Genomic DNA, 126394 nt, shown 5'->3' on the forward strand with positions numbered 1-126394 from the left:
CGTGGTTTAACTTAAGATTCACTATTTGTGTAGTGTAGTTCCAGGGATTTTTGTTGTTATTGTTATTCTGTCACCATATTTACAACTAACATTTCCACCTTTCAATCATATTCAGATATATATTTCAGTGCTGTCAATTGTGTTCACAGTGTTGAGCTACTGTCACCAACATCCATTAACAGCACATCTACTTTTTGTTGGTCACTTATCATGTACTAGCTATTATGCTCAGCATCTTCTGTTCATCTCATGATTTCCTTGAACAAGTCAATGAGAAGTTTCTTTGATTAACCAAATTCCACAGATAGGGAGACTGAGTCTTAGGGAGAGGTCCCATAGCCAGGAAGTACTGGATCTGGAATTCAGCCTCAGGTTTATCTGTCCAGCCTCAGCTCATAACCCCCACAGCAAACTGGCTGGGTAACTCTTAAGTACACCAAAATATCAAACTGCCTCAAACATAGTAGCAACTTTCTCACAAATTCCTTTGTCAACCAAGCTCTTAAGGAGCACTAAAATGGTGAAATACATCTTGCCTGGTAGCCAGTGACACTCCTGGGCCTTCAGCATGTGTGCCTTTTCGTGCTGAAGGCACACATCATTCTGCAGAATGACTAGCCAGTCAGTTTATCAAAGTGTGGGGCCGCTGAGCCCCCACAACCAAATCCTAGGCAAGGACCCTCTCCATGGAACACAACTTAGCAGCATTCAAATGGAGAACGACTCCTTCTGGTTGGAGTTAGAAGATACCCCAGCAGACATGCGAGCCCTGTTTCAGGGTTCAGGGGAAAGCTCTCAGGCTTAGAGCCATGCTGGGAGAAAATTAGAGGCCCCAGGAAAGGACAAGCCCCTGGATTACTAGTAGTTTCTATGGACACAAGAAGAAAGGACAGGATTGCAAGGAAAAATAACTAAGCAGCAGCAATTTGAGACAAGGCTAGAGAAGGCCAGGTGGAATAACAGCTGATACTATATCACACACTCTCACAAAATCCCTGTCACCCAGAAATGGAAAAAGATTTTTATAAACAGTCCTCAGTTATTGCAACTTTTTGTGGTAAGAATCGAGTCAGGCATCTGGTCATCATCCTTCCTTCAAGGAGATAACTCACACTGTTAGGGGATGGATTTATAAGGATATACTATATATTCATACCCTTAGCCCTCCAAATGCATCTTCACCCACTTTATCTCATTTGATCAGGTGAAGGTCCTTGTCCCCCTCTTGTCCCTCTTGTCCAACCACCATTCTCCCCACCCAGCGACCAAGCACCTGCATGCGGTGGGTGGGCTGCTTCTGAGGAGCAGACCCTGGAAAGCAGCACTAGGATTCTAGGTCTGCCAGTGCCATCTGGGATAAAGTGTTTTTGGACATATACAGTAATTCAATGTTGGCACTTGAAAAAAATTCAAGAGCAATTTCTCCCGCCTCGCTCTTCCAAATTTGCATTCATGAAGCTCTTGCATTGAATTAGACGCAAACATAAGCACCCACCTGAGTGAGCCACGCTGTGGAGAAGCCCAGGTGACGGAGCTGACCTGAGCCACACGCCTGGCTCTTTCCCAGAGAGCACCTCTTTCACCCAATAAATCTCAACAGAATGCGATCTTCCAGAGTGTGTGGAACTGCCAGCATTCCAACAACATGACCGTGAAAATCCAAATCCTAACTGAGAGTTAAGAGTTTCAGAAGAAACCAGAGCTAAAGATACGCTGTGGCTGCACTTCTCATTGAGTGACGTTCTTAATCTTCCTTTTTTTGTTTTCCCATTATTGCCTCCCCCTCCCCAACAAGGAGAGAAAATAAATTAAATTTAAATTATCCTTAAAGAGATAAATTAAATACTAGGCACAAGATTTTGTTGGGTAGAGTTGAGCTTTGGAGGCCACAGCCTGCTTTAATAACTAAGGGGTTTTTTTTGTCTTCTGAGGAACAATTTTCTTCCCCCCTTGGGATTACAACTCCCCCCTCCCCCATGAAAACACATCAGAAAGGAAATTTAAACTTTTATCTTTTAGGAACATAATCTTTCTTCCTAGATGGCCATTTATGCATCATTGTAAAATGGAAATTAATGAGCTGTATCAAGCAACTGGTATCACAGTGCTGAAGAGAATAAAAAGTCTGTGGTGTATTTTTTCTTTGCCTATCAGGGAAATTTCATTTTGATCACTTTGTTCAGTTTTTTAAAAATCTGTGGTCCACAGTTTGACATCTATAGCCAAGGTGCTCTGCTGTAACTCTGGACTAGCCTGGTTGTTTTTTTTTTTGTTTTTTTTTTTTTTTTGAGGTAGACATCCAATTTTTTATTAGTTAAGCCGAAATGATGACAGTTTAAAGGAAAGTTACAGAGAAAGGATAGAAATTGACACAAGAACAAAAAATCACTGGTAACTGGTACTGTGAGCTTCTGATACTTTTCCCACTTCATTCGGATTAGTGCATGAATTAAATGGGGCTGATCCTATAGGTGGAAAGCAGGAGAATCTCCTGTTTGGAGTATAGTTCAGTCAAGGAGGTCAAGAATAGAAATAGAAAACATTGAAGTGTTTGTGTATATAAGCTGCTATCCCTGGGTTCTGTATTAAGGAAATTTTGAGGATAGCAGTCATATGTTCAGCTCACACTGGCAAGGAGCACAAAGAATGTAAATCACACCATATATTGCTCCTCATAAGAGATACTTTCAAATATTTAAACGAATAACTTAAAAATATTGTTTATAGTTAATTCATTATATGTTTATGTGTAATAATCCATTCTCCACAATACAGTAAATATTTTAGTGATTTATAAATGAAACACAAAACATAAAATCTACAGTGTATTTAGCTGCTTTTCCTATTCTTTTAAATTCTTTTTTTTTTTTTTTAATTTTTTTATTTTTTATTGACTTTGTAATAATATTACATTAAAAATATATATGTGAGGTCCCATTCAACCCCACCCCCCCACCCCCCCTCTCCCCCCCCCCCCCAACAACACTCGTTCCCATCATCATGACACATCCATTGGATTTGGTAAGTACATCTTTGGGCACCTCTGCACCTCATATACATTGGTTCACATCATGGCCCATACTCTCCTCTATTCCATCATGTAGGCCCTGTGAGGATTTACAATGTCCGGTGATTACCTCTGAAGCACCATCCAGGGCAGCTCCATGTCCCGAAGACGCCTCCACCTCTCATCTCTTCCTGCCTTTCCCCATACCCTTTGTCCATTATGTCCACTTTTCCCAATCCAATGCCACCTCTTCTATGTGGACACTGGATTGGTTGTGTCCATTGCACCTTTATGTCAAGAGGAGGCTCAGATTCCACCTGGATGCTGGATGCAATCCTCCCATTTTCAGTTGTAATCACTCTAGGCTCCATGGTGTGGTGGTTGTCCTTCACCTCCATCTTAGCTGAGTGTGGTAAGTCCAATAAATCAGATTGTAGGTGCTGGAGTCTGTTGAGGCTCAGGATCTGGCTATCACATTGTCAGTCCAGAGATTCAAATCCCCTAAATATATCTTAAACCCCAACATTAACTGCACCTCCAGCACATTAGCATGAAAGTCTTATGAAGGGAGATCCCATCTGAGTCCAGATTCATCACACATAAACACCATTTCCAAAGAGGGGCCATCTGCCCTGGTAGTTAACCCCATCGGCCATGACCATAACTCCCATGGGTCTCTTTAGCCCTCAAAGGTACCAATATCTGGGGGTTGTATCTGCTTTATCTGTCTCTCTGACTCTGCTCAGTTGTGCATGAGGGCAAACCTTCTGCCAGCCTCCAGACTCTTTTTTAGAAACTCGTAGCCATATAAACTCATTTCTCCTTTCCATTTCCCCCTTACTTTAGGTCAAACAGCATTTTAAAGTCATGGTATTTTATGTAGACATGGATATTCTGCTGATCCGCATTGAACCTTCCGTATAAGGTCATTTTCCAGTTGCATCATCAGTTGGTAGTTGATAGTGGTCCCTCGTTGCCAGGGAGGCTCATCCCCGGGTGTCATGTCCCACGCTGGGGGGAAGGCATTGCATTTACATGCTGAGTTTGGCTTCGAGACTGGCCACATTTGAGTAACATGAATAGCCTGGTTGTTTATCAAGGATAAAGAGAGAAGCAGACATGGCTCAACTGATAGAGCATCCGTCTATCAGATGGAGGGTCCAGGGTTCGATCCCCAGGACCTCCTGACCTGGGTGGTTAGCTGGCCCGTGCACAGTGCTGCTGCTGCGCAAGAAGTGCTGTGCCACGCAGGTGTCCCCCTGCATAGGTGTGTTCCACATGCAAGGAGTGCACCCTGCAAGGACTACCCCGTGTGAAAAAAGCACAGGCCACAGAGGAATGGCACCCCAAACACAGAGAGCCGACGCAGCAAGATGACACAACAAAAAAGAGACACAGTTTCCCAGTGCCACCAGACAGTGCAAGCAGACAGAGAAGAACACACAGCGAATGGACAGGCAGAGAGCAGACAATGGGGGGAAAGAGGAGAGAAATAAATAAAATAATTTTTTTTAAGAAAAAAGGATAAAGAAAACAAGGTTGCATACTGTACCTTCGAGTTAAGCTTGGTTTTTCCCTTCTAGTCTAGAAGCTGGAATGGCACACTGGAAGCGACTGGGATCCCCAGGGCTATGAGCAGCAGGCATCTGCTCCCTAAATAATATGCTCCTTCCCCTCACAAATTCAGGCGGGACTGGAAAGGCAGCTTAATCTCTCCCACTATGGGAAGGGTGCGATGAATGACAAGCTTAGGGTTTATTTTTGGCTTCAACCCCAGCCCATTTATTTTGTGACCCCGAGCAAAACCACTTTGCCTGGTTGTTCCACATTTCTGCCTTCTAGAATATGGACCTGGCTAAATCTGTAGCTCACTTCCCAGGAAAGTCCTAGAAAGAAGGAATATGACTGGTTTAAAAGGCCTGTGAATGCCCAAAGGAGAGGTGGCCTGTGAATTCAAGGGCGTAGCGCTCTGACTGCAGCCGGACCTCAGCTTCAGTCCAAGGAAGACATCCAGAGAGTTCTAAAACTCCTTTGGTTCTGAATAACACATTAACTACACCTTCATGATTATATCAAAACAAAACCAAGGTAACAGCTTCTGTTTGTTGGTCTTTTCACCCAAGACAAATTACTCAGCCTCAGACTTGTCTTCTCCCATTTGCCAGACTGCTTTCCACAGAGGGCCCCTGTGCGTTTTAGCTGACACTGATCAGTCATTACTGTGCCAACAGGGCCCTGAGTCCAGCCACCTCGGGTGAGGAGGGCGGCCATGAAGAGGGAATAGCAACAGTTTAGCATCAGCTCAGCATCGGACGCCCCCAATCTGGCAAGGGATTGTCAAAAGCTAACAGAGAAACCTGAAGGGGAAGTCCCGGGTACTGCCCTCAAGTCAGTCCCCAAGCAGCCAGCTCCTGCAAATCTCCCTGCCCCTTATTTGCGGCCTATTGGTCCTCCCAGAGCTCAGGTCCATGCATCCACGTGTCTGGACCCCGGTAGACGTGATGAGCTCCCTGGGAAGAAAGCCCCGTAACCTGGCTGCAGCCCCCACCCAATCCTAAGGGGCTGCTAATGTGGTCTGAGCATAAGATGAAGTGTTGGGAAAGGTACCACTGAGACCTCGGTTGCACTGGATCCCTGAAATGGCCAATTTCTTTGAACATGAAAAGAATGTTCCCTAGTATCAACAACACCTTAGACTCCAAACAGTCACCTCACAGAAACCTGCCATTGATTGGAAAGGGCCATGGGCAAAAAAGGTACAGGTGAATGGATACAAACCCATCACACCCCTTAAAAATGGATTTGGCATCAACCTATAGAAGAATGTCCTTCCCTAAGGAGGCCAGGACTGGGAACAGTTTCTCCACTAGGAGCATATTCTATCAAGACTTCTCAGGGCAACCCCCCACCTCTTGGGTTTCAGCGCCCCAGAAGTGATCAGACCCTTGGGTCAGGCAGGTGCTAATTGTGTTAACTAAAAACTGCAAGAATGATTATAAACCAAAATGATGTTGGGAAAGTAATTAATACAGCACTGAATTATACATCTGAATGTGGTTAAAAGGGGAAATTTCAGGTTGTATTTATGTTACTAGAATACAACTTCTAAAAAAATGATGATGTGTTCATTTGCTTGGGGAGGTGGTATAGTGAAGCAGCTAAGAGCCTTGCCTCTCACCACATGCCCCAGCAACTCCATTCTAGGTGTCTCCCCAAGAGAAATGAAAACATAGGTCCACACAAAAAGTTGTTCATGAATGCTCATAGCAGCATTACTTTTAATAGCCAAAAAGTGGGAACAACCCAAATATCCATCAACCAAATGATGAATGGATAAACAAAATGTAGTCTAGCCAGACAATGGAATATTCTTTAGTCATAAAAAGGAATGAAGCACTGGTACATGCTATCACATGGATGAACCTTTCAACATGGATAGTTGAAAACCTGCTAAGTAAAAGAATCCAGACTGTATTAGTCAGCCAAAGCGGTGCTGATGCAAAACACCAGAAATTGGTTGGCTTTTATAAAGGGTATTTATTTGGGGTAGAAGCTTACAGTTACCAGACCATAAAGCATAAGTTACTTCCCTCACCAAAGTCTGTTGCCTCCTATTGGAGTGAGATGGTTGCCAACGTCTGCCAAGAGTTCAGGCTTCCAGGGTTCCTCTCTTCCTAGGGCTTGTTTCTCTCTAGGCTCAGCTGCGCTGCTCTCTCCATATCAGGTGGCTGGTTCTGTCTTTCTCCCTGGGGTTTGCTTTTCTCCGGGCTCAGCTGCTCTGCTCCTCTGTGTGCTTACTTCCCAGGCTCCAGCTTAAAACTTTTACCTCCCTTCTCTGCGGTGCAACTTCTCTGAGTTCCTGCCCACCAAGGGGACTCCGAATCCAACACAAGTGAAACCTCCGAATCTAACACAACTCAATATGCCTGGAGGAAGAGACAAGTCCACAGACACAATCCAATATCCACTTTTGGAATTCATAAACAATGTCCAACTGCCACACAGACACAAAAGAGCATGTATGGTAGGATTCCCTTTATATTAAATTTCCAGAAAGGGCAAATCTATAGAGAAAGAAAGATCAGAAGTTGCCTAGGGCTGAAGGGCTGGTGGGATGGGTAAGACTGGGGAGAAACGGGGAGTGGGTCAAACTGGATCTTGTTTTTCCAAATGGGATCTCGTGGCAGGGGTCTCACAGGGTCCTTCTTGGAGGGAGCCTTTCCCTCAAAGGGTTTCCAGGCATGGTTTCACAGCCACGTGTCTTGCAGCCATGTTTTCTGCCAGGTCTCAGCAATCCCTAAACTAACCTGTCTCAGTTCCTGATCCAACAGAATGTGAAACATACCCTTGCCCCTGAGTTTTCACTAAACAAACCACTCACACAAGGTGTCTATGCAGACCTCTCTCTGGGAGAGTTGGAGAGAAGCAGAGGTTTATAGCATAGAACAACAAGGAACCTCAAAATCAATGGCAGGATTTTTTTCTTTTTTTCTAAAAATCCTTTGCTACTTCCACACCTCAGTCTCCAACTTCCACATTGCTCAGCCTTCCTCTCACCTCTTTCCTCTCTTTCTCTTTCAAATCCAGAATTTTGATTTACTATTATTACTTTTTATGCGGAGCATGGGGCTCACTCTTTTATTGCTTTGGCTCTTTCCTTCAAACATTTATCAAGGTATTTTCCTAAACAAAGACAGTTTCCTTCCTACGAGGACCTTGGTGCCACAATTAGGTCACAGGCATACGAGTACGCTCAGCCTGTGAGGGATTAAAGAGTAGTGAGGCTCTGTCCCCGCTCACAAAGACCTTAACATTTATTTCATGAAGTGAATTTTATATGTAAAGTGCTAAGAAGCCGTGCAAAAATGCAACAATGAGTCCAGAATGCCAGCCAGAGGAGGCTGGAGTTGATGGAGATAAAGTGCTGGAGAAGGTTGCTGGGGAGGGGGTGGGGGCAGGGGGGCTGGCTGCCTTAGCAGCTTGCACCTGGACCAACACAGCTGGCTTCCTGAATCCATTGTTCTCTTTCGAATTCACCTTCCACGATTCATATTTCTTCCTTCCAAAGTTGATTGTTCTCATTTTTCTATTGAAAAAAATGACGGGGGGGGGCAGGGTCTTCTTTACTTTCAGGTAATTCATAACTTTCATGACCTCAGAAAATGGCCCGAACTTCTTCTTACATTATTATTACTACTGTTGTTGTTGTTATTTAGGAAGTACCAGGGAATGAACCCAGGACCTCTTACTCTCAACGCTCAACTGTTGAGCTACACCTGCTCCCCAAGAACAGTTGGTTTTTCCATTTGTTTGCTTATTTTGTTTCGTTTTTAGGAGGTACCAGGGATCGAACCTGAGACCCTGTAGTTGTGCAGTGGAGGGTCATGACAGTGGTACAGTGATACTATTGGGTTGGGCAGTGCTGGTTCATCAGGGAGGTGAGGGGTATAGGTTGGACTGTCCATGGACCTGGGGGGAGAGTTGGGGGAGAGAGCAGGTGAAACTGGGAATTTACCATTATATGGATGAAACTACCAAGTTGGGAATATTCTTTTGGCAATATGGCAGGGGAAGGTTACTGGTTCAGGGTGTTGGGGCATTTGGGACAGGGCGCACCTGGGGCAGGCTTCTAGGAAGTGTATAAGTTCATCTTATCATGGTGTGTTGTATCATTGGTGGAGATCCACATGATTAGCAGGAAAGTATTGGACTCCCATCCTGGGGAGTCCTGCTATATTCTGAAATAGAGGGGTAGAATTCTCTTGAGAGCATAGACAGTGCCCAATGGGGGAGGCAGACCAGTATGTCAAGTCCTCAGTGTTGTTGCAAGTAACTGTGAATCTTGTTCTTCAAGGAGTGAAGCTTGGTGGTTGCCATAGGTCATGAGGGCAGGAGTAGGGAGGAATAAAAAAGATGGAACATGGGACATTTTGGGGGTGATGGAAGTGTTCTACATGATCTTGCAATGATGGATAGGCCATGTTAAATTTCATCAAAATTTATAAAATGTATGGTCCAAAATGTAAACCAAAATGTAAATCATTGACCACCATGGTTAGTAGCTAAGTTTCAATATTTGTACATCAACTGTAACAAATGTACCATCCACTTATAAAATGTTACTAATAGGGGAAAGAGGAAAAGTGGGAGGACCTTGGGTCTACGGGAATTCCCTATATACTGTACCTGAGTTTTCTGTAACCTAAGGCTTCTTTGAAGACAAAATGAAAAAAAAAATAAGACGCTGAGGGAATAAACAAAAGAAAAGGTCACTGTACATACAAGATAACAGATCTTACAGTGGTAAAAGACATAAGGTCAAAAAATTCTTTTTAATTTTATATTTTTAATATTTTTTATTATTCCAATTTATTTTAAAATTTTTGTATTTTACTTGTTATTTTTTAAACTATCATTTAATTTTCTTATTAACTGTATTTTTTTTATTTTGTTGGCCTCATATTTTAAGTACTTTTGGATCACAGTAAGGTTACAACTATGGCAGGGGAGGATCATTGGTATGGAGTGTCAGTGATGGGGGATGCATGAGAGGAGGTTCACCTGGAGTATACCTATAAGGCATATAAATGTGTTCAAGTGTTCATGGGGCATTTTTACAGTGGGTGGAGATTCACACAATAACTGAAAAAATATCAAGTTCCCATTCTGGGGAGCTCTGCCACATTCTCTAATGGGACAGCAAGAATCCTCTAAGTACAGGGGCAGCGACTAATGAAGGAGGATGGACCATTGATGGTCCCTTAATATTGATGATTTTACTTATGAACCTTTACTCTTGAAATTGAAACTTAGCCTAGTATTATAGGGTGCTTAAGAGTTACCTCCTGAATGCCTCCTTGTTGCTCAAATGTGGATTCCCTCTAAGCCAAACTCAGCATATAAATACATTACCTTCCCCTGAGCATGGGACATGACTCCTGGGGATAAGCCTCCCTGGCATTGAGGGATTACTACCAAGCATCAACGAGCAATGTGACTAGAAAAAGACCTTGACCAAAAGGGGAAAGGGGAAAGACAAATGAGTTTATATGGCTAAGAGGCTTCAAAGTGAGTCCAGAAGTCAATCTAGAGGTTACATGTATGCAGGATCTCTTGACTGCCAAAGTAAATATTCCCTCAAATAGCTTAGACATCCAGACACTACAGACAGGACAGACAGCTCAGGCGTTTGGTGCCCTGCCAGTGGGCCCTACTTGGGAATTTATGCTCCCCAGTTTGACAGAGTTGGACTTAGTTGTGGGTTCCCTACACATGGCTCTTCTGCCCCTTTTATTTGAACTGATTCTTAGTACTAGAGTTGATAGGTATATGTTCAAGAGACTTAAATCTTTAGGCTTAAATCCATGACTTAAATCCATGTGCCAGCTGAGTCCTGAATCTCAACAGAGTTGCAACACCTATTCTCTACTTCATTGGACTCACCCAGGACAAAATAACAAGGAGAGGATGACAGACAACAACCATCCCAAGGAACAGCGAGAGTCTGCAACTGCAAGCAAGATAGTTCCATTCATCTGCCCCTCTCAATTAGAGGTGAAGTGGACATCACCATCCCAGAATCCTCAGGATTGGGGAATGAATGATGGGCTAGAGTAGACTTACTGGCATTCTAATATAGATTTATTGTGATTCTAGCAAGGGAAGAACTTTCATCATTGATGTAGAGGCAGTGGCCACTGGAGGTTCTGAGGAGAGAGAGAAAGGGAAAACAAGTGTAATATGGGGACATTTTTGGGACTTGGGAATTGTCCTGAATGACATTGCAATAACAGGTACAAGCCATTATATATCTTATCATAACTTACAAAATTGTGTGGGAGAGAGTATAAACTACAATATAAACTATAATACATGCTTAGTGGCAATGCTCCAAAATGTGTTTATCAGTTGTAACAATTGTATCACACTAATGAAAGATGCTGTTAATGTGGGAAAAAGTGGGAGGGGTATATGGGAATCCCCTATATTTTTTATGTAACATTTATGTAATCTAAGTATTCTTTTTAAAAAAATAAAAAGCATATATATATTAAAAAGTCCCTAAGTCCTGATGACCAAAATGTTCTCCAGACATTGCCAGATGTTCCCTAATTGGCAAAATTGCTCCAGATGAGAGCCGCTGCGCTAGCGTGATTGTTAAAGGTGTGAAGTTATTGAAAGCAGACTTCTCCCCAGGACTACCAGCCAGGACTCAGAAATCGCTTTGTATTTATATATATATATATAAATCAACATTAGTGAAGTATAATTTAAGTACATAAAAAGCACATATTTTAAGTGTATAGTCTGATGATTTTTGATAAATATATAAACCCAATAAAGATATAGAACATTTCCTTCACTCCCCAGAAGTTCTCTCATGCCCCTTGGCAGTCAGTCTGCCCCCTCTCCCCTCCCCATCCCCTGCCCCAGCTCTCATCCCTCATCTAGAAGTGCATATAAATGGAACTATCTGCATATAATCTTTATGTCTGGTTTCTTTTCCTCAGCATGCCTGTGAGATTCATTCACGTTGTGGCATGTATCAGTGATGTATTTGTTTTTCTTGCTGAGTAGTATTCCCTAGTATGAATAAATCACAATTTGATTATTCATTTTCCTCTTGATGGACAGTTGAGTTGTTTCAGCTTGAGGCTATTTAAGAACAAAGTGTTTGTATGGACATTCACTGTCTCCAGAGATTTATTTGTTTGTTTGTTTGTTTATTTATTCATTTATTTTGGCAGAGGAACAGATTTATTTATTTATTTATTTTAAAAAAAGATTTATTATTTATTTATTTATTTATTTAATTCCCCTCCCCTCCCCCGGTTGTCTGTTTTCTGTGTCTTTTTGCTGCGTCTTGTTTCTTTGTCCGCTTCTGTTGTCGTCAGCGGCACGGGAAGTGTGGGCGGCGCCATTCCTCAGCAGGCTGCTCCCTCCTTCGCGCTGGGCGGCTCTCCCTATGGGTGCACTCCTTGTGTGTGGGGCTCCCCTACGCGGGGGACACCCCTGTGTGGCACGGCACTCCCCGCGCGCATCAGCACTGCGCATGGGCCAGCTCCACACAGGTCAAGGAGGCCCGAGGCTTGAACCGCGGGCCTCCCATGTGGTAGACGGTCGCCCCAACCACCAGGCCAAAGTCCGTTTCCCAGAGGAACAGATTTATTATGCATGGGCCCAGAGGAGAGTCCATCTCCAAATTCTGAGCCCTGTTTCTTAGTTTTCATAGATTTATATAGAATTTTATGTGGACTAGCTTGGCTCTCACTCATTGGCTAATGTGTTGTTAGGTGAAATTTTGCAAGCGGGGTTACAGAAGCAGAAGGCAGGTGCAAGGTCATGCTTTCCTGGGCTGATTTACTTAAGTGGGTTGCAGGAGTGATTCATTAGATTATAGAAGCAAGGAGCAAGAGTGGTTCATTTGATAGTCTCCTGAAAGACCATGTTTTCATGCGCTGATTTACAGAAGCAGGAGGCAGGAGTGGCTTATTAAGTAATTTTCTGCAAGGGTATGCTTTTTATTTCTCAACATTTCCCCCTTTTGGCACCCTTATAATTTGTATAGGGTGTCACTCATGCTAAGTGGAAAAGCAATTTAAGGTAGCAAAGCATTTTACAAGATACAAGTAAGTTATTAAGATTAGTATTCTTTCAACTACACTCCAGTCTCTGGAGCTGTAGCTGCCAGTCCAGTCCCAAACAGTAATTCAAGTAGTTCAAAGAGGAGCAGGAACCACAGGGAACAGGAGTATATTTAGTCAGGTGATGGCAATTCTCGGTGACTCTGGGCAATTTGGATTTCCAAGGGACAGTCAGGTACAGGGTGAGTTGTTTAGTCATTTTGTTTTTCATTGGAGTGTGTCCTTTTAACTTTAGTATGATGAATTCAAGGGGCAATACTTGAAACTTTGAGAGCAGTGGGGGTTACAAGGATAAAAGTATGTGGGCCCATCGAGGTGGGCTGGAGAGGTTCTTTTTTCTAGTTTTTTTTTTTTACCCAAATTAGGTTTCTGGGCAAGTGTGGGTATATTGGGTGGCTTAATGGGGTGGGATCCCTAGACAGGACAGTTTTGTGTATTTGGGCTAGGGTTTTTCTGACTACTGGAGGGTAGAATCCTGGCCAGTTTTTTTTAGGAGTCTGAGATTTCCTTTGAAGGTTTGAATAATTGGGGGTGGTTATTCAAACAGAATATCAAAAGATGAATAGCCTGAAGGTCCGGGGGTGCATTTGACTTTAAGGAGGGCTAATGGAAGCAGATTTACTCATGGGAGGCCATTTTTTTTTTTTTAACAGAACTTGGCTAGAGTGGTTGTTTTTTTTAAAAAAGATTTATTTGTTTATTTATTTCTCTCCCCTTCCCCGCCACCACCCTGGTTGTCTGTTCTCTGTGTCTATTTGCTGCGTCTTCTTTGTCCGCTTCTGTTGTTGTCAGCTGCATGGGAATCTGTGTCTCTTTTTGTTGCATCATCTTGCTGTGTCAGCTCTCCATGTGTGTGATGCTATTCCTGGGCAGGCTGCACTTTCTTTCACACCGGGCGGCTCTCCTTCCGGGGCGCACTCCTTGCGCGTGGGGCTCCCCTACGCGGGGACACCCCTGCATGGCATGGCACTCCTTGCGCGCATGAGCACTGCACATGGGCCAGCTGCACACGGGTCAAGGAGGCCCAGGGTTTGAACTGCGGACCTCCCACGTGGTAGACGGATGCCCTAACCACTGGGCCAAGTCCGCCGCCTAGGGTGGTTTTGAGGGTTCAATTTATGCATTTTATTTTCCCTGAGCTCTGGGGCCTATATGCTGTGTGGAGTTTCCACTTAATTTCTAACATTTTGCTAGCTCTAGGACGATGGTTGCTATGAAAGTTGGGCCATTATGGTTGTTAATGGATAAGGGTATTCTGTGCCAGGGAATTATTTTTCGGAGCAAAGCTTTAGTTACTTTTCTTGCTTTTTTAGTGCAAGTGGAAAAGGCTTTGACCCAGCCCAAGAAGGTGCATATTATTACTATCAAGTACCTATAGCCTCGACTTGGTTTTATTTCTGTGAAGTCCATTGTTAAGTTTTTAAAAGGGGCAGTTCCTGTGTGTTGGATGCCGGTTGGGGCCTGGGGACCTTGGGAGGGGTTGTTTTTAGTGCAGGTTTGGCATTGGCTGTTAACGGTGGTGCGGAGCAAGGTCATCTGGGCAATGTAGTAATATTTTCTGAGCAGGGCTCCTAAAGTAGTTTTTCCCAGGTGGGTGAGCTGGTGGTATTGTTGAACAAGGGTGTAGGCAGTCCCCTTTGGGATGGAGATTTGGCTATCTGGGAGTAGCCAGTTTTTGTCTGGGTTTGGTGCTTTTTTGAGATGGTGAACTTTATTTTATTTTTAAAAAATTTTTTAAAAGATTTATTTTTATTTATTTCTCTTCCCTTACCCCCTACCCCAGTTTTCTGTTCTCTGTGTCCATTCACTGTGTATTCGTCTGTGTCTGCGTCTATTCTTGTCAGTGGTACCGGAAATCTGTCTCTTTTTGTTGCGTCAGCTCTCCGTGTGTGCGGTGCAATTCCTGGCTAGCTGAACTTTCTTTCGCACTGGGCGGCTCTCCTTACAGGGTGCACTCCTTGCGTATGGGGATCCCCTACACGGGGGACACCCCTGTGTGGCACGGCACTCCTTGCATGCATGAGCCCTGCACATGGGCCAGCTCCACACGGGTCAAGGAGGCCCTGGGTTTGGACTGTGGACCTCCCATGTGGTAGGCGGACGCTCTACCCGTTGAGCCAAGTCCTCTTCCTGAGATGACGAACTTCAGATACCTAACTTGTTGCTGGCAAATCTGAGCCTTTTTCCAGGACACCTTATAGCCAGTTTGCATTAGCAGTTATAGAAAGGCCTGAGTTTTCTCCCAGCAATTTTTTTTTCTGTTTTGCTAGCCAGTTAAAGGTTATTTATGTACCAAAGGAGAGTACAACTTCAGTTTTTCCATGGGTAGGAAGCCAGATCCACTGCCCAGGCGTCTCCAAAAAGGGTGGGGTAATTTTTGAAGCCCTGCAGCAGCTGAGTCCAAGTTAATTTAGTCTTTTGTTGAGTTCTGGTCAAAAACAAATAGAGACTGACTATGGGGAGCCACCTGCAGGCAGAAAAAGCATCCTTTAAATCCAGACAAGTAAATCAGGTAGCCCCAGGCAGTAATTACCCCATTAAGGTGAGTGGGTTAGCAACCACTGGGTGATGGCCCTCAGGTTTTAGACGGGGTGATATCCCATCCCGTCAGGTTTTTTATTGGCAGCAGCGGAGTGTTTCAGGGTGAAGTAGTCCCTCCTTTTTGGGGTGGCCCTCCTTGATTGGTTGGGTCTGGATTCCTTAAGTTTGCCGCTAACAGGGAGATCTGTTGTTTCATTCGCTTTTTCGCTTCCCTTTCAGCAGTTTCATCCTGACTGATGAATACTTTGTTTACAACTTTGAGGAGCTGGGTGATGTTTATCTCTGCGAACCCATTTAGCTTCTGAAGTTTCTGTCTGATGTTCAGCTCCGCCTGGGCGATGAAAGTTGCGTTGACCACTCTCTGGCTTTCTGGGGCTTCTGGGTTGAAGGGGGTATAGATCCCAAAGGCTTCGCAGAGATGCTCATAAAAAGTCTTCTGGAGGCTTTTGCGGGCTTTTGAGCGATGGAGGCCATTTTGGACATGTTTGTGGGACTCCAGAGATTTAAATTTTGCAAAGGGAGTGTAGGTGGTGGTGGTCACCCGCACTTGCACTGTGTTGTGACTGCATTGTGTTGCGACATGTGCCCTCTCTCTCAGGACCATTCTTCAGGAGTGCAATCAAGTTTCAGAATTGCCTCATTGGCAGTATGTATAGCAAAGTTCTCCAGGGGTACCCTGTGACTGCATCAAAGGACCAAAGAAAGACCCCAATCTCAGTAGAAAGGCATGACTACCTGTCACAGGTATTGAAGGAGCAGCTTCTCTTAAAAACATCATTCACAACTCAGAGGCAAAAGGCTCTTGCCAATGGGGAAGCGCCACGTTGGAACTGCCCACTCAAGAATCAACATCTCCAATCATTCCACCAGGCCTCCTATTCCAGTTGTCCTCAGGCACAACCCCAAATGTAGGAGGCCCCTATCATCAACTCCTTTTCTACAACCTCTGGGCCATTTCCTTGGAGGTCCCTCCTCTACTGCTATTTCTCAAAATCTTTTCCCGTGCCATCCAAAGTCCTTGTTTCTTTGTGAGGAAAATCTCCAACAGCCTCAACATCTTCAAAGGACCCTCTCTGTACCTCCTTTCTTTACTGGAGGATTGACTTTCCCACAGAGGTGCCATGTCCCCTTTAGCTCTTCAGTGGAGGGAGCATTTCTCCCAAGCCCAAGGACCTGGGAGCTGGATAGCAGCAGCAGCAGTATTTTCCTTCCTTCTGTGGTTACTTCCAGGTCATTCTGTTTCCTTCTTCATGAAACAATTTCTTTTGAGGCTCATATCATCTGGCAATAACCTGTGATCTCACATCTTCTACTCTGTTCCCAGTCCTCCCATGACCCTTTGTGGATAACCCACCCAATAGGTTAGCATCTAAGATTCTTGACCTCCTAGATGCTTCAATGTTATTTCAGCCCATCTTCTATGGCCACACCTTGGATTTTGTCATCACCTGAATAAATAAAGAAATGAACATATTTATGAGTTGAGTCTTACTTACCAAACCTCTGTTCAAACCGCAAAAGGTCCCCCCGCCATATACATACACATTCTGCTCACAGATTCAAGTTATCAGCCATCAGATCCTGCAATAGAAAGGGAAATTTTGGAAAAACAACAACAGCAACAACAACAGAACAGATTGTTCAAAAGAATTTCTTTATTTTTTATTTATTTCTCTCCCCTGTTCCTGCCCCCCGCCCCCAGTTGTCTGTTCTCTGTGTCCGTTTGCTGCGTGTTCTTTTTTGTCCACTTCTGCTCTTGTCAGCGGCATGGGAATCTGTGTTTCTTTTTGTTGTGTCATCTTGCTGTGTCAGCTCTCCGTGTGTGCGGCAGGCACCATTCCTGGGCAGGCTGCACTTTCTTTTGTGCTGGGCGGCTCTCCTTATGGGGTGCACTCCTCGTGCGTGGGGCTCCCCTACGCGGGGACACCCCTGCGTGGCAGGGCACTCCTTGCGCGCATCAGCACTGCGCATGGGCCAGCTCCACATGGGTCAGGGAGGCCCCGGGTTTGAACCACGGACCTCCCATATGGTAGACGGACGCCCTAACCACTGGGCCAAGTCCGCTTCCCAAAAGAATTTCTAATAGAGTTCAGAAAAGTTGTTAAGCTGTTTAGAGAACTCATGTCAGGGCTGTATTACATTCCAAAGCCCAGAACAAAACCATTCAGAGCTCTGCGGTCCAGTTTGCCAGGCTGCTAGGACAAGTGTCACACATTGGGTTGGCTTGAACAACAAGCATTTATTGCCTCGGGTTTTGGAGGCCAGAAGCCAAAATCAAGGCATTGGCAAGTCTGAGCTTTCTTCCCGGAGTCTGTAGTGTTCAGGTGCTGGCTTGCTGCAATCCCGAGTTTCCTGGGCTTGCCATCTCCCTCCTGCCCCATGGCCAACTCGCTCTCGTTGAGTCTGCTCTTTCAGTTTCCTCTGACTTCTGGTTTCTTCCTCCTCTGGCCGTGTCCTAATTTCCTCTCTTAATAAGACCTCCAGTTCTACGGATTAAGGGCCACCCTTATTCAGTTTGGCCTCCCCTGAGAAAAATATTAGAAGATCCTACTCACAAAGGAGTCCACCGCTTAACTGAAAGCACATCTTCAAAGAGTCCTCCTGTGGAAATGAAGTCACGCCCACAGGAACACAGATTAAGATTAAGAACATGGGTTTGTTGGGTACATAATCCAATCTGCCACACCTGCTGTATCTCAATAGCAGTAAATGCAAAAATGCACCGAAATCAGTTTGCTCAAATCTATTTCCTCCGTGAGGCCTCCCCTGACCACCATATGTCAGACCACTCAGCCCTGGGAACTCCTTACCCACCCCTCACCCCTCACCTTCAATTAATTTTTCTGTATACTGTTTACCATCATCTGACATACTAATGATTTTACTTAATTGCTTGTCAGCAACTCTCCCTATGCCCACCCCCCAACTAAAATGCAAGCTCCATGAGGGAAAGGATTTTTCATCTACTTGTTCATTGCTATATCTGACACATAGGCGCACACACGCACATACACACGCATACACACATTGTTTTGGAATTATTTCCTGAGGTTGTGTTACCATAAAAAGAATTGATTTTTAAAAAAGGAATTAATCAAGGCAAAGAGTTGATCATTTCGTGGCTTTCTTTATTCTTTTTTTCATGGCTTTTATTACCTTCTGTTCAGATTGCCCTGCAAAATAATTGAAACAATTTACTCTGCATTCAATAAACAGACATATAAATATATCTGGGTCACCACAGCTTCATAATTATTGCATTTTATTTTATCTAATTGACTATGTGGGGAATGAAACCTCTGTGTTCTCTTAAATTTAATGTTCTTTAATAATTAGGGAGATTGAAACTTTCCCCCCAAACAAGTCTTTTTTTTTTTTAAGATTTATTTTATTTATTTCTCTCCCCTTCCCCACCCCTATTGTCTGCTCTCTTGTGTCCATTTGCTGTGTGTTCTTCTGTGTCCGCTTGCATTCTTGGTGGCATCGGGAATCTGTGTCTCTTTTTGTTGCATCGTCTTGCTGCTTCAGCTCTCTGTGTATGCGGTGCCACTCCTGGGTAGGCTGCACTTTTTGCACATGGGGTGGCTCTCCTTGCAGGGTGCACTCCTTGTACGGGGGGCTCCCCTATCTGGGGGACACACCTGTGTGGCACGGCACTCCTTGTGCACATCAGCACTGCGCGTGGGCCAGCTCACCACATAGGTCAAACTCCGGACCTCCTATATGGTAGGCAGATGCTCTATCAGTTGAGCCACATCTGCTTCCCTCAAATAAGTCTTTTTTTTTTTTTTTTAAAGATTTATTTATTTAATTCCCCCCCCCCCCTCCGTTGTCTATTCTCTGTGTCTATTTGCTGCATCTTGTTTCTTTGTCCGCTTCTGTTGTAGTCAGCCACACGGGAAGTGTGGGCGGCGCCATTCCTGGGCAGGCTGCACTTTCTTTCCCGCTGGACGGCTCTCCTTCCGGCCCACTCTTTGCGCGTGGGGCTCCCCTACGCGGGGGACATCCCTGCGTGGCGCGGCATTCCTTGCGTGCATCAGCATTGCGCATGGGCCAGCTCCACACGGGTCAAGGAGGCCCGGGTTTGAACCGTGTACCTCCCATGTGGTAGATGGACGCCCTAACCACTGGGCCAAGTCCGTTTCCCTCAAATAAGTCTTTATATTTGTGTTTCTTCTTGTGTAAACTGTCTGCTCATGTCCTTTGATCATTTGGATGATCTTCTTTGGAAGAGTCTGGCAGTGCTTACTGGTGAGTCTGAAAAAACATCTGCTGTAATACCAATAGATAGCATGTCAGCCATTCGCAGACTGCTGCGAATTCTCACACTTTTATTCCTGGCAAGGGACCCTGATTCTGATTGAGGTGTTTAGCTGAGTTGAGTTAAAAGAACTTCAGTCCAGGAACCTTCACCTGTCACCATTTCATCCTGTCCCTTTAAACAAACGATCAGAACCAGAGGACAGGCCATGAGGAAGGACAGCACAGGTGGGATGTGGGCGGGGCTTGTTTCTGCTCTTCCCTCATTCAGCTTGTCACTCCTTGTTCAAAAATCTGAGTCAGTCCTGCTAAATTACATTTGCTGACTTACCTCTCACTTCTTCCTTTAGATGAAGTAAAGTCGTAGAGATAAACAAGAATGTTTTCTGGAGGATGCTCTGTCTGGTATTTTGCTCTAAATTAGTCCTTTCTAGGTACCCTGGAGCTGGACAGGGGTCATTGCTGTCACCATAATTGAGATCACCTGAGGTTCAGAGTGTAGACACCTAGGCACCATGCCTCCCCTTTTCCCTAAACCTCAAATCCAGTTACTCCCTAAGATTTGCCCATTCTACCTGCTAAATATGTCTTGAACACATCTACTTCCCACCACCCACACAGCTACCCCCTCAGCAGAGGGTCTCAGCTGCTCAGACTTCTGCAAAGCTTCCTCTCTCGGTTTCTAGAACCTGCTCTCCCTTCTCTCCAGACCACTCTCTACTCGGCAGGCAGACTGAGAATTTTTATAAATGCCAATCAGATCACAGCCCTCTTTCCTTTAAAACTCTCCAAGAGCTTTGCTTGTTTCATTTTGTTGTTGTTGTTGTTTTTATTTTACTAAATTTTTAAAATTCTTTTCTTTTTCTCCAGTAGCTTTTCAGCGCCCTCAGAATAAAGTTCAAATTCCGTAACGCAGGGAGCTGACCCCTAATTTCCTCTCCAGCCTGTTCCCCTACAGTCGCCATTCGCCTTGACCACTCTGGCCGTGAGCTCCTCCACCTCAGACCCTCTTCCTCGTGGCCGTTGCACATGTTCCCTCTCTCTGGGATAGTTTGTGCCATTCTTTTTGTCTGGCTTACTTGGCAGTCATCCTCCAGGAGTTCGGCCTAAGCACCACTTCTTCAGGAGGGCCTTCACCAGCCACTCAAGATGAGGCCCTGGGTCAGAATCCCATCAGAGGCGCTCGTCTGCAGCGCTTGGCACACTTGGATCAGGTAATTGTGTGAAATCTGGTCTTCCCCACCAGAATATTAGCTGCTTGAGGACAGCGTCCCCTCGGCTTTGTTCACCACCGGATCCGCAGCCTCTGGCCCTGTGCCTGGCACACAGAAGGGACTCAGGAAATACCTGATGATTGCGTGGCAGGTGAGCCGCTACATCATCACTTTGTGGATCAGTTTCGAAAGTGTGGATTCCAAGCTGATTTGACAACATACACAATATTGGAGCTCTGTGACCTCGCATTTTGGGGCTCTATCTCTTTAAATATTCCACAGGTTGTGAAAAGAAGGAAGCAGTAATTGTTTACTGTAACAGCCAAGGTGAAGTCACTGGGGCTCACTACTCAGGCTAGTACAGTTGACCTAACATTCCAGAGGGCTGATTCATTAGCTAAATGGTAGAGGAGTGTAACATACACCAGGCGGTTCAGGGTTGAAGGTCTCCTCCTCCTCCTTCATTCAGCTCCTCCTCTTCCTTTTCCTCCTTCTCCTTTTGCTTTAAGGGAAGAGAGCTATGACTGTTCATGCAACTAGGAGGAAAGATACAATGGAAGGGAAAAAACTAAAGATCCTGGAGTGAGGGGATCATTGAGTACCAGCCCATTTATTCAATAACCATTAATCAAGCATCTACTGTGTACCCGGGACTTTGCTAATCAATAGTGATACAAACATGAAAAAGATGGCACTTGAAAAATTCAAAAGGGTCACAGCCTAGAGGAGAATTGACACATCAATAGATGGTTCTATGAAATATATATAAAGCCTAGCCATGATGAGTCCAGTCTCTACACAGAATTGCACACCAACATTAATTGGCATCTAAAAACAATTGCAATGCAACTTCTTCTTATAGTCTCTTAAGAAAAATGCCAAAGGAGAAATTACATAAACGATTTACAAGAAACCTTCTTTAAATTCCGTTCTTTCTCTTTCTCTCCTCCTGCCTGCTCAGGTGGATTCTGTCTTTGCTTATCACAGCATCAAAATAATGATGTGGAAGGTATTTCACCTGTTTACCTAAGGAATTTGTGCCCTGAAGCCTCTTTTTTTTCCCCTCCCACCATCCTTCCCCCAACTCTCCCCTAACCCTGCCTACCCTGGCTCTTTTTTGGCCCCCCTCCCTGCCCTCTCTCATCTACTTGCTACTGCCCATCCGATCCAGAGTAAATGAAATCCCTCAAGTTTCTATCCTTCTCAAGCCTACCTTTCATTTCTCATCCTGACACTGTGCAGTTATCTAGGAACCTAACAGGCACAGACAATCCTCCTCAGCAGGCAGAGAAGGGAGTCTGTGAATATTCATGCATTATGAATTTTATCCTGTCAAGGATATAAAAAACAATGCGGTAAATGAGTGATACCATTATCAACAGGGAATTATGGGGAAAAAAGAGCAGGGACCACCCAACCTGATTTTTATTATTTTTTTAGGATTGAACCCAGGACCTCATATATGTGAAGCAGACACTCAACCACTGAGCTAGACCCGCTCCTCCCAACCCGATACAAAAGGGTGATAAGGAGTTGGGCAGAACAGAGGTGAGAAGGGCACGCAGGCACAGGGACCAGCATGGGAGAAGGCCTAGAGATGGGAAGCATGTGAACCTAGGGGAAAGGGACTAAGATACAGATGAGGAGTTAGCTTTGAAAAAGAGTAGTATCTCTTCCTTGGAGATACTTTGAAAAGGAAAGAAAAGTAGATGAAGTTGATGAGAAATCTCCGCCAGATGGCCTTTGTCTGCTCATCAAGCTCAACTTCATAGAAAGTGACAGGGGAGGTTTCAGGAAAGTGAAAGATGGGTACAGCTGCCTGGGGTTGCTGGACATTCGAGAAGATATGGCTAACGGGACCACAGAGTTGCAGGAAGGCTACATACTGTGAATTTAGAATGGGCCTATTTGCATGTGTTGGTAGCTTTCCTCAGCAACGTTTTGTGGCTGTTGGGGGGATAGAGTGTGCAGTCAAGGGGTGTAGGAATTTGCACAGACCCTGAATTTGGTAGGCATTTGGTTCACATTTGTTGAGTGATAGTCACGAAGCCCAATGGAGCAGAAAGGCAAGCGAAGGCCGAAAGGGAGGGAGTTAAAGGCAGGGCAAGGCAGGGTGACTCTTATAATGCATTTGTTAATTTTACAAACGCAGCATTGAAATCTGGGATGAAGTGGAGAGGCATGAGATATAGGCAACTGACCAGTTGAGGTCAACAAACATTTATTAGGTATAAATCACCAAGTAAGGTGCTGTAGGAAAGGAAAAATCAGTTGCTTTCAGGGAGCTTGAGGTCTTAAAAAAATATCAGTGCCATACAAAACTTATTTTTGTAAAGGTAGGCAAGGAGACATAAAGAAAGGGGCACAGGAGTATATATATTGAGATTCAAGTTGGGAAGATAGCATTTGAGATGGACCTGTAAGATGGACATGTACTTGAAAATTGACTTTATGGGTAGGAAATGACCTTCAAGGAACAGAAAAACAAAGGAGCAAAGGAGCAGAAGTGGGAGAGTCCCAGAAGCCTTTAAGACAGGGGTTCTTAACAAGGGATCCGTGAGCATGAATTTAAATTCAAAGAAATATTCTTGTGGGGATGTGTTGAGGCAGGTATGATATATTTATTAAATAATACACAGTATAGTGTGGACTTAGTAAGGGGTCTGTGGTTTTCACCTGACTGGCAAAGGGGTTCGTGGAACAAAAAAAAGTCAAGAACCCGTTTTAAGAGATGGTGGGTAAAAAAAATAAATAAATAAATAATTAAAAAAAAAAAAAAAAAAAAAGAGATGGTGGGGACTCTTTGTGAGGGAGAAATTTGGCCTGTGAGGGGTTAAGCCTGGAAATGAATGTGCGAATTGATTTGTGAAGGGCTTTGAATATCAGGCTGAGGGATTTGGACTTAGTCTATATGCAAAGATAAAACACAGAAGATTTTTGTGTGCAGGGTGGTGACATGATTTTAGGTAACAGCTAAAATGGCTCAAGCAAATGCATATGATTAGGAGCTAAAATGGCACCTTCTTGTCCACCTGGGTAGAAAGAGGGATTTTTAGTTATGTTCCTGCTGAAATTCATTAATAGAAAGGGGCTCTTAGCTTCCAGGGCCAACTAAGGCCTTTTCCCATTTTGTAAACAGATTTTTTTTTAACAAGTCTCAAACTTAGCTGTCGGGGAAAACATAGGTAAATACTGGTACAGGCTTGCTTTGTTTTCCCAAGAGCAGACTCCCAGGCGATTTCTCTAATTATCCAGAAAAAAAATTTTTTTAACTTATTTTTTCCCTTTAGATTTCAGCCGAGCGACGGGAGAAATGGCAGTATAGTCTTAGATTCTCCAGGTTTGGTTCGGACGCAATATTAGTCCCTGAGGAATTCCCTCCAAGGCCTCTGAGCAAGGCGTCTCTAGGCACTTATTTCCATCAACAAGCTGAGAAGAAAGTAAGAGAGAAGGAGCGTTCTGCAAAGGGCTTATTTTAAAAATAAGGCGGTGGGGAACTCTATCCTCTTCAGCATAATTCCGTAGGAAAGTAATCCGAGCAAAATTCATGCCCTGGATCAGAAAGCGCCTGGGTTTTTTCCCCAGAGAAGGACAGGGTCCCCGAGCCCTCCCTCCAGCATCACTTGGCACACAATTCCGCCAGTTTCCCAGAGGAGCGGCTGCAGCTACAGCCTAAGGAGCAGTGCAGCCAATAAGAAGCCGGAACATCCCTCTTGTCTCGATTCTAACCAATCGGCGTCCTGAACTTTAGCTTGTTGCCCCGCACCTCCGTCGTCGGTGCAAGGAGGCCAGCCCCTTTGAGTTGCCAGGAATGGGCATGGCTGCCGCCCTGGAGGAGGGGACGTGAAGTGAGGAGGGGGCAGGGAGGGGAAAGGACGCGGGCGAGGAAGGCAGGCTCCGGGGCCCCGGTAAGTACGAGAAGGCCCGTGGCCCGAAAGTGGGAAGCAAGGGGGCGTGAGGCTCGGCCTTCTGCGTCCTCTGGATTCTTGGCCAGCGCGTGGGGAGTCTGGGGTCTGCACCCAGGGGATGGCCTCAGGGGATTCCTTCAGAGGGAGAATCCGGAGACTGGCTCTTGCCTCCTGCTCGAGGCTATTTCCTTCCTCCAGGTCCCCAGACTCCTGCCCTCGCCCGTGGCTTGGCCCCTCGGGGTCCCTCGTCAGAAATCAAAGTCTCCCGCCAACAAAGACTCCCTGCCTCGGCCTCAGGTTTGTCGTGACTGGGCCCTGGCCCGAAGGCTTCCAGCGCTGAGGTCATGTGTATTTATAGGTGTCTGGGAGGCCCGGGCCCGGCCCCAGTTCAGACAGTTGTCTCTCGTTGGCGCGCTCTGGGCTGCTGCCCACGCAGGGCAGGCATTCGGCCCCGGGCTGACCGCGTCCCTGTGCCCACAGGGAGCTGGCGGGGGCGCCTCTCTCAGCCCTGAGCAGCGATGCTGCAGTTTGGAGCATGCTCCCTCGACCCCCGTCTTTCCAAAACCTTCAAGATTCCTCAGAAGCAACCTTGGGAACATAATTCTTCCTTTCCTATAACCTGATATATAACCCGTGCTGTGTCCTCTTTCCTCCGCCACACAGCTCTGTAGTCCAGTTCTCAGCTCAGTGCGTGACACGATGCCCGGTGCGAAGTGAGAGGGAAACCCTGCCCTTCTTTCCTTGGCGTGGAACCACTGGCTGCACTTTGACGCGGACATTGATTTGGTCACGTGCTGCTTTATCCCACCCACCCTTCCCAGTTGTTCTGCGGCTCTTGGGGGAAAAAAAAAGGAAAGTGCCGTGTACTGAAATCAGTTTTCCTTTGATAGGTGATTTTGTGCATTGGAGGGGATGATAGTTTTCTCCCGCTTTATCCAAGACACTCAGCTGTAGTGACAGAGTTCACTTATTCCCTGGGTGCTCTCAGAAGATGGAAGTGGGGAAGGAGGAAAGTTTTGACATTTTCATTTACAGATGTGGAGGCTATTTGGAGATGCAGAGGGGCAGGGCTAAGGTCACCTGGGAACAGAGTGAATCCTGAAGTCTGGATTCTTGAGTTATTTATCCACAGGAGCCAGTTGTTTTGGAGGGCTGATCTTGGGGGCTGAGTTCCATAACTTCTCCCAGCCTCTTGCAGAGCATTAAATGAAATGGTGTATTTAGGGCCTGGAAAGGTATCTAGCTCTTATTAGGCTCTCAGTACACTTTTTTTTTTTTTAAGATTTAGTTTTTTATTTATTTCTCTCCCCTCCCCCCCATGTTGTCTGCTTTCTGTGTCCACTCGCTTTGCGTTCCTCTGTGTCCACCTGTATTGTCAGTGGCATCTGGAATCTAAATCTTCTTTTGTTGCGCCATCTTGCTTTGTCAGCTCTCTGTGCGTGCGGCGCCATTCCTGAGCAGGTTGCACTTTTTTCGCGCTGGGTGGCCCTCCTTATGGGGTGCACTCCTTGTGCGTGGGGCTCCCATATGCGGGGGACACCCTGCATGACAGGGCACTCCTTGCGTGCATCAGCACTGCGCATGGGCCAGCTGCACACGGGCCAGGAGGCCCTGGGTTTGAACCTTGGATGCCCTATCTATTGGGCCAAATCCGCTTCCCGGCTCTCAGTACACTTTTGCATTCATTAATTTAAGTAGCCACCAGCTAGTCCGTTGGTTGCTTTTTTGTATTATTATTATGGTCTCTATATTTTGGGGGGGTCTAAATTATAACAATTTTTTTTGTTGAGAGGGCAGGGGTCAGGAGCATGGTATGCTTCTTTCTCTGTTTTAGGGCACCATTGTAGAGTAATTAGAGATTAGTTACTAATGGGAATATGTTGTATTCAAGAAGAGTGGAGGCAGAAAAGAATGGTATCTCTTTATGGTCATTTTGGGAAAAGAAGAGCCAATGTTGGTAACTTCTGGAAGCAGTCTTTTAAAAAAAATTTTTTTTTTAAATAATGGCAGCAGCTAAGGTTTTTTGGCTAAAGAGTCAAAGTAAAGTGATCCATGGGGCAGTGGATGTGTCTCAAGCGGTTGAGCACCTGCTACCCACATGGAAGGTCCCAGGTTTGGTTGCGGTGCCTCCTAAAAACAAAACAACAAACAAACAGAAAAACCAACTCCAGGGAACTGATGTGGCTCAGTGGTTGAATGCTGGCTTCCCACATACAAGGTCCTGGGTTCAAGCCCTGGTCCTGTTACCTCAAAAACAAAACAAAACAAAAAGTGATCTGTGGAATAAAAAAGTTTGAAAATCACCAAAAAGACCAGAACACATCAGAAAGGAGACGATCATTAATCTTGAAACTGGATAGCATGTTCAAATAAAATCCACAAATACTCTGCAAGCCTATTTTATAGTAGCTGTATTGGCTTTAGCTTCCTGGTCCGCTGATTCTTTTTGTAAGAACTACAAACAGGAGAACTAGGCGATATTGCCGAGTAGTTCTTTGACCAGGGAGGGAGGTACAAATCATTCCCTTGAGAAATCAGCCTCCAAATAATTGAGATGGCTGCCCTTGACCCCTCACCCCCGCTGGTGGTGAACTGACAGAGTTAGAAGATTAGACTATGAGAGGCAGGCCTGGGCAGTAAAAAGGAATAAAACAGAAAGCATTTCTATTTTGAGAAGTTGCGAGGGAGTGCCAATTCCAAGTGTTGAGAACTAGCCTTTTGGAAAGCTTAACTCCTGCAGAACTAATGAGAAAAAAGGGTCGCAATCCTTCCGTTCCTCACCACTGCTCTTTCCCTAATGCTGTGCTTGGGAAACGGTTTCTATGGGGAAAGGGAAGCGTGCTAAGGTAAATATTCCCTGCACCTAAGGCTTTATTTAGCCTAACCTCGTGAGTTAAGTGTGCACTTTTACAATAGAATTTGAGCTGGGAAGACGCAAAACGTTTAAGTCCATTCCTGAAGTTGAAGTGAGAAAATCCCAAATGTCAGTTGGTACATCTTCGTTGATAAATATGTGTAAACATTTTTTATCTTGTTATTATTTTCATGCTAGTATCTTTTCTCTGCCTAAAAGATAGGCTCCTTTAAAGATAATATATGTATTTTAAGCTCTCATTTCCCAACAGGCTTGGATTTGTTTATAGCAGCACAGGTGACCTAAAGGGTAGGCCAGGGCTGGAGTAGGAATGTTTTTCTTCCAAATGGACCCACCCCAGCCAGAATGTGTGGTTTGGTGATCAAGGGTTTGTATAATAATAAGCTTTGGCTGTGGTTGCTGAGACAGTAGTAAACGGGTCACATGGCATGGCAAGTAGGATAAGGGCCAGATTTAGAGCTCCTGAGGATACCCACATAAGGCTGAGCAAATCTAACACTGATTACTTTTGAGTTTCAGTAACACCAAAGGCCAAAAGGGAAGATGGTGAGGCGGTAGGGCACCCAAGCTAAGGAGAACCTTTAAGACTGACAGTGGCGTCAGAGAAACAGGGAGTCTTACTTTATTATATGAACCCAGTTATCTTAAATCTCAGGATCCTCTTGAAAAAAGTTCATAATACATCTTCCTTAATAGGGAGGTAGAGGGAAAAATATTGGAAAGCACTTTGACAAAGTAAATACTGGACAGAGACTTGAAGTTATATTCAAAGAGCATAAATATTCATAAAGTAGAGATGGAAACTAAGGGTAGAATACTGCAGAGCAGCGCAAAAGCAGATCCAGAAGTTTGCTGATTTTATCAGGATACATTTGATACATTCACATGTTTGGAAAATCGCAGGACAAAAAATCAAAAGGTACAAAAGTCCCCAGCCACTCTCTTAAGGCAATTGTCAGTTTTCTACATATCTTTCTAGAGATAGTATTTTGTTTGCTTGTTTTTGTGTATACATGCATATACATATAACATACTTTTCCCACTTTAAAAAAAAAGAAAGGCTTACTATGCACTGAGTACCTCGGTACCTTCATGAGAAAGTACAGAGCTCACATATACCCATCCTTCCCCAGTTTTCCTTATTACTAACAATTTGCATTAGGATAGTGCCTTTGTTACAGCTGATGAACTAATATTATTATAACTGTTCTATTAACTATAGTCCATAGTTTACATTTGAATTCACTCTGTTATACGATTCTGTGGTTGGTTTTTAAAAAAATTTTTTCCCATATTATCTACTTTCAGTTATACAATTCAATGTTGTTAATTATATTCACAATGTTGTGCCACCATCACCACCATCCATTACCAGATTTTCTATCACCCCAAAGAAAAAACCAATTAAGCATTAAATCCTCATTCCGCACTCCCACCAGACCCCTGATAACCTGCATTTAAGTTCTGACTTTATAAATTTGCATATTCTCGTTGGTCTATATGTCTGTTCTTGTTCCAGTACCATGCTGTTTTGATTACTGTAGCCTTGTAATAAATTTTAAGAACAGGAAGTGTGAATCCTTCAACTTCGTTCTTTTTCAAAATGGTTTTGGCTATTTAGGGCCCCTTACTCTACCATATGAACTTGGTGATTGGTTTTTCCATTTATGCAAAGAAGGTGGTTGGCATTTTGATTACATTTGTAAATCGATTTCGGTAGAATTGATATCTTAATATTTAGTCTTCCAATCTGTGAATATGTAATGCCCCTGATTTCTTTCAGCAATGCTCTATAGTTTTCCATGTACAAGTCCTTTACATCCTTGGTTAAAGTTATTCCTAGATATTTGATTCTTTTAGTTACTATTGTAAATGGATTGTTTTGCTTGGTTTTCTTTTCAGATTGTTTATTACTGATGTACAAAAACACCATTGATTTTTTTTTTAAGATTTATTTATTTTTTATTTATTTCTCTCTCCCTCATTGTCTGCTCTTTTGTGTCCATTCGCTGTGTATTCTTCTGTGTCTGCTTGCATTCTCGTGGCACCGGGACTCTGTGTCTCTTTTTGTTGCGTCATCTTGCTGCGTCAGCTCTCCGTGTTTGCGGCCCCACTCCTGGGCAGGATGCACTTTTTTCACGCTGGTTGGCTTTCCTTACGGGGAGCACTCCTTGCGTGTGGGGCTCCCCTATGTGGGGGACACCCCTGTATGGCAGGGCACTCCTTGTGTGTGGCAGCACTGCACGTGGGCCATCTCACCCCACAGACCAGGAGGCCCTGGGTTTGAACCCTGGACCTCCTATATGGTAGGCGGATGCTCTATCAGTTGAGCCACATCCCCTTCCCCACCATTGATTTTTATGTCTTGATCTTGTACCTCTCCACTTTGCTGAATTCATTTATTAGCCCCAGTAGTTCTCTCATGGAGTTTTCAGGATTTTCTATATTCAGGATCATGTCATCTGCAAATAGGGAATGTTTTACTTCCTTTCCAATTTGGATGCCTTTTATTTCTTTTTCTTGCCTAATTGCTCTTGCTTGAACTTCAGTACAATATTGATTAACAGTGGTGGCAGTAGGCATCCTTGTCTAGTTTCAGATCTTAGAGGGAAAGCTCTCAGTCTTTCACCATTGAGTATGATGTTATCTGTGGGCTTTTCATATATGCCCTTTATCAATTGTTGAGAATGTTTTATTCTACTTCTACTTTTCTGTGTGTTTTTATCAAGAAGTGCTAGATTTTGTCAAATGCCTTTTCTGCATCAGTTGAGATGACCATGTGTTTTTTCCCCTTTATTCTATTAATGTGTCTTGGTTTCATTAATTTGTTTTCTCATGCTGAACCACCCTTGCATATCGGGGGTAAATCCCACTTGATTATGGTGTATAATTTTTTTCATATGCTCTTGGATTTGGTTTGGTAATGTATTATTTATCTATCTATTTGTTTATTTATTTTTATAGGAGTTACCAGGGATTGAACCCAGGACCTCATACCTGCAAAGTAGTTGCTCAACCACTGAGCTACACCTGCTTCCCTGCTAGTATTTTTTTATTTTTTATTTTTTAAAAAGATTTTTATTATTTATCTCTTCCCCCCCAGTTGTCTGCTGTGTCCATTCACTGTGTGTTCTTCTGTGTCCATTTGTATTCTTGTCAGCAGCACAGGAATCTCTGTCTCTTTTTGTTGCATCATCTTGCTGTGTCAGCTCTCCACGTGTGTGGTGCCACTGCTGGGCAGGCTGTGCTTTTTTCTTGCGGGGCAGCTCTCCTTATGGAGTGTACTCCTTGTGCGTGGGGCTCCCCTATATGGGGGACACCCCTGCCTGGCGTGGTACTCCTTGTGAGCATCAACACTGTGCTTGGGCTAGCTTACCACACAGGTCAGGAGGCCCTGGGTTTGAACCCTGGACCTCCTATATGGTAGGAGATGCTCTAGCAGTCGAGCCATATCTGCTTCCCTGTATTTTTTTTTTTTTAAGATTTGTTTTTATTTATCCCCCCCACCTTGCTGCCTATGCTCACTGTCTGCTCTCTGTGTCTATTCACCATGGATTCTTCTGTATCCACTTATTTTTTCTTCATGTCTTCTCTTTAGGAGGCACTGGGAGCCGATCCTGAGACCTCTGACATGGGAGGGAGGCACTCAGTCGCTTAAGGCACCTCAGCTCTCTGATCTGCTGCGTCTCTCACTGTCTCTCCTCTCCATGTCCCTTTGCTGTGTCATTGTGCTGTGCTAGTTCTCAAGCTGTCAGCTTTCCATGGTGCAGGCCGGGCTGTCAGCTCTCTGTGGCACAGGCCAGCTTGCCTTCACCAGGAGGCCCTGGGAATCAAACCTGGGGCCTTCTATATGATAGATGGGAGCCCAATTGCTTGAACCACATCTGCTTCCCCTGTTAGTATTTTGTTGAGGATTTTTCTTCTATATTCATGAGGGATATTGACCTGTAATTTAAAAAAATATGTATATCATTATCTGGCTTTGGTATTAGGATGATATTGGCCTCATAGAATAAGTAATGAAGTGTTTGCTCCTCTTCAGTTTTCTTTATTGGGAGGCTTTTGATTACTGATTTAATCTCTTTACTTTTTATTGGTCTTTTGAGATCTTTTATTTTTTCTTGAGTCAAAGTAGGTAGTTTGTGTGTTTCTGGGAATTTGTTCAGTTCATCCAGGTTATCTAATTTGTTGGCATACAATTGTTCATAGTATTGTAGTTATGTTCCCCTTTCATTTCTGGTTTTAGTTATTTGTGTCCTCTCTCTTTTTCTTTGTTGGTCTAGCTAAAGTTTTGTCCATTTCATTGGTCTTTTCAAAGAACCAATTTTTAATTTTGTTGATTCTGTTTTTTTTTTTAATTCTCTGTTTGGTATTATCTCTGCTCTGATATTTCTGATATCCTTCCTTCTGCTCACTTTGCAGTTAGTTTGTTCTTTTTCTAATTCCTTCAGATGGGAGTTTAGGACTTTGATTTTAGATCTTTCCTCTTTTTTTAATGGAAGTATTTAGAGCTATAAATTTCCCTCTCAACACTGCCTTTGCTGCAGCCCATAAGTTTTGGTATGTTATGTTTTCATTTTCATTCATCTTAGGATATTTCCTCATTTCCCTTGTGATTTCTTCTGTGACCCATTGTTTGTATATCACATCTATCATACTTGTGAGTTTTCCATTTCTCCCTCTGTTTCTAATTTCTAACTTCATTCCTTTGTGGTTGGAGAAGGTACTTTGTATTACCTCAGTATTTTAAAATTTATTGAGATTTCTTTTGTGACCTAACATATAGTCAGTCCTGGAGAATGACCCACATGCACTAGAGAAGAAAGTGTATTCTGCTGCTGTTGGTTGAAGTGTTCTATAGATGTCAGTTAGGTCTGGTTGGTTTAGAATATGTCCAGGCCTTCTATTTCTTATTGATCTTCTGTCTAGATGTTCTATCCATTGAAAGTAGGTATATAAGTTTCCTACTATTAATGTAGAACTGTCTGTTTCTCCCTTCAAGTCTGTCCACATTTTCTTCATTTATTTGGAGGCTCTGTTGTTAAGTGCATATACATATTTATAATTGTTATATCTTCTTGTAGAATTGATCCCTATATCAATGTATAGTGTCCTTCTCTGTCCCTGGTAGCAGTTTTTAACTTCATTTTATTTTATTTAAAATTTTTTATCCTCCCACCCCCATGGCTTTTTTTTTTTTAAGAAGGTGTTTTTCTTTGTTTTTTTAAAAATTTATTTCTCTCCCCTTCACCCCCTAACCCGTTGTCTGCTCACTGTGTCCATTCACTGTGTGTTCTTCTGTGACTGCTTCTATCTTTATTAACGGCACCGGGAATCTGTGTTTCTTTTTGTTGTGTCATCTTGCTGCGTCAGCTCTCCGTGTGTGCGGCGCCATTCTTGGGAGGCTGCACTTTTCTCGCACTGGGTGGCTCTCCTTACAGGGTGCGCTCCTTAAACGTGGGGCTCCCCCACGCTGGGGACACCTCTGCGTGGCAGGGCACTCCTTGCATGCATCAGCACTGCGCGTGGGCCAGCTCCACACGGGTCAAGGAGGCCCGGGATTTGAACCTTGGACCTCCCATGTGGTAGACCGACGCCCAATCCATTGGGCCAAGTCTGCCTCTCCCCTTCGGCTGTTTGCGTGCTGTCTGCTCTCTGTGTCCATTTGCTGTATGTATTTCTGTGTCTATATTTTATTTATTTTATTTCCCCTCCCCGCTTGCGGCTTGCTTGCTGTCTGTTCTCTGTGTCCATTGACTGTGGGCTTTTCTGTGTTCTCGTTTGTCTCCCTTCTTTTTGTTGCGTCACCTTGCTGAGTATGTCTCTGTGGCGTCTGCGGCCCGGTTGGCGCTCTGCAGCATGCAGGCGAGCCTGCCTTCACAAGAAGGCCCCAGGAAGCGAACCGAGGGGCTCCGGTATGGTAGACGGGAGCTCATCTGATTGAGCCACAGCCACTACCCAGTTTTTAACTTTAAGTCTATTTTAGTACCCTGTTTTTTAAATTGAAAAATCATCTTGGAGATTATTCCATTGTAGTACAGAAAAGCTTTTTCATTCATTTGTTTGCACAATAATTCATTGCATGGATATACCATAGCTTGTTAATTGGTTCCTAATGGATATTTAAATTGTTTCCAATATTTTGCTATTACAAATCTGAAAAGAGTAGCATTGAAAAATTCTCAATTTGTAGCTATGTAAGTTTATGTGTAGGATAAATTCCTAGAAGAGTAATTGCTGGGTCAGAGGGTTTGCGTACCTCACATTTTTTTAGTTTGTTGCAGATTGCGCTTCATAAACATTGTCCTTTTAAACTCCCATCAGCAAACATTGCATGAAAGTACCTCTTTTCCCCACCTTCTCATCAAACTTTTTGAGCTTTGTCAGTTTCATGGGTGAAAAAATCACTTCTGAGTAATTTTTTATAGCTTTATTGTTGTATAAGTGTAAAAATAAACTGCACATTTAAAGAGTACAATTGGATAAATATTGACACGTGTGTACATACATGAAACCACCACTTTAATCAAGAGAAGTAGCATAATTAACATATCTGTCACTCCCAAAAGCTTTTGTAAACCTCTTTGTAATGGTCCGTCCTTTCCACTCTCCCTCCCTCCCCCATTTGTAGGAAACCACTGCCCTTCTTTCTATTCCTATGGAGTAATTTGCATTTTCTAGAATTTTATATCAATGGATTCATACAATACACTCTTTTTCTATAAACTTTTTTATTTTTATTTTTGCACCTGGATAATCAACTGTTCCTGCACCATCTGTTGTAAGGACTATCCCTTCTCCACTGAATTGCCTTTGTACCTTTGTCAAAAATCAGTTGCTGAGAAGTGGCTGTGGCTCAGTCAGCTGGGCTCCCGTCTACCATGTGGGACGTCCTGGGTTCGCATCCCGGGGCCTGCTTGTAAAGGCAGGCTCGCCTGCAAGTGCCGTGGAGTGCCGTCTGGCCTGCAAGCGCCGCGGCCCATCTGGATCTATTTCTGGACTCTGTTCTATCCTATTTGTTAGTCTATCTTGACTCTGTTACCACAGTCTTGATTACTCTAGCTTTGTTAGCCTTGAAGTCAGGTGGTGAAAGCCCTTTGTTCTCTTGGGGTAGTCAGTTTGCATGTCTCTTATGAGTGGAGCTGAGCATCTTTTCATATGTAGAAGCTACTGGATTTCTTGATTTCATAGACTCTCAGGGTTGAAGAGACCATAAAAAACCATATCTTCTGTCCTTTAACCTGATATTTTAATTATCCCCATAATTTCCCAGCCTCTTCTTGGATCCCTCTAGTGATGGAGAACTCATTGCTCACAGGGCAGCCCGTACTGTTTTGTATACAGTTCTTATTAGGTAGAAAGATTTATTCATGGTGAGCCCCACAGCTGCCTGCAGTTGCCTGCCCCTGATCCTCACCCCTTTTTGTGGAGCCTCCCAGAATCAGCCTGGGTCTTCTCACCTGGCAGCCGCCATGCCCCTCCAGCAAGGTCTCACCCTATGTTTTTTTTTGTTTTGTTTTTATTTTATGAACAATTTATTGAAGTATATCATTCATACATGAACATATATAAACAATAAAGGTATAAGCAGACAGTGAGTGCAAACAATGGGGGGGGAAATAAATGAATGAATGGATAAATAAATAAGTGTATAGTAAAAGTTGTCTCACCCTATTTTTTTTTTTTTTTGTTAAAAACTTCTTCAGTTCTTTCTACCCTTTCTCATGTCATAGTTTCTCCAACCTGGATGCTGTCCTCTGGAAGCATTCCAGTTTTGTTAGTGTCCTTAAAATGTATGATGCAGAACTGAAGAAAATATTCCAAGTGTGCTTTGATATGTACAGAGTGGAATCCGACTGACTTACCCTTCTCTTGTTGAGGACATGCCTATCACCAGAGCCTAAATGCAAGTGAACTCTGGGCAGCATGTTAACTTACATTGAAACTGTGTTTAGCTGAGCCATTTATAGTGGTAGTTTTATACGGTAGTGTTTGAACCTAAGCACAGGATTTAATATATTCCCCAGTTAAATAGAATCTGTTGGATTTAGCCCCTTATTTCAGCCTGTTGAGATCTTTTTGGATCTTAACTTTGATTTCCTTTCCAGCTTTATGCTAGCCAAGAATTTGATTAGCATGCCATCTATTTCCTCACCCAACTCATTGATAAAAATATTAACCAGTTCACGAGTGAGGATAGAACCTGAGGCTTGCTATTAAAAACCTCCCTCCAGGTTGACACCGATCCTCCAATTAGTACCCTTTGAGCACAGCTGCTCGGGTGAATACAGATCCACTAAGTTGTGTTTATGGCGTGTTGGGAATGGTCAGAGTGCAACCATAGCTAATGGAGACTGTGTTAAAAGCGGGTAGAAGGACAGCCATCTCCTCAGCCCTCTGTGAACTTGTGCCTTTTTGAGTCTAGTTCTGAGCTTGGCAGCTGGAAGCATCTGTCCTATTTTTCAAGGCTATTGTTGCCTCTTTAGTCACAGCAAACCATTTCGTAATTTTCTTCTAACTCTTCTGCCTACAATTTCTTTCCCTCCCCTCTGATCCCATTCTTTATCCTCTTAAATGCTGGTGCCTACTCAGAAACATTTGGGAGTAGGTTGCATATATCATGCTCCTTAAACACAGTACTTCCACATGTATTTCCTAAGAGCAAGATATTCACTCATTAAGTACAGTTATCAAGTTCAAGAAACTTTTTTGCTATAAAGCATACATTTGTGTACATTTTTCCCCATTTATCCCATAATGTCCTTTTGGACCTTTCCTCCTCCATTATTAGATCCAGTCCAGGGTCATGTATTGCCTTGAATTGTCACTGTTTCCTCCTAAGCTTTCTTAAGTGCACAGCTCAGGCCTCACTTCTATTAAGAAACCTTCCCTGGACCCTCTGAGAGTCCTCTGACACTTGGCGTGTGTAGTTCTCATTTAGTATTTCAATGCCAACTTGATTTTTCATTTACTTTTTTCCATGTAAATGGAAACGGCTATATTATAAGTTCCTCCAGAGGAGGGACCGTCTTTGGATCAAGACCATGGCTTAGATTTCTTTGTTAAACCTCAATCTGTGTATTTGTCTAGCTTAGTGTTACATACAGTAGGCAATGGGTGAAAATGTATTTCCTTCATCTTCCCTTCTCTTTTATGTCCCCTAAATCTTGACTTGTGCTATGCATTTTAAGACTTGGTTGAGCTGATTTGGTTGAGTCTCAGATTCCACCCTACTTTTTTAGAAATCAACTTTATTGAGGCAAAATTTATACACAGTAAAATGTACCTATTTTAAGTATATAGTGCGAAGAATTTAAAAAAAAAAAGATTTATTTATTTATTTCTCTCCCCTTCTCCCCCCGCCCCAGTTGTCTGTTCTCTTTGTCTATTTACTGCATGTTCTCTGTCAGCTTCTGTTGTTGTCAGTGGCACAGGAATCTGTGTTTCTTTTTTTGTTGCGTCATCTTGCTGTGTCAGCTCTCCGTGTGTGCGGCACCATTCCTGGGCAGGCTGCACTTTCTTTCCCGCTGGGCGGCTCTCGTTACGGGGCGCACTCCTTGCGCATGGGGCTCCCCTATGTGGCAGGGCACTCCTTGCACGCATCAGCACTGCGCATGGGCCAGCTGCACACGGGTCAAGGAGGCCTGGGGTTTGAACCGCGGACCTCCCATGTGGTAGACGGACGCCCTAACCACTGGGCCAAGTCCGCTTCCCATAGTGCGAAGAATTTTGATGAATGTATGCACCTTCGTAACTGCCACCCACCTCAAGATATTGAACATTTCCATCCCTCCCAAAAGATCCTTCATGTCCTTTGCCATCATCTCCTACCCCCACCCCCAGGCAACCACTGATCTGCTTGCTGTCACTATAGATTAGTTTTGCCTGCTCTAAGTTTTATATAAATAGAATCCTGCACCATGTACTCTTTTGTGTCTAGCTCCTTTTGCTTAGCAAATGCTTTTGAGACTCAGCCATGTTGTCGTGTGTATAATGAAGCTCTTTATTGCTGGGTAGATTTGCATTGTGTGGCTATACCACAACTTACTCATCCATTCAGCTGTGAATGGACATTTGGGTTGTTGCTGGTTTTGTGCTATTATGAATAAAGCTGCCATGAACATTTATGCAATTTTTTTTTTGGTACAGATGTTTTCAGTTCTCTTGGTAAATACCTACAAATGGGATTGCTTGGTCATATGATATATGTATAATTAACTTTATAAGAAACTGCCAAACTGCTTTCCAAAATGGTTGTACCATGTTATATTCCCTCCAGCAATTTATGCGTTCATATCCATCTTTTCATTTTAGTCATTCCGATGGGTGTGTAGTGGTATCGCGTTGTGGTTGAAAGCATTTATCTGAATACTCCTAATTTGGAGCATCTTATTTTATGCTTATTGGCTATTTGTATACCTTGTTTGGTGAAGTGTCTGTTCAAATCTTTGGTCTATTTTTTTCTGGGGGGATTTGTTTGTCTTATTGTTGAGTTCTAAATATTCTTTATTCTGGGCACAAGTCACATCTATGTATTAATATTTTTTCTTAGTCTGTGCCTTTTTTTTTTTTAAAGATTTATTTATTTACTTATTTTTATTTATCCCTGCCCTCCCTCAGTGGGTTCTCTTATCTGTCTGCTCGTTGTTTGCTCGCCTTCTCCAGGAGGCACCGGGAATATAACCCGGGACCTCCAATGTGGTAGGTGGGTGTCCAGCTGGTTGAACCACATCTGCTTCACTGTGCTTTCCCTTTTTATTTTCTTTTGATGAGAAATTTTTTATTTTGATGAAGTACAGCTTATCATTTGTTTTATTTTTGGTTCATGCTCTTTTTGTAGTCTAAGAAATATTTGCTTATCCCAAAGATTTTCTCTTTTATTCTCTTCTAGAATCTAGAAGTTTTGTCGTTTTAATTTTCATGTTTAGTTTTTGCTCTGTTTTGAGTTGACTTTTGTGTATGGTATGAGGTAAGGGTCAAGGTTCATTTTCCGTATGCATGGGTCTATTTCTAGACTTCCTGTCTGTCCCATTGATCTGTATGTCTCTTCATATGCCAGTACCACATGCCTTGATTACTGTAGCTTTATAGTAAGTCTTAAAATTAGGTAGTATAAGTCCTCTAACTTTGTTTTTCTTTTTCAAAATTGTTTTACCTATTCTAGGTCCTTTATCTCTCCATATAAATCTTGAAAGCAACTTGTCAGTTTCTACAAAAGAGACTGCTGGGACTTTGAGATTTTATTGAATCTATAAAACAATTTTGGGGAAATCAGCATCTTAATATTGGGTCTTCCAATCCATGAGTATGGTATATCTCTCTGTTTATTTAAGTCTTCTTTGATTTCTCTCAGGTATTTCCTGCTTTGTTTTTTTTTGCTGTTATAAATGATAAATTTAAAGTTTTATTTTCCAATATTTTATTATAGCATATAGAAATACATTTGTGGGAAGCAGATTTGGCTCAATGGATAGGGTGTCCACCTATCACATGGGAGGTCCGTGGTTCAAACCCCCGGGCCTCTGTGACCCATGTGGAGTTGGCCCATGCACAGTGCTGATGAGTGCAAGGAGTGCCCTACCACGCAGGGGTGTCCCCCCTGTAGGGGAGCCCCACGCTCAAGGAAGTGCACCCTGTCAGGAGAGCCGCCCAGCGTGAAAGAAAATACAGCCTGCCCAAGAATGGCGCTGCACACACGGAGAGCTGACACAGCAAGATGACGCAACAAAAAGAAACACAGATTCCTGGTGCCTCTGATAAGGATAGAAGCAGTCACAGAAGAACACACAGCTAATGGACACAGAGAGCAGATAACTGGGGGGTGGGGGTGGGAAGGGGAGAGAAATAAATTTTAAAATCTTAAAAAAAAAAAAGAAATACATTTATATTTTGCATTTTGACCTGTGTCATGTGAACTTTGCTAAATTTCACTTACTTATTCTAGTATCATATTTCTAGATTTCTCAAGATTTTCTATTTATATGATCTAGGCTTCTGCAAATAAAGACAGTTTTACTTATTCCTCTCTAGTCCTTATGCCTTTCATTTACTTTTCTTCCACCTTAATTATGAGTCCTTTTTCTTGAACTAGGTGGTATTTTGTCATTATTTCTTGTTTGCTGATGATAGTAATGGCAAGTACTTATTGAGCATCTACTTTATGCTAAATGCTGCAGTACACCTTCTACCTATAATACTTCACATAATTCTTACAGCACCTCAGTGAAATAGGTATCATCATTTTCGTTCCATGAACAAAGATGCTGAGGCTCAGAGCGCCAAGTCATTTGCCAAGGTCCCACATTCGATATGTGGTAGTGGCAGGATTTGAACGTGGGAGTGTTTGGCTCTGAGGCCTGTGCTCTTTTCCACAGTGGACCAGGAGTAGCTGCCCTTTTAAGGACACAGCTGTGGTTTCAGACCAGACTGCCAAGAGCAGCTGTCCCAGAATCCCCATGTATGGAATTTTGGGAAAATGGGGTCTCCTGGAAAAATGCCCTGTTCTTGCTGCCCTCTCTACTGCTGTGGTTCCAGCTCACCACAGAGCCATTTCATTCTTTCAGTGTTGGTGGGAGGAGTTAGGAAGTACTGCTGGCTCCTGGTGGCTTCCCCTCATCCAGGCCCTGCTGGGGCCAGGAGGAGGACGGCCTTGAGTCAAAGTGGCCTTGGGGAGAAGTGTGTTTGGCCTTTTCAGTGACCGTCATGGCTCTGCAAGGCCGCTTCCAGCGTCGCCATCCATCTCTGACCCTCTGTGACTTGCTCAGCTTTGAAAGCAGTGGCTGGAAGGGCAGGGGCCATGGGAGACTTGGCAGCACAGGACTGTGGTGTCAGCACTGATGCCGCCCTGCTAGGAATCGGAATGGGGTTTCCGTGTGGAGTCGGTGGCCGTGGAGCCTGGGCGTCCTGGCTGGGGTCCTCTGAACACAGCTGTTTTTACTGTTTCTTGACAGTTCTTTTATGGATCACTCTCCTTTTTACGAGGCTTTGCTGCAGGCCCCCAAAGAACTGCCCTAGTCAGCAGGTTGGTGCTTTCTCCAAGAGGAGGTAGCTGGCACCAAAGCACATTACTCAGTGTCACTCTTCACACCCCGGCCTCAAACCATTAAAGTTGTGCTGGCTGCCAGGGTGGATGGATGGGTGAGGGTCAAGGGTTGTATGGGGGGTAGGTGGAGGTGGGAGGGGTAATTTTCATTTTGCCAGAAAACTAGCCCACTGTGGTCGGACAGGTTGTCAGATTGGAACGCCCAGCCTCATAGACACCTGCCCAGTCTCTGGTCAGTTGCCCTGTGGGCGCTCTGCACACGAGGCAGGGTATCTGTGGGATCACGTCAGAGCTGGTATGTACAGTGTGTGTTTCCCAACAAATAAAAATAGTTGGATGCCTTCCTCCTGGGGGCAGCTGTGGAGGGATCAGTTCTTCCCAGCCTCTCTACTGCTCCCCCCACTGCTCCCCAGATTCTTTGAGTGGTATTTAAACCCTAATTTTTAAAAATGCTGATGAGGCAAGGCTTTTCCTGCCTGCTGGAAGCCAGCGAGTAAAACAGTTCACCTGGAACAAAACGTCATGGGTCTTTCAAAACTAGGGTTCAGAGAGGGAAGGCTTGCTGCCATGCCCTCCGTAGACCCTGCCCTCTGAGATGGATTTAGTCCAAAGCTGATGGCCTGGGGAAGCCAGGCTGCTAGGACAGGGCAGCTGGGCCCCAGGTGGGGAGTGGGACCACTTCTTTCCCACCCACCACCTGGTTTAGATGACACTGTTGTGATACACAGCTGTCATTCCAGTGACTTGGACTTACATGATTTCTTCCTTTTTTCCCCAGATGCTGTGACGGTGACAGATTCACTTGGGTTTGTACATGTTGGGGAGGGGCCTTCCTTTCGGGGGTGACCTCGTTCATCAGGGCATGCCTGCAGTACTCTGGACCGATGGACCTGAAGGAGAAGCTTCCGGTAGGCTGCATTCTCTTACCTTATGGATATCTGTCTGCCTGTCCCTGTTGACCCTTCTTATTCAGGCTTGCCCGCGAGGACTTCATTTGGGGGCCCCAAAGTGAGAGTGGGGCCATGGATCCGAGGCTTTGGGCTCCGGAGCTCTGCATAAAGGATCAAGGGTGGAACTGTTACTACAACTGCCTGGGAGTGAGGGACTGGCTTGGGCTGGCCGGGAGCTGTCTTCCCGCGCCTTGCCCGGGGGCATGTCACTTAGTTTGGGTGCTCTTTCCTAGGGCTCTGCCCAGCCTGCTGAGCCGTGCTGAGCTCAGGTGGGTGCCCTCTCTGTCGTTAGGGATGAGTGCCGCAGTCAGACTCCACACGCTGTTGCCTGGTCAGCTGGCGGCGAGCAGCCAGGCCTCGCGGCCACCCCGGCCATCCTCGGCCCCCTCTGCCTCCAGCTGCGCTGGCGTTGGATGGAGGCAGAATTGTCTGTCATAATTGGCCTCCCCTGAGTCACAGACTGCCCAGGAGGCGGTCCTTCCGCCTCTTGCCTGGATGTCTGCTGCACCCACCTAGGAGGTGTGTGGGCTCCACCCCCGCACAGCTGCCAGGGTGGGCTACCCAAGACACAGAGCTGACCTTGCGCCACACCTGCCTAAAACTCCGTGGCTTCCTGCCCATCTCTCCATTGTCTCCAGCCAGCCCCTGCCTTGACCTTGACCATTAGTAATTCTGAACACTTCATAGTGTGGGCTGTTGCCTCTAAAACTGCTTCCACCCTTTCTCCTGGCTGACTTCTACTCCACTGTCTTTTCCAGAAAAGTCCTTCCTCCCTCCAGAGGTTCCTCTTTTCAGCATTCATGGTTCTTCCACCCCCAGGCTTGCCACACTGAATGAAATCATCTCTCTTTCCCACATCACCCCCATTTCCCTAGCACCTTGCAGAGCCTGGCAGGTAGGAAGGGCGCAGTAATGTTTATTGATCTGAAGTTAGGGACATCGATCCTCCTGCCAAAGAGATCTCGGGGAGGTTGGGGAGGGAGCGGTGCATCCACACTCCAGGTCTCTGGTGGTACCTGGCTGACATGCTGCCTTTCTCCTGGCCTCACGTGCCTCTGGACTTGCTGTGGGACAGACTTGTGGACTTGACCTTGAAGCAGGTGTGCTCAGCGTCTTGTGCAAAGACTGCTCTGGCTGCTCTGCAGGTGGTGTCCATCCTAACAGTGATTGGCACAGAGAGAAAGTTCCACTTGCCCCTCCCCCTTGCTGGGGTACAAGGCTGCTGCATACAGTGGCGAGGGCTGTGCACTGCTCAATTCCAGGGAGCATGCTCCCAGAGGCTGTGATGTTGTGTGAGGCGATGGGTGAAGCTGGCGGCCTCATAAGCAGCGTGTTGCTCAGCGCATGGAGGAAACAAAGTTCTGTGATGGGAGGCGCTGGCTTCTCTCTTGAACCTGGGAGCCCAGGCTGGAGCACTCTCCGGTGCCATTTTTCCTGGCGGAGTTTCCTCCGTCCTCCTCCTGCCCTTTTTGGGTAGATGAGTCCTGCACAAGAGAGCATCATCGCTATCATCATCCCTTGTTTTCGGAATACCTATTTTGAGTGGGTAGAACTCTGGGCAGTGGGGAGGTGGGTGCTACCCGGGAGAGGCTTATAGGCTAGTCGGGGAATTGTTAGTTCAAACCATGAGACAGTTGAACCTGATGGGTTTTCTACCTGCGGTGCCATGTGAGTTATATAAATAAATGGGCTTTGAAAAACAATCCCTGTGGCATGGGACGGTCAGCAAGCTTCATGGAGAGGAGTAGGGTTGGAGAGAGCTGGCTTGAGTGACGGAAGGCGAGGGGGCCTGTCGCCTGCTGGCCAAAGCCCACGATCGGCGTGGCTGTCGCCCATGATTTCCTGCCGCCCCCCTGCCCTTCTCTTTCTGACCTGCTGTTTTTCAGTCCCTATTTCAGAGCCTCCTTTGCCACTGTCTCCTGCTCTCCAGCCATGGTGGCTGTGCCGTGGCAGGGACGGGCTGGCTTCCTGCTTCCCGGATGCAGTGTTCCCTCGGTGGTGGCCGAAGCCAGCGGGGCGATGTAAAAGGAGGCAGGACGGGAGAGGACTGGGCTAAGTGGCTCTTTCTGTGGCCTGTCTCCCAGAAGGGAGAGAGCAGGTTTCTCTGGGCTTCTTTGTGGTTCCACCAAGAAAGTGCCTTGGTAGAAAGCTGAAATCAAGTGCCATCTGGGTGGGGACAGGGGGCAGGAGTCTTCCTCCTGGGCAGTTTTCAAAGGCTGCAGCTCGATTGCGCAGGCAGCAGCCACCCCACCCCTGGCGCGGAAGCCGACCCTGCCCTCCCCTTGCCTGTGCCTGCTGGAGACTTCCTGCCCTTAACCCCGGTGGCAGGGCCCCTCCTTTCTGTCCCCATTCAGCTCTTGGGCTTGGCGGGTCCCCACGGGGAGCTGCCCTAGAGAGGGGGAAGGGAGGGGCTGGCTCTTGCCTGCCCTGCAGCTGGGGATGGTGTCGTCTAGGAAACAGAGGGCCCTGGAGAAACACGCTCCGGCTCCAGCTCTGTCCTGGGTGCCACCAGCCAGGCAGTTACTTCTCTCCTGGGTTCCAGGGCCCCCTCCTGGGCTTGGCCTGAGGTGAAGTGCCCCAGTCCACCCCCAGTGCCTTCGTGCCCCCCCCACCCAGGGTGTCTGTGCTGAGAGCCACCTGCGGGGCCCTGAGCGATGCTTCGGAGCCCCTGCTCCTGGAGGCTGCTTATGTCCCGGGAGGTGCTGAGGCAGGAGCCCCAGGTAACTGGGGGCCTGGCCGGGCTGCACTTCTGCGTTGTCTACACGGGGCTGGCGGCTGGTGCTGTCAGCAGCCTGACAACTTCCTCGCAGTGATGAGGGCTTTAGAGTCACATCGCCTGGCGGGAAGGTGTGGGACCCTGAGGGCGGGGGGTCCCCAGAGCCCCCCTTCAACTGGCTCTCTGACTTTGCCATCCCTTCAGCTGGGATCTTCAGCTAGCTTTCTGGCCCTCCCCCTGCCCTCCTAGGCGCTCCTGCTGGGGTCTGCTCCAGTTTCCCCGCCCTTGGCCTTCCCTCTCCAGCCCTGCGCCCCCCACCCAGGATGAGCTGCTGTTGCTAACTCTCCAGGCCACCCTCCCCTCTCCCTGCAGCTCCAGCCGGGCAAAGAGCTGCTGTTAGTTTGGCTCCACGCTCGAGGGGTCTCTGAGGCTTTCAGGGGAGCATTCTCCCACAGTGGGGCTCCTGCAGGCCAGGGCCTTGGAGGCCAAGGAAAGGCGGTCTGGGAAGGGTGCTGTTGGCTGTGCCCAGGGGCGCTGCCATTTCCCACGCAGCTTCTCCATCCATGCACCCCTCTCTGCCCTCTGCCCACCTGTGCCTTCTGCCCACCTGGCACCCTCTGTCCACCCACGCCCTCTGTCTACCTGCGCCTTCTGTCCACCCACGTCCTCTGCCCACCCAGCACCCTCTGTCCACCTACACCCATTGCCTACCCAGCACCCTCTGTCCACCCATGTCCTCTGCCCACCCAGCACCCACTGCCTACCCGGCACCCTCTGTCCACCTATACCCACTGCCCATCTGGCACCCTCTGCCCACCTGGCACCCTCTACCAACTCGGCGCCCTCTGCCCACCAGCAGCCCAGCAGCAGGGCCTCCTGAGGAATGGGCTGAGTGCCTGGGCATCTGGCAGAGCTGCTACAGACTTTCACCTCACCACCCTCCTCTCTTCTCCCTCCCCTCCCCTCTCTCTCTGCTCTCCCTCCCTCCCAGGGCCGCTGCTGCCTCCTCCTCCTCCTCCTCCCTCCCAACTGCAGCGTGACTGGAAATAGGCTGAACTCATCAGCAGATTGAAGCTCAGGCTGCTGCGCCTGGCTCTGCAGCACTGGCTCCTTGCTCACGCTCTCCTGCTTGCTCCCCTCTTCTTTTTCTTTTTTCTCTCTCTCTTTCTTCCTCTTCCTCTCTTTCTATTTTTGAGGGCAGTGGTGGAAGTTACCGAGCTGACTCCTTGTGGCTCAGCCTTTACTCCGATGCTCTTTAAACAGGCAGAGCTATGGATGCCCCGTCAGGGCAAATGCAACCGAGTGAGTATGCCAGCCTGCTCCTGAGATTGCTGTTAAGAAGGCCTCATTCCTGGCTATGGCTGTAAGAGTGCTGACGAGGGGATGTGGAAGTGAAAGGCAGGCTCGGGAGCCTTGGAGGGACACTGGGATGGGAGCCAGAAAGCGAGGGAGTCTGGGGATCCAGCAGCCCGGCTCCAGAGCCACCCAGCCGGCCCTTCTCTGAGCAGGACCGGAGCTGCAGCCTGTGAGAGCTGCTCTGCAGCCCCCACGGGCACAGCCTGGAGGGAGGCGAGGACTGGGCCTGCAGGTACGGGAGGGCGGGTGGGGGGATGCTCAGGGCAAGGATACCAGCCCCTCCTCGGGGCCAGGAAGAGGGCCTTTACACTGACCCTTTGGGGTAATGGGGGCACCCCTGGGCTGGGGTGATTTCCCGGTATGTCTTGGCAGCTGTAGGAGGTGGGGAGGAAAGCGGTGAGGTCGGCAGGAACCCAGGAGAGTGGGGAGGAGGAGGAGGAGGAGGCTTCTGTCCGGCGGGCTGCAGTCAGGCAAATTGGATCTGGCCTAACCCCGAGGAGACTGATCCTGACTCTAAAAAGACCCCGGTGGACGGTTGCTAAATCTCTGCTCCAGTGATGGGGGTGTGGCTTGGAGGCCACCTCTGTGTCCCTTCTCCACCTGCACTGGCCAGCAGGCCCTGATGGTGGGGACCCTAGAGAGGGGCCCACCTAGCAGTTACCTGCTCTTGTTGGACGCCCGCTAATAAGGTCAAGGGCTAAATTCATAGCCTGTCTCCCTGAGCCTAGGGGACAGTGACTCTGCTTGCTCCCACAAGATGAGGTAGGAAGGAAGACAGGGGTTCCCTAAGGCAGGGGGATGTGGGGCTTCTGGTCTGGGCCACCTGAGGAACTTGAGGTGGGTGCCAGAGGCCTAAGGCGTGTTGGCTCTCGATAGGCTCCCAGACTGGGCCAGACTCAGGCTCAGCTGCTGACCCCGAGGAGCTGGCCCCGTTCAGTCGCCGAGTCCCCGTGGTTCTGATTCCGCCCTGTGCCCTGCTGGTGTCCACCTTTGATGGTCCAGCACGGAGAGCAAGCACAGGTGGCAGTGAGCGTTGGCTGCCAGCCTCTCCTGGGTGCACTTCCTTAGGCCTCGAGGAACTCTCTGTGCTTGCTCCCGTTGGGCCTGAGCCCTTGAGCAGTGGGGTAGGGCTGGCTCCCCCTGAAGAGCATGGACGGAAGCACTTAGCCCTACTCCTGCCCAGAACAGCTCTGGAGGTGGTGCAGAGGGCTGGGATGGGAGTGTCTGAGCAGCTTTTATAACCTTTGGGCACTTAGGACCAGGGCAGGTCTTCCTCCACTCTCTTGGCTCCTGTAGGCCAGAGAAGCACCCCTGGGAACGTGATGGAGCTCATCAGGTTACTGCATAGAACTTGGGTTCTTATTTCTCAAACAAACCGCACCAATCCCTTGCTCCGGTCTCCTCGGTGGTGCCTGGAACACTTGTGCTCAGCCTTTGAGAAATGCTGGCAGAGGCTACCTGCCCACTAGCAGGTCATTCTGAATTTCCTTCAGAAGGTGTCTTTGGCTCTATCTCTACATCAGGAAGAACCAAGGCACGATGAGAGCAGGTGATGATTTTGCCCATAACTTGGAGCCCAGTGCTGGTGAGCAGCCGTGGCCATGACCACGCTCGGTGCAGGGCCGTGGAGAGTGGACTGACCCAGAGGCTGTGTCCTCACCCTGGGGCTAGCCTGTGCAGGCAGGCAGGCGCTTTCTTGGGAAGGCCCGTAATTACAGAATGGCTCCTTAATCGCAGGTCTGGGCTGGGTGCTCCTGGCCAGACACAATATGCGGGGGCAGATGCAAGAAGTCAGCTCCGTGGGCACCCTGCCCACTGCAGCTGGCCCTGCCCGGAACATCTGCCTTGGGAGGAAATGCGTGGAGCTCTAGGTACTTGGGACAGAAGGGAAGAGAGCCACTCCATTGCTGGATGGGAGCATCCTGGGTTTGGGTGCTGCCTAGAATAGGCAACAGTTGTCAGGACAGCCAATGACCTTGCGGGGGGGTGGGGTGGGAGTCATTAGACTTTTCTGAGATCTGGGGAGCAGATGGGAATTGTTCCGAGTGGAGTCATGTCCATAGTCTGAACGCAGGCTCTGTAGCTGCCCCCTCAGGCTTCTCCCTGCCGGGCCTCCCGGGGCATGGCCCTCATTCCTGATGGAGCAGTCTCCAGTGAGCCTGCAGCCCCAAGGGATTTCTCAGCCCTCCCCTCTCCCCTCCCTGTCCCCATCACTTTGGCTTGCAGCCTTTCCACCTCTGCAGGTTCCCTCCTGCCTCTAGAACATCTTCTCACTTTAGCACTTCTGGAACTTGGCTGAGACAGGTCAACCCCCAGTACTCCAGCAGCCCATGGCTGTGACACGAAAGCAAGGAAGAAGGGGGAGTGGAGAGAGGAAGGCATGAGAGGTCCTGGTTTCTCATCCAGGCCCCCCTGGGCAGCTGCCTGTCCTAGATTCTCTTCTTCCTCTGGCTTAGCTGTGGGAAGCAAACACGTCACCCCTTCTGGCCCAATGTCTTGGGTGGGAAGAGGTCCCGGTCTCCTTTTCCTTTTCATCCCCCACCCCCATGACCCTTCCTAAAGACCTTCTTCCTTCCGTGCCAGGAGGTCAAGGAGGCAGAGGCACAGGGCTTCGCCTCCCTTGGCATTCATCTGTCCTGGGCTAGGGCCCCACGGAGAGGCCCAGGATCCCTGCCAAGGGAGGTGGGTGCTTTGGAGTACACAGTATTTACCCAGGCTGGGTGCAGCCCCCTGCCCAGAGGGCTCTTTCTTCCCTAGCTGAAATAACCAGTTTATCCCCTCTGGGGAGAAGCAGCTCTTATCTTTATAATCCCGCAAAGCCACCGTGGAGAGCGGGGATTAGGTGAGATTTAGGCGAGGGAGCTGGAAGTCTTTGGGCTGGACCCACTCTGGAAGCCTGTCCTCAGGTCCAGGGAGTGGGCACTAGGGCCTACCATCGGGGGCATCACTTAGGTGGGTATGGCCCTTCAGTCCCAGTAGTCATGGGGTGTAGGGTGTCCTGTGAAGGGAGGGGCTCGTTTGCCAAGGAAGGGGGTGGGTGTGGAGATAGGTGGGCAGGGCACTGGGGAAAGCCAACGTGTGGGTGACAGGAGTGGCTGGGGAGGGGTGTGTGACCCCAGGTCAGAGAGCCCCACTTCCCTCTCGTGGAGCCCTAGCCTGGGGACTCGCTCCTCTTGCTCAGGAGCGTCTCCTGCTTGGGGCACACATTGATGCTCTTTGAGAGGCCCCTGGGACAGACTTGCTCCTCCTTCATGCACAGTCCTTATTTGGGGGCATTCTTTCCCTGGGACCCCCCAGAGCTGGGGCTCTGTGCATCAGATCCCCCCTGTGATCAGCCTCACCCCCAGAAGTTTTGGCCGAGCAGGTCTTTTTGAAAGCTCCAGGTGTTTCTGCTGCAGATCCTGGGTTGGCAACCCCTGACTAAGGGCTTGTTGGGATCAGTGAAACCACATGTCATTCATTCATTCATTCAGCAAGTATCCCCTGAGCTTCCCTTGGAGGCCAGGCCCTATCTTAGCTGTTGGGGTTAGGCATGGAGATGGAAGAATCCAATACCTGTTTTCTTTTTTTTTTTAATTCATTTTTTTAAAAAATATTACATTCAAAAAATATGAGGTCCCATTCAACCCCACCACCCCCACCCCCCACTCCCCCCACAGCAACACGCTCTCCCATCATCATGACACATCCATTGCACCTGGTAAGTACATCTCTGGGCATTGCTGCACCCCATAGTCAATGGTCTACATCATAGCCCACACTCTCCCACGTTCCATCCAGTGGGCCCTGGGGGGATCTACAATGTCCCGTCCGTGAAGCACCACCCAGGACAACTCCAAGTCCCGAAAACGCCTCCCCATCTCATCTCTTCCTCCCATTCCCCGCACCCAGCAGCCACCATGGCCACCCTTCCCACACCAATGCCACATTTTCTCTGTGGACATTGGATTGGTTGTGTCCATTGCACATCTATGTCAAGTGGGGGCTTAGATTCCACATGGATACTGGATGCAATCCTCCTGCTTTCAGTTGTAGGCACTCTAGGCTCCATGGTGTGGTGGTTGACCTTCTTCAACTCCATGTTAGCTGAGTGGGGTAAGTCCAATAAATCAGAGTGTAGGAGCTGAAGTCTGTTGAGGCTCAGGGCCTGGCTATCATATTGTCAGTCCAGAGATTCAAATCCCCTAAATATATCTTAAACCCCAACACCAACTACAATTCCAGTAAAGTAGCATGAAAGTCTTGTGAAAAGAGATCCCATCTGAGTCCAGTTCCATCATGCAGAAACACCACCTGTTTTCAAGGAATTTGCAGTCTAGTGGGAGAGCCAGACTAGTAAATCTATAATTACAATTCGGTGTGGTACAGGCTGTGAGCCAGGCGGCCCAGGGTGCTGTCGGAGTACAAACCTCCCCGATTAAGTGCAGTCTATGGGTTTTGGGAAAGTTTCCCAGAGGAGGTGAATCGAAGAGTTGTCTGGGGTGGGGGGTGTGGCTCTCAGCTTGGAAATGACCTAAAGGTACTTGAGGACAAGCTGGAGGAGCTTGTAAGGAGCACGAGAAGGAGACTGAAGAAATGGGGGACCCCGGGCCTCACAGACCAGGCTGAGGGGTTTGGACTTTACTTTAAAGGAAAAGGGGGTCAGTTGATGAGATGCGTGTTGGCTCTGGCTGTGGCCTTGCAGTTGGTGTGGAAGGGCAGAGCCTAAAGGTGGAGACTCCGGGGTGCGGCAGGAAGGGTGAGGGTGGAGTTGGGCAGGGAGGCCGGAGTCCAGCAGGTTCCCAGGCTCTGGCTCAGGCCTCTGGGTGAGGTGGGAAGTGCAGGAGGAGGTGCTGACCGGTGGCGGAGGGCAGCTGGCCAGTTCAGTGTTTTGGACACACTGAGTTAGAGATGCCTGTGAAAGCTGCAAGGGGATATTCTTTAGGCAATTCCTGAATGGAATTCCTTACATGATCCGGAATCGCGGTCAGGCTCAGGTAAAATCTAGAAGTTGGCAGCTTAAAGGTGGTGGGTGAATCCATGAATATGGATGAGGTTGCCCTGGAAACGTACATAAAGTTGGAAAGAAGACAGCCCAGAGGCGGTGTAGGATAGATGAAGGAAAAGGAGCAGAAAAGGAGAAAACCTGAGAGAGGTGTAGGGATGGGCGCGTCTCAGTAAGGAGGCAAGGCTGGCAAGACGACGTAGTTGTCCCCCAGTGCTCTTCTGGACGCCACTTTCTGCCAGTCACCATGCTCACGCGACCTGGGGGACAAGAGCGTGGTGTGGTCAGGGCAGGGCCCTTTCCTGGGAAAAGCTGTCTGCTTTCTGGTATTATGTCCTTCCTAATATTTTAGTGTTAAGATATCCTTTCTTTTATGAAATGGTGGTCATAGAAGGTGATTTTTTAAAAATGTCTTTCCCAGAAACTATGATGAGCAAGCGCTCTGTTAGTCCTCTCTCCCCATTAAACCATTTTTCCCTGGTCCATGAAATGTAAGAGACTGGGACCAGTGAGAGAAATTGGGAGGTCAGTGGTGAGGACTGCCCGAGTGGTGGGGAGCAAGCCGAGGGCAGTGGGCTGAGAGGTGCGTGGAAGGTGAATTAGGAAACGCCGACTGTAGGTGGGGTTTTGGAAAACTGGGCTTTGAAGAGAAGGGGGCTGCGTGCTCCAGAACATTGTTTAACTTGGTGGCGATTTGAATATGGTTCTACCCTGAGGGGCAAGAGCCGGGGCAGAAAGAGAAGGTGGGGATTCAAGGAGGGAGAGTAGGGGACGGGACATCCGTGTGTGGTGGAGAGCTGCGCAGCCGTGGCCCCGGGCGCTCCGGGGAGATGCCGCAGGGCCTTGTGCCTCCCTCCAGGGCGAGCGCCCCGTGGCCCTGGGCCTGTCCACTGGGAAGGCCCTCAGCATCCTGAAGGAGCAGCTGGAGGCGGTGCTGGAAGGACACCTGAGGGAGCAGAAGAAACGTCTCACGTGGAAGGTGAAGGTTCTTCCCGGGGAGATCAGCCCTGTGGGGAGGGTGGAGGAACAAGGAAGGCCCACGCCCCAGGTGGCGGCTCATCCTGTCACGCAGGGCGGCTCATCCCAGCCGAGGTATCATGACCACCCGAAGGAGGGCCGGACCGGGGCTCCCTTGCGGAGAGGGGCCCTGACCCCCTGGCTGCGGGAGCCCAGGAGACAGGCGGCTGGGGCTGGGGAGGCGGGCGTGTGGGGAGGACCTTGGCTCCTTCCTTCCACCTTGCCCCCCCCCGCCCAACCTCCCTGTCCGTCCTCAGGAGATGTGGAGGAGCAGCTTCCTGCACCACAGTAGCCGCGGCTCCTGTTTCCACTGGCCGGGGGCCTCGCTCATGCTGCTGGCCGTGCTGCTGCTGCTGGGCTGCCACGGGAGCCAGCCGGCGGGCAGGTAACGCGGCCCCTGGCGCCTGTGCCGCGGACGCCCCTCTGAGGGCTCGGGCCTGTCCTCCTCCTGCCTCGGTTTCTGCCCTCCCACCCTGGACTGCCCCGGGGCACTGGGGCTGCTGCTTCCACGGGGCCTCCGGTGTTGTATGGGAATCTCCTCAGTTTCTGGACTGGGGCCTCTTTCCCCAAGGGCCTGGGGTGGGGAGGGGGCGTCTCGGACCCCAGGGCCGGCTGGGTTACAGAGCTCTTGCGAGCTGGCCATACAGCCTCCGCCTCTCTGCCCAGCCATGGGGTGGAGCTGGTGAACGCCTCGGCGCTGTTCCTGCTGCTGCTGCTCAACCTCGTCCTCGTTGGGCGGCAGAGTCGACTGAAGCGCCAGGAGGTAGAGCGGAGGCTCCGGGGAATCATTGACCAAATCCAAGGTGAGGCCAAGGTCAGGCACGTTGGGTGGGGAAACAGGCCCTGCCCCCCTGTGAGGTGTCAGAGCCTAGAGAGCACCCCCCCCCCCCGCCACTGCTCCCCCTCGGCCAGGAGCCCCCGCACACGGCTTCCCGTGGTCAGCATTCCGGGCCTCTTGTCCTCCTGCCATCGAGAGAGTTGGAAGGACGCCATGCCTTCTCCTGAGCAGGCCAGTGAGAGCCGAGGGGCTGCGGAGCGTACCCGGCCATGGCCTGGCAGGCCGGAAGGCTAATGGCGGTTGTGGACTTGCTAAGGTCAGCAAACTGCAGAGAGGACATACTCCCTTGGCAGGAGGACACAGAGTTTCACGCCCAAGTCTGTCCTGGCTGGCAGGACTGTGCCAGGTGGGAAGATGCACCAGAGAAGGCTGAGATTCCTACAAGGATGGAGCTGGGGCAGGGGCCGGGAGCCCAAGTGGAGCAGCCCAGTTTCCAGAGGAGGGCACTGGTCAGAGCCAGTCTCTGCTGTCCTTCACCCAGTTGGCGCTTGCTGAGCGCCTGCTGCAGATCCAGGGAGAGGACAGGTTCTTTGGAGAGGCAGGCACCCCTGCTCGCCTGGGGTGCAGGGTCCTGTTGGAGAAGCAGCCCCTCCCCTTATGAGGCCTTTCTGTACTGGGCAGTGGAGGTTTCAATGCTAAATGAAAATTTGTTCTTCTCATTCAGCACCAGCCACATGCCAGGCAGTGGGAGTACAAAGGCGATGGAGAAAGCTGGCCTGTGTCCCTGGGAGCTTCTCTTGCTCAGGAACCATCAGTGGCGCCATTTTGCGGGGCAGGGACGTGGTCTGCTCACCTTTGTACCCCTTCCAGGGCTTGGCTGTGTTTGTCAATGAATGAGAAATACAGAGAATAAGCGCTCTAGGTGTTTAGAGAGGGGGGATGTGGCTGGCTGTTGAGTTGGACAGGGTTTTCTGGAGGAGATGGCTCCTGGTGAGAGGGTGGGAGCTGGCCTCCCGGAAGGAAGACCAGGCAAAGCCCCGAGGCTCGGGTGGGCCCGCCTGGGGGCTGGTGAGAAGTCTGTCCTCTCCTTGGCTCTCTCCAGATGCCCTCAGGCATGGCAAAGAGATCCACTGGCCTAGTGCCATGTACCCAGACCTCCACATGCCCTTCGCACCCTCCTGGTCCCTGCACTGGGCCTACCGAGATGGACACCTGGTCAACCTGCCAGTGAGCCTGTTGGTGGAAGGAGACATCATTGCCCTGAGGCCGGGCCAGGAGTCATTCGCCTCGCTGAGGGGCATCAAGGTAGCTCAAGGCTCTTCTGCTTCCCTGGAAATAGTGTGGGAGCATCCACAGGAAGTGGGGGGAGGGCCCAAGACTGAATCCTGAAACTTCCTGGCCAGCTCCTGGGCTTCCTGGCAAGAGCTTTATGAGAATGGAGCAGAGCTGGGCCATCTTCCCCTCGTCCTCTCCTGTCTTCTCTCAGCGCCTCAGTCCCACAAGCCCTTCCCTGGCTGGCCCCGCTAGCTCCCTGAGGTGTCCCCAGCTGGCTGGAGTGGCCAAGGAAACGTGGCGACTGACAGAGCCCTTTTCTGACCTGACAGGACGATGAGCACATTGTCTTGGAGCCAGGAGACCTGTTTCCCCCTTTCTCGCCACCTCCGTCTCCCCGGGGAGAGGTGAAGAAAGGACCCCAGAGCCCCCAGCAGCACCGGCTCTTCCGGGTCCTCGAGACCCCTGTGATTGACAGTGTCAGGTGGGGTCCCTGCACCGCCGTCCCCGCTTCTCTAGCCTGTGAGCAGGAAGGTGGAACTGGCAAGGAGGCGCCTCATCCCTACGGAGCCCCCCCCCCGAGGGCCAGGCATCCCCTTGGGCTCCTCTGTCAGCTTCTGGGAGCTCTTAGAGCAGCTCATTGCTCCCCTCTGGGTTTGAACCCCAAGGACCACTCTCCCAGGGAACTCACAAGGGGATTTCAGGCCTGGGGAAGTAATGAAGTAGCCTCTGCCCAAGAGACCAAGTGTCCCTCCAAGGCAGCAGAGGCGGGGGGGCTCTGCCTCTTCCCAGAGCGGGGCTGAGGCCACCTCTTCCCGCAGGTGGTGCCTGGCCATGGCCCTGTCCCGCCCGGTCACTGCGCTGGACAATGAGCGGTTCACCGTGCAGTCAGTGATGCTGCACTACGCCGTGCCCGTGGTCCTGGTGGGTGAGGCGGGGACAGGCCTGGGAGGTGGGGGGACGGGCTCAGGTGACCATGTGAGTGAAGACAGAGGGTCCCACAGTGAGCAGCCACTGCCAGGGCGAGGAGGGGAAGGGGAGCCTGGGGCTGCGGGCCCGTGCCAAGGCGGCGGCTCTCCCGCACCCCGCAGGCCGCCTTCCTCATCACCAACGCCCTGCGCCTCATGTTCCACGCCCCCGGGGTCACCTCCTGGCAGTACACTCTGCTCCAGCTACAGGTGAGGACCGCCCTCCTTGCCCTTCGCTTCTCTTTCCCTGAGGTGGGGGTGCTCATCTACTCCCTCCGCTGCCCTGACCTCCCTCTGCTGGACCTGGAGGTCTGACCCTGCAGCTGCAGGACGCTCTGCCGCCCTCTCCTTCCCTTCCCCTGGACAGCCCTCCCTGTGGCCTCAGGATGTGGCCTCATGGCCAGGGAATCCCCTCCCTCTCTGCCTCCCCTAGACCCACAGCCCTTCCAGGCCTTCGCTCTGGTTCCTTCTTGCAGGTGAACGGCGTCCTGCCCATCCTCCCCCTGCTCTTCCCAGTCGTCTGGGTTCTGGCAACGGCCTGCGGAGAAGCCCGCGTCCTGGCCCAGATGAGCAAGGCCTCGCCCAGCTCCCTGGTGCGTGGTTCGCTGCTTCCTCCCCAGCAGCCGGGGTCTGGGGCAGGAGCCAAGAGGGAATGGGCCGAGGCCCAGAGAGCAGGAAGGCTCACCCCACCTTGGGCTCTGAGTGCTGGTCAGCCCTGCGTGCCTCTCCAAGGCTCTGGCCTCTCCATTCCAGAAGAGCCTCCAGGCCAGGCCCTGGGGTGGGAATGGGGTTGGGGTGACTCGCTCCTGGCTTCCACCAGAAGGGAGACTAAGGGACTGCTGGGCATCCTTTACTCAGGGGCTGGGAGCCTCACTGGCTCGGGATCCCCCAACAGCTTGGAGGCCCTGGCTGAGGGGGCCTGAGTCTTTCACACACACACCCCCTTCTCTGCAGCTGGCCAAGTTTTCGGAGGACACCCTCAGTAGCTACACAGAAGTCGTCTCCCCTCAGGTACGCCGACTCCGGGTGGGTTCTGCCCCGGGACTCTGTAGCCACGAACTTGAGCTCCCCCAGGCCCCTGGGCCTCCTCTGCTTTGTGGCCATCGAGCTTCCTGCCAGGCCCTGGAAGCCCACAGTGCATCCAGCTGGTGGACGGAACCTGGGCGCCCTGGCCCTGGGCAGATGCTTCTCCACCCTACTTCCCAGCACTCCCCTGGAATCTCCCCTCTTTGGGTGCCAGAGGCCATCTCCAGGGAAACAAGGGCTGAGTCCCTGGTGGCCTTGCAGACTTCATTTCTCCCACAGGAAATGCTACGCTGCATATGGGGCCACTTCCTGAGGGTGATCCAGGGGACGTCGCCAACGCTGAGCCACAGTTCCAGCCTCCTGCACAGCCTGGGCTCCGTCACGGTGAGGGCAGCCTGCAGGGAGGTGGCCACCTACTGAAGCCAGCCTCTTGTCTGGCTGTGGCAGGCTTGCCCTTCTGCCATCGAAGGGGCCCCTGGGCAGTCAGGCTTGGGCCAGAGCCGCTTTCCCGTCCTCATCTCTCCCCCTGCAGGTGCTGTGCTGTGTGGACAAACAGGGGATCCTGTCATGGCCCAATCCCAGCCCAGAGACGGTGCTGTTCTTCAGTGGGAAGGTGGAGCCCCCGCACAGCAGCCACGAGGACCTCACAGATGACCTCTCCACCCGCTCCTTCTGCCACCCCGAGGTAGAGGAGGAGGTACGGCTGGCTCCCGGGGGCCCACCTCTGGGCCAGGCTGTTTAGGTCTTGGAGCCTGGCCAGTGGCCTTGGGGGCTGAGAGGTCTGAGGGAGGAGGAGACGCATCAGGCTCTGCTCTGAGCTGTCCAGGTGAAGCCACCGGGCAGCAGGGGGCTCGACCCGGCCCGCCGCCCTGGTCCGAGGCTTGTGCTCCTTCTTCTCCCCAGCCCCATGAACGAGACGCCCTCCTGGCTGGCTCACTGAACAACACCCTGCACCTCTCCAACGAGCAGGAGTGCGGCAGCTCGCCCAGCGACGGCCCCAAGCCCCCCGAGCCCCACTCTCACCACAAATCACACGGCCGCAGCAAACACCTGTCGGGCTCCAACGTGAGCTTCAGCCGGGACACCGAGGGTGGCGAAGACGAACCCCGCAAGGTAAGTGCAGAGGGGTATGGGGTGCCACCTGGCAGACTGCAGGGGCCCTGGGCTCCCCCGGCACCGGGCCTGGACTGGTGGGAACCTGCAAGGTCACACCCTCTATTCTAGAGCCTTCCAGGCCCGGCCGGTCAGGACAGTCCCCTGGGGCCTGGCCCATGTCTCCTCTGAAACTGGGCCTATTCCCCCTCTTAGTTCTCAGTGAAGGCCACTGGTTGGAGCTGGTCCCTTGTTGCCTGATCACCAAAACCTTCCAAACGTCTAAAGCCAGTGGCTCCCTCTAAAGTATCCCCCTGGCCAAAAAAGGGGGGTTTTATTTTCTCCTTGGTCAGGTCCTTGCTCCTTTTAGGTATTGCCAGCGCCGTCTCTGGTCCTGTCTTAAGTGTCAGGCCAGGACCAAACGGGAGCCCCGGAAGGACAGGAGGAGGGCTTGGGGAGTGCAGAGTGCATGAGCACACCTGTTGCTGGGAAGGGTATTTGGGAAGGAGCCCCTCCCTCACCGTGGGAGGAGGGTGGAGCCAGAGCCTCCTCCCCTGCAGCCCCCCAAGCCTGCAGCCCCTTTCCCTTCTGTGTCTCCTCCTCCGGAGCCAGCCCGGGACAGAGGGCGAGGCCTACGAGGCAGAGGACTTCGTGTGTGACTGCCACCTGGAGATGCTGAGCCTGTCCCAGGACCAGCAGAACCCTTCCTGCATCCAGTTCGATGACTCCAACTGGCAGCTCCACCTCACCTCCCTCAAGCCCCTGGGCCTCAACGTGCTGCTGAACCTGTGTGACGCCAGCGTCACCGAGCGGCTCTGCCGGTTCTCTGACCACCTGTGCAACGTCGCCCTGCAGGAGAGCCACAGCGCCGCGCGGCCCGTGCACGTGCCCTGGGGCCTCTGCGAGCTCGCCCGCCTCATCGGTATGGGCACTGTGGCCAGCGACTCCAAACACAGCAGCCCTGGCCCGGCAGCTGCTGGTCAAGAGCACCATTATCTCCTTGAACCTATCCCCTTTCACTGGAGACCGCTTGGCTGAGCGTTCTAATCTGAAAAAACAACACGGTTGGGATGAAAGGCCAGACTGCCGGGCTTTCTGTCCGTGCCCAGGGAGGGGGTTGCAGGTGGGGTGCGTCTCCTCCTGAAGGCCCTGAGTTCCCGTTCCCCTCCTCAGGCTTCACTCCTGGGGCCAAGGAGCTCTTCAAGCAGGAGAACCATCTGGCTCTGTACCGCCTCCCCAGCGCCGAGACGGTGAAGGAGACCTCGCTGGGGAGGCTCTCCTGTGTCACCAAGCGGAGACCCCCCCTCAGCCACATGATCAGCCTCTTCATCAAGGACACTACCACCAGTGAGGCCCCCCCAGGGCCAGGCTCTGTCCTCCTCGTCCAGTTTCAGGGAGGGCCGGGCAGACACACCCTAGACGCGATTGTGGCAGGGATCAGGTTTGGGGGTGGGGCTGGGGTGGCCACCAAGGTGGGCTCTGACTGGGATTTGAGCACAGGGAAGGATGGGAAGGATAGTGTCTGTCTTACGAGCCCATTGCTAAAGATGATGCCAGAATTCCAGAAAGGCCACGGCTGCCCGTGGCCCCGCCCCTCATAGGGACTCCTTGGCACCCTCTCAGGGGCACTGTGTTCCCTGCTAGGTCCAAGCTAGGCACAAGGGCTGGTTTGGGGCCCTCGTGATCTGACCTTTTTTCCTCTGCCCCAGGCACAGAACAGATGCTGTCCCACGGCACCGCCGACGTGGTCTTGGAGGCGTGCACTGACTTCTGGGACGGAGCGGACATCTACCCTCTCTCCAATTCTGACCGGTGCGTGAGGAAGCACACGCCAGTGGCAGGGCCTGCCTGTCCACCCCCCAGGCATGAGGTCATCCCAGGACCGGGACACTCACCTCCTTTCTGCCCTGCTTCTCTGGCAGGAAGAAAGTGCTGGATTTCTACCAGCGAGCCTGCTTGTCTGGTTACTGCTCTGCCTTTGCCTACAAACCCATGAACTGCGCGCTGTCCTCTCAGCTCAATGGCAAATGCATCGAGCTGGTGCAGGCGCCAGGCCAGGGCAGCATCTTCACCCTGTGCGAGCTGCCCAGCACTGTCCCCACCAAGCAGAACACCCGCCGCAGCAGCTGGAGCTCGGACGGTACCATGTGTGGCCCAGGGGGGTCGGCTGGGGTCACCCGGTTCCTGGGGGATCCCGCGGGCAGGGAGACCCTGCACAGGGCCACAAGATGGACCGAAGCCCAGGGTATGGTGGCCACAGCCCTGGACCTGAAAGGCTGGCCGTGGTGCTCGCCATCCAGGTGGCCAGGGCTGGTCCCTTAGCTTTCTCATCCATAAATAGACACCTACCCTGCCTCCTCACACTTTTGTTGTGACACTAAGATGGGATAACGTATCTGAAAGGGCATTTGTTGAAAGTTACCAAGCAGTTTGCGTTTACAGAGCATGCACCTGTTAGGATCAGACAAAAGACAATCACGATCTCTTTGCTGCCAAAGGGGCTCAGAGGCTCTACCTCGCCCCCCTCCCCAGCCCGCCCAATCACCCAAGCTTACGGGGTCTTAGAAGCCCAAAAGTCCATAATGGAGGCACCTACTCCACGCGGCCCCGACTGCCCAGGACTGGCCCTGACTGACAGTGCCTTTCGTTGCCTTCTCTCCTGCGTGCCTTGGCTCTTCTGTGTGCCCGTGGTGTGTGTCGTCCCTGGCACCCGTGTGCTCGCCGATGGGTTCGGCACCTGTGCGTGTGGCCCTGGGCTGCCTGCTGGAACCTGCCGGTCCCCGGGTGCTTGGCTGCGTCCTGGTGGGCTCCGGGCCTGTGCCGACCTGAAGAAGGGATTGGGGAGGTGCTGGAGAAGGAGGACTGCATGCAGGCCCTGAGCGGCCAGATCTTCATGGGCATGGTGTCATCCCAGTACCAGGCCCGGCTGGACATCGTGCGCCTCATCGACGGGCTGGTCAATGCCTGCATCCGCTTCGTCTACTTCTCTTTGGAGGACGAGCTCAAAAGCAAGGTGAGGAGGTGAACACGCCCTCTCTGCCGTCCCTGCCCCTTTCTCCCACTGGCCTTCGTGCCCATCTCTTCATTGCCATCTGCCTTCTGCAGGTGTTTGCCGAAAAGATGGGCCTGGAGACGGGCTGGAATTGCCACATCTCCCTCACGCCCAACGGCGACATGCCTGGCTCCGAAATCCCACCCTCCAGCCCCAGCCACGCGGGCTCCCTGCACGATGACCTCAACCAGGGTGTGTGGGTTTGGGGCAAGGATGGGGGCGGGACGTTTCCCCTCCTTGGAGCTGCTGCTGGGAAGAGCCTTCACAGATCGCTCCTGAGAAGTGCTTTCCCTAGGAGAACGGCTCTGCCATCCCCTGGGCACGGCAGTAGACAGGGAGGTGCGGAGACCTGGAGGCAGGGAGCTCTGCCCCATCTGCAGAGAGAGGGAGGGCTCCGAGGCGACAGTCAGGCTCTTGTCCCCACAGTGTCCCGAGATGACACGGAAGGGCTCCTTCTAATGGAGGAGGAGGGTCACTCCGACCTCATTAGCTTCCAGCCGACAGACAGCGACATCCCCAGCTTCTTGGAGGACTGTAACCGGGTATGTGGCAGCCTCTGGGCACCCCCAAGCCCCGGAGAGGCTGGCGAGGAGAAGTCTTGTCCAGAGGGAGGTGGGGCAGGTGGGTGAAGCGGAGGATCCTTCCTCCACCTTGAGGCCGCCCACCCCTGCCCTCTCCAGGCCAAGCTGCCCCGGGGAATTCACCAGGTGCGGCCCCACCTGCAAAACATTGACAACGTGCCCCTGCTCGTGCCCCTTTTCACTGACTGTACCCCCGAGAGTGAGTACAGCGGCCCCGCCCTGTGTGTCCCCCCATGGCCTGGGCGCCCCTGGGGCTCTGGGGGGTGCTGGTTTCCCACGCAGGGTTAGGAAGAACATGGGCTGGGATCACACTGGAGCAATGGGCGTCCCCATCCTGGCAGAAGTGACCGTCTCCCTGTACGCTTGGGGAGTGGCATCGTTTCCTGGGCTCCTGCCCCCTCTCCTGTGCGTCTCTGCCCAGTACCCCACGTGGGGCTGCGCCTGCCTGACCCTGTGCCTCCCGCTCCGCCCCCAGCCATGTGTGAGATGATTAAGATCATGCAGGAGTACGGAGAGGTGACCTGCTGCCTGGGCAGCTCGGCCAACCTGCGGAACAGCTGCCTCTTCCTCCAGAGCGACATCAGGTCAGGGCAGGACCCTCCTAGAGACCCCGGGGAGCGCATGGAGGTGGGGGCTTATCCTGTGGCCGGTCGTGCCCAGTGAGACCCAGGCCCCTGGGCGTGGTGGGGAGAAGAGGGCTTGGGTGCTCAGTGCTGTGGGAGCTGGGGTTTTGCAGATGTAGCTGATGGCCTCCCCCACCCCCGAGCAGCATTGCCCTGGACCCCCTGTACCCCTCCCGTTGCTCCTGGGAGACCTTCGGCTACGCCACCAGCACCAGCATGGCCCAGGCCTCCGACGGCCTTTCTCCCCTGCAGCTCGCGGGGCAGCTCAACAGCCTGCCCTGCTCCCTAAGCTTTCGCCAGGAGGAGACCATCAGCATCATCCGGCTCATTGAGCAGGTGGGGACTCCACTGGGGCTCAGGTGGGCTGAGAGGGCTGCTGAAGGGCCTGCTGGGGTGGGGCAGAAGGGTGTAGGGACCACAGCTTGGGTCTGTGCTCTCAGAGGCATCCTCGCACCCCTGGGGCGCACCTGGCTCAGCCTCAGGATGCAGCTCTCAGCTGGCCTCTGGCCCTTCCTAGCAGGAGCCTCTTTGGGGGCTGCAGGGCCTGAGAGGGGTCAGCCAGGCCCAGGACCTAACCTGTCCCTCTCGGCCCCTAGGCTCGGCACGCCACCTACGGCATCCGTAAGTGCTTCCTCTTCCTGCTGCAGTGCCAGTTGACCCTCGTGGTCATCCAGGTGAGGTGGGGTCAGCACAGGCCTTGCCCCTCCCTGCCTGCTCCCTCGCCCAGGAGCCAGCTGGGAGTGTGAGAAGGGAGGCCTGGGAGGGAGGTGGCCTGGCCAGGGGGTTCCCCGGAGCCTCTGAAATCCCCGGACTGCCATTGGTGGAATAAGGTTCCCTCTGGCCTCAGCCCTGCTCAGCCAGGATGTCTGGGGACAGCGCGAGGCCCCCCTGGGGTTCACAGGGTCTTGCCCTTGGCCAGGGTCTAATTCTGGTCCTCGGGGTCTTCCTTGTCCTAGTTCCTTTCTTGCCTGGTCCAGCTGCCACCACTTCTGAGCACCACCGACATCCTGTGGCTGTCCTGCTTCTGCTACCCCCTGCTCAGGTGAGGCTGCAGGGCCCCTGCGCCCAGGAGGGCGGGGCGGATGGCACTGAGGAGCCCCCGGTAGCCCAAGGTTCTGGAAGAGCTGCTCAGCCCAACCTCCTCTGGAACAGGGGGTGTCGGGAGAAAACCCCCCATTTCTTATCCCATCTCCCCGCCAGACATGACTTCACTCCCAAGACTCCCTCAGGGGAAGCCTTTAGAGAGGGTCTGAGGGACAAGGGCCACGGTCCCCACCCGTTCACCCCCCCTTTGCTCTCCAGCACCTCCCTGCTGGGGAAGCCGCCCCACAGCTCCATCATGTCTATGGCTACAGGGAAGAACCTGCACTCCATTCCTAAGAAGGTGAGCCGAGCCGAGCCGGGAGCCTGGGCCTTGCCTGGAGGGTGCGCGTGCAGAGGCCCCGAGGGGCTGTGGGATTCCATCCAGGAGGTGGTGCAGGGCTGAGGAATCTCCCTGCCTAGAGGGTGGGGGCTCATCCAGTGATGCGCCCTCCTCTGCAGACCCAGCACTACTTCCTGCTCTGCTTCTTGCTCAAATTCAGCCTCACCATCAGCTCGTGCCTCATCTGCTTCGGCTTCACCCTGCAGAGCTTCTGCGACAGCTCTGGGACCCGCAACCTCAGCAGCAACTGCTCCTCCATCATGCTGCGCAGGTGCGCCCCACCCCGGGGACCCCTGCCCGCCCCTGGCTCCCTCCTCCCTCCTGCCCCCCCCCCGCGCCCGCTTCCCTCTGGCCCCGGGAGGCTGAGCTGCCCTTGGTTTGGCAGCATTGCTGACGGGGCTCCAGACTGGTTCGAGGACTTTGCCAATGGGCTTCTGCTGGCCCAGAAGCTGACCGCTGCCCTCATCGTCCTGCACACTGGTGAGGGGCCTCCCTGGGGGCGGGGGCCATGACACAACCCCTCGGCGATAGCTGACTCCCTCCCCCATGGGCCCCGTCTCCCGCAGTGTTCATCTCCGTCACCCACGTGCATCGCACCAAGCCGCTGTGGAGGAAGAGCCCCCTGACCAATGTCTGGTGGGCCGTGACCGTGCCTGTGGTGTGAGTGTCCCCGGGCTGGAGGGAGGAGCGTGGCCTCGGGGTGGCAATGTGAGGGCTGTTCTTGGGCCTGGGGGTTTAATGGAGCCCTGGAGGCAGTATCAATTCTGAGAGAAGCGGGGTAGGAAGCAGGAAGCCTTGGGGCTCAGGCAGGATCGCGCCCTCCTCCTGCAGGCTGCTGGGCCAGGTGGTCCAGACGGCAGTGGACCTGCAGCTGTGGACACACAGGGACGGCCGCCTGCACTTTGGCCTGGAGGATGTACCTCTGCTGACGTGGCTGCTGGGCTGCCTTTCCCTCGTGCTGGTGGTGGTCACCAACGAGGTCGTGAAGCTACATGAGATTCGGTGAGACGCCAGCACGGCCCGGCCTTCCGGGCCCAGGCCTGGACCCCAAATTGTCCCCTCCCTGTTGGGTTCCCCTGCTTCTCCACGGCCATCCCATCCTCCTCGGCTGCCCTGCCTGCATACTGGCCTGAGACCTGTGCTAATCTGCCCTTTTCTCTCCTGCCCCCGCAGGGTCCGTGTCCGCTACCAGAAGCGACAGAAGCTGCAGTTTGAAACTAAACTGGGCATGAACTCTCCCTTCTGAGCCATTGGCCTCGTGGCCGTATCACCCCGGTCCCCAGGGCTGAGCCAGACCGTTTTCCTGAGTCTGGGGAGCTGAAGTCATGACCTTTTCAGGGTGTGCCCTCAGGCGCTGGGGTTCAGAGGCTCAGCGTCAGGCCCTGCTGTCTTGCTGACCCAGGGCTGCCCAGGGCAGAGTGGTGGACCCAGGCCATGGCCCCTCGGGACAGTCTTTGCATCTCCCTCAGGCTTGCCAAGGGCACTCTTGAATGTATGGCCTGGTATGTGTGGCCCCTTCAGGGCCGCCTAACCCAGTGCCCTCTTTGGGGTCCAGGCCCAGCCTAGGAAGAGTGGGCGGTGGCAGCAGCAGGGGGAGGCCCAGATACCCCGCCACGCCAGGCCCCACAGCCCACTCACCTTGTTATTCCAGGCAGGGGCCTGGATACGGCCCCAGAGACCTCCCCTCCTGGCAGAGCTGCCTCCCACTACGGGAACCAGAAGAGCCCCCGCCCGGCCTGGAACCTTTCTTCCCGTGCCCGCCCTCAGCTGGCCCGGATGACGGTCTTGGGGGATGGGGCGGGGTCTCCTGGCCCCTGCACTAGTTCTCCTATGGGAGAATGTTTTTACTGGTGTATATTTTCTACTGGAAACGAGCCTTTTAGGAATGAACGTTAGACTGGTTTGTATTAAAACTTGTAAATTGCTTAAGAAAAGCCTGTGGTTGGTGAATGAGGCAGCTGGGTGGGGCCCTACCTCTGGCTCAGCCCAGTGAGGGAGCCCCAAAGGTGAGGAGGGGCGGGCCCCAGCCTTCCCTCCCCCCTTGGTGGTGCCCTCGGGCCAGCTCGGGCACAGTCCCCGGGCAAGGTCCGCGCACAGATCCACACGCAGCCCTGCCACGTGGAATGACACTTTCATTGGCGTTAGTTGGGGGAGAGGTTAATGGTTACAGAGCCGGGGCTGGGCCGGCTGGGCCAGGCTGCCAGCCTGGAGGAAGGCCCAAACCAGTGCTTCCTCCCAGGCTGCTAGCAGATAAGAGTAAACTCCATGGAAAATATATGCCTTTCTCTCTGCTTAAAAAATAACATTTACAGTTGAAAAAGTTTGAACTTTTGAGTTAAAGGACCTGTTACTCCCACTGCCTTTTACCCACCCCACCCCCAGCGCTGTCACCCAGGGACTTGAGGAGTGGGGCAGGAGCCGGCCTGGGCACTGCACCCTGCCACTTATTTACATGCCCTGGGTTCACCCACTCTGGGGGCGCAGGGCAGGGCAAGACCCGGCTAGACCACAGGGCCGAGGCTGGGCCTGGCCACGCCGCCCTCTGGCCCGAGAGTGCCAGGGAAGCACAGCGGGTGGCAAGAGGCGTGACACCAAGGCATGGGGGGCAGAGCAGGCCCCCCAACAGCCTCGCATGCCTCCTGCCCCATGTGAGGGGCAGGGCCACCCGTCAGACTATACACTGCGGGGGCGGGATGCCGAGGTGCAGCTTGGCTCCACGGCTGGTCAGGGTCTGATGCGTCGTGTCTCCCCATCCCATGGTGGGGGCTGCCCCCATGGGGCCACAGTGCTGACAGCCACTGGCAGGGCAGGACGGGGCCCTGCTGGCCAGAGCCTCTTCCATCCCAGGGCAAAGGCAGTGGCTGCGGCAGGTGAAGGGAAGGGCCGAGGGCCCCGGGCGGTCTCCTCAGTCCAGCATGGCATCCAGCTGGTCAGCCAGAGCGTCAAACATGGTGCTGATGTCATCCAGAATGTGCTTGGCAGAGGGGCCGGGGGTGCTGCAGCAAAGGGGGGGGAGGTCAGGCCCAGCAGCAGGCGCTGCCACCCAGCCTGGTGTCCAGCCCCCCATGCATCAGCTTCGTTTTCACATCCCCAGCCCCCACCCCACGACAGGAAGAGGCACTGCCCCTTCCTTACAGGTGAGGCCACTGAGGCACAGAGGGCAGAAGTGACTTGGGCAAGTGCCTACAGGTCAGACTTGGGTGACGAGAACCTATGCCCCTGCCCCTGCCCCTGCCTGTATTCCTGTGCTGCCAGGACAAAGCTGCTTGAGCCCCTGCCTCCTTTCGCTCCCTGCCCAGCACCCTGCACCCTGCACCCCTTACCCTGTTTGCTCCTCAGCACTGATGCTCTTCTCTGCAGCCCTCAGCGCAGCGGCCAGGGAGGAGCTGGTCTGCTCCAGTTTCTGCTGGGCCCGGCCTGTGCCCACAGTCCCGGTGCTCTCAGGCCTTGGCGGTGGCACTGGGCGCGGGCCCAGCCGGGGAGCCAGCTTTGGGCCAGAGAACGCCAGCTGCGTGCAGGCCACAGACACGGGCTTGGGGGCTGTGCCTGCAGAGACAAAGGCCAGCTTGAGACCCGGCGGGCTGTACATGACCCCTGCACGCCAGCCCGCCCCCCACAGGCCCTCTGCCTCCTACCTGCTCCAGGCACCTTGAGGAGGGCAGTGGGGGGAGCCGGGGGCTCCATCTCCCCATTCCGGCGACTGCCTGCTGACTTTTCCAGACCCGGCCCAGGGCAGGGGGGTGCAGGGTGTGCGGTTACGGGGCTGGGACCAGGAGGGGCAGGAGCTCCTTGAGCTGGAAGGTCAGGATGGGGGGCGCTGGGAGAAGCTGAGGAGGGGGCCTCGCTGGGGGCCTGGGAGGGCAGGGCAGCAGAGGGGCTCGGCGTGGCACTGGCCACCCCAAAGGCCACGAGTGCTGTCTGCAGCGGCTCCCTCTCCCGGCATTTGGGCCTCCGCTTAACAGTGTCTGACTCTGTGAGGTTGAAATCGAGGCCGGGGGGCAAGGGTGTCTCCCGGGGCGAGGGGCTGGCCGGCTTCGGCCGCTGCTTGATGGTCAGGTTTCCCTCCTCGGCAAACGGGAGCCCTTCCCCTGAGCTGCCGCGGGATGGGGGTGTCCCCTCGGGCCCCGGCTCCTCCTCCGTGTCTGAGGCAGGGCCTGCTGGGGCCGGCGGGCGGGGGGGCTCCGAGGGACCAGTTGGCTCGCTCAGTGTTCTCCTTCTGGGCCCTGCAGCCCCCTCCTTGGGCCCCGGGCTTCCCTCCAGGGGCGGCGGCTCCGGGGTGGGGCCAGACACAGAGCTGAGGCGCTTGGGGGGCGGGGGTGGGGGACCTTTGCGGCGGGCCCGCAGGGCGAAGGACTGGCTGCGGGGGGCCCCTCGAGTCGGAGCTGGGCTGGGGCCAGTCCGGGCTAGGGCGCTGCGTCCGGGCCTCCGGGTCAGGGTGGCATAACTGCCCAAGGCACTGCCCACAGGCCCGTCGGCCTCCCCCTCCGTGTCCCCCTCGGCGGGGCCGGGGCGGCTCAGGCTATGGGACCTGCGCTTGGGCCGAGGTGGGTCGGGGGGAGCGGCAGGAGGGCCAGCCAAGTAGGAGAAGGCCCGGGGTGCGCCAGGAGGTGGCCCTGCAGCTGGGCTGGAGGGTGAGCTCTGGGGGTACATAAAAACATAGGGGGGTCCTTGGCCAGGCAGGGGTGCGCACAGCTTAGGGGGCCTCTCTGTGCCCTCCGGCAGGTTCCTCTCCTGTGGGGTGTTGGGGTCGCCCCCGCTGGGCAGGGCAGCAGGCTGTTCCTGGGAGTGACCGGACCCCCGTGAGCGCGCGCCAATGCTCTCCTGGCTGGGGGAGCGGGCCGGAGGCAGGGGCAGCGGCTCGGGGCCGCCCCCTGCCATGGCTGCCTGGAGCTCTGGGCTCAGCTCACTGCCCTGGAAGGTGAGGAGCCGTGGGCTGGCTGCGGCTGGACCGTCCCCGTTCTCCAGCCCCTCGATGGCCATCAGCTCTGGGCCCCTGGCCAGCGGGCGTCCACCTTCGCCTGGGGTGTCCCCCTGCAGGAGGCCCCGTCGAAGCTCTGCCAGCCGCTTCACCCCCAGCATGAGCTTCTTCTGATGACCTGGGAGGGGCAGAGGGGGCGGCTGGCTTAGCGGGCACTGGGGAGAGTCTACCCCGGGGGCCCAGGGGGGCCCAGCCCCGGGGCCGCGGCCCAGGCCTCACCGAGCTTGTTGACGCCGACCTCCTGCAGCTCCTCCCAGGTGAGATCGGCCACCAGCCCCATGGAGTCGTAGCCGCTGCTCACCAGATGCTTGTGGTACTGCGGCAGCCCCAGCGCGCACAGCCACTCCAGCAGGTCCGCCTGGAAGAGCGCCACCCTCAGGGCTGTTTCCCCGGCCAGCCTCCACCCCGGGCCAGGAAGGAAGAGGCCGAGTCCACCGCCGCAGACCCCCGCTCACCGGGATGTAGCTGGGCAGCCACTCGGCGATGCTGAGCTGGGCGATCTCCGCGGCGATCTTCTTCCTGTGCCCGGGCTTGGTCACCCCGATGGCCGTCAGGTCCTGCCACACAGAGCTGAGCTGTCAGGGCCCCGCCCCCGCCAGCCGGCACCCCCACCCCCTTCCGTGCTGCAGACCCACCTCAGGCGTCATGCGGCTGATGGTGGGCACATCGTAGCCGGCCTGCAGGAAGTGGGCCGTGTAGCTCTCCAGCTGGAACTCGCTCAGCCAGTTGTGGATGGCCTGAGCATCCTGGCGGGGTGGGGGAGACGGGTGCGATTTCAGGAGCTGAGGCTGCTGAGGGCACCCAGGGGTCCGGGCCCCGGGAGCGGGAACTTAGCTCACACCAATACCATCACCCCCGCAGCGGAGGTCCCGCCCCCAGCGGAGGTCCCACCTTCCCCTCCAGCAACAGCTGTTCCGGTCTCACATCCTGGGTGAAGATCGGCTCCCCAGGGAGGTGGCTGGCCAGAGGGTGGGGGCTCAGGTTGTCTTCCAGGAGGGAGGGAAATAGAGAGAGAGGTGGGGGGGTAAGGGGCTGCCAAGCCCTCGACACCCCCCCACCTGCACCTCCCTAGCCAACCGAGGGGCCCAGGTGCCCTCCCTACCTGCCAGGGGCGGGGGGCACAGTCCTGGCGGCACCTGGCCCTCTTCGGCAGAAGGCAGCGGCTAGGGACAGGAAGGGAGGCGACTTGGCATGAGGCGACTGGTGGTGGGGGTGAGGCTGCCAGCGCCCCCGGCGCCCCGCCTGCCTACCTGGGCGTTCTCAATCAGGAGGCCCGGGCCGTGGCCGTTGGTGCCCTCAGAGCTCTGCCCACTGCCGGCACTGCGGATGCTGCCCACGCTGCCCTCGCTGCCCACGCTGTTCCTGTCACCTGCTGCGGGGGCCCAAGCGGAGCGCTGAGCATCCTGGCCAGCCTTGCCAACACTGGCGGGCGGCCCGTGGAGCCAGGTGCCCTCGCAGTGCCCAGGGCTGCCCACCCCTGGCAGTGTGTACCTGGGCTGTCGGGGCTGAGGCCCCCCCGGGGGAGCTGGCCATAAGCAAGAGGGTGCAGGGCGTCGTCGGCGGAGGGCTGCAGTGTCCTGGAGAAGCCCGGGCGCAGGGGGGTGGGCGCAGAGGGGAGACGGGGCGCGGGGATGCCCACCCGCTTGCTGACCACCTCAACGATGCCCGGGGGGAAGTAGCCCACACGGTCCGTGCCCCTCTGACTCTCGTGGATGTGGCCCTTCCAGCGGCCATCAGGATGCTGCTCCAGGACCTGTGGTGGGGGGAGGAAGCTCACGCACTACGGCAAGCACAGGGCAGGCAGCTGCCCCGGTGGCCGTGGTCCAGCTCGCCCCCTTTCCCCAAGGACTTGGACGCCCGAGTCTGCCCATCACCGGGCCCAGCCTCCAGCGTCAAAGGGTCTCCGGGCTGCACGTGCCTCCGCGGGGGCAGACAGCTTGTGTGCAAAACCCACTGCCTGCCGGCCGTGTGAGCTTGTACGGGGGCCTTTACTTTCTCGAAGGCTCAACCCTGCCATCTCGAAAGTGGGAAGCGACACTTGCGCCCACCTCATCCGCAACGGGGAAAATTAAATGAGATGACGCTTCTGGGGACCCTGGCACAGTGCCTGACACGCAGTAGGTGCCCCAGCAAGTCACCGCAGACATTAGGATTTGCACAGGAGCCTGTGAGGCCCTCACCGTGATGATGTCCCCTGCTCGGACATTGAGGGCTGTGGGGTCGTGGAGGTTCCAGAAGTCCTTGAGTGCTCGGACCTTCAAGATTCCAGAGGCCTCTAAGGAGAGGGGGCGGGCAGGCATCATTGGCGGGTCCCCAGGGCATCCCACCCTGTCTGTCCCCCTTCACGCCTTCTCTCCCGGGTCCTTGGCTGTCTTTCCTGAAGCCCCTGCACCCAGGCCTGTGACACTGACCCCCGGACCCCCAGCCCCTTCCACTTCCTGGGACTGCAGGGGCGGCTCCGACCGCAGGCCCACTCCCCGCGCTCACCCCGCAGGAGCTGCTTGATCTCACGGCTGGCCTGGGAGGTGGTGAACTGGTTGACGATGTCCAGCGCTGTCTGGTTGTATGTGTTGCGGATGTTCACGTCCACCCCGCCCTGGGCGCACAGCGAAGCGTGAGTGCGGGCAAGTGCCCCGCCCGCCACTTCTCCCCTGATTCTCACAACCACCCCACCAGGAGGAACACTACCATTTACGGCCGAGGAGACTGAAGCTCAGAGGAGAGGTCGGGGCTAGCTCAAGGTCACTCGGCCAACCAGAGGCCGAACTGCGGGGCGGGCCAAGGCAGTCTGCTCCTGAGCCCACACCCTTGGCCACGCGGCCTTGGCGCTGCTCGAAGGGGAGTCAGGCCCCTGCCTGCTGCCACCAAACCCCAGGTGAGGGGCGGAGCCCTCTCTTCCGCCCTGCGCCAGGTGCCTCCCGAGATGCCAGCCGGCGTGGGTGCCTGGCGGGGGTTCGAGCACGTGTGCCGAGGGGCCAGGAGGCCGTGTCTCGGCGGGGTCCACACCCACCTCCAGGAGCAGCCGCACCACCTCGGTCTTGCCGTACAGCGCCGCCTCGTGCAGCGCCGTGCCCGTCTTGGTCTGGCGGTTGATCTCGATCCCAGCCCTCAGGAGCTGCCTACGGTGGGGAAACTGAGTCACGGGGGGCAGGGGACGGGTAGCCGCTGTTGGGGTTGGAAGACTGATTGCAAGCCAGGATGGAAGAAGGCAGCACGGAGGGCATGGAGGGGGCAGCGAGGGCCCTGTGGGGGGGGGCAGGTGGGGAGGGGCCGCCGGCCAGTACCTGATGACCTCTCTGTGGCCATTCTTGGCGGCCAGGTGCAGGGGCGTAGTGTAGTTGGGGTCGCACGGGTCCTTGGCCTCGCCCTCCAGCAGTGCCACACATAAGTGGCTGTTCAGGAGCAGCTGGGCCACCTGCACAACCAGCGCCCAGTGAGAGCCTCCCCCGGGCACCACGGAGCCCGGGAGCCAGCTCCCGAGGGCTGCACGTCTCACCTTGAGCCGCCCGAATTCACAGGCCAGATCCAGGGGTGTCTTCTTGGCCTTGTTGACCAGGCACGGGTTGGACTGGTGCTGCAGGAGCATTTCTGACTGGGGTGGGGGAGCGAGTGAGGGGCCCGGCCTGGCCCAGGCCCCCACGCCCACCCCGCCCCTGCCGCGGCCAGGGAGGTGCACGTACCACTTCGTAGTGCCCATACTGCGCAGCCAGGTGCAGTGGGATCTGCCCGTCCAGCGAGGCGGCGTTGACGGCCGCAGAGGCCCGCAGCAGCAGCCGCACGGGCTCCAGCCGGCCCTGCCAGGCTGCGTAGTGCAGCGGGCGCATGCCTGCGGGCAGGGTGGGGGGCACTGAGATGAGCCTGGAGGGCCCCCCCCCAGCTGGGAAAGGGACCGAGCAGGGGCATGCCAGCCTCAGCCAGCGTGGTTGGGGCGAGGTCGGCTGCGTGGGGCTGAGGCTAGAATCCCGCTCTGCCCCCCACAGATGATCTGGGGACCCTTTGAGGGTGACGTTGCTTCTTCGAGCCTCAGCTGAATCACCCACCACCCACTACCCCAGAGGGTGGGAAGACGATGTAGGCAAATGCCATTTCCAAGCCCGGAGAAGTAACGCAAACGTCTTAGCCCTGCTGTCACGTGACGGGAGCGAGCTCTGACAGGGACCTGCTGTAGGGTCTCACCGTTGGTGTCCTTGATGTCCACGGTGGCCTGAGCCTCCAGCAGCAAGGCGATGAGCTCCAGGCTGCCCCCCAAGGCCGCGTGGTGCAGGGCGGAGAAGCTGGGGGTGAGGGGGCGTCCGTGAGCAGTCCCCCAGCCCTAAATCCTGGTCTTGCACACCCCAAGCCCACCCCGGGGGGCTGGCAGGGCCGGGCTGCCCCCTGCGGCCTGGCAACCCCCCACCCCGCCCAGCGCCAGCCCTGCCGTGGGAGCGCAGCGCCGCGGGCCGCGGCATGAAAGAGCTCAGTGTCTCGGCTGAGAGGCCTGTTTGTCTGGCCTCCCCCCCAGCTGGCCCAAAGGAGGGGGCCGTGGGAGCAGGAGTCCGAGGGCTCCTACCCTCTGGGGAGAAAAGGGGGCCCAGCAGGAATCTGACCCAAGGAGGCCCCTTGGAGAGGCCCCGGGGCCCCTCCCCTGGCTCGGGGCTGACTCCACAGGTAGGACCCCCGGGACCCACCCCGGGGCTGGGCCAGGGCTCAGCAAACACACGTCGAGGTCCAAGTCTGAGCAGGGAAGGGGCTCTGGGCCCCAGGGCCTCTGTTCCCGCCTGCGGCGGCTCTCACTCACCCATCAGCGTCTTGGTAGTTGACGTTGAGCCTCTTCGTGGAGCCCAGGAGCTCTGGGGGTCAGGGCAGGGGGCGTCAGCGCACCGATCACGTGGTCCCACCTGCCCTCACCCCCCACCTCCCAAAGCCCACTGACCTCTCGGGGTGCAGGCCAGCAGCTGTCCCATGGCCCTTCCCCGTCCTGGCCCGATGGCGCCCCACCCTGGCCAGCCAACCCCCTGCCAGCCAGCGGGCACAGAGCACGGGGAGCTGCTGCCGCCGGCCCCCCGGCCCGGCCTAGCTCATTTATAGAGCCAAAGGGGCAGGGGGTGGCGGGCAGGCTGGCCCTCGCCCGCCAGGCCCACGGGACACATGGTTGGCATTCCTGCCTGCGAGGATGGGCCAGGCAGGGCGTCACGTGGTCCCACTGGGTGGGGGGTGCTGGGCCAGAAAGGACAGTGGGACACCGGGCGTCCCAGAGCAGAAGGGCAGACGCCAAGGCCAGGATCTCCCTGAGCGCAGGGCAGAGGTGAGGGTGGCGCCACACAGACCCGCAGGCCCCTGCTCTGCCACGCATAAGCCCCGAGGTCTCGGGCAAGTGACAGCCTCTCGGGCTCCTCCCTGGGAAATGCGCTGCCACCGCTGGCCCAGCACCTGGCTCTTGTCAGCGTGCGGGCAGGAGCCGTGACATTCAGCACCCCTTCCTCCCGCGTTAGCCATCACTGCCAAGGTGCCGAGCTCCCTCCCCACGCCCCCAGGTCCTCCTGGGTCCCCCGGTTGCTTAGGTGCCCTGGGAGTCACCACCGGCCCTGCAGCCGCAGGCTCCTGGCAGAGAGGCTCGTGCCCCCCTCACCAGGGACAGGATGCTGGCAGGTGGGCTCCATCCTGGAGCCAGGGCAGGGGTGGCGGCAGTCGCCACTGAGCGCTGGGGAGGCCTGCCACCGGCAGCCCCTGTCTCCTGCTTAGAGCCCACCCCTGCCGGGAAGGAGGAGGCCTGGCTCGACCCGGGCCGGGCAGGGGGCCAAGCACGCCGGTCCAGGCCTGCCCCCGGGCCCTGGTGGGCCCCTGAATACCCCAGCAGCCCGGGCAAGACAAGGCCTCATTCCAGTGAGGCGGGACCAACCCGCGGTGGGGAGCACAGGGCGGGGAGGGAGGTGGGGAGCATGAGGAGGGGAGGGAGGGGGCAGCTACTTTTAGGGCTGAGCTGCCAAAAAGGTGAACAGAGCCAGAGGGACAGGAGAGCCGACGGGTGCGAGCTGCAGGGGAGCAGCACAGGCCTCCTGGTCTCCCTCTGGCCCCGGTGGAGGGTCTTGGACACACTGAGCCACTGGGGCAGGGGAGAGAATGGAGGGTGCAGAGCAGGAAGCCCACGGCTTGCTCTGCCTCCCACTGGCTGTGTGACCTAGGGCAGCCGCCGCACCTCTCTGAGCCTCAGTGGAGATGACATCAGCAAGGAAGAAACACAGAGAGTCCCTCACGCCACCCACCCCTCCGCCAGCCCTAGGATGGGCCAGCACAGTGGCAGGAGGCAGCCCCTCCAAAGAGGGGAAGGACAACATGACAGGAGGGACAGGAACTGGGTGGCTCCAGTCTTTCTAGAACAATGCCCGGAAGGGTGGTGAGGGAGAGACTCCGAATGACTGGACCGGGGGCCCAGGCAGGAGGATGGAGGGGCTCCTGGCACCCCCTCTGTACACAGCCTTCTTCCTTGGCCACCGGGTCCTGGGGGTGGAAGGGTCACTCCTGATTTAGGCCCGGGCGGAGGATGTGAGCTCAGCCGGCCACCTCAGCCCACTCCGTTTCCTCCAGTCGGAAGAGACAGCGCAGAAGGGCAGTGGGGGAGGGCCGGGGAGAGGGGCAAGGCAAGTGCACCCACCCCCGCCACCTGCTCCCTGAGGATGCCCCGGGGTGGGGACAGGGCATGCTGGCCCCCAGCAGCCAGACAGCAAATGGAGGCCAAGAGCACCTCTTCTGCTCTCTTGGGGAGCGTGGGAAAGCCTCAGCCGCCCTCCAGGGGGAGACACTTGTCTTCCGGCAGCTTCCTGGCCCCTCTGCGTAAAGGCTGCCGGAGTTCCCAGCCCCAATTCTGAAAGCTGCTTTAGAATCACCTGCAGAACTTTCTAAACTGCAGAGTCCCAGGCCCTCCCTAAAGTTTCTCCCCGGAGGGTGAGCCCAGGGCTTTCCTGCAGCAGACCTGGGTGGCTGACAGGCCGCGAGCGTCAGAGCGCAGGGCAGAGGGCACGGGCCTGGCTCCCACCCACTGCACGGTGGCCCAGCGACCTTGGACAGCTGTCTGACCCTCTCTGGATGTTGAAGGGACTTGAGTATGTCGCAAACTGCAATGTTTGCAACGTCACCTTGAGAGTCACTGTTGTCACCAGGTTCCCTGGCTTCTTGGAGGACTGGGGGGAGGGGTACGGTGCCCGGGCCGCAGGAGTCATCCCCAGGGCCCTGCCTTCCAGTGCCAGGAGGGGGGAATCCTCCCCTCTGCGGCCCTGGGAAGGCACTTGCCCCGCCCCATTTCCCTCTGGGCACAGGGGACCCTCTCAGAGCCCAGGAGCCCCGCGGAGATCCTGCCCCCAGCCCTGGGACCCCACCGCCTGCCCTCCTCAGGGCCTCACTTGGAGGCCAGCAGCAGCTCAACCAAGACCCGACTGGGCACGTCGCCAAAAAACACACGGAGGGGAGCAGGAGGGGGCGTGGCTCCCGCTCCTGGCCTCCAAGGCCCTCTCAGGACCTCCCCTCCTGCACACCCTCTCCCCACTTCCCCAGGGACAGAGAGCACCCCCTCCCTGTCCTGGCGTGCAAGTGGGCGCATGCACGTGTCTGTGCGATTCCCCAGGAGCTCCTTCCTTCCAGGAGCCCCCAGCCCCCAGGTGTGGGGAGGCGAGGGATAACCTGCTTTCAGGGAGCCTGGGGGACTCCTTCCTATCCCCGGGTGCTGGTGTGCCTTGGGGCTAGAACCCCAGCCCCGGAGACCCTGCCCCCCGAGGGCCTCCCCCAGCCCGGGTCTGGAGGCAGGAAGGCAGGAACCACCTCCTGCTCCTCCCGGGCCAGGACTCAGGCTGCCGGGCCCTCCGCAAGCCTGACCTGCAGCCAACGTCTGTCTGCTCTCCCTGGGGTCTCACCCAGGGGAGGGTGCACAGGCGGGGCCATGGCCCCCGGCCCCCGCAGCCCTGTCAGGCTGAGAGCCCCAGGGCTGCGGAGGATACATCAGGCGGAGAGCGGCTTTAGGGAGCGCTTGGTTAGAGGGCGTTAAACATTTTTTTGAGCAGCTGAAGGAACTTTTAAGATTTTACAGGTTTCCCATTAAGTAAGACAGAAAGGCCGATGAACTCCGGTTGAAGCGAAGCACACGGAGGCGGCAGAGCTCCATCTATTCAGTCTCTCCCAACCCACTGCCAGGAACACCAAGCCCAAAGAACACACCTGGGAAACCGCCCGCCAGAAAGCAACCCCAAGAGGGTACAACTTTTTAGCTGTTTTGTTCCCTGCTGTGGCCCGGTGCTTAGAACAGAGCCTGGCACCTAATAGGCACTCAATAAAAATTCGGATGACTGTGTTTCAACCCTCTCACTTGATAGGTGGGGTAACTGAGGCCCAGAGAGGCCCAGCAATTTGTCAAGCGACACACAGCAAAAGGGCTTAACTTTCTCTCTGGCTCTCCTACACAGAGGTACTTCTTCCCCAGAATAAGACAGTCCTTCCATTCCAGGTCACAGTGACCCCCAAGCCTCTCTCTGTGGCCCAAGCACTCAGGGGCAGGGCTCAGCTGGATGGCCACCACTCTACCGGGTACTCACTGGTCTTTGCAGCCTTGACCTTAGCCACCAGTTTCTGCACACCGGTCACATCCCCATTCTTGACGGCGAGGATCAGGTCCTGTTCACGACCCATCCTGGCCCCTGGAGTCCAGGGCCAAGGCAGGGAGACTGGTCCCAGGCAAGGCGTCAGGGCGTCATGCCTCAGCCGCCCGGAGGCCCGGGATCCTGGGGGAGCACGTCCGTCCGCGCACAGGCAGTGAGCTCCTTGTCAGGTGCCCGCTGGTGCTCCGTGAGCTGCCACCACAGGCCGGAAAGCTGAGCTCTGAGGGGGTGGAGGCTGCGTGGAAATCTGGACGGATATCAGCTTGCAGCTTCCGACGGCCCCGGGATGGGCCGGGACTGGGTGCGCCAATCTTCGCCACTTGGCTCGGGAGCACCAGTGCCCACCCGGAGAGCACCCAGCATTCCCTCTGGCCTCGGGCAGCAGCCGTGGACAGGTCTCGGGGGGTCTCCACCGAAGGCTGGGCCACAGCCTGCAAGGGTCCCAGAAGCAGGGCTCAGACCAGGGCAGGCCACCAGGAAGCCCCCACACCGCCCCGGCTGAGCCCCTCAAAGCGGGAGGGAGCCGCCCCAAGAGGAATATACGGAGGGGGGAGGTGGCGTTTTGGGAGGGGGAGGCTGAGTCACCCGTGCCCCAGGCACCTGGCAGCCACTCAACCTGGGGCAGGAGAGGCCCTGGCAGCACCAAACACCGACACACTGGGGCAGGCCGGGCCAGCAGCCTGTTCTCCACTGCCCGAGGCTCCGTCGCCCACGGACAACTGGCTGGCCAGGAGGTGGGGCCTGGGCGGGAAGGCACAGGCCCGCAGGGGTCACTCCCCGTGGAAGGAAGGCGCTGCCCCCACTCCTCCCAACTCAAGCTTTACCTTACACGCTTGCATGCCCTAGCCCCAGGGCTCTCTACGATTGAGGGGGTGGGGTGGGGAGGCCATCACCCCCATTTCGGTGGGAGTCTGTCCACTGGCCAGGGAGGCTTTACAGCACCTGTTGCTGACCTGTCCTCGCCCCTTGTGCGGGATGGAGGAACAGCAGGGCGGAGAAGAGAAACAAGAGCTGGGCACTACTGGAAAATGGGTTCCCTTGGTCCTGCAATCCCGAACCCCAGGCCGGGACCCCCGACTTCACGGCGGAAAGGGAAGTCAGTTTCTGGGTGGTGGCGAATCTGCTGTCCCAGTCCGGTGGCAGGCGACCCCCGCAGGCCTGGGGCCCTGGCTGGGGACCCCTCACCCCCAAAACGTCCCAAGCCCAACCCAGAGGGCACTGGCCCTCCTCGCCTGCGCCCCGGAATGCCCCTCCTGCGCCGCGCGACCTCCCAGCCCGGCCCAGCCCAGGCCGGCCGGGGGAACAAAGCGGCGGGAGAGCCCGGGAGGGCCAAGCGCCGGAGCGATTGATGGGGGAGGACGGAAAGAAGGGGCGCGAAGGGGACGGAAGGCGCCGAGAGATGGAGGCGCCCGCCGAGGCCGCCAGAAAAGTTAGTTCGCGCCCGCCCCCAAGGGCGCTGACCCCGGCCCGGGCCCCGCAGCCTCACCTCTCCCGGCCGCCCTGTCCGGTCCGGCCGGCCCCGCTCGGCCCCTGGCACTCGGGACCACAGCTCCCCCGGCCCCCCGGGCCCCTTCCTCCGCCTTCTCCTCCTTTCCCAAGGCCGGCCCGGCGCCTCCCGCAGGAAATCCCGCCCCTCCCCCCTCCCGCCGGATCGGGAGCGGAGGGACCGTCCGGGCCGCGCAGTCGGGCTGTCAGTCAACGCCGGCGGCCCCGCCCCCCGAGCGCCCGGCCCCGCCCCCCGAGCGCCGGGCCCCACCGCGGGCGCTGGCAGGATGCGCGCATGCGCGCAGGTGAACCGGCCCCCCCACACACACACACCTCGCCGGGATTTCGCGCCGCTCGGTCCGGGTGGCGGAGGTGGGGCTACCTGGGACTTTCGAGTCGACATCGGGGTGTACCCTGGAGGCGACTGGAGGGAGGGAAGACGGGATGTGAAGGGGCTTGGGGGACCCCCACTTGGGAGGGCCGCCTTCCTCTTTCGCCCTCGCCCTTCCCGGGTCCCCCGCCGCGACCTCCGTCGGTGTCCCGAGCCGCGGGGCCCCAGGCGCTGGCCGGGGCAATGGCGCCACCTAGCGGCCGGTGTGAGCGGCCCGCGGTGGCGGCTGCGGGGACCCCGTCTCGAGGAGGTGCCGTTGGAGGGCCGGGGTGGTGCTTCAGCACCTCGGGGGCCGGACAGCGTCTCCCACCCCCGGCCCTCGAAACTCGGGCCCCCGCGGCCCTCGGGAGGGACCCGATGAAGACCCTGAAGGAACTGCGCTCTCCGCGGGGCCGCGCCCGGCAGCCTTCGAGGGGCCTTCCGTGTGCGAGACTCGAATTCGGAACCCCCCACGCCCCCTTCCCTGAGTCCCCTCTTCTTCCCTCCTTGCCTAGCGCCGCGCGGGCGGGCTGGAGCGGCCCGGGCTGGCGCGCGGAGGGGCACACGTTTGCTCTTGATTCCACAGACCCAGACGTCGATGGCCGAAGTTTTACCAGAGAGGAGCCCAGAGGGGATTGGGGACAGGAGAGCGGGAGCTCCTACAAGTCCCGAAACTGCCAACTTAGCCAGGGAAATCGAGTCGCATTGGGCCAACGAGCGCTAGGACCCAGGACAGCCAGGAGAGGGACGCCCGAGCCAGGGTCCGGCCGGGGGCGCTAGGGCCGCGCGGAGTCCCGGCAGGGGGCGGGCCCGGGCGCGCGCGCAGCCGCAGATGGCCGCCGGATGGAGCCCGAAGCCGAGCCCGCGGCCGTGGAGGTTCCCGCCGGGCGCGTGCTCAGGTGCGGCGCGGGACGGGGCGGGGGGCGCGCGGGGAGGCGGGGAGGGAGACAGGCTGACGCCGCGCCCCTGCCCCCGCAGCGCCCGGGAGCTCCTCGCCGCCCGCTCGCGGCCCCAGAAGCTGCCCCAGCGCTCCCATGGCCCCAAGGACTTCCTGCCCGACGGCTCGGCGGCCCAGGCCGAGCGGCTGCGCCGGTGCCGCGGCGAGCTCTGGCAGCTGCTGGCGGAGGAGCGCGTGGAGCGCCTGTGAGCGGAGCGGGCCGGGGCGGGCGCGGGGCGGGCGCGGGGCGGCGCGCGCGGGAGGCTGAGGCGGATCCCAACCCACTCCTCGCCAGGGGCAGCTTGGTGGCCGCCGAGTGGAGGCCCGAAGAAGGTTTCGTGGAGCTGACGTCTCCTGCGGTGAGCGGCGGCGTGGAGGGACTGGGGGACTCACCCGCTCTGCCCTCCCGGCTCCTTTGTGACTTGCTCTGGGCCCCGCACAGGGTAAATTCTGGCAGACCATGGGCTTCTCAGAGCACGGCCGGCAGCGGCTTCACCCCGAAGAGGCCTTGTATCTGTTGGAGTGTGTGAGTGGGGCCCCGGGGGGTTGGGCCTTGGTCGGGACCAAGAAAGCCGAAGGACCCATGTTTATTGGGGAAAAGTCTACTCGACTGCGTTTCTTTTTGCAAGGAGCTGGTAGTCCGGCCTCCAGATGCAGGACTGGGAGCAAGGATTCCCACCCAAATGAGTGGTGCTGCCCTTCCTTAGTTGGCAGTGTTTATGCTGTGATGCTGGGGGCGCGGTAGCAGAGGGGAGAGGCTGCACCACGATCTGTGCCACTGCAGGGCAGGGCTGACAAACTGAGCTTTTGGCTCTCGCTTCCAGGGATCCATTCAGCTCTTCCACCAAGACCTGCCGCTGTCCATCCAGGAAGCCTACCAGCTTCTCCTGACCGAGGACACTGTGACTTTCCTGCAGTACCAGGTATCTGCCATTCTCTCCTGGGGCAAGAGCTACACGACCATTGAGTTAGTGAGTAATTGCAAGTATTTATGAGTACCAATGAGGTGCCAGGCACAGTGCTACCTGCCAGGGTTATAAGACAAACAAGAGTCCTGCTCTCAGGGCACTTACAACCTGGTGATAAGTAAATAAGCAAATGAATTGTTGATCTCACAGAGAACTGAGCGCTAGGCAGAAAATGAGGTGGCTGTAAGGGACAGGACAGAGAGACTTGGGGGTGCTAATTTAGATTTGGAGGGCAGAAAGGTAGCAGTAAAAGGCTAGTGTTGAGGCTGAGAATTGTCTGATGAGAAGGGGCTTACTATACGAAGAGTTAGGGACATAGCATCCTGTACAGAGGGACCAGCAAGGGCAAAGGTCCTGAGACAGATAAGCCTGGTGCGGAAGGAGGAGGTTGAGGAGGAGTCATTGTGGCCAGTACCATGAGCTTGGGGGGTGGGGGACGTGAGGTCCTTGAGCTAGGTGAGGGCCAGAGTGAGGAGTTTCTGTTGGTGCTGGTGAGGAGCTTGGATTTTAATCTAAAGTAACAGGAAATGGGTGGGGAGTGAAATCCAATTTGCGTTAAAAAGATAGCCACTCAGCTGCGCTGAGTAGAACCAGTTAGGCTACTGTGTCCATTCAGGTGGGAGAAGATAAAGGTTTAAGCCGGGGTTGCAGGCAGGGTATCAGTAAATGGAAAGAAACAGATAAATCTCAGAAATGTATTGGAGAAAGAATGGACAGAGCTGCTGATGGATTGGGTGTTGGCATGAAGGAAAGAGAAATTAACGATGGCTTCCGGGATTTGGGCATGAGCCAGTGGATGGGACAGAGGTATCATTTCCTGGAAGCAGGTTTGGGGCAGAGTCAAAGAGTTTTATTTGACAAAAGTTAGTTTTGAGGCACTTCATGGACCTCCAAGTGATGACATCAAGTAGATAACCGGACATGTAAACCTGGAGTGTGGGGAGAAGTCAAGGCTAGAGACACAAATGTGGATGTCATGAACACACAGATGGTGTTTAAAGCCCTGGGTCGTGTGGGAGTGTGGTCGAGTTGAGGGCTGGGACTCTCCAACACAGGAAGTTAGGGGGAGATAAAGGACCAGAAACAGGAGCATCCAGGCGACATAGGAAACCCAGGAAAGGTGGCATCGCAAAAGCCAAGAGAAGGCCTTTCACGAGAAGGTGCCAGCTCTGCTGAAGGGTGCTCAAAGATCAAGCTGGGACACGTTCCTGGATCTGTCCCTCTGATATGGATGCAGACTCAAGGACAGACTCGTCCCACTCCACCCCCAACCCACCCATGTTCGTGGATGTGGGGGGCATGCCCACTGCCTTCTCCCTTCTTGTCCAAATTATAGCCAGGAGCTTTGCTCTCGTCAGCTTTGGTACCAGAGTGTTCTAGGGCAGGGTTCTTTTCCTGGTCCATCACTATCAGCTTTTTGGGATTCACGTGTAAACCAATGACTGACGCAAATGACTGACTAAATGTCATTTGTACCCCGAGTTAGGTAAGCTAGGAATTCAGAGACCAAGATCTTACTTTGGGGAGTGTGTTTATAATCGAGTGTGGACCAAATTTTACCAGGGTTTGGACTCTGGAGGTGTGCAGGAGCTGCAGTTGCGGGAGCCTGGGGAATGGCTTCTGTCTGAAGAAACCAGTGTGTTTAAGAGTGGATATCTGACCTTTATGCTTGTTTTTGTTTTTTTGTTTTTTTCTTTTGAGGTCTTCAGCCACCTGAAGAGACTGGGCTATGTTGTTCGACGATTTGAACCAAGGTAAAATCCCCATCCCACTTTCCTTCCATTCGTTATAGTCCTGGAACCTGGCTGGCCACCCAGAGTGGGAAAGCGGCCCCTCTCCCTTCCTGGTCCCTTTGTTGGACCTGCTGCTCCCTGGCTGTGGACTAGGGCCTCTGCTGAAGGGCTGTCTTGAAAGGCATGTTGGGAAGAGCCTAGGTCTGTTTATTTGACTGAGTGCCTATGGGCCACCCTGAGTAGGGCCTGGCACTTGGTAGGTGTGCAAGGAGACTTGCTGTGTGTGCACGAGTGGAAGACTGAGTGGGGAATTTACAGTTGAGTAGGGTGTCATGTTTCTTACACTAGGTCAGATGTTCTTTCCTTCTGGGGCCTCTGAAGGTCGTCACCATAGGAATCCAGTGTTGCTGAGAGCCACAGACTCTCCAACCTGGAAGGGAAACTGGTTCAGCTTTCGCAAGCTTAAAAAGCTCTAAGAGGCACATCCTTTAACCTCAGGTTACATCCTACGAAAATAATCACGAATGTGTGCGAAATGTTCATTTACTCATTCATTCAACAGAAATTTATTGCGCACTTACTGTGTGCCAAGCCCTGTACGAGGAGCTGAGGACATGGCAGAGAAGCCTCTGCCTTCCCCAGAGCCTGCATTTAGTGGGGAGCTTACACAATAGTGCATCATTTTGCAAAATCAGTGAACTTAGAAACGGCCTAGGAGTTCCATAGTGGAGGGGCATGGTCACATAAGTTAGTTTATCCTTTAGAGCAGCTGTCCAATAGAACTTTCTGTGTTATAAAAATGTTTTGTGTCTCTGCTGTCCAACATACGTGGCTTTTGCAACCATGGGAATTTTTAGGTTTTTTTAGTTGTAATTGACTTGGATTTAATTTAAGTAGCTACGAGTGGGTAGTGATTGACTTTATTGGACGGCACAAACTTAGAACCATAAAAATTGTTCCACAGAAAAATGCAATAATAATGTGCTCATAATGTATTATTGAATGAGAGAAAGTTACAAGGCAGCATGTAGACTTTTTGACATTTGGAGAGAGTCAGTGTGTGTATATGAGAAATAAAAATGTGGTTTTTCTCTTTTTTCCCTCTATTTTCCAAGTTTTTGGCTCCTCTCATTTTTCCCTCACCAGTGATTAATGATTGACTAGTTCCAGTGAGCCTGTCTTGGCCAGATGCCCTTGGTGAGGCCCAGGGGCCTGGACAGAGGTGCATGGGTAGGGCCCATGGGGCTGCCCCACGTGCCCCAGAGCGCAGGGTGCCCAGGCCCCAGTGGCCCAAGCTCTTGGGTGTGGCTCTGCTCTTGGCCCACTGACTGGTCCTCTCAGCCCAGTGCCCCACAGATTCCACGGGGAGCACCTGGCTGAGAAGGCGGCTCTCAGCCCACCCTCCTCTCACCTCACAGCTCCGTCCTGTCCCCTTATGAGAGACAGCTTAACCTGCACGGCAGTGTCCAGCTCCCGGAGGACCACAGGGCCAAGAGGAAGAGGAGAAGCTCCAGCTCTCGGTAAGGCTCCCTGCAAGAGCCGTGACCCAGGGAGCTCTACTGCGCAGAGGCGGTGGGGAGTGCTGGTGTGGGGAACCTTGGAGAACACATGCGCTTTAGAGCTGGGCTTGGGAGGCCCCCCTGAGGCTCCTGGAGATGGTGGGCACCTGTGCTCAGTGTGGCTGGATGCGTCTGCTTCAGCGGTCAGGAGCAGATGTGCTGCTTTTCCTCTCCACATCCTTAGGTCCACTCCTAAGAAGCCCAAGGCCCCAGAGAAACCCTTACAGGGAGCGGATGGGACACCCGAGAGCCTGGCAACCTCAAGCCCACCTCCCTGCAGACAAATCAGCCGATGCCCAGAGAAGAAGCCCCAAGACTCAGGCCTTGGAAAGGGCCCAGAAGGCCCCTGTCAGCTTCTGGGGTCCCTGGAGGCCTGGCCTGGCCGGGCCACTGTGGGGGTGGGGAACAGCTGGGAAAGTGGCAAAGTAGAGAACGGGGTCCAGGGGCCTTGTAAGCCACGCTGGAACTTTGAGCAGATCTCCTTTCCCAACATGGCGTCAGATAGCCGCCACACCCTCCTGCTCGCCCCAGCCCCAGAGCTGCTTCCAGCTAACGTGGCTGGGCGGGAGACAGACGCTGAGTCCTGGTGCCAGAGGCTGAACCAGCGGAAGGAGAAGCTCTCCCGCCGGGAACAGGAGCAGCGCGTGGAGGCCCAGCACTTCCGGGAGGATGTAAACGTAGATCCCAAGGTGCAGCGCTGCTCCAACTGGCAGGAATACAAAGAGCTGCTGTGGAGGCGGCACCTGCAGAGGAGCCGGAGCCGCCCCCCACACCTGTGGGACCAGCCTGTTACCCCCTTGCTGAGCCCTGGGCAGGCCGACTCCCCAGGTACCCTCACCTTGCCACAGCTCCTTCAGCCCCTTTGGCAGGTTACTGGGAACTGAAGAGTCATAAGACTTTGTAAAGGGGCTTGGATAGACCAGGACTACCTCGGGCTTAAGAAAGATGGGGGAGGGGAGAGCTGTCCGCTGGCGTGGAACCCACGGGACAACTAGTACTCCGGGGCAGCGGCAGAAGGGCCCGGTTAGGTTTAGAGATGCTAAGGCATTGACTTTGGAGAGGGGAGGAGGGGTGAAACTGACCACTCCCTTAAAATCCTAAGATGCACACGGGGGCTTTGCCACCAACTAGCTGCCATCCCTTGCTCTCTCTCAACCCCATTGGGCAACAGGGAGGGCCAAGTAAAAAAGAGGCTTACTTTCTGCTCACTTTTAAGCTTAGGGAACTTGTAGGGAAAACTGGGCTTAATGTATTAACCAGTTCATAACTCCTTAAAACCCTTCTGGGAACATGACAGATTCTAACTAGATTCGGGTTGCCAGATAAAATACAGGTGCCCTGTATTTGTCTTTCCTGAATCTGACAATCCTAAGTTGGATAGTGGATTCAGAAATGTCGAGGGGTTTGCAGATGGCTGCTTCCCCACCCCTTTTGTTCTCACTGTCCTTGCAGCCACCGCCCTTCAGCATGTGTCTGTGTCGCAGACGGCGCACCTCGCTGACGGAGGGGTCCGGTGAGTTTCCAGGCGGCACATGTCTCCATAGCACTTGGGCCGCTGGCAGGAGTTGGCTGGGATTTGACTCCTGAAATTGGGCACCAGTTGGGGACTCATTCCAGGGACCTGCCCAAGCCTAGCTCTGAGCAGCAGCCAGTGTTTGTGTGTCTGCGGGAGAGGGAGGAGTTGGTCGACGAGGTGGGTTTATACCAAACTCTCTGAGATAGAGCCACCAAGCTTGTCCCAACCCCTGTAAGTGGCACCTCACAGCCAGAATCTGTTTCCCTAGGTGCTTCCTAGAACTGGTGGGGTGCAAAGGACAGGTGGGGAAGGAGCATTGTTTCCATTTCCTGAGGTTTCTGACTCTGTTTCCAGGCTGCTAGAGAAGTCTGGGGGCCTGGAGATAAGCTTCGATGTTTACCAGGCTGACGCTGTGGCCACTTTTCGAAAGAATAACCCTGGGCAGCCCTACGCCCGGATGTGCATCAGTGGGTACGAGACTGAGCGCTGTCCCCAGCCATGTGGCTGGTTTGTTAATCTGAGGAGCCTGGGGTTCAGAGAGGTTAAGTGATCTGCATGATAACACACAGCCAGTTAATGCTACTGAAACCCAAATTTTCCAGTTCTCAGTTCTTATTCCTGAGATTTTGGATAGTCACTCTCTTGTACCAGGTTAGTTCAGGGCTCCCCCAACAGAAAGGATGAGAATCAGAAAGATATACAGGCTAAATGGTGAGAAGCTCACTCATCCTAGCCACCTCCCCAACCAGGGCTCTAGTTCTTTCATCAGAGCCGTCCGATTTGCAGAGGAGAACCCAGGGGCCAGAGTTTTAGATCCTCCACTCCTGTGTTAAAATCTCCCTTCCCTGGGAGCCTCAGAGGGGCTGGGGTCTCAGTCTAACCCTTACCCCTGCAGATTCGAGGAGCCAGTCCCAGACCTTGGCACCCTCAAGCGGTTGTCCTACCAGAGTGGGGAAGTCCCCCTGATCTTCGCCCTGGTGGATCACGGAGACATCTCCTTCTACAGCTTCAGGGACTTCATGCTGCCCAGGGATCTGGGACACTGACCACGAAGCTTCTCCCCTTAGGGGACCTGAACTCTGCTCTCAGGGACCATCTCAGCTGCCTCCTGTACCCAGACTCTGACCTGGGGCTGCTGACACCGCTCTGGGCCTTGACGCTGCGTGTCTGATGCAGAAGGAGGGCAAAACTGTGCCCCCTCCCTGACCACCGCGGTGGCTTCCAAGCCCCAGGCCAGAGATTGCTGCCTTGCAGTGACCGCGTTGGGACTCGGACTAGATTTCAGAGAGCCAGCGAGGTGGGGCAGAAGAGGGGATGCTGTGCCTTTAAACGAAGGGGTGCCTGTTTAAGGCGATAAAAGCCAAAGTCATTAAAAAAAATATGCCGTCTTCCTTCCCTGCGGTGGGCAAGTTGGGTCGTTCCCCCCCGGCTGGGAGTCCTGGGCCACAGCACTTTGTCCCCTCACCGAGAGCGGCTTTCTCCAGTGCTGGATGCGGGAACGCGCTCCCGCTCCTTCCAGGAGCCCGGCGCCAGAGGGGAAGTCGTTTGGGTTTCTGAAGGGGAGGCCGGGCGCCATGGGTCCTTCCCTGAGAGCAGGCGGGGTTGGCGTAGAAGGGTGGCCGAAACCCGCCGCGCACGCTGGGGCCTCGGCCGGGCTCCCGCGCCCCTGGCCCTCCCGCCCATGGTCCCTCCAGCACCGCCCTCGCGTGTGCCCCAAACTCCCGCTCGCCACGGCAGCAGCCTGGAAGGCGGGGCGTGGCGGGACGGCGCTGTGGCTTGGGGACCGCCCTGAGGGGAGGTGCCTCAAGGCGACGTCGCGGTCCCCACACCACCCCTCCAGGGTCCAGAAACCGGCCCGCGTCCGCCACCCGCCGTCTGAGCGGAGCCGGCCGGCCATGACCCTTCCCAGTCAGCTCCGGGCCGAAGTATGGGGGGATCGGCGGGCCTGGGGCCGCCCCTTGTCGGGACTATTTCCTGCTGCGGGGGGCGGCGGGGCACAGGGCGCGGTGCGACGCCCAGCGGCCCAGGTAGCGCAGGTGAGGTGGGGGGGCGGGCCGACAGCGCCTCGTGCATATTCACGCGGCCCCGCCCCTGCCCCTCCGGGGCCGCGGATTGGCCCGGGCGCGGGCTCCGCCCCCAAGGCAGGGGCGGGGCCGGGGCAGTGCTCAGGGCCCCGCCGGGCGGCCTTTATGCAAATAGCGGCGGCCCCGCCCCGGCCGCGCCGGAGGTGAGCAGGAAGGAGACGGCGGCCGGCTGCCGTGGGCCCGGGCGGCGGGGCGAGCGCAGCGGGCGGCGGGCGCCGGGGACGCCGAGGCCTCGGGCGGTGCCTGCCCGGGCTTCCAGGTGATGCGGGTCGGGACCCACCGAGCCGGGCCCGCCCCTTGGGGCGCGCACCCTTGGGGCGGCGGGGGCGGGCCGAGACCCCTGCGCTGCCGGGGCCGGGCGGGGCGGTGCTGGTCGGGTCGCCCGCCTCGCCGACTCTTGGTGGGTCGGGGAGGGAGAAAGACACCTGTGAAAAGTGCTGCTGGGAACTTCTCCCTGCCTTCCCGCCCGCGAGCGCGGGACTCGCGCCTCGGGCGTGCGCAGCAGCGCCGGCTTCGGGGAGCGGGGAGGCAGGTGCCCGTCCGCCTGGGCGCGGGGCGCTGCGGGGCGAGGCCGGCCCCCGGGCTCGGGCTCCACGTGCCCAGCGCCGGGCGGGGGAGGCCGGCGACGCGCGTCCCCAGTGGCCTGACCCGGGCAGCGGCTCAGCCCCTGCCATCTGGGGCCTCTCCCTCCCGGCCCTTTGTGCCTTCTAATCCCCGGGCTCAGGCAGCCCGCGGGAGGCACTTGGGTGGCGGGGCCTTTCTCCGTCCTGGGCGGCTTTGGGACACCTTTCAGCGACTGTACGGAGACGCAGTCTGTTTACCACGCCGGGCGGGGTTGGGGTTGCGCCGTGGGACGTCCGACTTGGCGAGGAGTGGAGAGTTTTGCCTTGCCAAAGGAAGTGTGCAAAGTTTGCTCTTGGTTTGGCCCGGCCTCCGGGTTCGTGGACAGATTGGGCCTTGGCTGTGGCAGAGTTGACCGTAACCAGGGGAGCCGCGGCGTGGCCCCCTGAGGCTCTCACCTGAGACAGGTGAGCTTCGGGTGGCCCGGCAGGCTTAGCCTCAACGCCCCTTCTCAGGGGAGGCCTGGGCCGATGCAGGGCCGCCTCACCTGGGCTCCAGGAACCCCTGCAGAGGCTGGCAACTCCAGCTCTCCAACTCCAGGGGCTCTCCAGTGCAGAGGGGATTCTGGGCCAGAAGGGAGTGGGCGTGTCAAGACTATAAGGAAACAGGTAGCAAGAGCCGAGGGGAAGAGCAGGAGAGCTGTGACGCGCCCAGGGGAAGCCAGGGTCCGTGTGAGCCGAGGCCTGCAGGGAGTCTGGCTGCAGAGTCTGGGTTTGGTTATCTTAAGTGTCGGCTGCTCTGGGCCCAGCTTTGGGTGCTCTGCCTCTTCACCAAAGTCAGACCCGGCCAGTTTCTGGGGGGCCACTGGACAACCTTTTCAGGGATTGGGGTCACTCTGGGTCCTCACTCTTTCTGGAGGCAGCAGATTATAGAACAAAGCGCCCCACCCCCCTTTTGGCTGCAGAGTAGTAAATAATAGTAACTTGTAAAAATTGTAGTAAAATACACATAGCATAAAAGTGACCATTCTAATCTCTTTAAAGTGCACGTTCACAATGTCCTAAAAAATAACCACTACCTCTATCTAATTCCAGAGCATCTTCATCCACCCCCCAAAACTTGGTAACTTTTTACACAACAGCATTAAAAAGAAAGAATGGCTCATAAGCCCAGGGAACTCGTTAGTTTATAAAATTTTAAAAAATAAATAACTGAAGCACATGGTAAGAAAAAGTAAACATAGGAAAGTATATTATAATAGGGAAAATATTCTCTTGGGTCTCCCAGTCTTCTCTCTAGCAAAATATTTCCTAAGTCTTTAAAATATCTTTCCAGACAGACATCAGGTGTGGTTTTCAATGGTGGCCTTATTGTTTTCTTGGTGTATGACCTTGGCTCAGTCATTTAACTGTGCTGGGCCTCGGCCAACTCTGTTTTTACAGATGTTGTCGAGAGGCTGCAAAGTGTGGTCGATTCATGTGGCCTGGCCCCTGGAAAGGGTGAGCGTCTTAGCTTCCTGCGAAGCATAAAAACCCCATAGGCCTTTTGGAGGTCCCCGCTGGGTTGAGAAGGAATTGGGCATCTCTATCGCGGAAGCAGCAGGGGTCATGATTTTGTGATCTTTAAAAGCCTCCGGAGGTCAGAACTTTTACAATTAGGATGTTAGGGAAGGGAGACAGGTAGGCGGCAGCGGCCTTTCCCAGCCTCCCGTGATTTCCAGTGGCCCTTGGTCCTTCTCCTGCTTCTCGGGAGAGCCAGGGACGAAGCCCGGCTGTTGGACCTAGGCCGCGAGCCTTCCTGAGACAGGGAGGGCTGAATCTGCTCCGGCTGGGAAGAGCTTGGCGGTTCCGCACTCTACACCATTTTGGGGCAGGGGGAGAGCATGTTCCTGTGATACCCCGTCATCATCAAGATTTTCTGGGCACGCCATTGTGCCCCCTTTCAACCTCGTTTAGAGAAGTGGTACCCTCTCCTGCTGGGAGGACTTCCTGGTACATGGAGCCTCTGCCTCAGTCTAACCCCTGCCTCCCCTACTGGCTGGGATCTTCAGGAGCAGTATGGAAAGGCTTAGTTTCCAGGAGGCAAGGAGGTGGTTATTCTGCCTGGCTGGTGTCAACAGTGCTGGACACACCTGAGCTGGAGGCCTGAGGCCCTCCATGCCTTGAGCAGCGCAGGCCGGCATCTCTACTCCTCCTGAGTGCTCAGCTCTGAGATCCCTTCTTATCACATTCAGGCAATAGAGTTATCAGGGCTCCTTCTGGGTGGAAGCAGGCCAGGTCTGCTTAGCAACTTTGTTTTCCTCTGTCCAAGAGCATTCTCAGGGAGAAATGGGGTCGGGGAGAGTGGGCTTGTCCTCCAGATCACTGTGGCGGGCCACCAGCCCTGCTTGCCCTTCCCCAGGCCTGCCTCATCCCCTGCAGACCCTGGCTTGTTGCCATGGGGCTTAGCCTAGCTCCCTTTGGGGTGGCTGGCCTTCCCTCCCTGCCCTGCCTCTCAGAGGAAGCCTGAACTTTCCGGAGTCACCCCACTGCCTCCCCTTCCCAGGAATCAAGTGAATTCTTGAGCTAGGAGAGGCTCCTCTGGGCGTGGGGACAAGGAGGCTGAGAGGTACTTGACTCCATCCTTCAGGAATTCAGCTGAGACCTGAGCCTTCTCTTGAGACATCCGACTCAGTGTTCCCAGGGTTGGACAAGAGGGACATCTGTGCAGGGGAGAATATGACTCCAGCAAATAATGATAATCTAGGGTTCTCATTGCCAAGGAGCTGTGTCCTGGAGTCTGTCTCTGAGGCCGGGCCCAGCAGGATGCTAAGTGCCTTGGCCAGAGACTTGAGAACTGGGTGGGGAAGTGTATCCTGTGGGACCTTGTGGGGCCAGTGCTCTTTGGATTCACTGGCTGCTGACAGGAGACCACCTTGCCTAGTTAAGTTGTTCTGTCCTAACTGTTCATTCATTCGCCCAATAGGCATTTACCAGGGTCTCTTGTGTGTCAGGCATGGTTCTAGACACTTGGCATATGTGCCTCCTGGAGTTTATGTTCTAGAGTGGGTGGAAGAGCTTGAGCAACAGAAAATAAACTTAAATCACAACTACGTCCTAAAAAGTGGTACCAGCGATAGGGTAAGACCTGGAGCAGGTTGGGAATCCCCGTGGCGGGGGGGCTGGTTGCAATTTTAAAAGGGGTGGTCTGGATGGACAAGAAGACGACATTTGAACAAAGACTGCAGGAGGGGAGGGAGCACATCAAATAAAACCTGGACTTCCTCCCCCCATGTGTCAGGGGCACTGAGCCCTGGGGGTCCAGCCACGAACTGGGCAGGCTCAGCTCTCGCCCTGACGTGCCTGGGGCAGCTGTTCAAGTATGGGGGTAGGTAGGAGGCGCCAAAATGGAGCGCAACCGGATGGGCCCAGGCAGCCCGTGCACCCAACCCCAGGCAAGTTACCCACTTCTCCCCAGAACAGTTTTGCTTGCCCTCGAGCTTGCCTGTCCATCGGTCACTTCCTGGAGAGCGGCTGGTGTTGGCTTGCAGAAGGACACGGAGGCCCCCAGAAGGGGAGCGGGGAGGGAAGGTGCGTGAGGAACTGGGCTCTCACCCTGTCTTCCCCACCCCAGCCTCACGGCCCCGAAGGGGCAACAACCAGAAGGAAAGCCCTTCAGGAGGAAGCTCGGGGCAGCAGGCGCACCCTGGCAGGGCTCTGGAGCCGGGTTGTGGCTCCTGGCGTGGAGGGGGGCTGCCCAGGTGGTCCCATCAGCCACCTCTCGGCCATCTGCTTTGTCCTGGGGGAGATGCCTGGACTCACCTGAAGGGCTGGAGTCAGAAAGATTGAGGCTCAAATCGGGCCTGGGACTCTTGGTAACTGCTCGGGCTTAGTTCCTCTCTGGATCAGTTACTCACAAGGAGAATCGAGTGAGAGCGCGCCTGAGAAGCACTGAAATCACTCTGGCCGGTAGTGAGTTCTCCAGGCTCTTTAGTACCTAACAACAGCCAGGCCGGCAGTAATTCTCGTTCCCCCAAGCGCACACACGCCCCCTTTCTCTCTGCCCTCCCCTCTTCCTCGCCCGCCCCGTCCCACCTCCACGAAGGTGCCCTCTCAGCCAAGGTCTGGTTGCTACGCTGCTGGCCGGGGGCCCGGTGCCTCTGGGAGACTGGGTTTCCCAGGGCGACGGGGGCGCTTGCGAAGCCGCCACGGGCATCTGCGTTGGCACGGGCGGATGCCGAGGGGTCGGCAGCTGCTGCGGTGGCTCAGAGCCCTGCCCCACCCCTCGCCTTGGTAGGAGGTGCAGGGGTGCACTCACATCCGTCACACAGGAGGCCAAAGCCACACGCAGGCCCCACACAGGATGTTGGGGAGGGAGGGCAGCTGCTTCATCGGGGCTGTGGACAGCGAGCAGAGGGGAGAGGAGGGGAGCGCCCTCGGGCTGGAGCAATCTGGAGTCCTGGCCCCCCCCCCCCCAAGCAGGTCAATTCCTCCAGGACAAGTGGGCAGGCTCAGCTTGGCCAAGCCTTGGTCTCATGGGCACAGGTTGCCCCGGACACCTCTTGCAGTGCCTGTGTGGGGCGAGCAGTCTGGGCTGGGAACCCCCTTCCTCCTTCTCAGGCACAGTCAGACCTGTTTAGAGCAGGGAGCCCCAAGACAAGCCCACCCCATGCAGTTGTCTCCCCCACGCACCTCTGTTGTGCTCTGGAGGTGTAGAGAAGGGTTAGTTCCAGTCTCAGGGTTTGGGCAAAGGATGGAAAGGGGGGACAGGGTGTGAATTTTCTAGGCTAGGCTGCCACCACATAGAGCGCTCTCCTGGGTCTTTTTTCCAGGGTGTGGGCAGACCCATCCTAGACCCGGGAATGTTTTGGTGACCGGTCGCCGTGACGGGTGAGTGGAGCAGTGAGAAGGGAAGGGAACCGTCACTCAGCTGCCCACGGGGCACTCTCAGGCTAGTTCCACACACAAGACGCGGGAGAATGAGAGGGAATGAGCCCCAGGTCGGCCAGGGCTCCCCTCAGGAGCAGGCACGCGGGGCTCGGGGCAGGGCCCCCTGAGGCTCGCCGACCTGTGGCTGGGGCGGGCCAGGCGGGAAGTTCCTTGCTGAAGAGGGGGAGAGGGTCCGCCAGCAGAGGAGGGCTCGGGGCTTCCCTCGCTAGAAGCCGAGGGCATCCTGGCTCAGAGGTGGTTCTGGCCTTGGGCAGAGGCCATGTGGGCAGGACGGAGACAGGGACTGGGGGACGGGGTGGAGAGCATGGTTCTTAGGAAAGCCACCTCCTAGGTCGTGCCCCAGGCAGGTGGCATCGCCAGAGCGGGGACCCAGGCCCCTGGTGCCCCTGGAGTCCTCAGCGGCTTTGGCCCAGTCCCCTCCTGGTGTCAGGCGTGGGGACGTGGGCAAGCCGGTGAGTTCCTGCCGTTGTCTTGCCACCACACCATGGGTGCTGCCCCATGGAGACGCACCGCGGGCCTGGCACCGAGGGTGCCTTCCTGGCGACGCTCACTACAAACCCACCAGGCCTGCGAAGTGGTGATCTCCTTTTTTAAAAAATAAAGTATACCTGGCTCTCGGGTACATTGCACCTGCGCCTCCGGGTCATTTGAAGAGTCCCGGGGCTGACCGCCCTTGGCCTGTCCCCTGTCGTTGGACACTCAGCCTAGTAACCGGCTCAAGGGACCCATTTAGCAGAAGGTGGTGGGGAGGACCTGAGAATGGTCAGGGCAGCTCAGATGGAGAAGGCTTCTTGGAGGTGATTTTGATGTGCTTCTTGGGGACAAGAAGGTCTTGCAGGCAGTCTAGAGGACACAGAAGGACCGGGACCCCAGCGAATGGGCCTGGGCGCCAGCGGGGAGCAGACGGGGCCATTCCTCGCGGAGGGTTTCTGGTGGAGTCAAACCAAAGCTCCCTGCCTGCCCCGAGGCCGCCTCACGGACCCCACTTCCTTGGTCTCCCCGGCGCTCCCTGTCCTCCACCCAGCCCTGCCCGCCACTCTTCCTCCTCGTGGAACTCACAGGCTTGTTCCTGCCTTGAGGAACCTGTTGCTTCTCCTGCCTGGCCCTCTGTGTCCCCGAATCTCGACACGGCTGACCACTTCCTCTTTTGGGTCTGGGGTCGCCTAGCACCTCCTCCCTTCGTCCCTCAGCAGATGACTGGTGGGAGCTCACCGTGTGCACGGGGGATGCCGCAGTGGAAAAGGGCCAGAAGACCCTGTCCTTACGGTGCTTTTATTCTCGTGGGGGGAGGGCAGGGGATTATACTGGTAATAAACACCGCCCCAAGTACAATATCCAGTATGTTAAGTCATAACAGGTGCTCAGGAGAAAAACAAAGCAGGGAAGTAGAATGGGGGATGCGTGGGGAGGCTGCCGTCTTGGCCGGTGGTCAAGGAAGACCTCCTTGAGAATTGGAGTAAAAACCTCAAGGAGGTAAGGGGGGGAGGCATGTGAGTAGCTGGAGGAAAAGTGTCCCAGGCAGAGAGAACAGCGAGCACACGGCCCCCTGGCTCAGGGATGTTCACGTGTCACCTTCTGACCATCGGCTCTTTTTCTCCCCCAAACCCTGGTCCCTCTAGCTAGCAGCTTCTTACTTTCCCTGGTAGCCCTTATCTGTCTGAATTCATCCTGTTTTGTGGCTCCTGGTTTCTCCCCTGCTACCATGTAAGCTTGGTGAAATGAGACCCAGGACAGTGCCTGCTCCCTGCCCAGCCCTGTGCCCGGCACTTGGCATCTGGCATCACACATTCCTTCCAACCGACCTGGGCGTGGCCGCCCCCGTGCTACAGGCGAGGTGGCTGAGCTATCTTGGGAGGCCACGCAGCTTGGAGGGGGCTGTCCTGTGATGGCTGACCGTCCCCCCGTTGGCTTCAGGAGTGTGCCACACCAGGACGCTCCGGGCCTGGGTTCCCGAAGCTTCTCTGCAGAGAACCTGCTTGTCTGGGGTGAGGAACACACCTGTTCCCCACCCCCACCCCTTCAAGAAGGGATGGTGCTTCTTTTTTTTTAAATGCCTTGACCTGTGCAGTTATTTATTGGGAGGCCACACGTGCTTGCCATGGGATTGGTTGGGGTGGGGAGCGGATGCAGGGCCACCGGGTGTGTGCAAGGCCACTCGGCCCTGCCCAGACTCGTCGTCATTCTGCAAGCAGCGGCCAGGCCCCACACCAGTTGGTGGGAGTGTGGGAGTGTGGGAGTATGTGCATGCCTGTGCCATTTAACTGTAGGGTATAATTTCATAGAGAATCTGTCCTGTAATCTCCATCCTTTGCTGCCTCCCAGAGTCCTTAGATTGGCAAGTTAGCCAGACCCAGGGTCAAATCCAAGTTCTGCCACTTCCTGCTTGGTGACCATGGGCAAGTCGTTTAGCCTCTGTGGTCTTCCTTTCCTCATCTGTCAAGCGGGGAATATTCCATTCACAGTTGACTCTCGTAAATCACAGTAATTATGTCCTGTAAAGTTGCCATGAACACGGAATTAGTGAATCCTTAACCATTGTTCCTCAGGGACATATAGGATTAGGTTCCTGCAAGCCTCTGGGCTCAACAGCTTCATCAACTGATCGATCTGTAGCCTTGTTTTACCTGTGTTTCTGTTTAAAGACACACCTTACGTATACTGTATTGTTAATCCCTGAGTTCCCAGACAACAGCACCATCACTCGTGCCTGAAGGCAGCTTGTCTAAGTGTATTTTCTCCATAAGGCGAATCACAGCTTTTGTACTTAGGAACACTGGACAGCACTTCAGCACTACGATTGGAGGCCATTTTAAACAGCAAAATCGCCAGCATAAGTAGCCCACGAGAAGGACGCTTGTTACAGTATGAGAGCTGAAATAAGGCAGAGCTGGGAATGGGTGCATCAGGTGACTTGAATTTTTAGCCACTCTACATGACCACCAGTGACCGCCAATGCGCGGCGTCCACTAGGGGTTACAAATAAATTTTAGCAAGTAAGCAAATTTGCAAACAGGGAACCTGCAAATAGTGAGGATCCTTTCAGGGTGGCCTCAGGGATGTTTCGTGCACCCTGCTCACAACCCCGCTCCCAGGAGTGCAAGGGAAAGCAGTTGGCCAGGGTCCGCACCAGCCTGTTACTCTGCTTATCTCTGGGTGGTGGGATGGAGGGAGATTTTTCTCATCTGTGTTATGAACACTCAGATTACTTGAGCAAAATTTTGAAAAGCAATAATAAAAACACAAAGGGTTTGGTACAACGTCTGCAGGGTGGAGGCACTTGGGGACGGTTTGAATGAGTGGCAGACTCCAGGCTGAGCTGGGTCTCCTGAGGCATCTCTACCACCCAGCTACGTTTCCCCCTGAACTCCCAGACGCTTGGGGGTGGGGTGCTCCCTCAGATTCCTGGGGCCAAATGTGTGGTCTCCTTTGCGCCTGCGTGGGGCTCTCTGCATGGACAGCCCTCTGCCCACCCCAGGGCCCTAAGGGCGGCGGCCCAGGTTGGCCTCCCCCTTGGAGTCTGCAGGCCTCCTGCTCTCCCCGGAGGCGCTGCCTCTGATTCTGGCTGAGCGGCCTTCTGGGAGAGGGGAAGTGCGGGCCCCCCAGGAGCCGGAAAGGCTGATTGCTTAGGAGCCGTCCGCCCTCCCCCAAGGCTGGAGTGCCGGCCTCTGCTCTTCCTCCGCGAGGCCTGGCTGAGCCGGCTGGAGGCCCGGGTCTGTTTTCAGTCCCTAACCCAGGAACCTCCTGGGCTTTCCCAGCCCGTGTTTGTTCTCTGAACCCACTGGGAGCCTGGGAGCAAGTGGGCGCCTGGGAATTTCCCTGACTCTCTGCTCCCCAGCTCTGGTCTGTTCCCTCGCTGGGTCCACTCAAGGCTCGGGCTTCCCCAAAACGGGAGGGCACGAACCTCTCAGGCCACCCCACCCCCTCCCACAAGGGGTGGCCTTTCTGGTTTTCTCCCAGGGCTGATGAAGCCCTGTCCCCGCCGGCTCCTGGCTGGGGTAGTGTTTGCTTTGGAAGGAAGGACCCTGGGACTTCTTTCATTCACCAGAGGTGTGTGTCCCATCTCTTTCACAGCAAGATTGGGTGCGTTGACCCCTCGCAGCCACCCCCACCCCCCCAGCTCCCAGCTCTGCTGTAGCCGCCCGTCCCTGTCCCTGTGTCCCCTCCATGTGGAAGCCAGGGGTTTTAGGCCACACAGGGTCCTTTCATATGCAGAGTCCTGCCCTGATGATTACTTTTTTGCCACCTCCCAAGAAGCTAGAACCTTCTAGACACCCTTCAGGCCTCCGTGGAGCTGGAGCTGGTAGGACACCCCCCAGGTTTTCCTCCCACCCGCCGTTGGAGCTCGCCGAGCACTGCGCTCTGGTCCTTACCTGCCCTATTCCACAGCAAGCTCCTCCAGCGCAGAAAGCTGTATCTGCTTCCTTCCCTCAGCCCCCGTGTCTCCCCAGAGGGACGGCCCCATTTCCGGGGTGGGCCTGAGCCACCGTGTCCCCAGGCAGGCCTAGAGGACAGGCCTAGCAGATGGTGTCCAGTGGCCAGCGGGAGGCCCGCTCCTGAAAGCAGGAAGCTGGAGCACGGATGACCCTTCCCCTCAAATGATCCCGAAATAGTTTCTGTCGGTTTGGGAACGCGTTCCGTGGTGGGTGGACATGTTGCGGCCTTGAGCCGGTTTCTTTATTGGGAGCAGATTTACTCCCCTGATTACTTGCCACTCGGGAAAGGAGCCCAGGGGGGTGGGAACTGGGAGGGGCTGTCGGAGACGCCTGAGGCCAGGGCTGCTGTGGGTCCCGAAAGCCCCGATGCCCCCTCGGGGTCTCGGGGGCTGGGGCTGGGGCTGGGTGGAGCAGCCTCGGCTGCCAGCCCCTCGGCTGCCAGTCCCTCGACGGCTCTTCCCTGCAGTTAGACGTGAGCTGAGCAGGTGTGCCTGGCCGCCCTGGCTGCCCTCAGGCCTCTCTGCTGTTCTCAGGCCTAGAACCGCTGAGGCCTCTCCCCCAGCCCCCACAGTCAGGCTTTGCATTTGCACCTCTCCCCCTCTCCCCCCCTCTCCCCCCCTCTCCCCCTCTCACCCTCATCCCCTCTCACCCTCTCCCCCGTCTCCGGGGAGAGAGGCTTGTGAAGTTTCCCATTCTGTTTAGCCGGCTGGAGTTTTATGGTTTTTCAGAAAACAGGTTAACAATTAAGCTAATTAACCTGGGGCCCTGCTGGCTCTCCTGGTGCCTATAAAGCCAGGCAAAATGGCTTCCTCCCCCGGCGTCTGCTGCCATGATAAGGTCACAGCTCGCCGGGAGCTGGCATTAGCGTATTAACCCACCCCTGGACAGGGGGACGGGCTCGGGGCCCCAGGTACCTGCGGTGGCCTCTCGGAGCCACCCTCGCCCAGGGTGCACGGATGGAGAAGGGGCGGGTCCCCGGGAGGCCCCAGAAGCTGGCGCGGGCCAGTGCCCACTCCCTCCGTCTCCTCGCCCAGGTCTGGTGGGGGCTGCAGACCACGCGAGATGAGGCGGTTCCTGCGCTCCGGGCCCGACCCTGCGCGGGAGCGGCTGAAGCGGGACCTCTTCCAGTTTAACAAGGTAAGGGGGAGCCGGGGAGCGAGATGGACCCAGGTTTGCGAGTCTGTTCATTTCTGTTGCGGTAGCATACATTTGACCACAATTTCCCCTTTTACTACTTAAATCTGTACAATACAGTGGTATCAATTACATACGCCAGATTGTGCTACCTTCACCACTGTCCAAGCCTAAAACTTTTTCATGACCCCAAACAGAAACTGTGCCCATTAAGCACTAACTCCCACTGCCCCCTCCCCTGCCCCTATTCTCTGTCTGCGAATCTGTTTATTATAGATATTTCATACAAGTGGAGTCATATGTAATTGGGTTTTTTTTGGCATCTGGCTTATCTCACTCAGCATGTCTTCAAGGTTTATGCATTCTGTAGTGTACATCAGAACTTCATTCCTTTTCATGGCTGAATAATATTCCATTGCATGTGTGTACTGCGTTTGATTTGTCCATTCTTTGGTTGATGGCCGCGTGGGCTGCGTCCACCTTTTGGCTGTTGTCAGACCCAGCTTGGGGCAGGGTTGTGTGTACTGGGGAGTTACCAACCTCCCCACTGGCCGAGTCCGGGGGAGAGCTGTCTCCCAGGGGTGGAGCTTCCTTTACTCTGTTTACTTACTTGGCACTACCTGAAATGCCTCAAGGGAATCTGACTTTCGAAATGAGGTTTGGCTAGAGGGCTTTCTGGGAAAGCAGTAAGTAGGATGCTGGAGTCAGTCGTCCCAGAGTCTCCTCCTGCCTCACTGGTTTTGTGACCTTTACAAGTCACTCTGCCTTTTTGAGCCTCAGTTTCCTCACCTGTAAAATGGGAGCAACACTGATTTGCTCTGCCTCCTTTGCCAGCAGGGTTTTTAGGAGACTTAGGGATGTGAAAGTTGAAAGGTGGTTGAATCCTGCAAGGTGTAATAATGTGGCTGTGATGCCAGGTCACTTGGGGCCCGGGAGCCACAGGCTGTGGCTGTTCCCTCCCTCCCGAAATGGCTCCTGAAGGAAAACGCAGCCTTCTCTAGGCGGGCTGAGGGCTCGATTCCCTCTGCAGGCGCCAGGGTGGGTGAGAAGGCGAGGCCTTGGGGAGGTGCCAGAGCTGGCATTTAGCCAGCTCAGCCGCACACCTGCTCCTCAGGACCCCTAAGCCAGTGTGACCTGTCCACCCGAGATCACAGGGAGGGTCCCCAGAGCTCCACTGGGCTCTCCCAGGGAGGGGAGTGCCTGGGACGGCCAGCGCTGGCCTGAAGGAGGAGTGTGGGGCCTGCTAGTTGGGCAGCCACCTGGCAACCTCGAGCTGTTTGGGGCAATTAGCCTTCTGCCCTCTGCTTTGATCGAGGCCTTTGCCCCCACACACACACACCCCCGCCACTCCTCCCTGCCCCAGAAAGTTGAAGGCAGGAAGGGAGCACCCCATGTTCTTCCCTGGGGGTCCAGACCCCCCCAGGCTGGGCTGATAGGTGGAGGTGGAATCCCACTCTCCTGGGGGCTCTGCTCTGGACTCTGCTCCCCCAGAGGAACCGGGGGGTGGGTGTCTGGATAGCCTCCCAGCTGGCATCCAGTTTTGCCCCCCAGAGATGGAGACCCGCACTTTACCCACACTATTGACTTGTTATAAAGGTTAATGAAATGGAATTACTTAGATTAGTCACTGCTGCAGCTTCGGGGGGCGCCTCCCAGGGCTTTTCACTTCTCCCCTTTTGGGGGAGCTTTCAGGGGCTTGGCCGAGGTGGGTCAGGGGTCCCGACATTCCTCTGGCTTTCTTGACCTGGGGGGGCAGTGGGAGGGGGAAGGCGTCACAGGTTGAGTTTTTGTGGGGGCCATTGGCTCCTGGGACTAGGATCTTCCTAAGTAAATGGCTTTTGGGCCTTGGGAAATAGGGGAGGTAAGAGTTGAGTGTGGGGGGTCGCAAGCCCCTTGCTCTCTGGGGAACAGCCTGTGGGTGCTGGGCCCGGGTCCCCAGGGGAGCCCTGGGCCAGCCCCACAGGCCTCCACCCCCCCCACTGCCACCCCACCCCCCGTGGTGACGCTGGGATCTCACACCCCAAAAGGTGACCAGTTCCAGGGGAAACCGGACAGACAGGCTCAACGAAGAGAAAAAAGGGACCAACCCCCACCCAACGTTCTCTCTGGGCAGTGGGGCGAGGCTAGGGTGGGGCCCAGTGGAAGACCAAGCCCGGGGGCCCCCTCCCAAGCCTGGCCACCCCAGCCCCACGCCCCTCTGGGCCCCTGAATTCCTCCCTCCTGACCCTGCTTCCCTCCCCATTCACCTGCGAGGAACCTGCTGTGGCACCTGGTTCCTTGTGCCCGGGGCTCGTGGCTCCCGGACTCTCAGCTGCGGGGCCCTCAGCTGACAGCTACGAGGCCTCTGGCCTCTGGGACTTTACCTGGTGGGTGCAAGGAAGGGGCTGCCAGCCCGAGATTTCTGTGGGAGGGGAGAGAAGGAAGGTTCCCAGGGGTGGGGAGGGGCTGGGGAGCCACAGATGCTCCTGGCTCTGGGTGGCGGCGTGTGGCAGGAAGGGTGGCGGCGTGTGGCAGGAAGGGTGGGATGGCAGGGTGCGGCGGTTCCTGGAGCATCTGGGACCCTGGGTGTTTTCACCTGAGCCTTCCCCACCAGCTTGTCCTGGGGCCGTGGGGTGGGGAAGGGCCCAGGGAGGCTGGGACCGAGCCCCAGAGGCCGGGAGCCCTGATGGCTTGTGAGCAGGGGTGGAAGCATTTACATTTTAGAAAAGAAAACCCAGTGCCTGGGCTTTTTTCCCAGGTGAGCAAAGTGGCTCGGCTCAGAGCAGTCAGGAGCCCTGCGGGGCGCTCGGCAGCATTCCTGCTCTTTCCTGCTCCCCGCCTGCTGGATGCCAGTGGCAGCTCCCCACCCCCAATTCTGACAATCACAATTGTCTCCAGACACGGTCAGATGTCCTCTGGGGGACAGAATTGCCCCCGTGGCCCCCAGTCAACTAGAGAACTCTCTGGGACCTAAGGTTGCAGAGACCAGGTGATGACTGTGCCACTGGGAGTAGAGGGGGTGGCGGGGAGGTGGGTGCCCGGGCTGACTGCAGGGTCTCCATCCCAGGTGGGTAGAGTGCCAGGCACTGAGGTGGGGACCCAGGAGGGGCAGGGCGAGCCAGGTGAGGGAAGGTGATGGTTTGGCTCTGGCCTGAGGAGGTGCGACGATGCTGCTCATTTATCGGGGGGGCTGTTTAGCCCGGTGGTTAAAGTGCCGGCCCCGCCCCGGGCTGCCTGCGCCCGGCGTCTGGCTCTTGGCAGCCACTCCTCTGCAGGGGCGGTGATGGCAGCAGGTCCCTCCTGGAGTTCCTGTGAGGCCAAAGTGAGACAGAGCGGAAATGTAAAGAGCGGGAAGTGGCCGGGGGCCACAGGAGCGGACAGTGCGGCCCTTCGGTGTTATCGGGCTTCAGGTCAAACTTGGGGGGCTTGGTACTCTCAGATGAGGGACACCCCGGGCTGCTGGCATCCATGCTGGTGTCATCCACCGCAGCTGAGGTCAGTCCCCCAGATGGTGTTCACATCTCCCGAAGGCCCCGGCTGACCCGAAGCCAGCAGGGTCCAAAGCAGACCCGTGGCTCTGGCCCTCTCTTCCAAGAGCGTCCTCCTGGGCGGGGGGCAGGGCTGGGACAGTGGCCCTGTGACAAGCCCGCCCCAAAGGCCTTGCAGGCACCAGTGTGAGCCAGGCCTCTGCCTCCAGCACGTCCTCACCCAGCTGCTTTCCACCCCCACCAAGCGCTCAGCCTCTGAGAGGAGGGCAGGGGCATGGGGGCAGCACCTGGGAAGGAGCTGTGACCGTGAACAGGTTCTTGCCTGCTGGTGCCTGGCCATCAGGGGAGCCCCTCCAGCTCCCCAGGGCTGCGTGCTGGCCTCAGAGGGGCCCTGCGTGGTGTAGAGATTAGGAGGGGGCTGCTGGGGCCAGGCGGCCTGGGTCTGGGTCCTGGTCCTTGCTGTGTGGCCGTGGGCACGTTACCAAACCTCTCTGTTTTTCATGTTCCTCATCTGTAAAGTCCCCACATCCGTCCCAGCATGTCCGGGTCACTGTGCTGAGTTAAACGACTTCGAGTGGTGGTGGGCTCAGGTGGTGTCAGACCAGGGTTTGCCTCATCCTCTCGCCTCCCCCTCGTGAGGACTCACAGGTGATGCCCTTCCCATCCCGCAGATGAGGAAACGGAGGCTCCAGGGCTCGCACAGCCTGAGTCTATCACTGGCTGAGGATAAGGACCTCCGTGGCATGAATCCCCAGCTCCACCTGCCGTCGAGCTGTGTGGTCTTGGGCTGGTGACTTCACCTCTCTGAGCCTCAGTTTCCTCACCTGCAGAGTAGTCATTTGCTGTGTGAGGGGGCCTGTCCCGGGGCTTTGGGTGCCCACAGGCAGACGTGCCAGCCAGCCGTGCCAGCACAGGGCCACTGAGGACCAAATGGGACCCTGGGACCCGCCGGGAGGTAGGGAGGAAATGACTCAAAGAGGGTCATGACCTGGTGGGAGTGAACCCTGTGCCTCGAGAGCTGCTGCAGGCCTGTTCCCTCCCTGTGAAAGGCAGGCACGTCTGAGCCAGCCTTGCAAGCCGGCCCCTTGCGCGGCCCTGGGCGGCCCGGGAGGACCCTGGCCCTTCCTGCCCGTGCCCACCCCCCCCCCCACTCCCAGGCCCTGCACAAACCGCGTTTCAACCGGCTGGCCGACCACCGCCAGGCTCCTGCGTGTCGGGCCCCTGGTGTCAGGTGACAGCTGCACAGAGGGCCAGGCTGCCACCACCGCCAGGAATCCGAGCTGACCACACCCAGTATCGGCAGAACCGCCCAGCCCAGCCAGCCGGGTGCGCACCCCAGAGCTGGGGCAGCCTCCGTGGGCTCTGGTCCCTGTTATTCCCTCCTGCCCACACCCCGACACTACTGGGGACTTCTCCGGGCCTTTCCTCTTAGGCAGGGCCCCCCCCCCCGCCCCCGCTTGCTAGGGCAGACAACGTGCAAGGGGCGAGGGGCCCCGCTCTCTCTCTCTGACAGCCTCAGCTCTCTCCCTTTTAGAAACCCAAAAATGGGGTCCTGGAGCCGGGGCGAGGCGGATGGGGCCTTCTCTCCCCCACGGGGCTAATGTTGCAATTTGGCAGCTCCTGCAGCTCTTTGCTCGCCTGTTCCAGTTCCCTGTCAAAAGAGCTCATTGTTGCCTCCTCCCTTGGCAGAGGTCACCTGAGCCAGGTAGCAGGCTGGGGGCAGGGCCCAGGTAGGTGGACGCCGAGCTCAGGTGGGGCAGTTTAAGCCAGTGGCCTCCAGGTCGGCCTGCAGGCTTTGGTCAGCCTCCCGGTTGGAACCTGAGCCGGAGGTGGCGGGGGTCTCAGCTGGCAGGGCTGGGCCCATGCATTCCGCAGGAGGCTGTCCCTGTTGTCCTCAAGCCCCCCCGCTGTCCCGATACATATTTGCAGCCCGACTCGTGTGCGTCGCCTGTGCAGAAGGACGGCTCCAGTTGGCGTGGGTGTCACGCAGCAGGGCGGGAGGCACCAGGGCAGCCCTGGGGCCGAGCCCTCCTCTTCCAGGGACTGGGACCCTCCGGAAATCCTAAGCCAGCCTGAGGGTGGGAGGCGACTCTGTCCCCCAGCTTGGCACCCCAGTGGGTCCAAAGTCTTAAAAGATTTAAAGAGGGTCTGAAAAAGCTGTCAGGAGGTGGGGGGATGAGGAGGAGGGAGGAGCCGGCGCACAGGCCTGGCTCTCCCGATCTTGGCCATCGGCTGCCCTTGGTCCTCTCCCCAAATTAAAAAACCCGCCTCCTGAGTCTCCCACCTGGCCTGGGTCTCTCAGCTGGCCCAGGGCAGGTGGCTGCCCTGACGTCCTGCTTCACCTTGTCCTCAGTTGCCTCACTCAGGGGTTTGTGGCTCTTGTTTGCCTGTTCCAGGTTAGGGCCTCCCCTCCCCGGACCTGGGGAAAGCCCCCGGAGCCTGGTAGCCGCCTTATTTGCATTTGAATAAGCTCTCGGGTCCAGGTAAGGTCCCACTGAACTTGATTCTCATTGGCCTGTACTCAAGCAAGCCTTAGTCCCTCAAGAGTGGAGGGAAACTGGGCCCCTACAACGCATGCCTGGGGGTGAGTGTCGCCTTCCTTGCTCTTAGGTGGTCTCTCCACGGACAGACACACCTGCTGAAGGCAGTCCTCCCGCCTCAGGTGGGCAGGAGGCTCGGGAAAGGAGCTCACCCAAGTCTGGCGCTTTCAAGCAGCTGAGGACGCCTCCATCCCCCGTTCTGAGCCCAAAGTGGCTTTGCACACCTGGATGTTTTTCAGGAACTGAGCTGGGCATTCTGTTTTTACATTGCTAATTAAATGAAATGCAATTTAAAATTCAGTTCCTTGGTGGCACTAGCCACCCCCCAGGGCTCAGCTGCCCTAGCAGCTGCCGCAGCTCCAGCTGCTGATTTCCAGAGGCCTCGGTGACCTGGGGCTGGCGTGGCCTAGCAGGGCCCCTGGGGGAGCTTGTCAAATACACCCCATCCTGTCCCCTGCCTTCCTTCCCCCGGGAAATGTTTACATTCCAGATGCTCCACTATCTAACCAGGACTTTTCCAGGCCCTGCATTTTTTACATAGCTGAGCAGGGGCCTGGGCCGCCCTGGGGGCTCCCGCCCCCGCACTCCTCCCCTCCCAGCCGCCCCTCCAGGTGTGCCTTTGGAGGGCAGCCTTGGGGACCCCACACCCCTTAGACCCCAGTCACCCCAGAGTAGGCGTGCGTGGGTGTGCCCCTCCTTCCTGCCCGGCTCGTCCAGGCCGGGTGCAGATGGGGGCTGCAGTCTGCAGTGGGCTTTGCTGGGCTGTCAGGCCAGTTGTCACCAGGCTGTCATCTCTGCTGCTCTGGGGCCTGGGGGGGAGGAGAGCCCTGGGCCTGGCAAGGCCACTTCTTGGTGCAGCCTTTTCCAGTAGGGCAGTCTCCACAGTTTAAAAACAACAACCCTTAAAGCTTTGTTCTCCTCTGATCTAGCTCTCCAGGTTCAGTATCCTCTGGGAGTAGGGGAGGGAAGAGGGGGTTGGGGTCACTGATGAAGACACAAAGCCAAAAAACCTTCCTGAAAATGGTTTGTCTCCCTAAACCTGCAGCACTTACATTCACGCCTTTTTTTAAGGCGGTACCGGGGATTGAACCTGGGACCTCGGGCATGGGAGGCAGGCATTCAACCACTGAACTGCAACCGCTCCCCAACATTCACACCTTTTTAACCTGCAACTCCACTTCTGGGACACCCAAGGCAGGCTCAGAGCTGCAGGCAAAGGCGAGTCCAAGAATAGGCGCTATGTGTGCTTTGCAATCACAGGAAAGGTGGAGAGAAAGCAAAGGTTCCGGGAAGGAGGCCTGGGGAGCTAGGGCGCCTCCACGCCGGGAGGCCTTTTAGAAGTTGGAAAGTTTGAGAGCTTTGAACGACCTGGACTGGGTCTAAGTGGAAAGACGGCTGCAGGGCTCTACGCGTACATGTTCACATACGCATGTGCATGTGTACGTACAAACGGGGCGTGATCCCAATTCTGTGGGTTTTTTAAACTATATTCAGTGTTGTGAATGTGTTCTAAATACACATACACGCACCTTGACAAGCTCAGGGGAGACTCAAGGGGCACATCAGCCAGGGTGACTTCTGGTTGTGGGCGCATGGGTAATTTTGTTTTCTTTTGCACGTTCCTTTATATGTTCCAAATGTTCTACAATGGGTGTGTATTATATTTCTGTGGTAAGAGATGAACGGCGCAGCCGCCGGGCAGCGAGGAAGCCCAGGCTGCTGGGAGAAGCCCGGGGTGGGGTCTACGCCGCAGCTGAGCTCCCAGCACCCAGTCAGCACCTGCCCGGCAAATGGGCGGACGTGGATTCCTATGCCCTCCCCCAGCCTTCATGCCGCTCCAGCCATGGGCTCCCCTCACCAACTTTTTTTTTTCTTCTCTCCCCTTCCCGGCCCCCCCCCCATTGTCTGCTCTCTGTGTCCATTCGCTGTGTGTTCTTCTGTGTCTGCTTGTATTCTTATCAGCGGCACCCGGAATCTATGTCTCTTTATTGTGTCATATTGCTGCGTCAGCTCTCTGTGTGTGCAGCGCCACTCCTGGGCAGGCTGCACTTTTTTCACGTGGGGCGGCTCTCCTTACGGGTGTACTCCTTGTGCATGGGGACACCCCTGCGTGGCACGGCACTCCTTGTGCACATCAGCACTGCGCGTGGGCCAGCACATCGCATGGGTCAGGAGGCCCTAGGTTTGAACCATGGACCTCCCATGTGGTAGGTGGACACCCTATCCACTGGGCCAAATCCGCTTCCTCCTCACCAACTTTTGCCCAAATTACAGGTTCATGAACAAACGGAGTGTTAAAATTCTGTTAAGGGGGAGGGGACAGGAAAAGGCATGTACAGCACTGCAGAAATGACAGCAGCACTGCAGCAGTGGGCTCCCTGGAGGATGCCAAGGAAAACTTGTGGTGATGAGGCGGGTACTTGAGACAGATCGGGGGGTTAAGGCTGGAGGGGCCTCGGAGAGCCCAGCACTGGGGTGGGCAGCCTTGGGTACTGGTCCAGGGCCAGGCCCACAGCTACAGTGTCCTCTGCCAATGCCTCCAAGCTTCCCTTGCCCCCCTGCATCCCCCCAGAGCCTTTCAGGGGGCCGGGTCAGCTCCCGCAGTGCACAGGGAAGCGCCGAGCCAGAGTTCCTGCAAGCCATCCAGTGGCTGGTGTGGTGTTGGCGAGATTGAGCTCGCAGGTGACCACGGGCCCGAGGACAGGGTCAGGTTGCAGGTGGGGACCCGGGTCTGGACGTGGCTCCAGCACTGCGAGTGTCTGAGCCGGAGCCCACGAGTGAGCGACTGACTTCGTTCTCCCGCAGCCGCCGCCCCGAGGGCCTGGCAGGGGCTCCGTGGGTGGCTCGGGGTGCTCGGCCATCCCGGCCCCCGGTCGGGGTGGGGCAGAGGGGCCAGCGTCTGAGGCCAGGCCCGGGCTTCTCGTTGCAGACGGTGGAGCATGGCTTCCCGCACCAGCCCAGCGCCCTCGGCTTCAGCCCCTCCCTGCGCATCCTGGCCATCGGCACCCGCTCCGGAGCCATCAAGCTGTATCCTTTCCGTCCTGTCCCACGTGGGCTGTTGGGATAAAGTTGGGACTTGTCATTTGGCTTTGAAAGCGATTTTCTTGGGGGCAGGGCTGGGGCACCGCTGCTGGAGAGATGGTGGCTCCCACGCAGTGAGCGGATGAAATGTCCTGCGGGGGGCGGGAGGGGGCCCTCGCTGACAGAAGAGGTACAGGCTTGCTTCGTCTCGGGCCCTTGATGCAGTGTCCTCACTGTCCTCAGTCTCCCTTCCTCACTCGTGGCAGCTGCCCAGTGGCTGGCGCTGTGCTCCGAGGAGCAGCGGCCGGGCAGGTGCTGGGCTCCTTCCCGCTGCCCCAGCTGGGTGTAGGGAGACACCTGCTTTGGTGGGTGTACGCGGGGGCTGGGGAGTCTTGTGTTTTAAGTCAGTGTGGAGCAGCCTGGACCGTGCCCACCCCACGCCCCCTCCTCAGGCTGCAATGGGAGGGGGTCTTGGGGAGGGTCCCCCAAAGGTCAGGGACATGTATCCCCTTCTGGGGCCACCAGGCAGTGTCTGGAGCCTTGGGCCTCCCTCCCTCAACTGCCCCTCCCCTGCAAAATTAAGAAACTTGACCCCGGGGACATCCCAAATGTCCTCCCAGGAGCTGGCCTTGAATGCAGTGAGTGGATGCAGGCGGTGGGCCGAGAAGCATTTTCTTTTACCTTTTTTCCCCCCCAAATGAGAATCAGAGAAAGGGGTTGGCCCCAGGGCTCTGCCGCCCACACCAGCAAGCAGAGCGTCCTCACAGACCAGCAGCGAGCACCTGGCCTGGTGGGCTCCTGGGCGGCAGGGGCAGCCCCTCCCCAGCCCGGGGCTGGATGTGGTCCAGTTGGGTCATCTTTTGTCCAAGGACTTGGTCCTGGGGCTGACCGCGCTTCCGGGTCGTTTCGGAGGCAGGCTCTGAGTTCAGGTTGGCGGCTCGCCGCCTGGACTTCCCCTCGGGCCTCTGGTGCCCGGGGCTGTGCTGGAAGTCCTGGCGCGCCCCCTCCCACCTGACCTGAGCCCCCGGGGGGAGCCTGAGCGGGACAGGGGAGCTGGGCGCTGGGGCACCACCTTGGAGAGCCGGGTGGCCCCTCCTCCGGCTCAGCTGCAGCTGCCTCCTGTTGCTCTTGTCTGCAGCGCGGGGGAGGCGGCGAGGTGGCGGCCCAGGGCCCCCGGTCCTCTGGGCAGGCTGGGCTGGAGGTGGTGTGTGCACAGGAGGGCGGGGCCCGGCCTTCCCGGCGGGTTGATCATTGCCAGGCCGCGGCCGTATCCTGGTTACCAGTCCCTGGTGCCAAGACACTCAGGCTGGGGCTGCGGGGGGGGGGGGGGGTGTGGGTTCCTTACAGGTGCCAGCAAACGGTCGCCGATGGACCTAGTGCAGCGCAGGTGGGGGCGGGGGCAGGCAGCCAGGCAACTGCCGCGGTCCAGCGTCCCCTTTCTAAGAGGAGGCGCCCCACCTGCCTGGCCGGGAAAGCTCTCCCCACTGGGAGCTGGCTCCACCCTCCGAGGTCAAGGCGGTGACCCACGCCGTGGGCCAAGCCGCTCAGTGTCCTCCACCCCAGGTCCTCTTGTCCAGTGGAGGGGATGGACGGGTCCTCTTTGGCTGCCTGGACGTGCATGCCCCTGGCCACGTGGACCCGAGCTCCTGGCCCTTGGGGCGGGCGAAGAATGGTGTCTAGCCTTCCTGAGCTTTTCCTGAGCCTTCTCCAAGCTACGGGGCCCCGGGGGTGGAGTTCATGGGGCTGCACCAGGAGAACAACGCCGTGGTGCAGATCCACTTCCTGCCTGGCCAGGTGAGGGGCCTGGCTCAGGGTATGCCGCCTCGGCTTGGCTTAGGGGGCAGGGGCCCCCTCCATGCCCTTCTGCCCCCTAGAAGGGGTGATGTGGAAGGAGGCACTGGGTGGCCTGCTCACTGGGCTTGGCACCAGTGAGAGGACCTGGGGCTACTTCCCTTTGCCCAGCCGGGGGTTCGCAGGGTACCCTGGGAGTAGCTGGGGGGGGGGTTGGGTCCTGGGTTCTTTGAAACACCCGCCCAGGCTGGGCTACCCCCGAGTGTAGAGGCCACTTCCAGGGAGTGACCGTACCCCCCTGCCTCCCCATCCGTGTTCCTCCCAGTGCCAGCTGGTGACCCTGCTGGATGACAACAGCCTGCACCTCTGGAGCCTGAAGGTCAAGGGCGGGGTCTCAGAGCTGCAGGAAGATGAGAGCTTCACATTGCGGGGTCCCCCAGGGTAAGGACGGGGCCCCTTCCTCTCCCACGCACCGAGGGTCCCGGGGCGTGCCTGAGCCGGGGCTCCACCCGCAGCTTCCCTCCCCGCGCAGCGTCTGGGCGGGTGGGTCCGGGGGCTGTCTCCCTCCTCCAGTCCACGCGCTCTGCCACATGTCTCCTGTCTCGGCAGAAGGTTTCCCATACGTCTGTCCCGAGACACCACAGGGCCTCACAGACCTGCTGTCCCTGAGCGCGGCTTCCCCGGGGGCGGCGAGGGCAGCCACCAGTGGGGCCCTGTGCGTGGCGCCGCCCCGCACCCGGCAGCGGGCCGCTCACGGCAGGCCTCCCGCCGGCAGGGCCGCCCCCAGTGCCACCCAGGTCACCGTGGCCCTGCCGCACTCCTCCCGCGAGCTGCTCTACCTGGGCACCGAGAGCGGCAGCGTGTTTGCGGTGCAGCTGCCGGCCTTCCGCGTGCTGGAGGACCGCGCCATCAGCTCGGACGCCGTGCTGCAGCGGTGAGCCGCACCTCGGGGACACACCTGCTCCCTGGCTCCCAGTCCCGACTCTCGGGAACTTAGTTCTCTCCTGGCGTGTCTGGGGGGGTGGGAGGGGGACCTCTCAGCTCCCCACCTGACCCCAAAATTGGGACTCCGTCATATGATAGCATCATACCCCCAAAAGGAGACCGGGGTGTAACTTGTCCCTTTATTTTGAGGTGAGGAAACTGGACCTCAAAACGACGGTGGAATTCCACCACCTCCCAGCCCGGCGTCCTTGGTGCTGCTGGCGTCCCTGGCACTGCTGGCGTGGGCTTCCCAGCCACGAGGGCTCGGCAGAGGCGCGTCCTCCTGCCCACGTGTCCTGGGCTCCGTGTGAAGTTTCCATTTGCCCACAGGCCCCGTGGCTAAAAAGCCCGCCTGGCCCCAGCCCTGGGGGTTTGCTGGAACGGCCTCGGAAGCTTTGCTCCTTGGCGCTGGAGTCCACAACGGAGAGGGAATTGGTGGGGTCCGGGCACAGAGAGGGGGCAGGGCTCGAAAGCGGGCGAGACGGAGGAGTCCCCTTCCTCCAGACCAGTCGTGGTGGAACGTTCTGCCATTCCGAGGGGCAGGGAGGAGCTCAGGGAGCAGGGACAGTTGCTGCTTTGGGGCTCAGGCGGGCAGGCTGGTGACACCGGGCTGCCCTGAAGGGCTGTGGACCGGACATGCCGGTGACATGTTCCCAGCCCCCGAGCGCGTCGTCCAGTCGCGGGGTTGAGGGTGCCTGTCATGCGCCGCTCCCTCAGGGCACAAGCCTCTGTGCCTTCCCCCCCCCCGAGCAGGGCTGGGTAGGGGCAGTGGGACATGCTCAGAGCAGATGGTGTGCAGGACGCGGGGGGCACGGCCGGGGCTTGCCCGGGGGCCGGTCGGTGGGCAGCCGGTGAGGGGCTTATTGCTTAGCATGTGGCAGTGCCCCCTGCAACCCGGGCCACCCTGCTCGGCTGGGGACACTCTAGTTGGGGAGGGGCCCTCCTCTGGACCGTGGCCCCCCAACAGGGCTTTTCCAGCCCAAGTGCCCGGGCCCTCCCCCCCACTCATCTAAATCCAAATGTTTTTAAATCTCCACTTCTTTGGTTTAGCAAATATCTGAGAATGAAAAGAAACAAAAAAAGGAAAGAAGAAAAAGAGTTACCATTAAAGGGCTTTTTTTTTTTTTTTTTGGAGGTACTGGGGCCTGGAGAATGAACCTGGGACCTTGTAAATGGGAAGCTGGCACTCAACTACTGAGCTTTATTGGCCCCCTCAGTTAGTTTTTTTCATTTGTTTGCTTCTTGTTTGTTTTTTGGTTTTTGTTTTTAGGAGGTACCTGGGAGCCCAACCCAGGACCTCGCGTGTGGGAAGCAGGTGCTCAACCGTTTGAGCCACATCTACTCTCCTATTTTATTTACTTATTTTTAAAGATTTATTTATTTATTTCTCTCTTCTCCCGCCCCCCCAGTTGTCTGCTCTCTCTGTCCATTCGCTGTGTGTTCTTCTGTGACCGCTTCTATCCTTATCAGCGGCACCGGGAATCTGTGTTTCCTTTTGTTGCGTCACCTTGTTGTGTCAGCTCTCCGTGTGTGCGGCGCCATTCCTGGGCAGGCTGCACTTTCTTTCACGCTGGGCGACTCTCCTTACGGGGTGCACTCCTTGTGCATGGGGCTCCCCTACGCAGGGGACACCCCTACGTAGCAGGGCACTCCTTGCACACATCAGCACTGCGCATGGGCCAGCTCCACACGGGTCAAGGAGGCCCGGGGTTTGAACCGCGGACCTCCCATGTGGTAGGCAGATGCTCTATCCATTGGGCCAAGTCTGCTTCCCCTGTTTTATTTTTAGTGACAAAAGTTGGAAACCGTCTAATGGTCTGATTTTCATAAGGGCATTTTTGCATTCACTAAGAATTTTTTGAGGTCTGTTTAGACACATGAGAAAATGGTCGTGGTCTATTTAGTTGGGAGAGAAAAGCAAATTACAAAAGAGTGTATGCAGGATAATCCCAATCTTGGAATAAATGCAGGTGCCAGCTCACTTAGGCAGGACGGTCAGGGGCAGCTCTGGACGTGGGTGCCGTTGCCGATCCTGCCCCAGCCTCCTAACATTCTTCTGGGTACCTTTCTGCCTTCGCCAAGATTGCATAATTCTTGAATTGTTTACTTTAATTTAAAATAAATTTATTTTTAATTATGGAAGTAGTACATCATGACAGAATCCTTGTTAAAAATAAAAGCTATATAGGTAGGTCTCCTTTGACCCACCCACCTCCAATTCTAATCCTAACTCTTGAGGGGCCATGGCTAGCAGGTGGCATATGGGGACATACATCCAAGTGGGAAATTTTGCTTTCTTTTGGTTTTGGCAGAGATGCCCTCAGGGTCCAGGCTGTTGCCATTTTCCACTGTCCGTCCTCAGTGTTGGCTCTGGGTCCCAGGCCTGCTGCCCATCTGGACTTCACGTCAGCATCCCAAACCTGGAGAAGTGGGAGATTCTTAAAAAGCTTTTTTGTTATAAAGTATCACCTACTTGCGGAAATGCACTAGGTGGACCCGTACAGCTTAGCAGACTTCTGCAAAATGAGATTTCCTGCAGCTGCCCCCTGGTAAAGAAATAGAACATTGCCAGCCCCCAGGAGCCCCCATGTGCCCTTCCCAGGACCAGTGCCCTCCTTGCCCCAGAGACAACCACACCAGGTGTTTTCTGGAGTTCTCCCTTGCCTTGCCTTATGGGTTTGCCTTGTGTGTTTGTACCTCGTGAGGTTGTTTAATCATAAATACCACCGTCTTGTCATACCCCTGCTTTTCTCCCGCTGGCGGTGTCCTAGTGATGGTCGCGCACCCGCCGCTGCAGGCGGTGCCGTGGTCCGGCCGGGCCCTGCTCCCGCGGTGGTTGGCGGCACGGGCTCACGGCTCTCCCCTCGGCCAGGTTGCCAGAGGAGGCCCGGCACCGGCGGGTGTTCGAGATGGTCGAGGCCCTGCAGGAACACCCCCGAGACCCCAGTAAGGTCCTCATCGGCTACAGCCGGGGCCTCCTCGTCATCTGGGACCTGCAGGGCGGCCGCGTGCTTGCCCATTTCCTCAGCAGCCAGGTACCCACGTGTCCCTCCCAGGGTGCCGTGCCCAGGGTGTGTGGGGGGTGGGTGGGCAAGGGGCCACCTCCCTGCTCCCTCTCTCTCCCCTCTGCAGCAACTGGAGAATGTCTGCTGGCAGCGGGACGGCCGTCTGATTGTCAGCTGCCATTCTGATGGCAGCTACTGCCAGTGGCCCGTTTCGGGCGACACCCCGCACCCAGAACCTCTGACCAGCAGTGTGCCTTACGGTCAGTGCCTCGCTTGCCCTTCGGGGTGCAGAACTAGGTCCTCTGTGTTCCCAGTTTTTTCCTGGCTCTGGATGTAGAGAGCAGAACCCAGGGCCCAGAGAGGGTAAAGGCTGTGTCCAAAGCCACACAGCAGGCCTTGTGGCTTTCTCGGTCTGGTACATGGGCATGAGGGGTCCGTGCTTGTTGCGGGGAGGATCCATTTACGCTAATCCCTTTTCTTTTAGGTCCCTTTCCTTGCAAAGCTATTACCAAAATCTTCTGGCTGACCACCAAGAAGGGGTAGGTATCCGAGCTCCGGCCTCTTCCCCTTCCTGAGCCTTCCTAGGGGCCTCAAAAGGCTGCTTGATCCTCTGGGGGAGACGGCACCTGGGGAACAGTTTGGGGCCCTACTTGGGGTCCCGGGCACCTGGGAAGGAAGAGGACGGCAGACCCGCTGGCCGTTCCCACCTCTCAGGCACTTGGTTCGTGCCAAGTCCAGGCCCCTCCTTCCCTTCCACCCTCCTGGAGAGATGGCTTAGAGCAGCGGGTTTCAAACCGAAGGCTCTCCCGGCAGTCTTCTGGGGAGGCCCAGCGTGTAAGCGGACAGAGGGGGCTGTCCTGGTGGAAGCAGGCGTGTCTGCAGAGCTCAGAGCCCCTGGCCGGGATGCCCCTCCCCCCGAGTTCTCCTGGGCTGCTGCAGTCAGGAAGAGATGGGGTCCCCCTCCCACCCCAGGGGTCCTCCAGAGAGACCGGCCTTCCTCCCCAGACCGGGGGACCCAGCACCGGGCCCCTGGGGCTCCAGGCCCTGCCAGAAAAGTCCAAGGCACCAGCCCAGCCTCTGGGGTTGTGTTGGGGAGCCCCGGCCCACCCCCCTTTCTGTGCCTGCCAGGTTGCCCTTCACCATCTTCCAGGGCGGCATGCCCCGGGCCAGCTACGGGGACCGCCACTGCGTCTCGGTGGCCCACGACGGCCAGCAGACCGCCTTCGACTTCACCTCCCGCATCATCGACTTCGCGGTCCTTGCCGAGGCAGACCCCGCGGCTGGTGGGTGGGCTTCGGGAGCGGGGGTGGGGGGCTTAGGCACTGCGGGGTGTGGGGATACGGGGGCAGGGCTGGAAATGAGGAGGTTTCCCAAAGCTGCCACCCTCCCGGCCCACTTGGCACACCGCACCCTTCTTAGTGCGCTGACGCCAGCGGCCCCGGCACCCCATTCGCTCCCTCCTGCCTCCTGGGCCCTGGGGGGACTTGGCCCCAAAGGAGCAGGTCTGTGTTGTCACGTGAATACCCGCCCAGCGTAGGCAAGGGGGTCCTGGCTTGGACATGGTGTCGGGGTCCATTCTGCCTCAAAGTCCCCCTGTGGGGTGGAGTGGGGGCGGTGGTTTGTGCCAGCTCTAGCGGGCCGCCTGGAGTTTGGCAGGACAGCACGGCCCTGTGTCGGCCTCGTAAATGGGGTGACAGGCAAGTTCAGAAAGGACAGAGGCGGGGCTCCTCCTAACGGCTGCTGACACGGCCCAGAGGCCCGGGGTCCGTGGGAGGCGCAGCTGCTCCGGGACACACCTAGGCCGTGCCCACCAGGCCTCCCAAACCCGTTCCTCCTCCTTTCTCGGCCTCTTCTCCTTCCTCGTGCTTACACAGAAGGGCGCTGAGGGCAGGGGTGCAGGGCCGCCTTGTTCAGCCGTCAGTGCCTGCCGGGCACTGAGCTGGGGTCCCCTGGGCACTGATTGTCCCCACTGCCCTTGGCTGTCAAGTCGCCTGGCCCCCAGCAGAGGGGTCGGGGAGGCAGGAGAGAACCCACTGGGGCAGGCCCCCTGCTGTGATTGTCCGCCTACACCCCCAGCTCCCTTGCAGTCCCCCCCGGGGGCGCGATATGGGGTGTGATATGATCAAAGGCATAACATGGAGCCGGCAACGTGGAGACACAAAACCCGGGGGCCCAGAAGAGAGTGTCAGGAAGGAGGGCGTGGTCAGCTGTGTCAGTTCAAGGAGTGAGCCTCGGCTGTTGGATGGTGGCACCGTGACCCACACAGGAGCTTCTGGCTGGGGACAAAAACCCAATAGCATAGTGGTCGAGAGAAAACAGGAGAGAAGAAACAGAAACAAGGGCCACCCCAAGAGGCTTTGCTGTAGGGAGATTGAGGGAAGGACCCGTGTCCCCTGAGCTGCCGTGGGGTTTTCGTGGACTCTGAGCACACTCTGCCAGCCTGCAGAGGGCACACTGCCAGGCAAGGCTTCCAGAACATTCTGCCTTAGGGAAGAACCGAGGGTGGGCTGGTGGGAATCGGGGGCCTTCGGCCTGGTCTGGGGAGACAGGGCTGGGTGATAAGGAAAAGGGCTCGTTTAAATTGAGAAAGGTCCCAGCTCTGCCCTGCCAAGAGCCCGGCTGCTGGGACGGGGCGGCAGGGGGTCAGCACAGTGGGCTCCCGCCGATGGGCGTGGGGTCTGGTTTCGTTCAGTTGTCCAGTGCACGTGTATTGCATGCCGACTGTATGCTCCCGAGGCCTGAGTGAGGCTATGTGCAGCAATTGGACCCCACCCCAAGCAGCTGGCCGCTCCCTGCAGGGAAATATTGCCAGGCACACCTGCGCCAGGGCTGGTGCCTCCGTGGGGAGAGCAGGCCACCTGTCAGGAGGGGCCAGGGATGAGGGTCTGGGGGCCCCTGGGGCCCCTTTCCTCCAGCGCCAACCAGAGCCCAGGTTCTTGGTAGGTGCCGCCTCCTGCCAGCCTGGGCTGGTTAGCTGCCCCCCAGTGCCCTCCCGTTCAATCCTTGGTACCTCCTTAAAGAAAGCAGGTCCCATTCCCTGGCCCTCGCCCTGGAGCTGCTGGTTCTCCGGGACCCAGGCTGGGCCGCCCCTAACCCTTGGCCTGTGCCCCCAGCCTTCGACGACCCCTACGCCCTGGTGGTGCTGGCCGAGGAGGAGCTGGTGGTGATCGACCTGAGGACAGCAGGCTGGCCGCTGGTGCCGCCCCCCTACCTCTCCTCCCTGCACTGCTCGGCCATCACCTGCTCCCACCACGTCTCCAACATCCCCTTGAAGCTGTGGGAGCGCATCGTCGCCGCCGGCGGCCGGCAGCACACGCGCGTCTCACCCATGGTAGGTCCAGCCCCGCCCCGCCCGGCCCCCCAGCCTCCCTGTCCCCCCCTGACTTGTGTCTTGCCCTCCTAGGAGTGGCCCATCGATGGGGGCACCAGCTTTGCCCCACCCCCGCCCCAGAGGGACCTGCTGCTCACCGGGTAGGTGACTCGGAAGCCACTCGCCTCCTGCCCGGCAGGGTGGGAGCAGAAGCCTGTCCCTGGGCGCCCCCCCCCCCCCGGCCCCACCTCCCTCTCACGGTGGGCGGGTGGCTGCGCCCACAGGCACGAGGACGGCTCGGTGCGCTTCTGGGACGCCTCGGGTGTCTGCTTGCAGCTGCTCTACAAGCTCAGCACCGTCCGGGTGTTCCTCACCGACTCGGACCCCAGCGAGAACCTCAGCGCCCAGGGCGAGGAGGAGTGGCCGCCGCTCCGCAAGGTGAGGCCGGGAGCCCCGAGCCGGGCGGGGCGGGGCCAGCGGGACCCAGCCCCCCCAGGGCCGCTCACGGGGCTCCCTGCGCCTGCCAGGTGGGCTCCTTCGACCCCTACAGTGACGACCCGCGGCTGGGCATCCAGAAGATTTTCCTCTGCAAGTACAGCGGCTACCTGGCAGTGGCTGGCACGGCAGGGCAGGTGACAGGCCCCGGGGAGAGGAGACTTTGGGTTGGAGGACTTGGGGTGGCATCCCGGACCCCCCAAACTTCCTTTTCAGGATGGGGGAAGCAGGGACAGGAACCAGCCTCCTGCAAGCCCCCCCCCAATGATGTCCCCCAGGGACGTCATCCAGCTCCTTCCCACACCTTACCTGCAGGCAGGGGTTTGGCCTATTAGAGGGAGCCCGTAGGGACGGTGGTTGTTCCTTGGAGCTTGGGCCCACCCTGCTCGGGCGCCGGGGTCCCGGCTCCTTTCCTGTCCCTGCCAGCCAGGTGCCCTGATGCCGGGGTCAGCTCAGCCCCGTCTGCCACCCCGGCCCTGCGCAGGTGCTGGTGCTGGAGCTGAACGACGAGGAGGCGGAGCACGCCGTGGAGCAGGTGGAGGCCGACCTGCTGCAGGACCAGGAGGGCTACCGCTGGAAGGGCCACGAGCGCCTGAGCGCCCGCCCGGGGCCCGTGCGCTTTGAGCCCGGCTTCCAGCCCTTCGTGTTGGTGCAGTGCCAGCCCCCGGCCGTGGTCACCTCCCTGGCCCTGCATTCCGAGTGGCGGCTCGTGGCCTTCGGCACCAGCCACGGCTTCGGCCTCTTCGACCACCAGCAGCGGCGGCAGGTCTTTGTCAAGTGAGCGGCCCTCCCCTGGGTTGGGCGGGGGTGGGGAGCCGGGGCTCGGAGGGGGTCCCAGGGCTCTGGCCGTGCTGACCCAGCTGATGCCCACTCAGGTGCACGCTGCACCCCAGCGACCAGCTGGCCTTGGAGGGCCCCCTGTCCCGCGTGAAGTCCCTGAAGAAGTCGCTGCGCCAGTCGTTCCGTAGGATGCGCCGGAGCAGGGTGCCCAGCCAGAAGCAGCGGCCCGGCGGCCTCCCCGGAGAGGTGAGGCCCGAGCGGCCAGCAGGGTGCCACACCACACCCCTGCTGCAGAGGCTAACGCCCTGACCCCCTCCACGGGCTGGCGGGGTGACCTCACCCCCGACCCAGTATAGATGAGAGCACTGGTGCTGCTTGCCTGGGAGGTGAAGCCTCCATCAGGACCAGCTGTTTTCTTCTTACCTCCCTGCCTCGCGCCCCACAGCCTGCTGGGAGGACCTACAGCGAGGCTCCCCAAGGCAGGGCCCCTGGAACGAGGCCTCTGTGCTCCCAGGCCAGGCAGGGGGCTGCCGTCGGGCTGAGGGTGTCCCCGGGGTGGGGAGGCCCAGGACCCGCGCTCAGACCTGCCCCACCACCGCAGGGGCCGAAGGCGGCGCAGGCCGGGCTGCGGGACATGGAGCTGGCACCCGTGCAGCGCAAGATAGAGGCCCGCACGGCAGAGGACTCCTTCACGGGCTTCGTCCGGACCCTCTACTTCGCCGACACCTACCTGAGGGACAGTGAGTGGTCAGACTGAGGTGGGCGGCGGCGGCCAGATGGGTGCTCCCGGCAGGGGGACGTCAGGGAGGCAGCTCCCTGGCCAGCTGGTGGGACGCTCCGTGGGGCTTCCCCTGGGAGAGAGGAGCCTTGTGAGCAGGAGGAGACCGAGCCCCCACTGCCTCTCACCCCCCCTCCCCAGACCTCTGGGCCAGCTGGCCCTGGGTCATACCCAGCCACCACCGCTTTGTAGAAGTGTGGCCTGGGGTGCACCACTGAAACTCTCTGGGCCTCAGTTTCCCGCTCTGGTGGAGGCTGTGGGGATTGGGGGGTGACACACAAGCAGGCTGCTGTCACCAGAAGGGCCCTGGAGAAGCAGCAGCTCACCCCTCTGGCCGGCCCGTCCCACACCCCCTTTGCCCAGGGCGGGGTGGCGGTGGGGCTGCCCACTGCTGTGTCACAAGGGCCCGGCCGTCCTGGGTGGGGGATCATCTGTATGTGGGGCTGAGCCTCAGGTTTACAGAGGAGGAAACCGAGGCTCAGAGAAGTTTGCCGACTTGACCTCGCAGTTACCCAGGGACAGGGTGGCTAGGCCGGAGTGCAAGTCCGGGTGGCCCAGCTCCCGAGAGCGTCTCCTGCCCCCTTCCGTACCAGGGCCCTGACCCATTGCCCCTTGGCAGGTTCCCGCCACTGCCCCTCGCTGTGGGCCGGCACCAACGGTGGCACCGTCTACGGCTTCTCCCTGCGCGTGCCCCCCGCGGAGCACAGGATGGACGAGCCCGTGCGAGCGGAGCAGGGTGAGTGCCGGGCGAGGGCAGAGGCGGCTTGCGTGGCTTGGGCCAGGCCGAGCGGGTCTCCACCTGGCCACCCACGGCCAGCCCCACCGCCCGCCTCCTTCCCACAGCCAAGGAGATCCAGCTGATGCACCGGGCGCCTGTGGTGGGCATCGTGGTGCTGGACGGGCACAGTGTCCCCCTCCCCGAGCCCCTGGAAGTGGCCCACGACCTGTCGAAGAGCCCAGACATGCAGGGGAGCCACCAGCTGCTCGTCGTCTCTGAAGAGCAGTTCAAGGTGCCATACGTGGAGGGGAGCAGGGTCCCCAGGAAGCCCTGGGATATCTGGGGTGGGGGGGTGCTCAGCACAAGTGACCCTGGCTGGGACTTGTTTACCATAAAAGTTTTACTTGAAGCACTGCCGAGGCACAGGAAAGAACGAGCGCCTCGGGCAGGCCCCGGGCCCCAGCAGGGAAGCTCTGCTGACGCAGGATCTGTGTCTGTGGAAGGGACCTGGAATCCAGATGTGGGAATTGTGGCCTTGGCATTCTCCCACTCTGGGCACCAAGGACCGAGCGAGTCGGCTGGGAGGGCGGTGCTGGCACGGGCCGAGGCCCCCAGGCAGCGTCAGGCAGGAAAGCCAGGGGTCCCGGCTCGGCGGGGGGGGGGGGGGCACGCGGGGAACTGCGGCCTGGCAGGGGGTGACCGGCTGCCCCGGGCCCCAGGTGTTCACGCTGCCCAAGGTGAGCGCCAAGCTGAAGCTGAAGCTGACTGCCCTGGAGGGCTCGCGGGTGCGGCGGGTCAGCGTGGCCCACTTCGGCAGCTGCCGGGCCGAGGACTACGGCGAGCACCACCTGGCCGTGCTCACCAACCTGGGTGACATCCAGGTGGTCTCGCTGCCCCTGCTCAAGCCCCAGGTGCGCTACAGCTGCATCCGCCAGGAAGACGTCAGCGGCATCGCCTCCTGCGTCTTCACTAAATACGGCCAAGGTGGTGTCCTGCGGCCCCGCGGGTGGGGCGGCCGGGGTGCCCTGAGGCTGCGCCGGGCGGCCAAGGGCGACGGGAGAGGCGGGGCAGCCAGGGGCAGGCTTGGGCCCCGCGAGGGAGGCCCCGGCAGCTCACCTGCCAGGCTTTGCCCTCCTCTCCCCAGGCTTCTACCTGATCTCCCCTTCGGAGTTCGAGCGCTTCTCTCTCTCCACCAAGTGGCTGGTTGAGCCTCGGTGTCTGGTGGCCTTGGCAGAACCCAAGAACCACAGGCACCCCCACAACGGGGGGCGCCCCGAGAAGGCCTCACACCGAGCCAGGTGGGCAGAAGAACGGGTGGTCCTCCCTCGACCCACCCTGCTGGGCTGTGGCTCCTGGCACCTCTTTATGTGCGCCCCTTCCCCTACCCTCTGCAAGCTGGTTCCCCTTCCAGAGCCTTCTGTTAGGTGATCTCGCTCTTCGTGAGGTTTTCAGAACTGGGGGGGGCCTTGTGGCCCTGATCTTGACTGTGTCTCCCCCACAGGAACTCAGGAAGTCAGAGTGACGGAGAGGGTAAGACAGGGCTGTCTGCGGGCGGGCGGGGGCAGGGGCTTCCTGTGCACACCTGGGCACGGGAGTAGGGCAGGGGCTCCCCAGGTGAGCAGGTAGTGCTCGGGCTCGAGTATTCACCCGTGGCCTAACAGCCTCAGCTCGGACTTCAAGTCCCCTCCCCCCCATGGTGGGAGGGAGCCAGAGAGAGGGGGGATCCCAGAGCAGGGCTTGCCTCACCTGGACACTGCCTTCCAGAGAGGAAGCCGGGCCTGGGGATGGAGCACGCGCTGCTCAACGACGAGAGTGAGTCTGGGGGGAGGGGCAGGAATGGGGAAGGGGAGGGAGGTGCCAGGCAGGAGCTGGGGAGGCCAGGCAGGGACCCTGGGCGTTTTCCAGGCGGGGGCAGGCCTGCCCAGTACCTTTGGTAAAGGGGAGCCGGGACTCGTGTCTGGCCCGGCCCCTGCTGGTCTCACGGGACTCTGTCCCCCACGCCCGGCCCTGCAGAAGTCCTGAAGGAGATCCAGAGCACCCTGGAGGGAGGCCAAGGGTAAGTCACCTGCTCGGCGGGTTTCCTTGCCCCGGGATGGGCCCCGGGGCTCCAGCTGAGCTGCCGGGCGCTGACCCCAAGTCCCACGAGAGTGGTGACCGCCTGCCTCTGCCAACGCAGGAGCTGTGGCGATTGGCATTCTCGGAGAATGGCGATGGGCTACGGCCTCAGCAATGGAGAAGGTAGGGGCTCGGGGACCGCCGCAGGGGCCGGCTGTCCTGGAAACCTCCGGGTCGGGGCTCAGGGTGGGTGACCGCGGTGCCCGGCCTTCCCAGGACGGTCCTGATGCCGCCCCCGCCCCTCCTCCCGCAGCAGAGTGAGCGGCCGACGGCGGTGCCGGAACACACACTACTGAGGCTCCTCGCGGGGGGCCGGGGACTGGGCCGCGCCGGGGGCTGGGGGCGCCCCGGTTGCCACCTGCTGCTGCTCTGGCCTCGGTTGAGGGCAGACCCTGGGGGCCGCCTCTCCAGGCCTCGTCTGCCTGGGTCCTTTTGTCAATGTTGCACACGTGTCGTTCCTCCCATTCCCCTTTTTGTAGTGGGCTGGGTTTTAAATTATAAATTTTAACTGCCTCGGAGGGAAAAGAGTTTTTAATAAACACCTTATTACCTCTTCACTGGACTGGTCCAATGACTTTAATTTTTTTTAACTGTGAGGACGTTTTTTGCCCCTGTGGAAATGCTCGTTAGCTGGTGCCTTGCCGGGCCCCTGCCTCCGGGGCTGCCCCCTGCAGCAGGCCCGGGCAGGAGAATCTGAAGCCGTTGGAAACTGTTCTTAGTTGTATCGGAACACTCCGCCTTCTATTTTGGAATAAAAAGCAAGAGTTAACCACCTCGAGTCTGTCTGCCTTGTCTCCTTGAGCCTGGGGCTTCCCTCACGGTCCCTGGCTGGTCTCCTGCTGACAGTGGGGAGGGGACCCCACGATGTGTCAGGCCTGGGGGCTTCTGCCAGGCACCAGGGAGGGGTGGGGCCAGTGCCCAGAGGCGAGGGGCTTGCTCGCCAGCCAGAGGTTTCTCTTGTCCCTGGGACAGCTCTGGTCACTCGTCTTGGCCGAGCTCCTGCCACCTACCGGGCACTTGGGGTCCAGAGGCCGTCCCTGGCCTTGGAGGGCTCACGGTCATTACAAGTGCACTGTGCGTTGGATGAGAGACATCCAGGGGCCATTGAGAAATGTGTCTGGGGAGGTGAGATTAAGCTGTGGCCCCAGAGACATGGACAGAGGCGGGTGAGCAGAGGGCACAGCGGCACGCTGGGAACTGGCCTCGTGGCCGTGGGCAGGGGTGGAGGGCGGAGCGTGGCCGGCAGGAAGAGGGCCGAGAGTGAGGCTGCAGATGGCAGGGGCCTCCTGGGGGTGCAGCAGAAACCAGCCTGGCCTGGGGAAGAAACAGCCTTGGTGGGACACTGGAGTCACCCCCAGAATGGGAAGCGCTGAATGCACAGGTCCTGGGATGGTCCGGCCCAAGGCTCTGGTGAACATGGAGGAGCCCAGCCCCCGCCTTCCAGCCCTGGGCATGTCCAGCTCAAGTCTCTGGGTCCTGAACTTAGGTCACTTGACCATTCCTTATTTCTCCTTGAGGGTGTTACTTGGAGATAGAGAAGTGGGGAGGATTCTGGGCAGAGCAGAAGACCAACCCTTTAGGAAGAGGATGTGGCTCAAGCAACTAGACTTCCACCTACCACATGGGAGGTCCCAGGTTCGGTTCCCAGTGCCTCCTGGAGAAAGCAAGCTGGTACGGAGCTGGCACAACAAAGATGATGCAACAAAAGAGACACAAGAGGAAAGAAAGAGACACAACAAAGCAGGGAGCTGAGGTGGCTCTGGTGATTGAGCACCTCTCTTCCACATGGGATGTCCCAGGTCCAGTTCCTGGTGTCTCCTAAAGTGAAGACAAGCCGACAGTGACCTCAAACAATGAAGGGGTGGGGACAAATAAGTAAAATCTTTTAAAAAAAAAAAAAAGACCAACTCTTTGACCCACTGCAAGGAGGCTGGACTTTGTCTAGAGGCAATGGAGGCATCTGGAAAGTTCTGAGGGTTTTTTAGGTTTTATTCATCCCCCACCCCCTCCCCGCCATTGTCTGCTCTCTCTCCATTCCCTGTGTGTTCTTCTGTGTCTGCTTGTATTCTCATTAGGCAGCTCTGGGAACCGTTCCTGGGACCTTCCAGAGCGGGAGAGAGGCAGTAATTCTCTTGCGCCACCTCAGCTCTCTGATATGCTGTGTCTCTTATTGTCTCTCCTTTGTGTCTCCTTCTGTTGCGTCATCTTCCTGTGTTAGCTTTCCATGTGGGGCAGCACTCCTGTGTGGGGCAGGACTCTGTGCCGGCCAGCACTCTGCGTGGGCCAGCTCTGTTCCACACGGGCCAGCTCGCCCTCACCAGGAGGCCCTGGCATCAAACCCTGGACCTCATATGGTAGATGGGGTCCCAATTGCCTGAGCCACATCTGCTTCCCCATCTGGAAAGTTTTAAGCAGGGTGGGGCTATGATGGCATTTGTTAGGAGTTCTTCAAGTGGGATCTCAGGCAGATTACTTAACTGCTCTGTGTCAGTTTCTTCCCTGAGATGCACCTGATAAGAGCCATTCCCTCATGGATTCCTGAGGTTTATTTGAGTCCATGAGTTAATGCTGAGGGCAGGCAAGGACCCACTGTCAGGGGCAGGAAGGACATATTGGGATGCTATGTACAGGATGTCCCTATTTTTTATCATAGGAGAAGTTAAGCTTTACCGTTCAAACTGTGGGTTGGCACTGGGGTCCTCAAGTCTGTAGGTCCGAAGATTATATACCAGAAAGTGGGTGTCTGAGGGGTGGGGTGGTCCCACCTCAGAGAGGTGGGCAGCACCCCCTCTCCCCTAAATCTTGGGATAGGGAGACTTGTGTGGTTTTTGAGTGCTAATTTAAGGGCACATACAGATTATTTCATCCAGTTTTAGCTAAATTAACTCACACAAATGGACCAGGGGCATGAAGTTCCCTGCAAAGAAGCCAAGCATGGGAGATCATAGTGGTAAGCCCAGCACCACGAATCAGGAAAATGGCCGAGTCGGCACTTCCCAGCCTCAGGGGCTTCATGGCGGCAGCGATGATCTATAGAGCAAACTGAGCAAGCAGTCAGCATCAACCACGCTGGAAAGATCAGGAAGCCTCTAGCGATGAGCCTCGCCCTGAGTGCATCGTGCTTTGAAGTGTTAGCTAATGGTGGCTTGTGTGTTTGAGTTACGAGTGCGCATCCTCGTTTGGGGAGTGCGCCATCACAAATATTTACTGCGAGGCGTGCACAGAACACCAGAGGGGCGCGGCGTTCTCTCTAGAGGGTGGTGGGAGAGGCGGGACGCCCTAGCTGCAGCAGTCCCGGGAGAGAGGATGGTGATGGACCACAGGGTGGCAAGGGACGATTAGCGATGGCATGGAGGGCGGATTGGAATTGTGGCCAGACCGGGGACAGTGAGCAAGGAGGTGAGTCCACTGGTTCCAAGGGCTCTGGAGAGGTAGGCAGCTGGGTGTGTGGGCCTGGGACTCAGGTCAGCCAAGAAGTGGGAGAATGAGTATTCACACAGAGGTTTTTTCCTGTAATTATTATTTATTTTAAACAAATCACTTTTATTGAGACGTATTAATAAAGCATACAATCCATCCAAAGTGTACATTCAGTGGAATTTGGTATAATCACATAGTTGTGCATTCTTCACATCAAACATTATTACAGCATTTTCATTATTTCAATAAATAAATTAATCACCTCTTTATGCTTTTTTTTTTTAAAGATGTATTTTATTTATTTCTCTCCCCTTTCCCCCACCACAGTTGTCTGCTCTCTTGTGTCCATTTGCTGCATGTTCTTCTGTGTCTGCTTGCATTCTCGGCAGCACCGGGAATCTGTGTCTCTTTTTTATTGTGTCGTCTTGCTGCGTCAGCTCTCCGTGTGTGCAGTGCCACTCCTGGGCAGGCTGTGCTTTTTTCGTGCAGGATGGCTCTCCTTGAGGGGTGCATTCCTTGCATGTGGAGCTCTCCTATGCAGGGGACACCCCTGCATGGCATGGCACTCCTTGCACACGACAGCACTGCATGTGGGCCAGCTCCCCACACAGGCCAGGAGGCCCTGCATTCAAATTCTGAACCTCTTATATGGTAGGCGGATGCTCTATTAGTTGAGCCACATCTGTTTCCCACTTATTTATTAATTGTAAAATATGCATAATAGAAAAGTCATTTTAACCATTTTAAGTGGACAATTCCTTGACATTAAGTACATTGGCAATACTATGTAACTTTCACCACTATGTATTTCCAGACTATTCATCTCAAACCAAAACTCACCCTCATTTAGCAGTAAGCCCCATGCCCCTCATTCCCACCCCAATAACCACTAGGCTGCTGTCCCTATGAATTGGCTTACTCTAGGTCTTTCATATAAGAGAAATCATAACAATTTTTGTCCTTTTTCATTCAACATGATGTCTTCACAGTTCATCCAAGTTGTAGCATGAGCCAGCACTTCACTTCTTGTTATGGCTGTATAATATGCCATTGTATGACTCTACAACATTTTGTTTATCCATTCATCTGTTGATGGTCACTTGGGTTGCTTCCACATGTGGCTATTGTGACTAATGCTCGGGGGAACATTGGTGTACAAATATCTGTCCAAATCCCTGCTTTCAATTCTTTGGGGTATTTACCTAAGAGTGGAATTGCCAGGTCATACGGCAATTCTGTGCTTAACTCTCGGAGGAATTGCCAAACTGTTTTCCACAGTGGCTGTACCATTTTACATTGCCACCAACAATGCACATGCATTTCTATCTCTCCACATCTTTGCCAATGCTTGTTATTTTCATTTTTTAAAACTAATGGCCATTCTAGCGGGTGTGAAGTGGTATCTCATTATGGTCTCAGTTTGCATTTCTCTAATGGCTAATGATGGTGAGCAACTTTTCATTTACTTATCGCCCAAGTGAATATCATCTTTCAAGAAATGTCTATTCAAATCTTTGGCCCCTTTTTGTATGATCTATGTATATTTTTAAAAATAAAAATATCTTTTAAAATCCTTGGCCCATTTTTTAATTGGGATTTTGTCCTTTTGTGATTGAGTTGGAGTTCTTTATATTCTGGATATTAAACCCTTCTCAGACATATGGTTTCCAAATCTTTTCTCTCGTTCTGTAGATTGTTTTTCACTTTTTTGGTGCACAAAAGTTTGTAATTTTCATGAAGTCCATTTGATCTATTTTTTCTTTTGTTGCTTGTGCTTTTTGTATAAAATCTAAAAACCTACTGCCTACTCCAAGATTCTGAAGATATTTCCCTGTTTTCTTGTAGGAGTTGGTTTTTTTTGTATTAGCTCTTATATTTAGGTTGATCAATTTTGAATTAATTTTTGTTTATGGTGAGGGGTAGGGGTTCACATTTGTTCTTTTGCGTGAGGATTTCCAGTTACCCCAACACCATTGGTTGAAGAGACTGTTTTTCCCCATTGAATGAATTTGGCAACAGTGTTGAAAATCAGCGGGCCAAAGACGAGTGTGGCTTCATCTCAGAACTCTTCGCTTAGGCTTTGAAGTCATGCGGATCCAGCTTTGCCTGTGTCTAGCTGGGTAACCTTGGACGGATGACCTAACTCCTAGGCCTTAGTTTACCAGTCTGTAAAATGGGCGATAATAGAACCTACCTTGGAAGGTAGCAGGAATGAATTGAGGGTCCGTAAAATCGCATGCCACCTGGTTCCCAGAAAACAACCGAGCAAAGGAGGTGAAGGTTAATGTGGAAGGAGGTAGGTCGTGGGAGGAGGAGATGGAGGAGAGCAAGTGG

At 55.7% G+C, this 126394-nt stretch overlaps 4 protein-coding genes across 18 annotated transcripts; 3 read left to right on the plus strand and 1 right to left on the minus strand.

Annotated features, from left to right (window-relative positions):
* Positions 1–24439: 24439 nt before the first annotated feature.
* On the plus strand, positions 24440–64263 carry TMEM94 (transmembrane protein 94). 10 transcript variants are annotated; one of them, XM_058284715.2, is made up of 33 exons: positions 24457–24574; positions 24773–24871; positions 41270–41399; positions 51357–51476; positions 51772–51899; positions 52181–52317; positions 53395–53597; positions 53897–54048; positions 54386–54488; positions 54656–54742; positions 55009–55125; positions 55487–55543; positions 55838–55942; positions 56091–56255; positions 56462–56671; positions 57263–57572; positions 57824–57997; positions 58360–58462; positions 58573–58790; positions 59482–59663; positions 59756–59894; positions 60129–60244; positions 60383–60482; positions 60759–60867; positions 61053–61242; positions 61503–61580; positions 61863–61948; positions 62209–62290; positions 62449–62600; positions 62715–62809; positions 62896–62989; positions 63161–63331; positions 63503–64263. In XM_058284715.2, the coding sequence occupies exons 3-33, from the start codon at positions 41376–41378 to the stop codon at positions 63573–63575; spliced, it is 4080 nt and encodes a 1359-aa protein (XP_058140698.1). In that variant the 5' UTR covers positions 24457–24574; positions 24773–24871; positions 41270–41375; the 3' UTR covers positions 63576–64263. The 10 variants fall into 10 exon arrangements, with proteins under 10 accessions (XP_058140697.1, XP_058140703.1, XP_058140699.1 ...); XM_058284719.2 differs by having other exon boundaries at positions 56528–56671; XM_058284717.2 differs by having other exon boundaries at positions 56091–56243.
* A 181-nt stretch (positions 64264–64444) lies between these two features.
* On the minus strand, positions 64445–77539 carry CASKIN2 (CASK interacting protein 2). 4 transcript variants are annotated; one of them, XM_058284724.2, is made up of 21 exons: positions 77415–77526; positions 76753–76893; positions 75866–76359; positions 72085–72136; positions 71484–71581; positions 70988–71133; positions 70804–70899; positions 70592–70722; positions 70318–70426; positions 69795–69903; positions 69488–69582; positions 68799–69060; positions 68558–68679; positions 68410–68470; positions 68199–68293; positions 67943–68053; positions 67763–67864; positions 67527–67665; positions 65965–67425; positions 65653–65875; positions 64445–65325 (listed from the first exon to the last, which is right to left on the minus strand). In XM_058284724.2, exons 3-21 carry the CDS (start codon positions 75957–75959, stop codon positions 65235–65237), a joined length of 3597 nt encoding a protein of 1198 aa, XP_058140707.1. In that variant the 5' UTR covers positions 75960–76359; positions 76753–76893; positions 77415–77526; the 3' UTR covers positions 64445–65234. The 4 variants fall into 4 exon arrangements, with proteins under 4 accessions (XP_058140707.1, XP_058140704.1, XP_058140708.1 ...); XM_058284721.2 differs by lacking the exon at positions 76753–76893 and having other exon boundaries at positions 77415–77539; XM_058284725.2 differs by lacking the exons at positions 76753–76893; positions 77415–77526 and adding an exon at positions 76545–76669.
* A 948-nt stretch (positions 77540–78487) lies between these two features.
* Positions 78488–85891, plus strand: TSEN54 (tRNA splicing endonuclease subunit 54). Of its 2 annotated transcripts, XM_004463870.4 has the most exons (11): positions 78491–78682; positions 78762–78926; positions 79016–79079; positions 79163–79246; positions 79545–79643; positions 81390–81442; positions 82840–82941; positions 83165–83808; positions 84433–84493; positions 84851–84967; positions 85392–85891. In XM_004463870.4, the coding sequence occupies exons 1-11, from the start codon at positions 78627–78629 to the stop codon at positions 85540–85542; spliced, it is 1596 nt and encodes a 531-aa protein (XP_004463927.2). In that variant the 5' UTR covers positions 78491–78626; the 3' UTR covers positions 85543–85891. The 2 variants fall into 2 exon arrangements, with proteins under 2 accessions (XP_004463928.2, XP_004463927.2); XM_004463871.4 differs by lacking the exon at positions 84851–84967 and having other exon boundaries at positions 78488–78682; positions 85392–85683.
* An 834-nt stretch (positions 85892–86725) lies between these two features.
* On the plus strand, positions 86726–121418 carry LLGL2 (LLGL scribble cell polarity complex component 2). 2 transcript variants are annotated; one of them, XM_071210802.1, is made up of 26 exons: positions 86726–86839; positions 97537–97639; positions 106573–106670; positions 108377–108458; positions 108781–108896; positions 109231–109389; positions 112312–112474; positions 112572–112704; positions 112929–112983; positions 113573–113727; positions 115558–115775; positions 115848–115915; positions 116039–116192; positions 116282–116386; positions 116734–117026; positions 117125–117275; positions 117631–117769; positions 118427–118543; positions 118651–118817; positions 119245–119509; positions 119670–119823; positions 120027–120055; positions 120290–120337; positions 120539–120581; positions 120702–120763; positions 120857–120984. In XM_071210802.1, the coding sequence occupies exons 2-26, from the start codon at positions 97565–97567 to the stop codon at positions 120865–120867; spliced, it is 3060 nt and encodes a 1019-aa protein (XP_071066903.1). In that variant the 5' UTR covers positions 86726–86839; positions 97537–97564; the 3' UTR covers positions 120868–120984. The 2 variants fall into 2 exon arrangements, with proteins under 2 accessions (XP_071066903.1, XP_058140710.1); XM_058284727.2 differs by lacking the exon at positions 120290–120337 and having other exon boundaries at positions 120894–121418.
* The last annotated feature ends 4976 nt before the right edge of the window (positions 121419–126394 follow it).

This window comes from Dasypus novemcinctus, chromosome 21 (genome assembly GCF_030445035.2).
Source record: "Dasypus novemcinctus isolate mDasNov1 chromosome 21, mDasNov1.1.hap2, whole genome shotgun sequence".
Taxonomy (NCBI): domain Eukaryota; kingdom Metazoa; phylum Chordata; class Mammalia; order Cingulata; family Dasypodidae; genus Dasypus; species Dasypus novemcinctus.

Bases quoted from the DNA above. Each gene is read 5' to 3' on its own strand.
- TMEM94 (XM_058284711.2), top strand. From the start codon at position 45,406: ATGCTCTTTAAACAGGCAGAGCTATGGATGCCCCGTCAGGGCAAATGC. The intron at 51,900-52,180 runs GTAACGCGGCCC...CTCTCTGCCCAG, and splicing joins GGGAGCCAGCCGGCGGGCAG to CCATGGGGTGGAGCTGGTGA. The intron at 58,463-58,572 runs GTGCGTGAGGAA...CTTCTCTGGCAG, and splicing joins CCTCTCTCCAATTCTGACCG to GAAGAAAGTGCTGGATTTCT.
- CASKIN2 (XM_058284721.2), bottom strand. From the start codon at position 75,959: ATGGGTCGTGAACAGGACCTGATCCTCGCCGTCAAGAATGGGGATGTG. The intron at 69,583-69,794 runs GTGAGCGCGGGG...CCCTCTCCTTAG, and splicing joins GATCAAGCAGCTCCTGCGGG to AGGCCTCTGGAATCTTGAAG. The intron at 65,876-65,964 runs GTAGGAGGCAGA...TTGTCTCTGCAG, and splicing joins CCTCAAGGTGCCTGGAGCAG to GCACAGCCCCCAAGCCCGTG.
- TSEN54 (XM_004463870.4), top strand. From the start codon at position 78,627: ATGGAGCCCGAAGCCGAGCCCGCGGCCGTGGAGGTTCCCGCCGGGCGC. The intron at 82,942-83,164 runs GTAAGGCTCCCT...CCACATCCTTAG, and splicing joins AGGAGAAGCTCCAGCTCTCG to GTCCACTCCTAAGAAGCCCA. The intron at 83,809-84,432 runs GTACCCTCACCT...CTGTCCTTGCAG, and splicing joins TGGGCAGGCCGACTCCCCAG to CCACCGCCCTTCAGCATGTG.
- LLGL2 (XM_071210802.1), top strand. From the start codon at position 97,565: ATGAGGCGGTTCCTGCGCTCCGGGCCCGACCCTGCGCGGGAGCGGCTG. The intron at 112,984-113,572 runs GTAGGTATCCGA...TGTGCCTGCCAG, and splicing joins TGGCTGACCACCAAGAAGGG to GTTGCCCTTCACCATCTTCC. The intron at 119,824-120,026 runs GTGGGCAGAAGA...TCTCCCCCACAG, and splicing joins AAGGCCTCACACCGAGCCAG to GAACTCAGGAAGTCAGAGTG.